The sequence below is a fragment of the Lepisma saccharinum genome, chromosome 22 (assembly GCF_977018435.1).
Source record: "Lepisma saccharinum chromosome 22, izLepSacc3.1, whole genome shotgun sequence".
Taxonomy (NCBI): domain Eukaryota; kingdom Metazoa; phylum Arthropoda; class Insecta; order Zygentoma; family Lepismatidae; genus Lepisma; species Lepisma saccharinum.
In genome coordinates this window covers 47956703-48100881 of record NC_139250.1, presented here as the reverse complement: position 1 = coordinate 48100881, position 144179 = coordinate 47956703, and positions in this window count along the sequence as shown.

The following is a 144179-nucleotide window of genomic DNA, read 5'->3' as shown; positions in this document are numbered from 1 at the left end:
GTTGTGAATTTTAACCATCAACCAGACTAATCCAATAAAAAGAAAAGCAGATATAGATCCAACTGATGGACCTGAACCAAAGCAAAATAGATTTTTGACTACACCTAGTGCAACAGCTTTTGTCTCCTTTGAATCAGAGCCACATTTTGATATCAACAATTTTTTGAAGAACATAAAATCTTCTATAATAGAACTCCTGAGAAATGAACTTAAAAATAAATTTATCACGTTTTATACTGCTCTATCTTCTGAATATGAGAAACCTTATGAAACACATCATACATTTTGCCATTGTTCCAATACTCAGCCTCTATATTTGAGTGATATAGATAATTTGGAACAAATTTATGCCCAGCTTATGGACATATTACTTACAAAACATGAGGAATTTTGAGGCTAAAGGATCTGGTTGGAAATTATGTGCACTCCCACACAAACTAAAACTTAAAATAAGTCAATTTTCACCTCTCTCTGCTTCTACTTATGTCCTTCTTCCAGTAGATATTCAGAACAAGAAAATAGTGGTCAATATAAAAAATAAAGATAACAAGTGTTTTCTGTGGTGTGTCTTGGCAAAACTTTACCTAATTCATTGGAAAAACAATCTAGAGCTAGTTCATCATTATATACCGTATGGGACAGAGTATAAAAATATTATGTCAGGTATCCAATATCCTGTTGCTATATCTGATATAACAAAATCTGAAAAACAAGCAAAAGAACTCTTAGCAATCAATGTGTATGCCTAAACAGAGAAAAATTTTGTATATTATCTCAGAATAAATAATATTCATAATGATAATGCTATTGTTATCAATTTGTTACTTATTTCAGATACAAATATTTCCATTCCTGTCTAATTCGTAATCTTTCTCGTCTGGTTAGAAGCCAAATAACTATACATAATGGGGACATTCAGATTTGTTATAGATGTGTGACTACATTTAATAATCTTAAACAACAAAACTATGTCAAATATAATATTCAAGAAATTAACTTCAAATCATAATTGGTTACCAGTTTCAACATCAAAAACAGACAATTGTTTATTCAAGAAATTAACTTCAAATCATAATTGGTTACCAGTTTCAACATCAAAAACAGACAATTGTTTATCTTCATGTATTTTATATTTGTTGTTTGATCAAAAATATCATTAGTCATTGTGGTGATGGTTATTTATTATAGGATAGGTAAATTTCAACTCCAAAAACAGAGGTATAAGTTTATCATAATCACCTAGAAACTCTATATACAGACATTCATTTGCAGATATATCATATGTGGTGACAGTATCCACTTTATATTTAATATGATAGATATTACTCCCAGTAAATATTTTTATCTCACCCTTGTTCTCAGGATTTATAGTAAATTGCAATATCCCACCAATTGGGAATTTATAATAATTTAGATTGTTATTAAAAATATAAAATATTTTACCAGTTTCATCATTATATTCTGTTAGGATACTGTTCAAGTGAATAATTAGTGGTACAATGCACACAGAGATATGCCAGAGCCAACAATATACATATGACAAAATAATATAATCCAAATGAATCGTCTAGCTATATATTCTATGTGGATGTGAATAATTTGTATGGTTATTCAATAATCCAAAAACTGCCAGCTCCACTAAATATTTCCTACTGATGAAATTTTGGTTCACTTATAGGAATATGTCTTTCAATTCAAATCTTAACAGGTCTTTCTTTGCTGAGGTGTATTTTTTTTTCCCTCATGAGTTGCATAATCTGTTTTCTGATTTGCTACCAGCCCCAAAGTTCAAGTGTCCATCTGAATCAAAAGAAAGAAGCTTCTGATGACTCTTGACCCTAAAGAGAGGTATGTCATACACTATAAGAATCTCAAATTTTTAATGGAGGAAAAGGTTCGTATAGTGCAAATTACAAGAGTTTTTAGATTCAAGCATAAGGAGTGGTTGAGGCCTTATATTGAAACTAACAAAAGACACAGAACACTTGCTACTTCAGATTTAGATAAGGATTTCTATAAAGTAATGAATAATGCTGTCTATGGTAAGACCATGGAGAATATTAGGAATCATGTAGATGTAAGACTAGTCTCTGATTCAAAAAGTGTAATAAATTAGTGGCAAATCCAAAATTTAAATGGAGAACAGTATATCATGAAGATTTGTCACGTTTTCAAATAGATAAGCCATGGTTGAAATTTAACAAACCTATCTATGTGGGAGCTGCGGTTCTGGATATGTCTAAGCTCTACATGTTGCAATTTCACTATGATACAATAAAGCCTTTTTATATACATTACCTTTCTCTTCTGTATATGGACACAGATAGTTTTATATATCATATCAAAACACCAAATCTGTAAGAAGACATAAAACATCATAAGTTGTCTGATTATTTAGACACATCTTCATACCCTCCTAGTTTTGATATTCCTTCCCACAACAAGAAAGTGCCTGGCAAACTAAAAGATGAAAAAGTAATGATATTATTAGGTAATTTATTGGATTACGAGCAAAGATGTATGCAATTAGATCAGAAAAAGGTATTATTAAAAAGGCAAGGGAGTAGGTAGATCCATAGTAGAGAATAAACTCTCCCTGATGATTATTTTAACTGTCTCAAAACTAAGTCTCCCACACTAAGGGAAGAAAAAAGAATTCAAAGTATTGATCACATATTAACTACAAATAAAATAAGAAAAATTGCCCTGGATTCAGAGGATGACAAGAGACAGATTCTCTCATGTGAAATACATGCATTACCATGGGTCACTATTGCCTAGAAGATGTAATATACCAATGTTTTATTTGCCAATAAAAATAACAATGAAACTATTTGGATTTAGAAAACAAGCTATGGAAGTGCCTGTTCAGTTAGCCTCACCAAATCTTACTAATTTCTTATCTAAACTAAATGGACTACTAATTATTCACTTGAACAGTATCCTAACAGAATATAATGATGAAACTGGTAAAATATTTTATATTTTTAATAACAATCTAAATTATTATAAATTCCCAATTGGTGGGAAATTGCAATTTACTATAAATCCTGAGAACAAGGGTGAGATAAAAATATTTACTGGGAGTAATATCTATCATATTAAATATAAAGTGGATACTGTCACCACATATGATATATTTGCAAATGATTGTCTGTATATAGAGTTTCTAGGTAATTATCATAAACTTATACCTCTGTTTTTGGAGTTGAAAATTACCTATCCTATAATAACCATCATCACAATGACTAATGATATTTTTGATCAAACAACAAGTATAAAATACATGAAGATAAACAATTGTGTGTTTTTGATGTTGAAACTGGTAACCAATTATGATTTGAAGTCAAACAATAGTATCCTGAGGATAATCCCTTTAATGTAATCTTCTCTTACCAAACTCAATGTCTAGACAAGATATAGTTAATGAACTACACAGACCAGCTGGTTGTAACTACAAACGACCATCTGTGATAACAAAAGGAATTGATGATCTATGGCAGACAGATTTGATTGAAATGAAAACAGAAAATTTGAACAATCTGAATAAGATAAATCATGGTTTTAAGCATTTGCTTACTGTAATAGACACTTTTAGTAAATATGCTTGGGCTATTCCTCTGAAATATAAAGCAGGAGCTTGTCTCACTGAGGCCTTTAAGTCTATTTTTGAACAAGGAGAATACCTCGTCACCTACAGACAGACAGGGGAAAAGAATTTTACAATTCCACATTCGCCAAATTAATGGTCCAGCATGATTAGACATTATTCAATATACAATAATTTGAAAGCTAGCATAATTGAGAGATTCAACAGGACATTAAAAAATCATATGTGGAAACAGTTTAGTCTGCTAGGTAACTATAAGTGGGTAACAATTTTATCTCATCTTGTTCATAATTACAATAACTCTATACATAGAACCATATGTATAAAGCCTGCTGAAGTAACTAAATCTCATGCATTACAATTGATTTCTACTGTATACTGTCCTAAATATCAACATACAACCAAGAAACCCAAGTACAAGTAGGGGATCAAGTGAGAGTTAGTAAATTGACACATCATTTTGAAAAGGGTTTTACTAAAAATTGGAGTACAGAGTTGTTCACTGTGGTTGAAGTCTTATAAGGGAAGAGGTATACATATATAATAAAAGTCAATTGCAATGAAATATTGAAAGGAAGATTTTATGAAGAAGAACTTAGCAAAACTGAATAACCAGATACGTATCTCATTGGGAAAGTATTACGTAGAAAAAGCAAAAAATATTAGTGAAATGGCTGGGACTTCCAGAAAAATGTTGGATTACCACAGACCAAATAATTCCATGACAACAACATGGAATGTGTTAAGACGTTTGCCTAATTTACTAGAAACTAGAAAGAAAAATGGTGAGTTGCTACCTAACAATATCAGGTGTCTCATTGTAGGTCCATCTGGTTGTGCAAGAACTACACTACTTGTAGATAATTTCTTGTTTGCCCCTATTGGTTAGACTGGAAGAACAGACATTGTATGTTTTCTCAAAAAGTTTGGAACAACCCAAATACCAGCAGCTTATGAAACTGTATGAGGGACTAGGCATAGCTACCTTTAGATCAGAAATAAAGCCACTTGACCATTGTCTTGAAAACTAGTTAAAATCAAAATGAAGTACGTAATGTTTTTTACTCAGGGTCGTCATAGAGGAATAGACTGTTTTTATCAGACTTATTCTAAGATTCCCAAACAGTTACTTCATGATAATACAAATCTAGTTTGTCTGTTTCGTCAGGACCACACTAATCTTAAACATCTATATAATGACTATGTAGGAGGAGATTTAAACCACAGTCAATTTTCAAAATTCTGGAACAAAAATGATTTTGGATTTGCCACAATTGATATGACTCAAAAACCAAACAATGGAAAATATAGAAACAAAATTAACAATTTTATAAATGTTTAGTCATTATAAGATACTTTCTGACAAAACGTAAAATTGAAGAGATTTGAATTTACGTGACTATCCAGCCAAAAGATTTAAAGGCTGGAAATCTGAGAATAGAGGATACTATAAACAACACAAACGTCAAGATCAACAAATTATTGATGTTATCAGTGGTCTTGGTAGAGAAATTAAGGGTGTCACAGAACAAAATAAGAATCTCATAAATGAGCTACTGACTCTTGCTGCTTGAAATTATGCAGATTTTCCTCCTACACCATTATCTAGTATTCATACTCCTCTAGTACTCCAACAACCACCTACTAAGGCCATAGGAGATTCAGAAAAAATTGAGTGAGGTCCCTTGGCAAAATATTACCTGAGTACTGGGAAATTTGACCAAGATGAAGTGTTTGGATTATATCCAACCATGGAGCCTAATGAGGGTGTAGTTTGGAAAATTCGAAGATCTTGAGTTACATTTCACGGGGATGATGTAAAAGTCAATTTGGGTGGAGTAAATAGCTTGTCTAGATATCCTGGCACTGTGGAACTGTGGGAACTCATCACCAAGAAACATCCTAGAGATTATACAGATGAAGATTACCAGAGTTACTCAGAAATTTATATTCTGTCTGATTCACTATAGCAAAACAATGATGCTAGTCAGAATAGAGTTAAATCTAGCAGTGGTGACAAATACAAAAATTTGATTAAACCTATATGGAACAAACTTAAAACTGGTAGTGGAATTAAACACTACAATACTCTACCCAAGGAGTTTGTGTGGGTGGATGATGTGAAAAAACTCATAGATAGATTGTTGGTCATAGTAGGAGAAGAAAATGCTGGCAATAATAATTTCTATAATAAAAAAATAGGCATTGTGGATATGATTAGTGTTAAACTAGCCAATTTTATTGTAAATGACAGTAAAGGCATAGGATACTTCATTAAAATTATTAATACTCCTAAATTCTGGAAGGGTCAGTGTTTAGTTAATGACATTATTAACAAACTTCCTTTCGAAATGCACTTACCTGATTACCAATACTGTGGTCCAGGAACTAAACTAGAACAAAGACTGGAGAAAGGAGACAAAGGAATTAATCCTTTGGACACAGCTTGTAAAGACCATGACATTGCCTACAATACTCACAATGACCTTAGTGTTCGTCATAAGGCTGATCAAAAATTGGAACAAGTAGCATTTGGAAGATTAATCAGCAAAGATGATTCAATAGGTGAAAAAATAGCAGCATTAGATACAACCATTGTCATGAATACAAAACAAAAATTAGGGTGGGGACTATAATTCTAAATATGTATATAAATACCCATTATGATGAAACCTAAAGGTATTGTATACCAAGTACCTTATTCAGATCTAAAATCTCTAGGATCCATAGATAATCTCCTCACTAAAAAACAACAGAAGAAGAAAAAATCTTGTTTGAATAGAGGTCATGGAATGAAATTAACACTTAATACACCTCAGTTGAAAAGATTGCAGAGTTCTAGAAAAAAGAAAAACCCTGGTGGATTCATATTTAGTATTCCAGCTATTTTAGCAGCTCTGAGTGCTGTGGGGAGTCTAGCAGGAGGTAGTGCAGCTATAGCATAAACAGTAATTGAAGCAAAGAACAACAAAGCTGAACTAGATGAGCAAGAACGTCATAATCTGGCAATGGAGAAGAAAGACAAGGGTATTAATGCTTTGAGAAAATATAAAAAAATAGAACCATTATCCAACTATGATATTGAAAATATGATTATGTTACTGAAAATTAAATACTTCAGAGATGTTTTCATGTCAGATTCCTTACCCTTCAAGGGACCATATAAAATAGAGTGTGGAGTAGTCAATTTGGATGGTTTCAAAAATCAATGCACTCACTGGATTTCTTATTGCAAACAAGCTAACATAGCTTTTTTTTGTGTATGTGGAATATCACCATCAGGCTTAGTTAGTTATCTTAATACTTCTAATATTTATTATAGTGACCATCGTATCCAGGATTTTGAGGATGTAAATTGTGGCCACCTATATGTTTCTATGCTGGCCTTCTTATCTCAAATAAATAAACCAACAATTGAAGATTACCAGAAAGCATTGTGGCATCTAAAGCATCATGGGAGTATTTCATCTCACTAGTGAGACTTCAGTATTGAAACTTAAAGTCGGGCCGCGATAAGAAGCGGTGTGCAATCAGAACGGCAGAATGTGACCAAATTCTGTCTCCTCATTGGCTGCCATGTGGCTGGGGGTTTTCTGCGTTGCCACATTCGCACAAACAGGCGGACAGACTAATCAGCTGTTGGCAAGCTCGGGAAAAAATAAAACGTCATGCAAAATTAAGCACGTACGTATCAGTATGCTAATATATGTTATTTCTGTCATAAAGTGATAAATTAACGAATCTAGAAGTTTGAATCTGAAGTTTCTTGTAGGTTAACATTAACTTCCCGTGTGAATTTTACTTTCTGGCAAACATGAAACATTTTCTCTTCCTACTCTACACAACCGAAAACCTTCACTGAAAGATCCTTTGTTGTGTTTCATTATCAGCTACCGGCATCTTTTTACTTGTGTTGTATCATATCACAATTACCAACAAAAGAAAATGCATCTTGTGTTATGAACAACACTGTGGCAAATCGTTCTCTTTTGATTTCATGCCGCCTCTCTTTGCCCTCTTTGTCACGCTGCGTCGTTTGTCTTTTTCGCAACTCGATACCGACCGCAGCTATGCCCGCCTATTGTTTTTGTATACGCAACTCGCCCTTTTGTAAAGACATGGAATTTATACTTCTGTAACATTGTTGAAGCTTCAGAACATACAAATGAAATGTATTTCTTGAACATTAGGGCAAATTCCGTACAACTTCATTTCATTAACACGTTTTTCAAATATGTTTTGCGGAACGTACAAAAATTCACCTCTAAAACAGAATTTCACAGAACTGAGTTACTGTATTATGGAGAAGAATTTATCAAGAACAAATCAATTGTGTGTGAATTGATTGATTGAGTTGGTATTTTAAAGTCCACTTTATGGGCACTATGGCTAATCTGGAATGGAAATGGGATCCGAACCACTATGTGCCTCAACAGGGCATCAAACCCAGGACTTCTTGATTACAAGGCGACGACGCTTACCCTACCACTGTACCATCACGGAGGCACATGTGGGTGTGTGATGTGAGTTAATTTTGGAAGCTACATGACAATACAGGCTCTGGCAATACAGAGTTCAATAAATTACAACGAGATGCTTGGCAATTTCTCGATTTTCGTAACATTAATGATACATTTGGTACATGTGTTATTAATGCTTCGAGCTACCTGGATGTAAAAACATAAAAAATGAATGAAAGAACAGAAGTAGTTAACGTTGTTCCTTTAAATAGGAAAAGAGTCGGAATAAGAACAATGGAAGGGTCCTGTTGTTGACTGTGTAACCAGATGTTTAATCCTACATGTGTCTCTGTGGGCTCGCGAAAATCCTGAAGTAGGTCAATCTGGCAATGGTGCGTCACTACCAGAGCAGGTGGTTCCACGCCGGTTTCTAGCACATCCCGACTGTAGCTTACACAATGATATTATCTATCCTAAATCTATAGCTCTACGTGCTTTCTACAGTATGGATCTTATTTCCAATATCACAGAACACAATAATAGGGTTGCAGTAGGGAATGAAAAAAATATTATTACTCCTGGTCAGTATAATCTATGAACATTACAAGCTCATCTGCCTAGAGGTATGTTACTATCACAAAACTCTGTTACACACAGGGTGGAAATAGTTTCTGCAACTGAAACAGTTGATCTAGGTACACTTGGTAAACTACTAGGTTTTGAGAATAATACAAAACTTGAGCCTGGCATCAAACACATAGGTGGCAATATTCCTAAATTCTTGGCCATAGAGACTCCGAACATCCATTGTAATGTGGCAGAAGGAATGATTACCAAATCTGATGGCAACATAGGTAGTCACAAACAAACTGGAATAATAGCAACTTTCAAACCAAATTCTGAGTTCATGGAACCTATCATGTACACACCCTCCTCACCTATCTATTTTCCAGTATCTCACAATCGTATAGACCACATAGAGTTGGTGGTAACCAATGAAAAAGGAGAAGTAGTAGATTTTGCTGGTGCCTCTACAACAGCACTAATAGAAATTAATATATAAAATAACCATTAAGATGGAGCATATTGAAAGTTATGAATTACAATCTTTTTACTCCAAATCATCGTACATTTGCTAATCTCAATGAACCCAATCGTAAAATTGAATTTGATGTGTACGTGGGTGACAGTTTTGTACATCCTCACAGGGCTGACTTGTATATTAAATTTGAAGTAGTAAAAAAATGAAAATAATGAAACATTTCCCCCTGGTGCAAACATAAAACTAGTAGATAATTTTGTGCCACACTTGTTCTCTCAAGTAGAAATTAGAAAACATGGTACTGTGATAGATAAAGTAGACTATCCTGGTATTACTTCTACTTTACATGGATCCTCATCACATCACCTCCCCTTCGGTCATGATCAAGAAAGTGTGGGGCTCTAACTCCACACCCCTATAACCTTTGGCATCATGCAAAGTTCAGGAGAACACTTTATTTTGTAATAAATATAAATATACAAAGACTTATACGTATTATGTACCAGTAACATAAGTAAAAGACATGTTAGTCATCACAAAATATTTTATAACAGCTAATGATCGATTTGTGTAATTTGGTTGCAAGAAAATTTTCAGCAGAAAGTAACTTACAGTTACTCTTGAAGTACATGTAACTTGTTACGTTCCCCAGTTTAGTCTCAATGGATCTACTTGCTTTTATTCCTCGACGGTGAGCATGAGACTTATCAGTCTACTTTGAAGCCCTCAGGTAGTGGGAAATCAAATAAGAATATGTTAACGTAAACCTTGCTAACTCTTGCACACACAAAATATATTTAGATGCCAGTTAATGTTAATATATTACACTTGCACCCGCAATTAAACTTCTTATTACAAACAAAATTGTATTAAGATCATAATCGTTCTTGATACACAAATTAACACATTCACATTTCCAAAAACACTTTCATTATCCCCCAACATTCATAATATCTCTCTCCTAACAACCCACAATCGAATGTTTTAAGGTTAGTCCATAACCATAACAGACTACTCATTTGAACAAAACAAATTACGTCATCATAGACAATTAACATATTAAACATATTAAACACTTAAAATGATACAATAAGTGGGTGCGTATCATGGCATCCTCCCACAAACAAAAGGAAAATTAAGTAAATGAAAATGGAGTAAATTTTATTTTTCAAAACTCTAGGGCCATCCACTCAACTCAACAACTGCTTCTCAGTTTCTTGGAGTGTAGGATGGGGCAGACGTATTCCAAGTGGTAACATCTAATTGTTTAACACTAGTTTCTCCACTATCGAAATCTTCCGTCTGTGTAGCACTTTCATTCCTCCTACAATTGTAGTTACCTCTATACCAGTTATAGCGATGTGGGGAGAAATTATTATTATCATACAAACTTCTTCTTCAGAATGGCGTTCTTTTTTCTTCTCCAGATGATCGCTGTGATCCCTCGCAGTTCCTTCTTCTGTAGAACCCACTTCTATTTTCTTCTCCTGAAGGATTGTTACTTTGTCGAGCGCTACCAATGAAGTTCTCATTATCAGATCTTCCGTTACCTGTAGGCACCTTTGCTGAATTGGGTTGATTACTGGAGAACGTCAATTGCCTAACTCTAGCTTGGTTAGGTCTTCTGTCGTCGAATCTCGGGTTTTCTGTCCTCCATCCGTCGAGTTGCTCCGAGGCTTCATATCTTCCCAAGAAGCTGGTAAGTTGATCCATGTTGCGTGGATCGCGAGTAAGTGCCAACTGACGCACTCGCAGCGGAAGTTGACTAATAACCAAGTTCAGGGCTTTGCTTTGGTCAATGCTATCCACAAGATTACAATAACAGCCATATGTGTCCCAGCAATATTCTTCAAGTGAGCTCACAGCTCACAGCTCCTTGAATACCGTTTGTTTCTTCTTCTCATTTGCAACAAAACATGCCTTAGCCTTTCCTACCATAAGAGAGGGCAATAACTTCAATCTAAAGATCATAGGGACATTCATTAGATCCAGGTATGTTATTAGCTCTTTTAAATACCTCTCAGCAGAGACAGTATTAATCTCTCCAGTAAACTTTGAAAGAGCGTTAACATCAGACATGCGAAAAGATTTGTAGGAACTATTCTTATAGGCATTGTCACGAGATATCTCATCCTGTCCCTATCTCTCAGACTTTCCATTATTATGTCTCTTTCTGACCTTTGTAATTTTCCTAGTTTCAGTTTCCTCAGAACTAGAGGAAACTGTAGAGCAAGAACTTGACGAGTAATGATTCCTTTTCCTCATCTTCCCCTTGGAATCACCTCTCGTTGTTGAACCGTTCATTCCAGGTTGAAATACATCTTCACCATTTTGAGAAGGTTCTAGAACACGACAGCCTGCCTATCTACAGATGCGACTTTCTCCGTAACTTCTTCAAGTTTCTTTTCTTGCCTTCTCTGATTTAGCTCTAAATTATCAAGTAATTCTGAGGAACCCTGCATTGCTTCTGGCCTTGGAATTATTTCAACACTCTCTATTCGTCCCCTCAATTTCTCAATTTCATTTTCCATTTAATTTTCTTTAGCTTCTCTAGATGTTTTCTCGTTTGTCAAGTCTAAGTTCCACTTTTCATAATCCTCCTTTTGTTTTCCTTTCAGCTTTAGTATTAATTCAGCTACTTGCTGCCTCTCACACGCAATTTCCTTCCTCAGAGTCTCCTTAATTTCTGTACATTCCTTTCGCCCCTCTTCTATTCTAAATAAGAATTCTTCCTTATCTTGGCTGAGCAGCTTCATCAATTCTCCTCTTTCTTCATTCCTTTTTCTTTCTTGTTCATTTCTTATCCTTTCCTGTTCCTCTTTATCTTCTCTTCTGATTCTGTCTTGCTCATTTCTTATCCTTTCCTGTTCCGCTTTATCTTCTCTTCTTATTCTTTCTTGTTCATTTCTTATCCTTTTCTGTTCCTCTTTATCTTCTCTTCTGATTCTTTCCTGTTCCTCTTTATCTTCATTTCTTTTTCTTTCTTGTTCATTTCTTATCCTTTCCTGTTCCTCTTTATCTTCTCTTCTGATTCTTTCCTGTTCCTCTTTATCTTCATTTATTTTTCTTTCTTGTTCATTTCTTATCCTTTCCTGTTCCTCTTTATCTTCTCTTCAGATTCTTTCTTGTTCATTTCTTATCCTTTCCTGTTCCTCTTTATCTTCTTTTCTTCCCACTTCCATATTCTCCATCAGGGTTTGAAACAACTGTTCCACACAAGGACTTCCTTTGTTACCCTTCTCTTTACAAATAAGACATTTCAATTCTTCCCCCTTATACTGCGATTTTGGCAAAGGATAACCAGCACAACATAAGTGGAAGCTTCTTTTACAATCGTTGCACTCGACCTCTTCATCATCAGCTTTTCCTTTATCAGAACAACAACTTAAAATATTCATTTTTAACTTACGACGATCACTTCTTAAATTACGCTTCTGCATACCCTACTCAAACACATTTATCGAGTCCCGCATTGCGGTGCCAAAAAGTTTATACCTGTTACGTTCCCCGGTTTAGTCTCAATGGATCTACTTACTTTTATTCCTCTACGGCAAGCATGAGACTTATCAGCCTACTTTGAAGCCCTCAGGTAGCGGGAAATCAAATAAGAATATGTTAACGTAAACCTTGCTAACTCTTGCACACACAAAATATATTTAGATGCCAGTTAATGTATTACACTTGCACTCGCAATTAAACTTCTTATTACAAACAAAATTGTATTAAGATCATAATTGTACTTGATACACAAATTAACACATTCACATTTCCAAAATCACTTTCATTATCCCCCAACATTCATAATATCTCTCTCCTAACAACCCACAATCGAATGTTTTAAGGTTAGTCCATAACCATGTAACTTGACAAGTTTAAAAACAAGATGCTGCAATCCATTGTTTGCGCACCTCACATCATATTTCCCCACTCCATTGTCTGGGGCGACTTTGGTTCGCAGTGTTGCAACCTGGAGGGAGCGGATTTGTCTGAGAATTTTCAACGAAATTTGAATGTCAAAGGCATGAATTAGTATCCCTCACCAACGCTACCTATTGATTATGCTAAATTCTAAATACATTTTGATATTTTCCCTTTAAACCTTCAATGAATTAAGTTATATTAGGGATATTTCTTACCAGCATAAGAAATGTATGAAATAAAACGATAGAAAAATGAAAAATATATAAACGATAGAACTGAGCTCACCTTCTAAATGTTTTCCAGTTCTCCTTCTTCAGTTTCACTCTTCCACTCATCCGAGTCTGTGTCTACCGATGAATTTGTGTCCGTGTCTGAATCGGCTTCACCAAGTCTAATTATCAGTTCATCTACACGCTCGTCCATAAGTCCATCTCTTTCAAAGTAAGAATCTTCAATTTTTTTCTTATGTTCACAACATTTAATCCATTTCTGTACAGAATATTCACTAAATAATTTTCCCAGCAATTCTTTCTTTGCGTCCAGTGAATCCGAAATGAATTCCCTTGCCTTACCCTTGATTTCCCCCCAGACAAGTTCAATGGGATTTAAGTCTGCGTGGTAAGGCGGAAGTCGTATTATGGTGTGCCCTGCATTTCTAAATTTCGTGTCAATCGCATACTGTTTCGCGTAAGGTACACTTTGAATTTTTAAGTACAATTGCCTTTTATTCATTGTCCACAATGCTTTCACTCTATTCTCCGCATCAATTTCAGTTTCGTTTGCAGGTTTGTCTGTCGCTGAGAGCCACTTACTATGTCGCTTTTAAGTGAAGACATAGATGGTTTTTTGTTGATTTGAACGTTGTGATAACTAGCATTATCAACAAGAACAATGCTGTTTTCGGGAAGATTAGGTAACAGTTTTTCATCAACCCATTTTGAAAAATTTCTGTTATTCATGTCATCATGATAATCTCCACTCTTTTGCTTTGATTTGAACACTAATAGAGCATTATCAACAAACCCAAGTGCTCCTCCTGCATGGACGACATTAAGATGTGGCCCCTTTCAAATAGCTTCAGTTACCCCTATTTCACACTCACTTTACCAACATGCTGATACTGAATGTGATGCGTGAATGTAGGTCTCATCAACATACACAATTGGCCTACCTTGTTTTCTGTAGTCACGAAGGTCCCTTAAATATTGTGCATGCCACTCAGCAATGTTGGGATTTTCAGTCAGAATCTTTCTCCTTGACTGACATATTCTCGATCTAAACCCTATATACATTAAAAGACAGCGTAAATATTCACTGCTGCAATCTAATATGTCGTCTTATCTTATAGCTGTAGTGAGTTTTCGTAATGTTGGAATTACTTTCTTTAGTTTGTAAAATTCGTGGATTTTTCGCCTAATTGCACCTTTAGCAAAATCATCTGCTTGTATTCGCTTTTTCCTGGGTTGTTTTCTACCTGTCGGAGTACAGAAATTCAGCTCACCTTTCGGCAATGACTCTTTTCCTTCTTTTAAAACTTGAGAAACCATCCATTTAGATACTCCCGTGGCGGCGCTTGTGGACTCGACAACATTATACTTAAGTTAATTTAAGTTCTTCTGATTTCGCAAATATGTTGCAACATTGTAAACAATTTCTCTGGCCTATCCTCTAAGGGGCTTTCCAGAGCAGATTGTGGATTTCGTTGGACCCGGCATGATTTGATTTTCAGAGACAACAGTTACATAATTCGCATCACGCACTCACCATTGTTCTCACACGCAAACACACACAAGAAACACACCAGTTCAACAGCAGAGAAACGCCTCCGAAAACAAAAACCTCTTCCACACGAATGATGGGGTCAGACGGGGGTGAAAATAGTGCCTGGAGTTGTGACGTCAGATAAAGAAAGATTGGGTTAAACAACGGTGAAATATTGTTCGCATACTGATATCGATAAGATATAAAAGAGGAGCTTGTATTTAAAAAAATATGCAGCCAAGAGAAGAGCAAGAACATGTCAATGCTTTAGAAAAGAACATAGGCAAGCGTGTTATCAGATTGCCTTCTCGTAGTGATTGTTGAAAACAAAGGAACCACCACCCCACTCGGTAAAAAAAAAAAATGGCCACTGCTCGATGTCGCATTCAAAAAATGAAGTCAATCGCCCTGTAGTTTGTCTTCGTTATAAACCTTAACGCACGTGCTTAATACTACAGTTTATGATCGGCGCACCACACACATTTTGAAAGGCCGGATTAAATAAAGTGAACCACTGATATAATAAGAGCCTGCATGCACCGTTACACTAAACAGTGAAAATTGTTTTTCATATTTGTTTTAGCTTAATTTTGCTGAGTTGGCACCACTGGTTCTCTCAATGCCAGACCAGTGAGTAGAAGAGTGGTGGGGAGGATGACGTAATAGGAAGTGCTCTGCAGCGATCTGTGCATATTGGGACTTAACTTGTCAGACTACTCATTTGAACAAAACAAATTACATCATCATATACAATTAACATATTAAACATATTAAACACTTAAAATGATACAATAAGTGGGTGCGTATCGAACTGTAACTGAGTTGCTTTTTAAAATGAGTAACTGTAACTGTTACTTTTTTTAAGCAAGTAACTGTAACTGTAACTAGTTTTTAAAAGTAACTTTCTGAATACTGCCGAACACTGCCAGTCTGTGACTCAAACCTGAAATCTGTCAGTATTGAGATCATGAGTGGATCAAGCAATGCACTCAACTACTAAGTGTTTACTATCTTGTTAAATTATTTTAGTTATGCTTTTATCTCTTCTCATATATGTTTTCTTGAATGTAGGAAAAGTGATATTAGAAGTTGATATGCTTAAATTTTTGGAAAAGCATCACAGTTCTTACTTTGCTTTCGTAAAAAGTTACAATATAGTTATCTGGAATGAAGCTACAGATTATTCCACACATACAAAACCCACCTATAACAAGTCATGTGACCCTTCCAATATCATTATGTATTCTCTTTGTTAGAGTAAAGTTGACTGTATCCCGCTGATCCTCATTGTGCTTTGTGACCTGAGGAATCTGATGTTTTTCTTGAAATCATTTTTCTTCCTTAGGTCTACTGTCTCCATAGTAACCTTAGTATCTGCAACAATCAAACTCATATTTTAAATAACAATCAACTTACCCAATTAACAATAAAAATCAAATGAAATTGATTATATTAAGATGATGGATAGCTAGTAAGACATCATACAGAACTCAATGGGACATACAAGACACATAATAAATGTAAGGACATACAAAAATCTCCCTCATAGAGAGTGGAAAAGTCTCGCTCGTCTCACAAAGCTAAAAACACCGTTTCCAACATTGTGATGATAATAAATCACTGGGAAGGTTAAAACTCTGTCTGAGGAAATTAAAATTGGCTCATTCAAGAAGGATGTGCCAAATATTTAAAATGACATTACAGATGTGGCACAGGAGAAGGACCATCCCTTGCAGAGAAAAAGATGTGTGAAATGACTGTGAAAATTGCATTCATGCTAGGAAATAACTCTGGGTACATAAAAACAGTGTTATAGTTCAGTATATCACTAGATATTAAAAGAAAATTTCATCCCTTCATATCATCAGTTTGTCTCTAATACATATGGAGAAAAATATTAGGTTTCCAGTGTTTCAGCTTAAGTTATATTACATTGTTCATACATGTTACTCCACAAATACGTAAGCTAGAGTTTAAGTTCTGGCTTGGCTGCATTACCTGAGTGAAGTATAAACATGCAATGTTCCTGTATACAATGTTCATCCCTCTGCTATGTACAAGGTAGCAGTTGGTTACTAATGAAATCCCTTTGGAATACAACACAACAGGATTCAATGTAAAAAGAACTCCATGATGCCATTCTTCACATCCTCTAAATAATTTAACTGTTTGCCCTTTATTCGATTGATTTAGTTTTGTTTTAAATTCACTTTTATGTACAGATAGGCCAATCTGTACTGGACCTACAGAGTAAAATGTGATCCGAACAACTGTGTGGCTTAATAGAGTAGCAAACCCATGCCCCCTTGATTAGAAGGCAGCGACAATACCAATATGTCATCAGGGAGGCCCTTCAAGAAGTGTCCCATTACAAACTATTGTAATCAGATGGCACAAGGTCTAGGCTTTAGGCTAGTTGTGGTAATATTTCCAGGTTATCAAAGTCTTGGATGTTCTTCTAAACCAAACATGACAAGTGGCATGGGCCATTGTTGCACTGTATGAGGACCCTCTATTAGTTATATCTGTGTGTTCACAATTCCTGGGGAAATGTGGAGCAGAACATCAGGCACTCGCTACAGCTGGTTGGCATATGATTTGCAATTGATGGTTAAACCATGTGGCAAAAGCTTCCAGTGAACAGAACCTTGAAAGTTCCACCATGTACACACACACACACACACACACACACACACACACACACACACACACACACACACACACACACGCATACATTGTGATCTTCTTGTGAAAATGCCATCTTTGATCCACCACTTGAGCCTTATCCATTGAAGCCATTGGTTTCCAGTCTTGGGATAACAAAGAAAGACTCAATTGCTGTCATGTGGCTTGTGTGGCGATTTGTAAAAAAAGGAGTGACAAGTTGCTGCGAGTTTGATCTGAAGTCACGGCAAACTGCTGAAGTAGGTGCAGTTAAACCTCATCAAATATTAATATACACAATATTTTTATTAAATCATCTTTTTCATGTATATTAGTATTAATAGAAAGGTGTAGAAATTTCAGTGAAAAATACAGGCTCAATCAGGACTCAAACCCAAGTCTCTGGCATACTGTGCCATTGCTCTACCAACTGAGTTACCCATCCAGCCCTGACCTTACCTGACCTTCCACTGTCATTATTTATGTGTGTGTAATTGGCTATTTGAGTGCTACATCAATGGAATCAATTGCTTTAATAACACTGTTGACTTTTATTTTGCCTGGTTCCTCCCAGATCTTAGAGGTGTTAATTACATTAAGACTTGACACACACAAGATATCTACTATGTAAAAATTTCAGCAAGAAATGAAGGCTTGACCAGGACTTGAACTCGGGTCTCTTTCATACCATAAGTTGCTCTATCAACTTCCTTCTTACATAAGAAGCAAAGTGCCTAAGCAGCATCTTTCCTCACACAAACCTCACATCAATTATTCTGAATTCTCGACTTTTTCATTCAGGACAGACAAACAAGAACATCCATGTCCGAACTGGGATTCAAACTCGGAACCCCTGGCATTGTTATGCGCTGCTCTGATCTTTTGCTGTTGTTGTTTCACTGACAGATAAAGCATAGCGAGAGCGAAAGGTAAAGTGAAGCCAGAGCTATTTAGGTAGTTCAGTTGGTAGAGCAATGAAACGGAATGACAGAGACCCAGGTTTGAGTCCTAGTCAAGTTTGCATCTTTCACTGAAATTTCTTCTGTGTATGTCAAATCTTTATGTAAAAGAAACGTATTTGTGTATTGTAGTATCTTGTAGTCTGTTATTTTAGACGCACCCTGAACAACAACTTCTGCTGCACTGATCCATCTGGAAGTGCGAACCTTTATGTGAGGAAGCGATATCCATACACACGTCAGAGCTATGGGCAGGCAAAGCAACCTACAGCACTTGTCTTTGAGGATTTGAACTGAGTGCATATTTTTACCCATGCCATTTGGATTTAAGTAAATAAGAACCCTGTTTATGATTTATTATGTGTGTTTTGTTAGAAATTCCATTTTCTCTTTGTAAAGATGAACATAAGAATGATATTTTACTTTGTGGACATCCTACGAAATCACTAACAATCAGTACTAGTAAAGAAGGTATGAAATGCAGTAAATGCTGCAATGTGAAATTTAAACAGTTGTGGTTTATGGAATTTTTGTGGTTGTGGTCCTCACAAATTCCGTGATTAAAAAATTCCATGCTTGCTCTTTTACCAATAAAAAACATATGGAATAGAGAAGGATTCACTGACTTGCTGAATACATAGTCTTTCAAAATTATGTGAATGATATCAAAATGTTCCATATAGAATATAACATTGCCAGTGATCGAATATTCCATGAAATTCATTTGGACATACCCAGAAGTTCTTTTAGGAACTGGTCCAACAGGTCTTGCTCTCTTACCAATAGAAAACGTCTGGACTAGAGAAGGATTCACTGACTTGCTGAATACAGGGCCTTTCAAAATGATCTGTATGATAACAAAATGTTCCATAAGGAATATAAATTGTCAATGATCAAATATTCCATGAAATTCATTTGAACGTACCCTAAAGTTCTTTTAGGAACAGGTCCAACAGGTCTTAATTCTACCACCAGGTGGCAGATTGACCAGAAGTAAAATGGCTGCTAGTTGGGATGTGAAAGCATATTGAAACTTAAAAAACAATAATGTGAGCCAGTCTGTGTTGAGTGTGCAATGTCAATTTTATGCACGATTTAATAATGAAACATCACAAATGAATTGTTCAAGTTTAATTGGCAATGCTTAACATGAGCTATTTCACAACATTCCCTAATTCTCTTCACATCGGTATCTGAGGGTATACCAGGGACACTGTCCAAACCACACTTCCCAACATTTTGACTGAACTGCAAGATGCTTGGGCAATCACAAACTGATTAATTTCAAGACAAAAAGTTGTGTAAACGAAAATACGTGCAAGATTAGAAATTACATGCGAAACCACTTTCATTTTTTATTGCCACATCTGATGGTCTGAATATGAAAATCTGCACAATAAACCCATGCTGATCATTCTAGAACTATTGCAACACAAATTATTTCAAGTAAATTATGTTCCTTATATCTAGAATATCTTGATGAAAACAATTATGTATTTACTATTTTTGCTACTAGTGATCAGAACACTACATTTAAATGTACCTTGCTACCACTACTCACGTGTGATACTAATTTATTTTCTAATTTTGTGCTGCTTTTGTGGATTCAAAAATTGTGTGATGATCACTCTGCCATGGAGTTCAGTGAGTAGTAAAAACAAACTGATTGAATGTAAGAGAATTAAAAGGATAAAGAAAATTCAGAATATCTCTTCATGTAAACATAAGTTTTGCAAATTGTCCTGTTACTTTTAAAGACCACATAGGCCAGTGGTGACTTGCTGTCTGAGTCCATGGGTGTACATCTCAGCCTCAAACTCAGAGGAAGAGCTATCTCTCCTCCAACTTACTCACATCCATTTTTGTGTTCATATGAAGATAATTCTAATGTCAATTCAAGTGTTCTGAACTTAACAAGAAAAATTTGATTTTCCAGACTAGGGAAATGAATTTTTGTTGTTCACTTACTACGCGGTTTTCACCAGGAAAATGTACATCTTTCTTCATCTGCTATAAAGAAAACATAGTATGATTTGATTGATTTAATATTGATATTGATATTTATTATCTTCTTGGTGCACTACAAGCATACGCTACAATACATTTCTGAATCTCCTTCAAGATTTCTCTGAAAAATGAGTTTTGATAAGAGACAAATTAAGAGGTAGGTGCAGAAAGGGAAGTCTCAAAGACATTTTAGTTATTTTCTTAAAATATTGAAAATAACTTAAATAACCCTTTCTGCTATATTTAATGAGATATATATATATATTTTTTTAACAAAATATATCTTACATAAAACATTTACATGACTTACGTTTTAAGAATAAAAATTTGTTTTGAAGTATTTGTGGTTATTCACGAGAGGTTCAGTGTTGCAAGTTCACTATGCAAGTTAGTTTTTGTTCGATATAACTTGATACAAAATACACATTCATGCTTCTATAAAATATCATGCAATATGATCAAAAATTTGAAGAAGCAAATTTCTCCTTTGTTCAGATCAGTAGGTACATGTTTCACATCAGGAATAAAGCTTTCAAAATCACCATCGTATATCCCATATTAGGTAAATTTTCATGTTGTAAATACTGCCTCCTCACTATTTTTTCTTCTACCAAGTCATATATAAAATTTTCAACCACAGTGTCACTTTCAGTTGTTTTCCCTTCCTCTTAATTCCCCTCTACCAGCAATGTTCTTATCTTTTACATTCAAGGCATGATTTGTGGGTTTTTATGGCTCTATCATTTTCAGAACATTTTGAGCCAAGGAAGATCAGCTATATAAAAATGAGGAAAACCCACCAAAATTGGAAACTAAAGGAGAAAGTCGTTTTTCTCTTCCTGCATCCCTCTTGCTCATGCACTTGTGCTTTACGTTGTGCCATTGTGCCATTATGGTTTTCATGCAAGTGTAACAAACATGTGCTTTATTTACTTATACATATTTATTATGCATATATTTACACTAGGTAAAGATTAAGGGAAGACTTGTGTGTGTTGTTACATACCCAATAGGACCAAATAATGTAAATAGTTTGCCAAAGTGGAATAGAGATGGCCGTACCAGGCATGCAAGATTAAGAATTAACATAATATATGTGAATAACTTTATAAATCAGAACAAAGCAAATTAGAAAGATGAAAAACAATAGAATCTACTGTAAGATCTGAAAACTAAAGAAGTCAAAGCACCGATACAAATTTGGATCTTTGAAGAGATCTTGAATCTGTCTGACTTGATTTACCATTCCAATAATGAAAAATTTCTTTACACCAGTGGCGGCACGTTCCAGTCGACGCCCCACTGCACTTTTGGTTGTGCGTTTCAGCCGTGGCACCTACTTGGATGTGCGTGTCAGTCGTTTGGCACCAAGTAGACACTAGGTTGTACCTATTTAGTGTTGGCGCATTTCAATCACAGCCACAAGATAGGAGATTAGTATCATTCCCACAGCTTATGGGAAAAGCTGGAAAAAGGAGGAAGGTATTCCTAAAATCATCGAAAAGCGTAAATAGAAGGAAATCCAGAAGAAAGTCCAGATCTAAACCTTCCATCGAGAAGGAAGTCCAGATCCAGACTGTCCATTAAGAAGGTAGTCTAGATCCAGACTGTCCATTAAGAAGGAAGTCCAGATCCAGACCAACCATTAAGATGGAAGTCCAGATCCAGACTGTCCTTTAAGAAGGAAGTCCAGATCCAGACTGTCCTTTAAGAAGGAAGTCCATATCCAGAAAAAAACATTAAGAAGGAAGACCAGATCGTCCATAAAGAAGGAAGTCCAGATCCAGAACGTCCATTAAGAAGGAAGTACAGATAGAAGAATATACAAATCAGGAAAAGAAATAATAAAAGACATAAAAAGATAAAAATTGACTGTAAACAAGAATTAAAGAAGAAAGTAGCTTATCATGTAAATATTCCGATTCCATGTATCCTGTGTTTAAATAATATATTAGTTTAAACGTCTCCATTCCAAGGCATCCTGTCTGATTTCATTGTCTGCAAAGAACCCGACCCTGAAGATATTATAGCTTATATATAGAATATTATAGCATTCAGATGATTTCTTACAGCCATGGTTAAATTTTCCTCAACCTTTGCTTCTATGTTTTCTATATATTCGTCTTGCTTGCTTTCAGCAGTTTAATGAATGCAAACGCCTTCTCTCATAGTTATGGATTTGTCATTCAATGTTGCATTCATAAAAAAAAAAAAAAAAGGTAAAGTGCTCCCCTGTGCATAGCACCACGCCATGAAGGCGTATAGGGGGTGTGGGGGTAACGCCCAACACTTTCTTGATCCGGTCGTGAGTGGGGTGATGTGATCAGCATCACGCCCCTGACCGCCTTTACCCCCCAGGGTTTCCCCCAGGTACCCATGTTATTCGACACTGGGTGGGCGCCGGGGCCGCTTCCATCCTTAGAAAAGTACCCGGATTTGAACCGGCCGGGGATCGAACCCGGGACCTTTAGCATGGTAGTCAGACGCGTTACCGACTGAGCCACCGCGGCCACCAATGTTGCATTCATTGTTATCATTATTAAAACTCCATAGATAGCAAATTAAATTATCCAATTGCATTCCTCCACAACAATAACAATTTACTATTTTTATATTTGCCATGTTTTTCAATACATTGTAATGCATTGAGCTATTTAATTCTGTTTGGACCGACCAACAATCAGTAATCTTGCATCACAAATATAATGAAGAACATTTTTAAACAGTCAGATAAATTGAAGAATGGTTGGATATATATATATATATATTGTGCTGGCAAAGAAGGCAATGGTTACTTTTGTGATATCTGAATAAATACATGAAACTGGAAAAATGCTAGATTTATAATTTGATAAACTTTATTTGACTTGGATGCATCTTCCCAGGAGCTCATTTTTTTTTACAGATTATTGCTGCATAATGACTCAAGTATCTTCAAAGTAATTGACAGTTTGCTCTTCCTTACAACTCAAGTAAGAATATAGTGATTAATTTTCCAAGGTGAATTAGTGAACATTCATAGAGGTTGTTGATATTGAAGATTGTGCTTCCTTTGTGCAGAACTTTTAGTTCATTTTGTGAAGCTAGGATAATTATGTTAATGCATCCCCTTATTCTACTCCTATCTTGAATTCAAATTCTTTATTCACATCATTATTAAGTTCCCTTTTGCTTTTGTGGCATGCCTTGTTTATCTTTCATAATCTTACTTGTGTCTGCTTGTTGGCTGCTTTTGCAATAGTTATATTTCACTCTTCTTCTTTAGGTATTCAAATGTCTCTTTACAGTTGAAGAATATGAATGTCAAGTTCATGCTCAAAACATTTCTCCTTATCTGTATGATGATAAATAACTAATCCATTGCTTCTCTAAGTGGGCATTTTTGATAATGGATTGTCTTGTCATTTCTCTTCCACACTGATTGGCTATTAATTTGTACTGAGAGCAGATACAGGTTTAGAACTATTTTCTGAATAAGTTAACAAGCCTAATCCCCAAAACCTCAAACTTCTTTAAGCACCCAACTGGCTGACATTCGTTTCACATCTAGTAATCTATAGATTCAAGATTAGAAGATGGTGATGTGAAACGGAACAGCAACTCATCTAGTCAACCATCACAACTGCTAATCACTCTCTGCATCAAAAACAGTATGTTTACCTCTGATCACATGGAAGGAACCCTTTCCACATTTCCTGAATGAACTTACTAATTTTATCATAGTCAATTACACTTGAAATCATTTTCAGGAGAGGAGAGTTTACAAGAACAAACATGAACAAAAAAGATGGTGCCAGCAAACCATTCATTCGTATCAAATGTACCAAGATCTTCATTCAGTACCTTCACTTCAGCACATGCCATTCCATCACATCCAAAGTCCATACCAAAACCACTTTAATGCTCTAAAAGTTTCCAATAACCATATAATAAATGCTTTAAGAAAGTGAAAAGTTTTCCTCACCAAACATCTCCATAGAGGTATTATACAAATTTCAATGTGTGATCTACCTCCTATATAAAACTCTCAACTTCATCCAGACTTTGGAGCCTCAAATTATACCATTCAATTACATTAAAATATATTCCACTCTGAACAAATATCAGATCAGTTTCCAATAATAAACTCAGAGTTGTCTTAAAGGGACTGGAGACATCTTAGTCCACACTAACCAGGTTCATCCTATCTTTACCAGTCAACACCTGCATTATAGTCCGCTAAATTTTCATCGTCTATCTAGGAGGATCATTCACGTCAAACGAGAACTTTGATTTTTGAGAATAACAGAACACATCAAGACATATATAAAATATTTTACCGCCTGAAGGGTAACATGAGTCATTTATAAGAAAAGAAAGACACTGGAAAAGACTGTGAGTACAATGAACTGTGGAATAGGATGTTATCATTATATTTATTTTTAGTGAAGGTGTAAAACCGAGGAGTATTTACAGAAGACTTCAAGCACAGTATGGTGATGGGACTCTTAACCCTCTGTTGGTATACGTGTGAGAGTGCAGCGCTCACCCTTGGATATAATTGAAAGTTTTTCAAGTCCAAATTATGATATCACTTTCTGGTCTTGTGTAGCTGTATTTTGGAATGTCTATTACCAGATGACACCAGTTATAAGTTAATGGCAATGTTGTCTGTCTGCACAGACTTGTCATTTCCATGACAGTTCGTGTTTTGTAAGCACCGTGCTCACACGTATACCAACCGTGTAACCATTTTTTTCACAATATTTAATTTTTGTGTGTACTGAATTCATGGTGTATCACTACTTTCTGTTTTGATTTTTGCTAATTATTTTATTTATCTTAATTCAATTATTAATGTTATTATTTCTGGCTAAATGAACTTTGAAACCTGATTTTCATTACAAATGTACAACAGCAGTTCTGAGCATTGCTTGCTGAACCAAATGATGACAAAATCAGAAGACCTGGACAGGGTGTTTGAATCTCACGGTACAGATGATAATGTTGTTGAGGAGTAATTGAAAAACGAAAATGATAGCAACATGGATCAAACTCCTTGTAAAGATGAGCCTATTTTTATGTGTTCTCTTCCCTCAATATATTGAGCGAGCTGAAACTATGATGTAGAATGTACATCTCTCTCTTCAAGATCCAAAAAAATATTGAATTTATTACTAATGTTGTGCAAACTAGTTAACATGAAAATTATATTTGTAATAAAATTATAACAATTGTTGTGTTCTCCATGATAAATTGTCTCTCACATTAGGTAATCAGTAATATTGCAATAATAGAATATCATTTTGTTATTATGTGATAAACAAGATAATTTTTAACATGTAAGTGATATGTGTTAGGCAATATATATCTATATGCTATTTTTAATGTGATAAATGTACAACAATATCCGTAAAAATGCCAAAAAAAAACAACATGAAATTCATATGTGAGTGCCATGCTCACATATATACCAACTGTGTTACTCTGAAAGACGTCTACCAATGGAGGGTTAACCATGGTTTAAAGATATGGCTGGCTGCACATCAGGTCAAGATGATTCTGGTCAAGGGGACTTGTAGCTCACTGCAGTCGTTCCCATGAACTGGAATGCTAGGTCTTTTAAAATCGACAGAAAACTTTTCACCAACTTGCTAAAGAAATGCATCTGTTTGTGGGAAACTTGAATGCAATCACGAAGCAGCCTGATTTCATCACTAAAGGCATGATGTTGCTAAAAGATAATGCACGAGAACATACTGCTTACCACACAATTTGCAACTGGAACTGACTGCTTAACACCCCCTTATGGTCCTGATCTTGCTCAATGTGATTTTAATCTGTTTGCACCCTTAAAGGTGTTTCTCATAGGTCAGCATTTCAGCAGTGATGAAGAGGTTAAGCAAGCAGTCTGATCATGATCTGACATATATGCCTACACTGCTGGTAATTGCTAGTGAAATTGCTGTGATAATCATATTTGTGCAGATGAAGATTACATTGAGAAATAAGTCCTTGCTTGATATTAAAAATGATTCTCTTTTCTGAAAAATCAAAAGTCTTAGTTTAACCCTGAATCTCTTCATACACCCACACCATGAAAGACAGCAACCCATCCACCCAAAAGTGTACTTACACAGCATCTAATGTCTTGTATTATGATGTGCATCCTATATGATGCCTTCCATCTTAGAGAAAAATGTTATTCATCTATCAATCTGTTTTTAGATGTTAGCTTGTACTTGGCATATAATTAATTTTCTGAAGGGTTTCGTTAAAATTAAACTCGAGTTAGTCTTTCAGGAATATGGTTTTAATCTTGACATGATGTGGTGCCGCATACAGAAGGCATATTATTATATCTAGTGAGATTCACACAAATACAAATATTTTAGTACAGGGTGGGGCACGAACAGTGAAATGGACAAAACCTGATACACAGGTAACTTGGTCCTTGCGAAATATACTGCACTACATCACATGTTCAATGTGTCCTCCATGATGGTGGTATACATCCCCTTCCAGGTGAGTAGACATGTTCCTGACAACTTTCCTGCACAGATCTACATGAATTTCTCCACACAATTGCACAATCTGGGCACACATGTTCATAAGAGTTTGAGGCCATAAAGGGAACAGTCTCTCTTTCAAATAGCTCCACAGGGAAAAATGCAAAAATTTAAATCTGGGCTTAAGGGTGTTAAATAATCCATCATGATGGCGCTGTGAGATAAGGCTATGTTGGAGACTAAATTTGTGCCTCATCTTCTTGCCACTAATCTGCCAATGAACACCCAGTGGTTTATGCAAGCCAGGGCTACACCTTATACCACGCACAATGTACTGGATTATCTGCGAGGAATATTCGGTGGTCGCATGATGTCCTGCAGGTACACACAGCGCCATCATGATGGATTCCTTTGGCCACCCTTAAGCCCAGATTTAAATCCTTGGGTCATTCCATGTTAAATTAAACAATTTTAAAATAATTAATTGCATGACCGTTTCAGAAAAAAATAATTTTTAGTACATACGTTTGTACATGTTTCTAGATATCAAAACCAATGTTCAAAAAAAATATATTGTCCTTACTTCTACTGGGCCAGCCATTTCTCCAACATGGCATATGGCTTTTTTTCTGCTCATGTAGCACTTTTCAGAAACCTTTATGTCTCAAAAACCATAAGAGCTAGAGACTTGAAACAACATTCATTTTGTAGCTAATGAAGTATACTTTCTATGATATTCAAGTATGTTTTGCTAAAAATTGCATGCTAAGCACGAAAATTATGGTGGACATTGGGGTAACAATTGTTAAAAAATTGGATTTTTAAGCCTGATCTTTTCAATGAAAGGGTGTAGTCTAAGGCTTGATTTTTTTTCATGTGTAGACCTGCCTGCAGGGCTCAAACATGGCCATTCATTGAATTTTGACAGTTTTTGGGGTTAAATATCTCAGAAAAATTCTGAAATTTGGCATGATGGAAGATAATCCTTTGTATGGCCAGTAAAATCATATAATGGAAATTATAGGAAGAAATGTAAATTAGCGAAAACTAATGTTGAACAGGTCAGAATCATCAGTTTGATTGCTACCACTTGGTCAAGAAAAAATATATGTGATGAACGGAAGGTTTCTGATCATTTACTTAGGAACTTAGTGAAAGAACAAAAAATTCTGCCTGATTTGACAAAGAGAATGAATAGGAAACTGGAGCTGACAACACCAACTGGTCATGGGTACCTAATAAATCAAACCTTTCGCAAATGAGATTTCACAGATTTTCAATTGTTATACCTCGTAATTTCAATTTCTGGTAAGTCAAGTATTAAAACCTTATGTTATATAATATATATATATATTTTCTGAGGCTTTATTTAACCTAAATTTTAAAAATAGAAAGGAAATAATTCATTATTCTAAGTATGTAGTTTAATCAGTTTTAATTTGTCGTTTAATGCGTCCAATAGAACAAATTTGATCAAAGAGTTAATTGTTAGATAAGTAATGTGTTCTATTCTTGTATATGCAAAGATTGTTATGGAGACAGCAGAGAATTCCAGGGATCAGTGAAACCATCAACTATCTCTCACACAACAGTACAATGAGGTTGAGAGGGATGCCAACCATTTGGCTCTAATTAAATAGTACAGATGACCATCAAATGCAGAATTCAAGCAGCATATGATCTGGAGGAGTTTGGTTGTGTATGTATTTAGCACTCTATACGTCTACTTAGAAAAATATATTTTAGCTACTATGTATTATCCACTGGCAAAATGAAGGTTGTGAGGCCTGGCCCTTTATTTAGAATAGAACTTTTGTTATATTCAGGATAATGTGTGTGTACATACACAAATACATATATTGTGTATATTTTTATATAAAGAAGTTAAAAATAAGAAAACAGTCGCCCTGGCAGCAAGGTATGTTGAGTTGGTGACTAGTTATCTCACAAGGGTTAGAGCTCCTGCTTGATGCATGGCATTCCTGAGTGTCCCTACTTCAAATTAATCTATCTAATAATCATCCTCATTATAGTAAATAACCTAAAGAGGAAGAATGTAATACAATAGAACATATATGTAAATATAAAGATGTACATATTGCGAATGATTGGTGAAATATACGAAGCAAAAACTAAAAAGACAATAAAAACTAGAAATTAATATTGAGTTATGCAAAGGTGAGAATATCATCTTAGCTGATATTCACTAACATAAGATGGTTTAATCTTAACTTGAGTTTTTTTGGGTGGTTTTGTAACGCAACGAGAAGTGTTGAAAAATATGAAATCTGTGGCTTTTAGCACTGACTTGAGTTCTGGCACATTAACAATTTAATACTTGATTAAACCAGATGACAAAAGTATCTCCTTATAATTAAAGCTTAAAACTAAAAAAAAGTTTCAAACCTCAATTGGCATCCAATAAGTGTTTATAAAGAAACAAAACTAACGATGTGGAGAAGTCCTTTCTGCAACAAACTAACAAATATCAATTCATAGCTACACTTCATGGTGTTAGTAGCCAACTGAGGGCAACCTTAATGCATAACATCAGGTAGTTTTAAATAGAATGGACCTTTACTCTAGAATTACATGGGTTCCAAACCTACTTTCCCAATTTCAATTTTGGGATTTTGGCCAGGTTTTTCATCCACTTGGACCACCGTGCATGACTGAATTATGGAAACTAAAGCTACTGCTCAGCAAAGATGAGAAAACCCCCGGAAAATATGCTAACTAAAATCCACCCCCTCTTGTTTCTGCCCTTGTGAACGGCAGCAGATGAGATTCTGGGGGAAAATATTTTTTTTCCCTCTGCTCTCAAATGACACACTGTTGCCACGTTGCCTCACAGCTGTTCTCTGACAGGTGGAATCTGGCAGACCTGCCGCAAAACACGACGTTCAGGGGGGGCACAGTCAGTGGTTGAAGAAGAATGGATAGCGTTCGTGACGATTCCCAATTTAAAGAATTAATAACAATAAAATCTATTGTCATGGTTGTGATTCTTACTGTGTGATAGTATATATTACCATCTAAGAAACAGATTTTATCTTCAATTTAATTATTAATTATAATTATATCTTTAGAGACAGTGGCAGCGATTGGGGGGAACAGTCGAGAGGCGCTAACTTAAGATAAATTTGGGGGGCAAGGTTCACCTAAACAATATTTGTGTAAATAAATAACCCATCAAATATACACACAGCTTACATTTTAAAAATAAAGAATGATGTGAAGAGGTTTTCTCGGGCAATCAACCAGGCGATTTCCGGATAGGTTTTTGAGAGCTAACGTCACTCTCATCATCAGGGATTGAAGTGAATCCCTGAAGAAGAGAGTGACGTTAGCTCTTGAAAGCTCGGAAGTCATCCTTCTCTCACTTCGTTGTCAAAAAAATTAACAACATTCGAAATCACCTCTCGGCTCTCACTATGTACGGTTTTGCCCTTCATTTCAGTACAAACAACATACACAACAGATGCACTCAAACTCAATGACCTTTCATCCATGTAAGTTTGGCAACATTGAATGGGTGTCAGAAATCGAGCAGTCCTTTCTACCCTCCACCTCCCACCTGACCCCACCCTCGAACAAACAAGTTGCTCATAGGACAGCAGTGCCAGAGAGACTTTCTCATCTTTGCTGAGCAGTAAGCTTAAAATTTCAACATCATTTTTTAATTTAATACCTGGAGTTAGAAAGGATTAGCTAGTCTTGTTTGCACAACATTTTTCATGTTGAATAGTGTTATTAACCCTTCCCTATTCTGGAAAGAGTTAATGTAGGTGATAGAACTCTTGCCATGCTCCTCTCCCAAATTCTCTTCCCTCAGTTATTTCTTCTGTATTCACATTTTAACTTGATATTTTATGTCAATATTGTAAAACAAGAGTTCCTATTTTTTTCAATCTAGACCAATCCTTTTCAGAATATCTTATCCACTTCATTCTACCAAATACTTTCTTTTCAATTTCAAGGTATCTTTCGCCAATTGTCCATGGTAAGTTAATTGTATCACTTGCACCTTTTCCGAAACCAAATTTTTCTAATCCTAACTATCTGTCAATTTTAATGAATAAACATAGTACACATACGAGCATTTTCACTGAGTGTGTTATCTCAGATTGATGGTCCTATATTTGGTATATTTTCTGGCAATACTTATCTTCCAATTCATTGGGTCACTTGTCTTTCTCTTAGCATTCATAAGGTCTCCACATAAGCATAATGTCTTTCTTTTATCCATGGGCAAAAATGGTTCTATAGGAATCTCATTGACTGCTGCTACAAATACCATTCTTCCTTTCATTCAGTTTTTGCTCGAATACTTCCTTCAGGGTCTTGTCATGTGCACAAAAAATACATACATTTGTCGATTTTTCATTGAAACATCACACAATCTATTTCGTGTCATTGTAAATTTGTTGATACACCATCCGTGGAACAGCTTGATGATGACGTTGCATCGATTGTTGAAGTGGTACCATCCAAAACAATTCACCCGCCAATACCCCCACCCCTTCTTCCATCCGTTATTATTCAGCATAGTGTACAAGAAGAAGTTCAAGATTCATCCCGAAATATATTAGTCACCAAAGATGACGTTTTAGATTTGCCTAAGAATATTGTATCTGTTAAATATAGAGTTCAGAAGTTTGCTGTAAGCAAGGGTCCAAGTTTTGTTCAAAACAGCCGCAAAATTGGAAGTGAATTGATTAGTTCGCTCTGTGTCCTGCCAATTGTAAAATTTAAAGATTTATTAGTAAATCAGTCAACAGCAAAAGTCGAGAAAGTTCCAAGTTTTACACAAAAAGCAGAAAGTAAGCCAAATTCTCAGGTTTCCGAACCTGTTGTATCTTTTACTGATCATATTTTTTACGACTATACGTTTGCCTAAAATTTCTATTATTACGTATTATTTTTTAAGATAGTATCCATTATTGAGGTCTGATTGTATTTTATGCAAGGTTTATTAGTCTTCTAATAGCACCTTCCCAAGTTTTGTTATTATGCGATCACGGAAGTGTTCGAGTCTTGCAGCCACGCTGACAGCGCGACAATTTTTTTCCTCCATCCTGCCTATGACGTCATTTCAAAAGTCCTTGACTTCGTTTAGACTCTCGCAGCTCTTACTAAACCATGCTCGTAGTAATTTAAAGTTTTGTCAACATTAACGCGTCATGCAGCGAGTCAGCGAATCATCGCGTTGCATTTTCTTCCTCTGTCCGTTGTAATTTTCCCATCCTAGCAGGAGAATTCCTTTGCCCGTTGCTCGAAACAACGATTCCCCCCTCCGCTATTCCGATGGAACCCGAGCTGTACCCGAAGTCGCCTGAAACATGGCAACGAGCAAGCAAGCTTTCTCGCTGTCGCTGTAGAGAAATTAGCTCAGTTCATCCAAGCGACCACGAAAATGCAACTTTGCAAGAACTTTGAATATCTGGTGTCAGCGCATTCTTTCTTCCGCGTTGAAGCCTTCCAGAGCACGCTAGAAGCTCCCGTTTACCAGGAAGATATTTATAGTAAGTAAATTTTTGGGGGAAATCGATTTGCATTTGATTAGAATCAGGATAAAGTCAAACGAAATTTCGATAGAAATCAGGGAAATTTTATAAAAGGGCAATTTTAGCATTTTTTGCACATAGATTAATCAAAATTGTCAGCAACATGCCCGGGCTAAGCCTCGGTGATTAGCATAGGCATGTGCAGCAAAAGTCGCCACGGCACCGTTAGCCTTTCCAATTTTTAACAGTATGGTTTACCACAAATGTTATAATTTGAGAATTTATTATTATTATTATTTATTATTAGGAAATTTAGTTCATTTACCCAATTTGCACATTATTTGACGATGCAGCAATAAATTCATTACTTCTTACTGATTAACTTTGTGTTAATTTTAGTACAGTAGGTAATAACTAGTAATTTGTATTTTAATATATTGCATAATTATTTTCGATCTATTTTGTTTAGACAAACCTAAGGGATTGACACACCATTCTTACATGAGTCAAGTATATCTTTTCCGCGGCGGGTCTGTCTATAAGACCAAGTAATTTGAAGTATACGGCGGACTCGAGAAGTTTTGAGTGGATAAATTTCTTTTGTTTAAAGGAAATTTGGAATTGAGAAAGTTTTTTATTATTTTTATTGTGTTTAAAATTTGAATTTCACTCTTTTAATTCCCTGATGCTATATTTGTTACCACCTGGAGTTTCAACGAAAGTCAGAAATAGCATTTACTGAATTTTTTGTTTTACATTGCATAATAATGAACCACGGCAAATTGCACCAGCCTATCATTTATTAGGAGGCCATTAGAGGCTTGCCAAAGCAACCTCTTAGGACACTAATAGCTTGCTTTGCGCAACTCAAATTTTATATATTTATTTTTAAGGGTTCACAACATAATAATTTTTTTAAAAATTTAAACAGAATTCACAACATGCTTGCAAGACTTAGTTTTGTTTAATAATTTTAATTTTGTAATTTTGAGGTGAAGTCTATTACTGACAATAAATTATTTCAGTTTATTAGAACACGTAATGGTATTTTAATATCAGGTACAGGTCAATTTATTGTCATTCAGAATTTGAATAATAATTTGAACACCCATAGATCAATTCAGATTAACGAGGGGCAATCTATATTTTTTAATTATCAAGATTTTTCTCAGATTATTGTGGATCAACAAATTTTACATACCAGAATTTTAGCTTTTGAACAGGGAAAAATGAAGGAAGTTGTATTACCACTTGATATTCCCAAGAATTTATTTGATTTCACTATTCCCCAATGGACTCTGCTTGAACTTGCTTTAAAGCAACTTAATCAATCTCTTAGTAAGGGCATTTCATTTCAGGATTTAGTTTTAAACCCTTTGCCCATGTCTATATTAGTTTTTATTATTTGGAATTTATTACTAACAGCAGCACTTGGGTATTATTTTTATAAGCACCGTCAACTTGCAAGACAGGTACATTCGGAGCAACACAGCAATAATTTATAATTTAAGGCAACACGTCAATCATGGACATTAATATTTTTATTTTAATTACGGTTGTATATTTTATTTAAATTTTCCTTATTTATTTTCAACGATATATGGCAGATATTTAATCAATTTATTTTAATCATATTTTATCTTGATGAGGCAATTTAATTTAATTTAATTTTGAGAAAAGACAATGGTCACTCGTTTGGTTTTGTGAACCTTTGAACATGAATCATAGTGGGTGTTAGGATAATTACCTGTCTATCTGATGAATTATGATGAATAGAATATACGAAGTCCTCTGTTGGCTTCTCAATTTGTTGACCAGAGCGTCGTCCCACTTCTGCCCTACTGCTCTCCTAACCTCTTCTCCCTTCTCAACTCCCAACAAAAGTCAGTCCCCTCTCAGCTTGTCTCTCCTCTATATCCCGGCCATGGAGCCCTTCCTCCATGCCGAATCGTGTTTTTAATTGCCACTATGCAAACCGCTGACTCCATAGGCAGAAGAAACTACCTGTTTCCTGAATAGCTCAGGAGGTTTGCATAGCACAACACTGCGCATTGATTACATGCCTCAGAGGCTGAGACAACTGAGAAAAACAAGTGAATGCTCTGATCAACGTGAAGCATTCAGAGAGGCTTTTATAAAATAAACATATAATCTTAAGGATTGATACGATTTAGCAAAATCTTAGCAAGACGTAATACAAGTTTTATATGTTTGCTGTCATTTGAATCCATCTCACATTCTTAACTTCTAGAGAAAACTTCTACAGTTGATTATATTTAAAAGTGATAAATATTATCAAAGTACATATATTACAAATAGCAAATGTTGGTCTCTCAAACCAAAGTTTGATATTGTGGGAATTAAGTTATGAGCTCAATAGCTGACATGAGTAAATGACAAAACAACCATTGTCCACAGGCTTTCTTAATTTAAGACAGAGTAAAATATAATTATGGCACTTTGTAAAAAATATGGCACTACTCTCTTTAATAATGCATTGATTTTGAAGATAAATTCACTACGTAGCTTAATTTTCTTTAAAGTTTAGAATATCTTTTCTTTTTCTCACAGATGTTCAAGTTTCATTACACCTCACAAGACCAGGCAATATCTATGAGATTCTAATTCAACTAAACATGAAGAGCATTACAAAGCTGAGAGAAGACACAATCAAAGTGATGTTTGAAAGAATGACAGAGCTAATCATGGTGAGGTAAGCAAATAAAATTAATCTATTTATACATTCCTAGTATATCACTCCAAATTTCCAATAGTAATTCAAGACTTCAATCTCCATTTTTAATCTGTATCTTTTAAACCATTCCTTCCCTCATCACGTCACATTCATTCACCCTTATACATGATCTGGAAACATTCTATCCTCTCATCTCACCTGCAATACTTCTTATTCCTCTCTTCATTCTCCTTGGAGGCCTGGCTTTCTACATTCTCCCAACCTTATTTTTATCTTAACATCTATTCGGCTTGCTTCTGTCGTCTTCCCTAATCTTTAGTTTTTTCTCCTTTCTCTTGTGGGCACACAAACGTCCACCTTCTATTCAGCTTCAATCCCTCACTCCAACCTTTCTTCCTATACTAATTTATAATTTTATTTTCATTCTATTTGGAGGCACACATCCTCCTACCTCACCCTATATTCTGCTTCAAGCCCTGGCTCCCACATTCATGCTTCAATATTCTTTAAGTTTTCCTAATTTCTCTTTGAAGGTACACATTCTCTTATCTCACCCTCTATTCTGTTTTTAGCCCTGGTTCCAAACTTTCACTAATCTTTATTTATTACTTCATTCTATTTTCAATGTTATGTAAATATTTCAAAAGCTGAACTTGCATGATATCAGTGACAACCACTCATAAGGATGATATGGATGCTGCACTGCCATGTGTAACCACAAATGAACAGACATTAACAGTTGGGCTGAAAAGTTCGTAGGCTAACATAGTAAAAAATATTTTTTTAACAAAATTCGATTTTATTATTCAATATAGTTGTCTTCGAGGGTGATACAACGATTATAGCGGTCATACAATTTTTCGATGCCATTTTTATAGTACGATTTCTCTTTCGGCGATTACCTCTTCATCAGTGCTAAATTTCTTTCCAGCGAGCATTCTTTTAAGGTCTGCAAACAGGAAAAAGTCACTGGGGGCCAGATCTGGAGAATATGGTGGATGGGGAAGCAATTCGTAGTCTAATTCATATAATTTTGCCATCGTTTTCATTGATTTGTGACACGGTGCATTGTCTTGATGAAACAGCACTTTTTTCTTCTTCAAATGGGGCCGTTTTTTCGTGATTTCATCATTTAAATGCTCCAACAACGCTATGTAATAATCGCTGTTGATGGTCTGGCCCTTTTTTAGGTAATCGATGAATATAATACCATGCGTATCCCAGAATACTGATGCCATAACCTTGCCAGCCGACTGTTGCGTCTTTCCACACTTTGGATTCGGTTCATCACGTGCAGTCCACTCGGCTAACTGTCGATTGGACTCTGGAGTGTAGTTATGGAGCCATGTTTCATCCATTGTAATATATCAACGGAAAAATTCGTGTTTATTACTGTTGAATGTTGCTAAACATTGCTCCGAATCATCAAAACGTTGTTGCTTTTGATCGATTGTGAGCACGCGCGTCACCCATTTTTCACACAGCTTTCGCATGTTCAAATATTCATGCACAATATGTCCAACACGTTCCTTTGATATTTTTAAAGTCTCAGCTATCTCGATCAACTTCACTTTACGATCATTTAAAATTATTTTGTGGACTTTTTTTATGTTTTCATCGGTAACAGCCTCTTTGGGGCGTCCACTGCGTGCATCGTCTTCGATGCTCATTTCGCCTCGTTTAAATTTAGCAAACCACTTCTCAACGGTTGATTTTCCTGGTGCAGAGTTCGAATAATGTTTATCAAGCCAAGCCTTGGCTTCAACAGTAATTTTTTTCGCCAAAAAGCAATGCTTTATTAACACACGAAATTATTTTTTATCCATTTTTTCACAATAACAAAAGCTGCTTCATTCACAATGCTATATCTCATGAACTAATTATCCGGCAGCTGTGAAATTTATACATGTATCTTTTGAAGGTTAGTACTAAGTAAAAATTACATGGATTTAATTCTAGTAACGCCATCTATGAGTCAGCCTACGAACTTTTCAGCCCACCCGATACATTAACATCTTCAAATAATTTTCACATTATCTGCATTGCAAATATCTCCTTCTTCACTGATTGTTGGGTAGTAAGTTTTGTATTATTATTTTTTTTCCACAATAGTTGTGAAATTTGCTGGCCACTGTGTGGGAGTGCTAAATTTGGCTCTTGTAGCGAGAGAAATCTGGTGGGGTGCCACACTCCATGTGCATGCACTTTATGTCCCTGTCAACATTCTGTAGCAAGGAGCAAGGTGAGGCAGCTGGGAAGAATAACACACAAGGGAAGATGGCAGTTTTTGTCGTCCAAATCCCAGCCCCTAGCAGAAGCTGCCCTCTCTTCCCAGAGAAATGTAAACAATGAAGAGTTAACATTAGAAAAAAATACCAATAGTTTGGACAAAACTCTTTACTCCATAAACTTATTCACTCATGACATCAGTGTAGAGTAATAAACAAGGTATTTTTCATGAGGAAGAAATTATCAGTAACTAAAAAAATACATATTTGTTTGATTTTTGTTATTTAGCCACTTTTGGTTAATTGTGATGATGATATTATGATGTATGATGATATTATGAAATTCATGAATGGACATTCACAAAGAAAAACCCATGCCAATGTCAGGCCTCGATCCCCCTGCCTGACATCATAGCATGTTGTTTTAACCACTCAGCTACTGAAGTCGGCTACTGATTCTTATTTACAAAGTTATCAATCACATATATGCATTGTTCTTTATTTTATGTGTGTTCAGTGGAAAGTGCATTTGGATTACAATAATGTAGTCTGCATCATGTAGATCTAAAATATATGTTTTGTTTAGCACGTTACAAAAAAAATCGTGAAAATATGGTAAAGTATGTCTGGTAACTTCCCTTTTGCATTTCTTTTCCTCTGTTAGTTAAGTTAGAAAATACTATGGCTAATTGCTAGCATTTTACTTCATCCATCTTTTGTGATGCTTTTAATACTGTTAAGGCTGTACTAAAGGTGATTTTGCTGTAATTTTTCGATACTAGATGGCAGCACCGTTTGTCATGACAATCAAGTGCTAAGTTGCCAGATCTATGTGGATAATCAAGATAAGTACATACAGGTTTGTCGATCAGGGTATTTACTGATGGAAGATGACGTCGGATTGATTAGTGGAATTTAGACAAAATTTGTAGGTGTGCAGTAATGTCATTGACCCTGCTGGAAATTTCTACTGTTTTCAGTAGACAAATTCTACTGTTTTCAAATGTCTTCTATTGTGTACTGTGAACTGTACTGATATCCTATTGTAGATCTACTGTACAGCTGCTGTACTCTACAGTAGGACTACTGTACTGTGCAGTAAGGCTACTGTACTAAAAAAACAATGTAAATAATAATGCATAATACTTGCTACCATATATTATAACATTATTTATTTACTCATTGACTCCAAGAATAGACAAATTCATTCTTGACACTATTTTTTCAGTGATTTTGAAGTGAATTGGAAAACAGTACATGAACTGAATTTCTACTGTTTTTCTAATGAATGCTACTGAAGTCAGATATATCTTAATGAATACGTTACTACAATTCTTTCTTAAGAAATAACTCAACCTTAAATCAGCTTGCAGTTTGAATACATGATCAGATCAGTTGATTTTTTTTCCAGCATGGAATTTCCATGGTTATTATATTATATCTGTGTAAAGGATGCAGAAGGATGCATTTCTTGATCAATGTAGTCAACAGTGTTTCCTTGTTTTGATTTTTCAAGCATTGAGGGTCAGGTCTTCATTTAAACTAATTTTTTGCTGTTTTCATGTGAATATAGAAATAACAATATGTCAACTTATAAAGAGAGTATGTTTTTCAATTTTCTACAAGTGTATTAACCACACTGAAGCTACAAACTTATAAACGTGTTTACTTTATTTCATTTCTTTGTTGTGTGAACACATTCATAAGTAGCAAGTTTCACATGCTTTACCATATATTGATTTTAGTTGTTTATACGATTTTTCCCTTCCATTTTCAGTTGTATAGATAGGAAAATTTTCATTACTGACAAGAGTACTCTTTTCAGACAGCAATATACTGAACACAATAAAATATGTTAGTTGTACAATTATATTACTGCAAACGTTAAGAGTACAGTTCAACTACTTAAGATAGAGGAAACAGTTGGACTACCAAAAACAGTAGAAAACATTAGCAGTACAGTTCATCTACAGAAAACAGTAGAAACAGTTGGGCTACTAAAAACAATAGAAACAGTTGGGCTACTAAAAACAGTAGGAAACATTAGCAGTACAGTTCAGATACTGAAAACAGTAGCCTACTAAAAACAGTAGAAGACAGTAGCATTAAAGTTGATCTACTGAAAACAGTAGATGTTTCAAAACACTCATTGATCTACTGACAACAGTAGACAGAATTTACAGCAGGGGATTTTTATGAGATCAGAAAGAAAATAATGAGTGTATCAGCAATGGAAAGTAGTAAAAGTCCAAAATATTCCAATATATTAACAATAAATAAAAACAATCATGTATTGGGTTGGCAACTAAGTTCCCGCCGTTTTTTAAGGAAGGTGTTGAAAGGTTAGTTTTCAATAAACGGATACAAGTAGTTAATCAATAATGTATTCTCCTGTGTTGTTTACAACGTTTTGCCAACGTTCAACATGGTTTTCAATACCTCGTCGGTAGAAATCACGTGGTTTAGACTCGAAAAAGTCATCCAACCAAGCTCTCAATTCTGCATTAGTATTGAACGAAACTCCCCGCATAGCATTTGAAAGAGATCATAAGCCATTCCTTACGCCGCTTCATATTCATGTAAAGGCACCATTTTTCATCGCCAGTAACGATTCGGTGAAGAAATCGTTCCTTGTGTCCATGGGTTGCAGGGTGCCGAGCAAGCAAACCAGCGGAGATTGTGGCTCGTTGATTTTTGTTGGTGACACTTAAAGTGTGAGGCACCCATGCTCCACACTTCTGAACCTTTCCCATCGAGTGAAGATGCTTCTCTACAGTAGTGTGGGAGCAACGCATTGTCTCTGCCAGTTCCCTTGTTGTTTGACGTGGATTTTCATGCAACAGGTGGTTCAATCGCTCTTCATCGAACTCAACTGGACGGCCAGAACGAGATGCGTCTTTGAGGTCAAAATTTCCTTTTTTGAACTTCGCATACCAATCACGGGCGGTTCTTTCAGCTATAGCACCCACTCCATACACAGCACAAATGTTGCGAGCAGCTTCTGTGGCCTTAGAACCTTGATTACAGGCAAAAAGGAGGGGGTGTTGAAAATGCTCATTCTTCTCAACTTGACATTCCATTTTAACGATCTGTAAATAACAAGAAAATGTGTCTTAGTAACAAAGAAACATAAATTTAGGTAGAACAATATATTCTCTTTCGCATGATGTACACCTTCCTGCCAAACGTATTTAATGTCATCGAGATTTTTCCAATTAAAAAAAACGGCGGGAACTTAGTTGCCAACCCAATAGTTAGTTCATATACCAAACAGATCAAGTAAGAATAATACAAATAATTACGTTTGAAGCAAGTGCTGCATTTGCTACAAGCAGCCATGATTGAGGCCAGTTCTTCTAAACACACAGAATTCAAGCAGCGGGCAGAAGATACTAACACAGACATTCGTGATTTAAAACAAAGGGCAGTTCATGGAGATGTAACAAATGCTATGTGGTGGAAATTATCTAAACATCCTTGCAAACTACAATTAAAATTGGCTGCAAACATGGCGGCTGTGTGCATCTTGACATCACATGAAACCCACCTATTGAATATACTTACAGATAACACATTTTGTACAACACTACTTGATGAAATTTCTCTCCTCTGTCAGAAATCTTTACCACATTTTCTTCATAAATTTGCAGGAGGAAGTTCAATCTTAATATATCAATATTTCTCATAGTTACTCTCTAGTCATTCTCCAGTCCTTTGCCTTATAAGTGACTAAAGATTGAGTTTTTTGGACTTAGTGTTTCTGGAGTTATGTTTCATTCTTAAAATAGTTTACAGAAATACAATTTTGGAAAGTGTTAAAACATAAGAGTCCTGGGTCCGCAATAGAAATCAGAAGGACGTGTTTGTTCTATGAATTTCTTTGCTTGTGTGTGATGGTGATCATTAGTATTACCTCAAATTTTTCTTGGGTAGACATTTCATGTTTACATGATTTCCAAAATAGATAGACCATTTTTCAAGAGACAGACAAAAGAAAGTCGAGTATTTTAGAAACAATGTAATGTATTTGCATTAGTTTTGTAATATATTTTTTGAGAGTTGTTAAATTAAAAAAGAAACTTACAGACACAATCAATTTTCTACAGATATTACTTTTAAAAGAAATTGATTGATTTTATTTATCTTACTTTGCTTCTTGTGCCACTTTTGGCTAATTTCCGAAGATGGGGATGAGTGATGATATGATGAAATTCATGAATGGACACTCACAAACATCCATGACCAGGCTAGAATTCAAACCCCTGACTGCTGTCATCGTAACACGCCATTCTCAATCAATTTTGTTGTTCTCTTTTACAAAAGTTCAACTCTGAAATGCTTATCTGAAAAAGAAGAAAAAAAATAAAGTTAGCATCGTGTATGAGACAACTTATAATGTATTTTGAAAAATATTTACTTTATATTGTTACAATCTTAGACAAGTTAAATATTAATAATGAAATACAAAACTTATGTATCTTCTATAAATGGATGTGGAAAAAAAATGGTTCTAAATGGTACTACAGCGGTTGATGAAATCATCTTGTAAAGGGTTACTGGTTTGCTTCAAGGTAGGTGATCACTTCAGTACCTCAGATCCAACTTTATAATGTTTGTTAAACATTAATTTGTACCTAACTGGAACACGCATTAATAAATAAAGCAGCCCTTATTGTTACATTCATAGATTAATTGATTTGGTGTTAAAATTCCACTTTATGCACAGTAAGGCTAATCAGGACTGGACCTACAGTTTAAAGTGGAATCCGAACCACTATGTGCCTACACTGGGTATCGAATCCAGTACCTGTTGTTTACGAGGTGACGACGCTACCACTGCGCCATTGGGGAAGCCCATACATTCATAGAAAAATACAAAATAATAATTGGAAATGTTTGTATATTATGTGGCAAGTACAACGCTTTATGGAGTCAGGTTCGAACCCTGGTTTCATTGTGTTTATCCTCATCTTTCATTTCATAAATTAATGATTCATCTTCACTGTCACAAGAGGTAGGAGATGGAGGTAAATTAACAAAATAAATAATGAAATGGAAATTCAGTTCCTACTGCTTTTTTAAAAAAATGTATTAATATATTTTAACAACACTTCACTCGAGTTTGCAAAATCACAAGCTTATGTACATTGTTATTTAGAACAAGATGTGCCTTACAGTTGCAAATACAAAATGATTTGGCAATAATTATTTTATGTTGTAGTCAAGATAGTCTCATAGCTAACTGTAATTCAAAGCAAACTGTAAGTACAAATGACTACTTAAATTCAAAAGGATATTGAACCAAATGTTCGTGATCAAAACATGCAATGCCCCACGTTGCGGGGTCACAAAATGCAATGCAACACCCCACGTTGCGGCTACACAAATTGCAACACAACGTGCCACCACTCGTAAATCCAGGGTATGGAGATTTGAATTTGCAACACACCTCTCCTTGCTCCGGCTGGTCAGTTGGGAGCACCAGTTCTCACCCAGGGATCGGGATTAAGACGATCCGCCCTTCCTCCATGAAGGTAACCACCGAATTGCGACACGTGACAGTAAATAAAACTCCAAATACTTTATAATTAAAATGTCCAAAATCTTTAATCACGAATCGCGCGTGTACATACTTATTCGCGCAAGCCAAAAATATAATGTGCTGGGTCCTGCTCGCTTGTAGGAAGTGATGAGTAACTTATTTATCACGACAGAATCCGCGCACTGCCTTCACAGTTAATAGCAAGACCTCAACTGCTACCTCAAGCGCGAGGCGCAGCATAACACATTGTTCTGTCTTACAATACTACAAACTCATAACATAAAATAACTCAAGAAAAACTGATAATTTGTATAACAGATCAATGTTAATTAGCGATAGTAAGCTAAAGTTCAGGTTGGCAACAATTAAAAATGCCAACGTGGAAGTTTTTACATCGCCAAGAACACGAAGCGTGGTTCCCCCACTCCTAACATAAACAGCCAATAGGAATACGATATTTTATTGAAAACGAGGGAGAAATACTTTGCTATAATATTACAATATTAAACTATATAGAAATAACTAAACTGATGTTATCAAATAAATCATATTTGCCCTTGTACATAAAAAAATGATTAAATAAAGATTTAGTTTATAACGAAGACAAATTACTTTAATCTTATACATTGTTGAACAAAAATCGATATTAAGAAGAGATGTATTTAACTTGTGCTTAAACAATGAAAACGTTGCATATATTATTTGGGATAATTATTAGCCTATGAATTCTGAATAAATGTTACAAAAATACGCGAATAATATTATAACAAGATAGAACGTAAATATATATACATGAATTATAAAAACAATTAAGTATAAATAATTTAATCCAAGTTCTTAACTTGAAAGTATACGAATAAGATAAATGAAAATATACAACTGAAATCTACCTAACATGGCGGTCGTTACAAACACAATATGATTTCCATGATGCTCTATGCTATCACAATTATGTGATTGCCCTTGTACTTTCACAATATCAGAACTAATAATCTTTACTAATATACAAGTATACTAATTTGTAAATTTTTCATGAACATGCAAACTAAGGAGGATTGGTAAACGGTGATACTTTAGTTTCTTACTATTGTACTACGAGCTGTCCTAAATGTTTAAAGGTCAAGAGAACAGAGAGTTATATACACTTTCCACAACAGGTTTCTGACATGCTTCTGTGAAAGAAGATAACAGAATAGTTTCCATAAATTGTAGAACGTTCAGAAATCTAATTCCAAATCTATTTGAATCTAATCTTACTTAGACTATCATGTACATGAATATTTGCAAGTTGTATAAAATGCCTCCTGGTTTCTAAATAGAAAGAAAAAATGTCGAAAATAGGTCCGAACGACTTGTTCAGCCATGTATGTACGTACAAGGGCAAAATGAAATTGTGAAACAATTGCCTGATTTGTAATTGTAAACGATTCGATGTACATGTGAATAGAATGGGTTGAATGGTGATGGAATATTTCGTGCCATACTGATTTAATAATAACATATGTAATCAGTGTAATCCATATTAGAGGCATATTCTGCCCATGAATAAAGAATTTCTAATTCTAATTCCAATTCTAATAAATATCTGGATCATACATAACCTAAAATTTTAAATCCTCATGCAGACACGTTCAAGCGATATTCGTGCAGAAATTAAGTTAAATTATATTTTCTCAACATTAAATAAATATGCATTATGCATCTGTTTTATATTACAAATGTTTTGCTTTTATTGGATAATATCAAGCAACAAACAATTAAGTATAAGACTTACCTTTCAAGTTATTCCATTTTTCTCACATCCCCGATGAAATATTTGTCCCCTTGTTCTCCTACATGTAGTAGTTACATTAGTTATTCTCTTGTAGTTTGGTTTGAGTTTCGGGCAATCAAGCACTTGCCTTGATCATATCGTTAGAAAACATGGAGTGAAATTTTGGCAACAGTGTATGCTAAAATTAGCACCACAATGATACGGCACTTCAAAAAACATGAACATAACGACAACTTTCTGAAGATACGAAATGTTTTCACCTTTTCATATAGTATTTCAGGTACTTGCCGCTACACACTGGATTCGTTGTTTTACGACAGAAGCTTACTTACTGGTCATAAAAGAGAAAAATGCACCGGTCTTGACTAGAACTTCTACTTCAACGCCATCTGTAGAAAAAAAAAGTAAAGTGCTCCCCAGGGCTTAGCACCATGCCAAGAAGGTGTATAGGGGTGTGGGGGTAATGCCCCACATTTTTTGATCCAGTCGTGAGTGGAGGTGATGTGATCAGCATCACGCCCCTGACCGCCTTTACCCCCGTGGGTTTCCCCCAGGTACCCAAGTCATTAGACGCTGGGTGGGCGCCAGGGCCGCTTCCAATGTTAGAAAGGTTCCCGAATTTGAACCGGCCGGGGATCAAACCCGGGACCTTTAGCATAGTAGTCAGACTGACTGAGCCACTGCAGCCAGTACGCAGCAGTTTGAACAGACGGAGACGTTACATTTTCTGTTATTTACTTAAATACCTTTAATCGTAACAAAATTATAGGTATTCCAGGTTCTAGTGAATAAAACAATCTTTCATACCGGAAAATTTCTTCCTTACTGAATCTATATTAATGGTATGGTTGTGTTTGGGAATTTGGGCCTATTCTTTAACATGGAATTAGAACCCCTTTAAATAAAAAGTGCTTCTAAGGTGTACAACACAATATATTTTTTTTAAAAAAATAACGAATATCACAATTTATCACGTTGGCTGTTAAATAAATTAGAAATACGTCATTGCTTGTCGACGGAATAGCACCCTCCAGATTGGTTCACCATGCTGGATGATACTCGTATAATTAAGGGAAATGGTAGATATGTGCAAATATCAGCCAATTTATCTTGGCATTTGGTCAGCAATTTTTCTGTATTAAAATTGACCAATTTGCAAAGATTAAGTCTTACTTATCTAATTCTCATAAGGCTGGTGTGATAGGTTAACCCTGTAGGGAAGACTCTCCGTACTTTCGGATGGAATTGGAATTAGACTTGGGGGCAGTTCATCACAAATGAATGCCTATGAGTAATTGTTCCTGCGATAACATCAAACTGTTCATTAGTCTTTGAAGGGTTGTTCATTACGGATTTGCAAGCAGATCTGCATCAGTCAACTCGATTTAGGATTGCCAGTTATTAAGTATCATTGTGTGTGTGTGTGTAAATAACAATAAATATGAATTTATTGGAGGTAATTTCTATAACTTTTCGTTTCAAACTAAAGAAAGGTATAAATTTGACCCCAGTGACCAGCAGGGCCTGTCTAGCTGAGAATCCCATTTTGTGGTGACCCATATGTGACCAATCACAGGCTCTGAAGGACCAGTGGAGGGGAATGTCAATTATTACATAATTATTACCTCAGCCCCTTCAACACTAGTATTTCCCATGACTCACTGACAAAATTTGGCAGCGTGTAAAGAACACCAATACATTTTTTGTGTGTATCTAGCCATGTACTACAGATTCATCATTGGCACTGACATTTATTTTTCCTGTCAGATAACACTATAAAGATCTAAATACTCAATGGAAGTGAGATCATGCAAGCAGAGACGCTGATAGAATGAATCCCTTGATTTTAACCCTTTTGTTCAATTCATTCATTGTTTCTCATCATATGTTATGCCTTTATTGAACTACATACATTATGTTTAATTCAGAGATATTGATGGCCTGAGAGCAATCCTTTCCTGTCTGACCATAACATTAGCCATTTTTAAGCAGAAAAAATGTCACTCACGAAACTGAAGGTGATACATGGTTTTTTATTCATTGCTAGCAATTAGCAACCAGGGTGGGTATGAAGAAACCAGACGAAGAATTCTCCTCATCTCAGATGAGTCATCATCTCCCCTTCAAATTCTACACTAAATGAGGCTTTCTTAGTAGTTCTCAAATTCATTATGATTAATTTCAAATGATAGACATGGTCATTTTGACACTTGAAACTGTTACCAGCACTATTAGCTTTTTCTTTGTGTGAACAGCCTATTGTATATGGATGGAAGCCACATACATTTCTGCTTCAAATGGTAATGAGCTGAACTTGATTGATTTGATGTTTTAAGTCAATTTATGCACAGTGAGGCAAATCTGGACTGGACCTACATTTTAAAGTGGGATCCAAACCACTAAGTGCCTCCACCGAGTATCAAACCCAGAACCTCTTAATGAGCTGAACTTATTAGCACATTGGCATAATGGTAAAATCTGACAAAATCTGCAAATATCCCTTCTGTGGATTTTGAGGTAGTGAAAAAAAAAATATATCCACATTTCTGTGGATTTTGAGGAAGTAAAACTCCACATCTCTTTGTTATATTTGAGCCTTGAATTGGCTTCACATAAAAGGAAATGTGCCAATAAGAACAAGGTTCTCTGCCATGGTCTATCATCCTGTTGTCATCCCTTCTCAATTCAGCTAAGTCACAAAATCCAAGAGTGCAAAATGAAGCACAGCCTCAAATTTGGTGTGCAGCAGATAAAACACGAAGAATCAGAATGGTGCCTGTGCTCTCCTGAACAACAGTATATGACAGGAAATTGGTTGAAGATTAGGGTTACAAAAAATAAATTATTATTATTAAATTACTAACACGTATTATTATTGTTATTATTATGACAGCAAGGGGGTGTTAAAACTTCTGTAGTACATATTGTGATTACAAATAGAGCTAATTCGAACATATTGAAAATGACACTATCATTCCCATGTCTTTCTAATGTTTCGTTTAGGAATAAATCATAAGTTAGATGAGCAAGCACTAACTAACTAACTCTCTAGTTTTCTTAAACCCCAAGGTTCATGGCTATAGCAACACAGGCCTTCCATCTGTCCCTATCCTGAGCAAGATCTATATACTCTTTTCCATCCCTACCAATTTCCTTTAGGTCCATCTCAACGTTATCTCTCCATCTTCATCTTGGTCTTCCTACTGGTCTTACCATCAGGTTTCCCAACAAGAATCCTGTAAACTCTGATTTCTTCTCCCATTAGTGCCATATGGCCTGCCCACCTAAGTCTTCTTGATTTAATTATTCTAATAATATCTGGACATGAATACAAATTATGTAGTTCTAAATTAAGTAACCTTCGCCACTCACCTGTCTCCTCATCACTTTTAGGTCCAAATATTTTCCCAAGGATCTTATTTTCAAATACTCTCAATTTACGTTAATTATCAGCGAAAAATGCAGGCTCGACCAGGACTCGAACCCGGGTCTCTGGCAATCTGTGCCATTGCTCTGCCACTGAGCTACCGAGCTGGCCTGGCTTCCCCTGCATTTTCGCCGGCTCGGTAGTTCAGTGGTAGAGCAATGGCACAGATTGCCAGAGACCCGGGTTCGAGTCCTGGTCGAGCCTGCATTTTTTGCTGAAAATCAACATAGTACATCTCCTGTGTGTGTCTAATTGAATGGACTCTCAATTTATGTTCCTCTTCCAATGTAAGGGACCAAGTTTTGCATCCATATAATGTTACGTGCAAAATTACTGATTTGTATACAGTATTTTCACTTTTAGTTTTTTAGATATTAAACAAGAAGACAAAAGTCTATGAAGAGAAAAGTAATATGAATTTCCTTTAAGCCTGCTTTATATTTCCTCTTTAATATAATTTTCATTTGTTACTATTACTCCTAAGTACTTGAATTTGGAAACTGGTTGATTGCAAATAGAGCTGTATTGCTAATGTAGTTTCTTTTCTATCTTTCTTCTATCCTTACAAGATTGCATTTTCACAATAAATGAATGTGAATAAAAGATACAATAATATTAAATAAATCTTTTTGAATTGCAAGCACTGTGTGGTGTCACACATTGCTCAACTTTAGCAACAACACTGGCTGAACTATTTGTCAGTTAAATGTCATTGTTGATCAGGGGAGTGAATTGTTTCTTATGTAGGGAGCTTCTTTGTTGTAGATTACAGGGATATTATGGAGACACAGGTCTCAGAAGAATATTTATGAGACAAATGAAATCATTATAGTTTCACTGCTTACAAGTCACAAAGAAGATACTAGCAATGCAGACAATTTACTTCTAATGAGGGCAACCCATAATATCACCAGAAGTATAATGCAGACAGAACTTGATTACTTACAGGTTGGGGTAGAATGTGTTTTGAGCACACTGGAGCTATATTCATAGCAGAATATATTTTAAAATATGATACATATTTTTGAGTAAAAGTACAAATTACAATTCTAGTAGTATAATTTGTATGAGAACTGAATTGACTCTATGACATTTTATGTATAATGTTATATTTATATTGTATCATTTGTAATTAATCACATAAAAAGGGTCTTCCGAAAATAGCAGAATGTACATATTGCTTTGGAAGGTTTTCATCACAATGCTGTGCCATATTTTTTACTGACTGATTAATATTCTTCTCATATACAAACTTAAAGAAACTTAAAATACAAACAGGGAAGTTATGTCGCACATAGAAACCCTGCTCTCAATGTCAAACATGGGGAAAAAAACGACAAAATCTACCAGTGAATTGTTATAAAATACCTATTTCTAAATTCTGCAACATATTTAGTACATTAAATAGCATTTTTCTTATTTTTTTCAAAATCACCTTGTTTGTTTTAAATTTTAATAATGCCTGGTTTATAGTACATATAACTGACAGAACACACATATATGAAAATTTAAATAAAAATGAACTAAAGTGTTCATGTATAAGTTTCAATTTACAATTCTCAAAGAAGATAACCCATAATGTAAATGTAACAGAAGAGAACTAACATTTTGAATACAACATGTCTGAATTTGCAATTCCCCATACATTAAACGAAACAACATTTTTTTTCTGTAAAGCATTGCTCCACTGAAATAACATGTGTTATATGCAAACAAGATATCAAAAAATTCTGCAAATATGTTTTCTTATGCAATTGACTTGAACGTTTTCAAATCTATACAATATAATTATGAGGATTAGATTGAGAACATGTTTGTAACATGGTGTGTAAGGCCATTTTAATGAAAACATGGTTTCAACAGCAACCTTAGTATGTTTCATTTTTATCACCAATCATGAAAATTGGTTAACTTTGTACGCAAGTGTTTTACTGCATCTTTCAATCCAATATGTGTAATTGTAATTGTAATTGTGTTACTTGCCACTTGGGACAAATTGACATGAGGATGAGTGATGATTACATAAAATTGATGAAGGGCACTCACAAGGAACACCCCCCAAACTGGAACTGAAACCACGACATTTTTGGTGATGAGATCAAAGGTCGACTGCTTAACCCTCCGTCATCCGCATCCTCATTGCAGCACAAATGTCCCGCGTGCGGCATTCAGAAATGAAAGTGTCTCATAGAATTACAAGCTTAGACTCTTAAAGAACACGTACCAAAATATTAATCTCAAAGTAATTAAAGCTTTACCATATAATGAAGGCACTAAAAAATTAACTAACCATTCACAAAATTTTCAATGTATTTTTCAAAAAAATTCAATGAATTTTTTTTTTTTAAATTTCAAGGCATTTTTTAAATCTGCAATTGTACAACTTATATGGATGCACAAAGGAACTATTTGTTCCAAAACTCTGTCAAAATCTTACTCACTTGCAGAAAAAGCAATCAAATGTAGAAACACCTGGAAGAAACTTACAAAATATTTTAAAAATGTTCAAATTCTCAATCTGTTTCTCATACTCTTACGAGGTATACACAAGAAAGGACATACTGACTCAAATATAAGGAACCAAATGATGTCACTTTTTAATATCGTTATTTTGACAACTCCAACATTTCATATGGGTACTGCAATGGTTTCTGCATTCAAATAATTTGCATTCCGAACAACATACCATGGTATTATTCTTCTTATTTCCCCAAAATCATGACTGGCATGCTGTAATTTAAGATATGAAACATTCCCGTGCGTGGTACTGAGTGCCGCCAAAGAGGGACTGGTCACTTCAGAGGTGTGTAAGTAAATCAAAGAACGATAGATAAAAGGTACCAACACCTCTATGTTTTGGGGGTAATAGTGAAGATAAGTTATCTAGTGCTTTCCCGACCATTATTGTGCTTGTAAGGAAAATAATTTAAAATTTTAAAATAGGCCGACGTGCAGGTTATGGAGCGTTAATGCACTTGGCTACTCAGTCACACCTAATGTGTAGGAGCAGACATTATTTGTTTAATGATATTTTATTATACTTTTATTGTTTCACATTCCTTCTCTACTTCTCTGCGCTGATTGCAATGATACAGATGTATGATGAATCAAAATAGATATATGAACAGCTACAAAGAAGTGAGATTGAAATCAGGCCATGTTGTAACCACTTCATGATGAAGGTTAGTGGGAGTTGCTATCCACATATCAGAATTTATGACAAACAGGCAAAAATAAATTAATGTTCTTCGCATCTTTGAATTGATGTAGATTACAATGAATGGGAACCTTACTCTAGAACTACATTATTATTATCGCACAAACTGTTCTAATTCATTTACACTTGAATTGGTAAATTAAAACAGTGTTTCAATTTAACCATCATTGGAAGTGTGGGTTGGTTGGAGTACATCTTCTTTGATGATCCAAAACGATGGATTATGTTTCTAATATTAATGTATTTATTCACTATGTCCCTGATTTCATCCCTGTGGAGAAACCAATGTTTAAATATTGATGTAGCATTGAGAAGACAATTGGGAAGCTACTTGAAAGAAATGCAAAACTGGAAGTAAAAATAACTTCAATTAATAGAGTAAAACAGTAACCTCATGAAAACCAAATCCTAAATATTTGAAGATCAATTTTTCATTGGGTGATACAGGCACACCAAGTTCCACTACTTTTGTTATCTGCATCTCTTGATTGAAATCTACTACTTCCTCCTTTCCAGTATTATTTCCTTTGTCTTCTGAAATAGAGTATAAACTGTACTGTGTTTCTGTATATTGAAATACTGTAGGGGTGTAAGGGGTCGATCCTTCCACATGGGACACCCAATTGTCAACCTCACTGCCACATAGTACAACCTGGACTGCATTTTGCAGACTAATGAGTCCCTGGCGTCTGTATTTTGTCCATGTGTATGCTGAGTGCCTCTTTACAGCCTCAGCTATTAAGCGAAGTCAGAGAATGTTTTAATATTTTAGTAAAATACATTACAGTTACTTTAGGTAAGGAGCTGGACCCCATGTAACATGATGGATGCAAGATAGCCTTTAAATGCTGATACACCCACATATTGAATTTGAAATTTTAAAAAATACTGTAGCTCCCAATAGAGTTCAAGCCTAGAACAGCTCATGTAAAAGACAAACTACACACACACAATGGCTATTTAGCTGCATGAGAACTCTTGAAGATCAAAGGCTCCTTAGAATGCTGTCAGTACTCTAAGAGAGGTAGAAGAGATTAGGTTTTATTGAGAGAATTTGCACATTTAAGAAATTCAATTGCTCATCAAAGCTAGAGCTTATTAAGACAAAAAGTTATTAAATAATCCAGGCCAATCAAGCATGGCTCTGCCACTTTAAGAAATCTGCTGTTATGAACACGTAAAGTCCCAGTTTTTATGTATGCTTTTCCATTAGATTTTGAAATATATAATTTGGAGAAACCTATTTAAAGTAAATTTAATGCACACATAAAATGATATGGAATATACGAAAAGTCTAAAGAGAAATTAAAATTGTCCAGAATTTGCCCTAACTGAGAATCCAATAATCACACAAAGTGGTTCTAATCACTAAACATATGATTTGATTTGTTCTTCCTCTTATAATTCTGCAACATTTCTTACCCTGTTCTAGGGGACCCATTGTACTTGTAAGGAGATGTTGAAGAACCAGAGTGTATCAGATCTTGGATTAAATAAACAGTTACTCTCCATCCACTGAGTCAATATGGGAAGATGAACATATTGAGGTAAGACATTTCCTTTTTACTCTCCTCCTTATTTTCCCCTTCCCTTTTACTTAGTGGATTTGCTTTCTCCTCTCTTCCTCTCTTATCTTTAATGAATTTATTTCCTCTTATTCCTGTCTTTCTCAACTCTGTTCTTCCTATCTCCCCCTCTATCATTGGTGGACACACTCCACCAATATTTTTCCATTCTCATTGAAGGACTCAGTACAACTAAAATTAATCATCTTCAAAATCTTCCCCTTCATTTGTCTCCCTTCTTTCTATTGCCAGCTGGATGGCTGAGCATGTTAATGGTTGATTTAAGATCTTACCATCGAGGTGCCCAAGTTTGAGTGAGAGCCTGGGATTGGCTGTTCATTGTGAATGAATGTTCCTTCATGAATTGTTTCCCATCATCAGCTTCATGATCTCATCATAGCCAAAACTGGCAAAAACGTGACTAACAAAAATGCCAATCAAAAACATTTCATACGTAGGTTCTTTTTTAAGTAAGGTCCGTTTTGCAATAAAAACAAAGTAAGTATTTTCCCTATTTCCCTATTTTTCTACATAATTTCCTAGCCGATTTAAACATTTATCGTAACGAACTACGAGTTTTTGGATACCCTTCCTCATAGAACTCTGCCGCCTGTGATGATAGCCAGTTACTCATGGTTGTTTTCACTTCTTCATCAGTGTCTAAACGCTTGCTGCCCAGGAAGGTCTTCAGATGGCAGAAGAGGTGGTAGTCACTAGATGCAATTTCTGGACTGTATGGCAGATGATCGAATACCTCCCAGCCAAAAGATTCGATCAGATCTTGAGTGTAAGCTGCAGCATGTGGCCTTGCATTGTCATGAATCAGTACGACACAGGCTGACAGTATTTCACCCCGTTTGTTCTGGATTGCTCGATGAAGTTTTCTTACGGTCTCACAGTAGGAAGCAGTAGGAATTGTTGTTCCTTGCGGCAAAAAGTGCACTAACAAAACACCCTGCCTGTCCCAAAACACAGTTGCCATGGTCTTGCGCTTTGAGAGTGTCTGTTTTGCTTTCACTTTGACCGGCAATGACATGTGTCGCCACTCCATCGATTGTTGTTTTGACTCAGGAGTCACGTGGGACACCCATGTCTTATCTCCTGTGACGATATGAATCAAAAACTCATCACCTTTCTTGTTGTAGAGGGTCAAAAATGTTAAAGCACTTGCCTATTTTTTCTATTTGTGTTCCTCACTCAGCAGTTTAGGAACCCATCGACAGCACAATTTCATGAACTCTAAGTTCTCAGACACAATTTTAAACAAAACTGACCTTGAAATTTGTGGGAATTCCGAGGACAACTTGGAAATTGTGAATCTCCTGTCTGCGTGAATGTGGGTGTCAACTGCCTGCACCAACTTGTCAGTGATTGCAGATGGCCGACCAGAGTGCAATTCATCATGGACGTTTTCCCAACCTTCCTTTTTGCACTTTACTGTCACTCATTGCATTGTCTGCGTAAACTTCACATATCTGGTGATGAATATCCACAGGTTTCATGTTCCTTGCTGTTAAGAATCGGATGACTGACCGTATTTCACAGTTGGCAGGATGCTCGATTTTCAAAAACATTTTAACAAAGCATACAGACTGACGCCATGCTCAACGAATGCCGGGAGCCTGCGTGCGCACTCATTCCCATGCACACACGCAATTTCAAACAGTATTCACAAACAGGCCTTGTGCCTAGCGACTACTACTAACTGGCTATCATCACAGGTGGCAGAGTTCTATGAGGAGGATATCCAAAAACTCATAGTTCATTACGATAAATGTTTAAACCGGTCAGGAAATTATGTAGAAAACAGAGAAGTGTATATAAATTCAGAAAATAAATGTTTTTTTTTTTAAAAAATTTACTTACTTCGTTTTATTGCAAAATGGAACAAACTTAAAAAATAACCCTAGTATATATATTTTTCTTCCACTTGGAAGACAATATTCTTCTTATCATCACTTTCCTATTTCCCACTCTGTTTTCTTTGGAAGATTAAGCTTTTTCATATTATAAAATTCTTCTTCCTATTTTCTAATTTCTCCTTGGTGGAAGCACTTCTTCTTTTCACCCCTTCTCCTTGTTGCAATTAATTTATCCCATATGTCTCATTTCTCCTTCCAGGAAACAGTTTTTCTTATGCTCTACATTCCAAATTATGATTCAGTTCCCTTATCTCCTTTCTGTATCCTTGGAGGACTTGGTTCATCCAATTTACCACTTTTTCTTTGTGGATTCCCTTTCTCCTCTCACATTTTGTACTCATTGCAGAACTCAGAAAATCTTATATCCTTCTCTTATACTTGGTGGGTTTATTTAATTCTATCCCCACTCCTGACCTTCTCCTTATTAGCCTAAGTTATTTTATTATCCCTACTTTCAAGTGGTATATTCCTTTCATTTAATTTCTTTCATTCTCCTTGGAGGACTCAGTCCTTCCTATAGCCTTCTCTTGTATTTGGTCCTCCCCGATGGCATAGTGGTAGCATCGTTACCTTGTGGAGGCACATAGTGGTTCGGATCCCACTTTAAACTGTAGGTCCAGTCCCGATTAGCCTTACAGTACACATAATGGACTTAAAACACCAACAACAACAACAATCTTGTATTTGGTGCATTTATATTCTGATATCTCTCATGCACTTCTCCACAAGGAACAGTACTTCCTGTATCATCTTCTTTCTTGTGGTTCATTATTTTCCTTGAATCACTTGTTATTCTACCTGTAGGACACAGTTCTTCCTATTTCATCTCTTCCACTTTTGTTATTGTTTTCCTTCTGTCACCTCCAATTCTTCATTGAAGACTCAGTCCTTCCTACATCCCACCTGTTGTGTGGTAGATTCCCTTTCTTCTATAAGTTCCCATTTTTCTTGTAGAGTTCAATTCTTCCTATGTCCTCCCCTTGGGTATTTCCTTCTGTTTATCACCTTCTTTCTCCACAGAGAACTCAGTTGTTCTTCACGTATTTGAATACACTTGGTCTACTGATTTTGCTCCATCTCTCTTCTTCTCATTTCTCTTCCACTCTGTGAATTATGTTCCTCATTTCACTTAGTAGATTCTGTTCCACCTCTGAGTTCCATCCTCAATGAAGTATTCAATTCTTCATATCCCCCATGCCTTGCTTGGTAGATTATTTTTCTCATCTTTCATTCTACATAAAATACTAATTTCCTACAAAAGCCTCTCCTCCATTTTGTATATTGCTTTCCACCTTACAAATTTCTATTCCCATTGGAGGACTCAATTCTTCATATCTGCCCACTTCCATTCTATTATTCTCACATCTTTTCCCTCTCTTTGAGGGACCCAGTTCCTACTATTTCATTGCTTTGTCTTTCGTGGAATATCTTCCTCCTATTTCACTCTCTTCTCCTTTGAAGCATCAGTTCTTCCTGCATGCCTCCATTTTCTTCTTTGATTCATTTCCTCCCATATCTGCTGAATATCCTTGGAGGGCCCAATTGTTCCTCTCTCCTGCTCGGTGGATTCTGTTCCTCCATTTCGTTCAGTTCTTCTTGAAGGGACACAGTTCTTTAAATTTTCTAATCTTCAAATTGCCTTCTTCCAGTCTCTTTTCATGCAAGTAGAAGAGAGGTAGATGGGAAGAACTGTATCACCCATGGGAAATAGCAGATAAGAGGAAGAACAGAATACACCAGGTACAAGATAGGAGATAAGTAGAACTGAGTCATTCATTGAGAATGGAAGGTAATAGAAGGAAAAATAGTCTGCCAAATTGATGGGGTATAATGACAGGTGAGAGAAAAAACACTATCCCCCAGTGAAAGAGGAAAGACAAGAAGATTTGTGTCCTCCATGTAGAGTGGTAGCACCTGTGGTGGTAGGAAGACTGAGAGGAGGAAGAAAATTTACCAAGGAGGAAAATTCGAGACAGAAACAGCTGAATCTTCCAAGAAGAAGGAAGAAGGGTGAGATGGAGCTTAGGACTTCAAGAAGAAAAGAAGGAGGATTTCGCTCTTTCTGACGTTTCTCTTTTTCTACTTGATAGGTGCTTTTCTTTCTCTCACCTTCCATTATCCATGGAGGACTCGTTTCATCTTATTTCTTCTGTTCAACGTGGTGAAGTATTTTCCTCAAAGAGAAGGGAGGAAAACAGTAGACAACAAGTGCTTGAAGAGAAAGGTTTGGTGATAAAAAAAAGCCCTTGCTCCTAAAAATTGTGTGTGTGAGACAGAGAGAAAGAGAGAGAGAGAGAGAGAAAGAGAGAGAGAGAGAGAAAGAGATAAAATGATGTTCTCCAAGTTGGAGAAGAGGAGATGGAAAGGGAAGAAAACATATCTTCAAAGCAGAAGGAAGAAAAATATGAAGAGTATGCAAGTCTTCCAAGAAGACGGGAGGCAGATGAAAAGTTAAAAAAACACCCAAAAGAAGAGTGAAAGATAGAAAGGCAGTTGTCCAAGGACAAAAAAAGATGATAAGATAAGGCACTCAATCAACAAGAAGACAGATAAGTACGAGGGAAGTTCCGAAAGTTTGTGGATTGGCAATACTGCACTGATTCTGTATAAGTCGAGTCTGTGATTGTTGCTCGTCAAGATAGCCTGTGGTGTGCTTTGTTAATGTACGAGTGGACCACCGTGCAGCTGTTGTTTGTTTGCTCACTATAAAAGTCGAACTGCAGAGTATATTACAATGGCGGATGAGAATGATATACTGATAATTATCAGACAAAGGATCGCTATTGAATTTTGTGTGGAGTTATGTAAAAGTGGCCAAAAAACATTTGAGATGATCAAAGAAGCTTATGGTGACAAAGAAATGGGCAGATTGGCCATATTCAAGAAGTGGAAGCATTTTAAGGAAGGTAAATGCAATGTGCAGGATAAGGCGAGAAGTGGGCATCAACATTGTGAAGTTAATGTTGATTTTGTTTTTTGATATCCGTGGAATAGTACTGCAGCATTAGGTTCCAAGTAATCAAACTGTAAATAGAGATTATTGTGCTAATGTTTTGCAAGTGCATTTGAAGGGTACAATTAAAAAAAAAACGTGAACTGCTTCATGAGAATAGTTTCTCCTGCAGGATAATGCTAAGCCACATGTGGCATGGCAAGCTATGGAATTTTTGGATAAAGTTGGTGGGCAGTCTAGACAATCCTCCATACAGCCCAGACTTTGAACCCTGCGATTTCTGGGTGTTTACATCTCTTAAGAAAGGGTTACATGGAAGGAAGTTTAGCAAGGACCAGGAAGTGAAAGCTGTCACATCCACTACCTTACACCGACTCTCAGAAAATGGTCTGCAACGTGTGTTTGAGAAGCTAATGCATTACTGGAATCGGTGTATAGAGTGTGAAGGGTGCTATTTCGAAAAGGAAACTCACACCAACCCTCATACTTAATCTAACTCTGAATAGTGATCTCAGTCCATGAAATTTTTAGAACAACCCTCGTAGAATCAAGTAAGTTAGTCAAAGAATGAAGAGGAAAATAGTAGATGGCAATCCTACCTAGAAATGAAAGAAATATAGGAGGGAGATAATTTGACAAGGACAGAGGACAAAGCTAAGAAGAGACAACAGGAGAACAGAGCAAAATAGGAAGAATCAAGTGCTCAAAATAGATTGGGGGAACAAGTGAATCAAAGCAAGTCTTCCAAATAATAGATCAAGGAAAGGAAATATTTCAGGCAAGTTCTCCAAGGTAAATGGAAAGAGATATGAGGAGGCAAGTTCTCAAAGGACAAGGTGAGAAAATAGGGAAGGGAGTGATATAGCAAGTGGCAATTCCTCCAAGGAGAAAATAAGAGACAGCAGGAGGAAAGTTTAAAGTAAGTTCACAGAATTAAATGCAACCTCCATCTGCAAAGAGAAGAGCCTGAGGCAGGGGAATGTGAATCCACTAAGGAGACCAAAAGTGATAAAAGAATAGTAAAAACATATCCTCTGTGGAAAAATGATGCAATATGCAAAACAAAATCTTAATAGAGAATTGTGTTTTTCTCTCTTGGTATTTTTGTTATTTTGAATCGTTTATCTGCTACTTTTGGGGAATTACTATGAAGACCATCAGTGGCAATTTGATGAAATAAATGTTGGTGCACTAACATGGAACCCCATACCCAGGCTACAGCGCCTTGAATAACGTAGTGTGGAAAACGACACCGTTCTGCGTGCTCTGGCTGGTTCCACTCTAAAATGATCCGCTAGAGGCGCTGGTGTTGAACCCGGTGCTTGGTATTCGTCTGCTTATAATGGAAGTAAATGGAGTTTTCGCTGCAACGTCTGATTCTTTTACATGAAGCATTTCTATGATTGTGATAATTGCTATGATATTTGGTACAGTGGTCGCGAAGATATTAACAAACATTCTAGACAGTCGACCATGTCCTGTTATCGTCATACTTTCGTTAATAATACGGAAGAAAAAATACGCATGGAATGCTCTTGGCAACTAAATTTTTGTGTACGAATTAGGTTCATTATTATTATCATCATCATCATTTCTTTTAAAGATATACACACTGAAGCATTTGTATTTTTGATATTTACTGTCTCTTTTCTTCCGCTTTAAACTAATCGCGGTGATGATGATAATGATGATTGCATGAAACGACAAGGGGAACCCCACAAAACTTTCTTAGTGCCATCAACATGAGTGTAAGGAAACTTTCAAACCAATGGGACAAGCGACACGGGATGTTCACACTGTCACGCTAGTGACACACACTTCCAGACTGTAAAATAGCATTCATTGCACATGAGTGTCCAAACAGCAAACGACATGTTCATATGGCGTATTCGCGTGATACTTGTTACTTCGGTCGAAAAGCTCCTTAAAGGAAGGGTGCTCAGCCCGAAGCGACACACTACAGAGGGAGTTCCCAACTAAGTGACAAGTGACATGGTGCCTTCAGTCTATTGGCAAGCGTTCGCTGCTAATTGTGCAAAAAACAGATTAGTGGCACGAAAAACCGCACATTACAACAACAGATCTAGGCGACATGATAAGTCACACGTGTCGCTCTGTCGCTTGTGCATTGCTCAAACTGGGCCATTTCCTCAATAGCTTGCAACATGTTGCTGTGGTTTGTTGTTAGCGCATGCGCAATGCAATGAGTGTCTTGCTTTAGGGAGATTGCGTACCAAAGCGACAAGTGGTACGTGACACTTATCGCTTGAGGATTTCACCAACCGAACGCTAGCCTGTGCTTCCCGTCATGCCGCTATGATGTGAAATGTTGCTCTTGATTGGCTCGTTTCCAAGCAACATGTGTCGCTTCGGTGTGAAAGTTGCCTTGGACCGAAGGACCTGTGTCGCTTTGGTGTAAAATCTCCTTGAGGAAACAGTGAAGTCAGAGCATGTGTCCCTATGGTTCGAAAGGCTGCATTGATTATGGACTGCTCGCTTCCAAGCGACCCTTGTGGTTTGTCGCCTTGGTATGAAATATCTCTCAGGATACTATTTATATTCTAATAACATAGCAAAATAAAACTCTAGTACACAATCCAACAGTACAACATCCGGAATCACTTTGCGATGTTTCTTTTTGTATTACGCATGATATGTATTTATTAATTTTATTTTACTTTTTTTCGAAATTAATGTCATTTCGTGACTGCAAATCACTCCACAAATATAACTGTTTCCATCAATTCACGTACCTCCTTTCAAGACAAACAAATCTACATATTATATTACAAAAACTAACAAAGCCGCATTACTTTCATAAGAAAATTAGCACCGACATTGATCGCACTGCCATCTATGTTTCTCATCCGTCTGAGGAACCAGTTTCTTGAGTCGTTTTCCACACTACGTTATTCAAGGCACTGTATCCAGGCTGAGAGTTGAATTTGGGAAATTCAGTGGCAAGTTAGGAAGTCAAGCACTAAATATACTTGGCCACTGAGTAGGCTTAATAGAGAAGGAGGCTAATGAGAAGCAAGCTGTCAAAAGAGAAGAGAAGGTAAGAATAGTCCATTCCTTGAAGTGAATGGGAGGAAATAGGATGGAAGTTCAATACATAGCTGGGAGGTAGCTAGGAGGAGGCAAATCTTTAAATGTGAAACAGGATAGGAAGATAAATATTTTCAAGTGGATGATAGGTTAAAAAAAGAAGCAATTTCTAGAAGGAACAGGGAGAGAGATATCAGGAAACCAATCAATCAAAAAGGAGTAGGGAGATAGATAGAACTGACTCCTTGATGAAAAAAGGAGTAAAATTAATCAAAGACAATCCACCAAGGGAGAAAGGAAATAGGAAGAACTGAGTACACAAATTAGAGGAGACAAGAGGAAGCGAATACACTATGAAGGAAGGGAGAATTAAAAATTAAAGTAAAAAGTCAATTACTTACCTCAAAAGGTTCTTCTTCCTCTCCAGGTCCAGTTGAAGCAGGGTATCTCTTATTGCTATGGTGTTTCTTTATGATGTCTTTCTTAAAGCAAGTAACTTTTAACTTACTTCAAAGTCTGGTGCAGAGATATTTCTTCCAAAGATGCCAACAGATTCTCTGCGATAAAGTTTGAAATAATACAGAAGCAGAATAGGAAACATAAAGTAAAATATTCTAGCTGTACTATCACATATTGTATTAAGTATATGTACGTTGTTACAATTAATGTATTGTATTGGTATAGACAGCAAGGGGTGGTGTCATGAAAAAGAATAGTATATGATTGATGTGTATCTATCAACTCATTTCAACAATTTTTCTCATGAAATAAGGTTATAAAACATTCATTTTGAAGGAAAATTCGCAAGTGCTAGTAATATTAAACATTATCAGATGTAGTAGTCAATGATTTCTTACCTCACGCTGAATATCACAATGTGGAGAGCCATGGCTAGTATGCAATCTTTGTAAATGAGAAGAGAAAGCATTTACTTTTTATTTTGTTTTATTCAAGAATTGCTTGAATTGTAGAAATTATCTTTCAATTTGCAATTGTTATGGGTAAGTAAAAGATGCTATTAAAAGACTAAAGAATAACAAAGCACCTGGCATTGATTTAATACCAGCTGAGTTAATTAAATATGGTGGAAATTCATTAATATGTCAAATTCATAAATTAATTTGTTTAATATGGAATAAAGAAGAAATCCCTCAACAGTGGAAAGAATCCATAATTGTTCCTGTGTTTAAAAATGGTGATAAAATGAACTGCAATAATTACCGTGGAATTTCTCTACTCTCAACAACATATAAAATATTATCTAACATTCTTTTAACAAGACTAACCCCATATGCTAATGAAATTATAGGTGATTATCAATGTGGATTTAAATGTAACAGATCAACTACAGATCAAATTTTTCACATCAGACAGACACTTGAAAAAAAGTGGGAATATAATCAAAATGTCCATCAGCTATTCATTGATTTCGAAAAAGCATATGATTCGGTCAAAAGAGAGAAATTATATAATATATCAGTAGAGTTTGGAATACCTAAGAAGCTTGTTAGTATGATGAAAATATGCACCAGTGAAACAGAAAGTAAAATTCGTGTGGGTAATATGTCTGACAAATTTACAATTCATGATGGGTTAAAACAAGGAGATGCATTATCTCCATTGCTCTTTAATTTTGCCTTAGAATATGCTGTTAGGAAGGTAAAAGAAACTAAAGAAGGACTAAAATTAAATGGTGTGACTCAGTTGTTAGCATATGCAGATGATGTAGACTTACTGGGGGATAATGTGAATACAATTAAGAATAATGCTAAAATATTTTTCAAAACTGCTAAAGAGATAGGTTTGGAAGCTAACAAAGAGAAAACTAAATATATGCTTACAGGCCGAAACCAAATGTTAGGTAATAATCAAAATCAAATTATTGGTAACAACTCGTTTGAACCAGTTTCCAAATTCAAATACTTAGGAGTAATATTAACAAATGAAAATTATATTAAGGAAGAAATAAAAAGTAGGCTTAATTCAGGAAATGCATGTTACTTCTCTCTTCATAAACTTTTGTCTTCTCGTTTAATATCTAAGAAACTAAAAGTTAAAATATACAAAACAGTAATTTTGCTTGTAGTATCATATGGATGTGAAACTTGGTCCCTTACATTGAAAGAGGAACATAAATTGAGAGTATTTGAAAATAAGATCCTTAGGAAAATCTATGGACCTAAAAGGGATGAGGAGACAGGTGAGTGGAGAAGGTTACATAATTTAGAAATACATAATTTGTATTCATGTCCAGATATTATTAGAATGATTAAATCAAGAAGACTTAGGTGGGCAGGCCATGTGGCACGAATGGGAGAGGAAAGAGGAGTTTACAGGATTCTTGTTGGGAAACCTGATGGTAAGAGACCTGTAGGAAGGCCAAGACGAAGATGGAGGGACAACGTTGAGATGGACCTAAGGGAAATCGGTAGGGATGGAAAAGAGTATATAGACCTTGCTCAAGATAGGGAAAGATGGAAGGCCTGTGTTGCTGCAGCCATGAACCTTCGGGTTTAAGAAGGCTAGAGAGTTAGTTAGTTAGTTTGTATTGGTAAGTAAATAATTTTTGTAATACAATTCCAGAACAAAACATGCACCATACATATATTCTAATTTGATCATCTACGCGTTTATACACTCCATTTGTTTAACAAGAAATATGTCATTATGATGTACTGAAGCATACATTTTTTTTTTTTTTTGTTTTTTTTTCAAAGACAAAAGCTCTTGTGAATTGTGCCTACAAAATTTTGAATAATGTCAGAAGCTTAGAGTATACTATACTATATTAAGTTGTGCATAAAAGAAGTAAAAAAAAAGCATAAAGTGAATAATCTAAATTTTGTTGAAATTGATACTCATAATTTATATTTTCCTTCAGGAAAGTGTCCTAGAATATCAAGTTCTGCATAGAGCTTTATTGCAGGCCTCTAGAAACAACCAAATACCTTCTGGTTTGTACATATCAGCTTTTCCTGTACAGACCACTAGTTGTTACTAGTCATCAGAAGCAACCAGTGAAAGTTAACCTAAATGCAACCCTCTCATTGAACAAGTGATTAGTGGTCACACCCTTCATTGTCAATTTTTCATCCTATTTCAAATCCAAGATAATAGCAACTAGATTTAGAACACAAATAAAATATACTGTAATGTACAGAAGAAACACACGATGCAATGGACCAGGCTGCCTCTGGACACACATATTATATGTGCTATATATAACTATTGAAAAATACAAAGAACTATAAAGTTATATTTCAAATTATAAACATATATTTAAATATGTTTGAAAGGTTTGTGTTTGTATGTGATTTTGGGTGCATATTTCTTTTACGATTTTTTATATATTTTTTACTTTGTGGCTCTTTAATCTAATCATGCCGATGAGAATGAATGGTGATAAGACAAAACACATGCATAGAGATTAGAAAAGGAACATACATACCCAAACTGACACTCAAACCTGGAATCTGTCAGGGTCCTTGGTAGACAATATACATTAATGTCTGCTGTCATGCTTCCAATTGTAACTAGTTAGGTGGGTACTCAATCAAATAGCAAATATGGGGGATGACGCGCAAAGAGGCCGTGGAGACAAATTACACGTACCCAAACCTAACGGTTACAAAAGTCGTTGTTTGAGGTTAACGACATGTATTTTGTACAGTCACCTCAGTCTCAAGCGAGAACCATTAATGGGGGCAATGCGACACGTTAAATAAGGCGATTCCTTCGTACTGATGTCAAAGACTTGCCTCCCTTTCATAACAGCGTTAAACCTTGAATTGAAACGTAAATTTTGCCACGATTCCGTATTCGAACAACCACAACCTCGTTTTGCTCAATTTCTAATCTAAGGTACAATTTTTGTGTGACAGACAAACATGCACTACAAGATATAGTTTGTGACGCGTGGTCAAATTTATTATATTAACCGCGCAATGCAGAATGGTTAATATTTTTTCTCATCAATAATAAATACATCAACAACTACAACATTTCTTTCTTTGATGAAATCAACAAGTATTGAAAAGTTTTAACATTCGCCGGTAGTAGTATAATAAATTAGTTAAACGAACAACATATATATATATATATATATATATATATATATATATATATATATATATAACATATGCAAGATACTATTAAAGGTTATAAAAATCAATCATTGGCTTTTATAGGAATACGATGTTTCTTGGGAAAAAAGACCCCCTTTTTTTTATGCTCTTAAACGTTTCGTCAAACATACTTAAAGTGCTTATTCATGCACAAGAGTGCCAACTAGAATTTACATAATTGTATTTCCCTCTTTTTTTTATGCCCAATTAATTCTGGTCAGTGCCTGCCTTGCATAGAAGAAATGAAGCAAAAGTCACGTCACGTCCTATCAGTGCAATCGCGACGACGCAGTAAAATTTGGGGACAAAACCACTAAAAATGCTTTTGATTTGAGTTCCCTTTTTGACATTCCTCTTAATATTCCAACTCATGGTTTGTTGCTGAGTAACACGTACATTTGTTGGGAGACACTTCACAGTTCACTACGTAATGATTGCAAAAAGTATATACCTCAAAAGACGGAACAATCAGATAGCGTGGATTATCGATGGTGGCGACTGGGGAACCAAATGACGCCTTTCGAAGAGGTCCTATCCACATAGATCCAAAGTACCCTGTACTGCTACTTCTATACTTCCTTCTTGAGATTGTCCAATTGCGTCTTCATAGTTTCAGGTTCCGCTTCGTACACGACAGAACGACGATCAAAATGGCCAATGGTCAAAAGCGCTTCACATGGTCGTCTCCTCTGCTTGCTGCCGTTCCTCCAAATAAACCAAGTCCTTCACATATTGCTCCCACTCAAATACAAAACAGGGCAGCTTCTCGTCGTGTTCGATTTATAAATGGTGGTCCCCTTCTACCGAAGATCATTGAAGCGAAAATGAGGTGTGTCTAGCACATACGAGTTCCTGCTCCTCCACAAGTCGAGGTCGTCTCTTGCTACTCCTCTGCAACTGTACCGCTGGATCGGGACTGACCTTTCTTTCGATCGTGTTCGCACAAAAAAGAATTTACCACTGAGGGCCTCTAGCGGTCAATCGATCAACTGGTCCTCAATAACCGCTTGACGCATGGCGTACCGAAGATATGAGGGAAATGTGAAGCTTTTTCACGTGATAAATTAACGTAATGTTTTTTTATTACAGTTCTGCGTGGAAAAATGTCACACAATGTATTTTGACTGTACTTTTATCTGCTATTATATTCATTCTCCTGTATGTAGGGAAAGTGCTATTAGAAGTATATATGTTTCAATTACAAGAAATGACTCACAGTTTTCACTTTGCTATGGATGCTGATTGCCCTACACAAACAAAACCAACCTTCAAAAAGCCATGTATTTTTTCCATTGGCATTGTGGATTCTCTTCATTAATGTCAAGTTGTTTGCATACATCTCAACCTCGATGTGCACTGAAAGCTGACGAATCTCATGATTTTGATGAAGTCTTTTACCATTCTCTGGGACAGATATTTGTGTTTGCTGTCTCCATAGTACCATTATCTACAACAATCAAACTCATTATTTGTATAGTCTTTATTTAACACAATCAACAATAATAATCAACTGACATTGGTTCTATTTAAAGATAAAAGGAAGCTTCTAATACATGAAAAGGAACTATAAGAGATGTTTAGTGTAGGAAAGCTGACACAGCTTGAATGTAATGTAGGTGAAGCACAAGTTTTACTAGACAACTGTACAAAATAAGCAATATAATTTCTTTCGGAGCATATATATTAAAAGAATGAATGAACAGAATTTTCCATGTAATGTATGTGTGAAGGTAATCTTCTCGAGACATGGGAATGTGCCTTTCTCAAGTGGAACTACTGTATCTTAATCCCTCTGTTGGCTTAAAAGATGCCAAAGTTCACCAGAAAATGAACAAACGAACAAGTTAAAATTTTTGAGTTTATTGGCATATTGCACCCTTCAATGTGTATGGGAGGAAATCTATTTCTCTAAAATTCTTACCTGAGATAAAAAATGGATTAAAAATTCAATTAAGGGAGGTTAAAAGTGTGGGTTGTAAAGGGACCCCCCAGGACATACCAACATATTAAAAGGTAAATAAAATAATTCCTCATAGACAACGGAAAAGGGCAACTCTTCTCACAAAGCTAAAAAGATTTGTTAAAATAGTTATTATCTTTCAATATTGATTATGAACAATTTGGAACGTTAAACCCCCCCCCTCTCTCTCTCAAAAAAAATAAAAAATAAAATTGGCACATACGAGAAGAGTGCCAAACATTTAAAGCGACATTAGAGACATGGCACATTGGAGAGTCCACCTCTTGCAGCAAGAGATTAGTGAGACAGCTGTGAATATTGCATCCATTATAGGGAATAATTTTGTATACATGAAAAGTTGGTAAAGTTCACTACATTACTAGATATTAAAATCGAATTTTTTATTCCCTTCCTAAGGATTGTTTCAACCAATTAAAACATTCATGAGTCTTCAATAGACATGCAAACAAAAATTGTTCAAGTTTCCATTATTTCATATTAGGTTATATTACGATTTTCACACATTTATGTTACACAGTCTGGCGTTTAATTTCTGGCTTGGCAACAATCAAGAGTGAATCATAAATTTTGTGTTTCTGGGTAGCATATTCATCCCTCTACCACATATAGACAACAGTTGGCTATTCTGTGAAATGCAGTCCATTAGAGTCTGTGGTCCTTCTCCAACTTTCAGCCACTAATGAAATCCCTTGGCAATATGAGGCAGTAAGAATTTCTTGACATAATTCTTGCAATCATCTAAGGAAATGAACTGTCTGTGCCTCAAGAAGTGCGCCATGGAACAAAAACAGTGATATAATGGCACAAGATCAAGGCTATATGCTGGCTGTGGTAGTATTTCCATGCTATTAAAGTCCGGAATTTCTTTCAGACCAAGCGAGTCCTGTCACATGGGACATTGTTGCATGCATGAGGACCTTCTTTTGGTTCATCATTACTGGATAACACTGGAGCAGAATATCATACTCTTGCAGCAGCTGGGTTCCAATCAATAGTTCAACCATGTGGTAAAAACTTCCACTGAACAGGACCTATAAAGTTCCACCACACACAAAATATAGCCTTCTTCTCAAAATGAACCTTTGAGCAACTGCTTGCGCTGTCCACTGGGTGATGCAATTTGTTTTATAGTCTTGGAATAGCAAAGAAACCCTCACTTCTAATATTTTTATGAGTCTCCAGCAAAACTTGTCATGTGGTATGTGCAGCATATTGTAATAAAATAGCAACAAGTTGCTGAGCTTGTTCTGAGGTCATGACAAGCCATTCAAGGTCACCAGGTGAACATGCTGGTGCAGGTACCAAATGATGCATATACCTCTTCTGCTAATTTTGAGTTTCTGCTTCTAGGGTGCCCTCCAATAGCTTGGAGTAAGACCTCAGTAATGTCAGTTATTTCTACTGCATAGTTTGGTTTATAAATAAGCCAAGAGTTGGAATCTTGCTTTCTTCTGTTGTAGTTTGCACTATCCCTTCAGCTTCTGTACTTTAAATTTCCTTCAATTTAATTGTAACATTCAGCCGACTTTATAAATAGTGGTACACAAATAACAAGTTTATCTTGAAACATCCTCATATCGATTGCTACGCTAATGGGTGTAAACCTCGGCAAACTATTACTAGGGTGAACATACATCCTGTTCTGACCAGGACAACCCCATTTCACAGGCGTGTCCTGCTTGATCCATTGATTTTATTAAAAAACAAAATCCATTTTATAGAAGTCTAGGCTTTAGTTAAAAAACCAAGCAAAAATTTGAGAGATATTTCATGCAAGAAAAACTTCATGGAATTTATAAACTAGCATAATGGCAACATTGAGGCAAAATAGCTAGACTTCATTTCAAGAATTTCATAGCAGTCAATAAGCTTCATTATCATCAGGAACATTTGAGCAGACAGCAGTGTACTCTTTAAGTTAGTTTGCATCATGAGATGTATTGTTTTCTGCATGTTGTGTTATTTGTAGAGAAGTGAATAAGCATTGCAAAGAAGCTAGCATGTAGTGTCAATGTGGCCATGCAGCAAGAATTTAAATATAGGCATCTTGACACAAAGAAGACAAATCTCACTTTGTGTGTTAGTTGTGTGGGGTGAGCTTTTTGGGAAGTTTTATGAGTGGTTAGTGAAAAGTAAATCTGTTCTCAAGAAGATTGGTTCTTCTGATAAATACTTCTGACATTCCTCAACTTTAACATAGTAGGGCTACTAACATCAAAGGTTGGCCAGAATTGAGGGGAAACACAATATAATTCATACAGACTTTATAATAATTAATACCTTTTGACACTAGGATATCAAACTACATTTATTGTTTACAATGTATCATTTATGTGGTCCATATTTAATATATAATAAAAATATGTTAATGATAAAAATAATTTTATAATTAGGCCTAAACGACTTACTTGGAGGAGGTAAACTGATCTCCTTGGGATATCATTTTTTTGAAAATACATTATAGTCACTCTAAGGGTTACTTGTCTGATAACACAGACATGTGAGCAGACCCTTAGCTAGGCAGGGGGCAGGGGGGGCTGAGCTCCTGGAACTGCTATCACCCCTCCCCCCTGGCACTGTCATCAGCCCCCTTGACATTAGGTAATTTATTGGAAGTGAAGAGTGCAAATGTAGACAGCACATATTATTTTCCTCACAACCTTTTTGGAGGATAAATTCACATAACATGAACAGCAGCTACAGAGGTAGATCACGTTATATCAGACCGATATGTACATTGTACTTACACTATGAAAAACTGTGCTGCAACCACCAGTTGTGTTGTATGGAACCACCAGCATTATGGACTATTGCCCGACATTACAAATTCCACTGCAACAAACTACGTTGGAGCACAGGCATAGGAATTTCATTCCATTCCTCCTTCTAGGTTTACCATAGACCCATGAGCATGCAGGGGCGGCGATATTGTAGATGTCATTTTAACAGCCCAAATGCAAAGAAATCCATTGAACTGGCATCAGGGCTTTTGTCAGGAATGTCATGCAAGGGAATAACATGGATTCCGGTTTCCTGCTCCATGTCCTGATAAACCGGAGGGATGATCTAGCAGTGTGGCTGGATGCTTTGTCCATGTGGATTCTCACCTGGTTCTTGTTGGCTCTGTACAAACAAGGGATGTCTGTCCGATAGATTGGGGCCATAATGGATTCCTGGAAGTAGGCAGCATTCACTTTTATGTTTTTCTCCACCTTACATATCTTCAACTTCCCTTTGTAACCATATCCAGCGACAATCATGATTCTCTGCAGGAAATTTTCTCGGCACTGGTGGTAAAACTCGGTAGTCCCTTGCCAGATGTGTCATGGTACTTACTTACTTACTCGGATCTTCTTCTACCCAAAGGTATCAAGGTTTTGCAGAGAGCTCTCCATTGGTTATGATCCATTGATATCTTCCTTGCTTCGTCCCATTTAATGCCTCTTCTATTCAGGGTCTGCTGAAATTTCTTGTTCCATGTTTGCCATGGTCTTCCTTGGGGGCCTCTTTTTTCCATTCCTCTTGCTCTTGCCTCCCATATTTCCTTTGGTATTCTTCCATTCTTCATTCTATTAACATGACCAAACCATCTCAGTTGTGCCTCGATGACATTTTGTTCCACTGGTTTTGAATTTAGCGTTATCCTGATCATTTGATTCCTAATTCTATCTCATCTTGTTTTTCCAACCACTCTTCTTAAATATTTCATTTCCACTATCTGTATCTGCTGTATCTGCCTACTTGTCAATACAGATGATTCGCTCCCATATAGCATAGTTGGTAAATAAGTTTCTTTGTCATGGTACAGTCATGTTAGAAAAATCTGTCACATGGAATTTTTCTAAGTCCAACGTCTTACCAAATTATGTTGGTAGCTCTGAAACAAGGAAGTGTTGTGAAATATATGATCCTCCAATCAGAGTGAAGTTCGATTCGGAGGAGCAGGAGGCATGACTCAGGGTCTTGTCCACAGGAAGTTCAACCAATGCAACATTTTCAAACATGACATAACGTCTCCATTGGTTAAATATTGTTTCAATAACGCGAACCAGCAGAAAGATTGTGCAACAATTTACTTTGTCGCTTTAATTTCCTTTAATCATTTCAAATTACTATTAAATTGTAACAATTATAATTCACGAACTTAATATATGTATTCATGTATGTGTTTGACAATCATATATCACTCATTAGAACAATTTTCACATTGTTTTCACTACGTGAGATGACATTTCATTTACATTTATGAAAAAATAGTAAAAGTTTTCATTAATTAATTTAGAGATGAATTCTTATTTGTTGAGTTAATGATTAGGTTAATTTGTTATTTTTCACGGAAAGAGGGAACCACAGCTGAAAGAAAATACACAAATTGCAATATTGAGGTCAAGAGTTCGTTTTAACATCACATTTTGCACACATAGGCTAATCACGACTCGGGATACATTTAAATTGGAATCTGAAACATTATGCAACCTGACTGGAACTCGGAAAAGGACACACTGATTACAAGACGTCGATACATTACCACTATGATCTGGCGAACGCCAATAATAATGAGGGCTTGTGGGAGTGGGAGAGGGGTGACGGAAAGTAGAAATTAAATAGTATTTTTGGGGGTATTTAATGTTATATTTATACACATTCATACCTAAGAAAATATTTATTTTGATACATGTGTGTGGGGGTGGGGAAGGGGGAAAAGAGAGTAACAGAAAGATATTGGGAGAGATAGGGCGAAGAGGTGATTGTAGAAAATGTTTTATTTGACGTTCACTAATAAAAACAATCAAATCAATAATGATTATCATATAAATACCATATTTAATGTAAGTTTGTTTTAAAAATGGGGCGGGGAGCTGTTTGTTTAAGTTCAGTGTAGGATAACAAGTAGAGACACATAGTGGTTCATATCTCACTTTAAACTATAGGTCCAGGCCTGATTAGCCTATCTGTGCATAAAGTGGACTTAGAATTCTGTAGGAATATAACGTCGATCTAGTATTTTGGATTTTAGATGCGTTGAGACCACTAAAATTACCAATTCTTATAATAAGAAACCTGTCCTCATATTACCATTTTGAAAGAGAGAGAGTTAATTGTATAATCTTTCGTTGTTAATTTCAAAGAAGACTAATTCAAATAGTAACAATGGGAACTAATAAAGCTTACGAAAAGTTTTTGCCACCATGGGGATTTTAACCTACGGGCATTGGAGTGACAACTCAGTTCGATAACCACTACCCCACGAGTTCGTTCCTTCATTCGGCATGATTATAAGTTAAGACCAATTCGTTCAATGTGAATTAGAAATATAATCCCCACCCACCTCTTTATAAACAACACACGCAAACGCTCCTTTGTAGCAAATGAAATAAATGTCACAAAACATTTAAGCAAAATCTACTATATTTACTACGCAATCATTTTACATGGAGAGGTTACAACTTCGAAAATTGAGGTTGTGGTTTGACTGTAATTGTAGGATAACCCATAGGTATTGATAAGCCAAGGCTCTAGTGTGCACTAGTTTGGTTCATTTGTAGTGACATGCTCAGGAATTTGTAAAGAGGTATGTGAATATAAAAATGTGTTAATGCTTATTTTTTAAACAGTTAACTCATATTTTAATATCTCTCTGTCCATCTCATTATCTCACTAAGGAACTAAGTAGTATTGCAGGAGTCATACTGAAAAAAATCTCATGTGACAATGACGAGAAATTAGATTAAGTGAAGGAATGTTTTTCATATTTTAAAACCTCGAAGGGCCTTGGGCTATCTCCCGACTGTCAGTCATCATTCCACAATCCTACCTAGAGGTGTGGAGATCTTCAACTGGCAACGAGGTGACATTGGTCAGCACGTCGAACCCTCAGCTGTTATATAAGATATCTGAAACCAGGTTACACCAGTCACTCGTAGCTCCACAATTTCCTTACGATGGTGGGTTGCCACCGGTCCTATACACATAACAGGCTGAGAACCGAGGATGACTCGAATCCATGCCATCCTGCTGCAGTCGGAGTCCAAACACAGAGTCTTAGACTGCACCGCTATGGAGGAGGAGAGTTTTCATCTTTTGTTTCTTATAAATATCGACAATACATTAAATCTATTATGCACCAAAAATTAGTTGAAAAAATAGCCGGTTCTATAAGAGATTCGAACCTTCGATCTTCAGTCAAGTAGGCTGCTACTTTTAACAATTTCCCATTTTCTCACTCAATAACCTTCGTTGAACGTTTGTCTTAAGAGTCGTTAGCAATCTTGTAAACCTTATTAACCTATCTGCTGTCTATCACAAATTTATTTTACAACCTGGAGTAGATTTTGATATCTGCAATTTAGAACTTGACTTTCGTGGTAAGTAATTCTCTACCATCTACTATAATAAATAAATCAAAGTCTACATATCTCATATTTTGTAAATGCGAAATTTCATTGTTAAATGTTACAAACCATTTCTCATTCCACCGTTCGTTCCAGATTAGCCACAGCCACCATGTCTTTGCATTCTGGAAACCAGTGTGAAACGTGTTTCCCACATTTACAAGGTCAGGTGAACCCTTATCAGTTGTATTGGATGCCTGTGACCATGTTACTTCATACATCATGGTACTGTGGTAGATTTCTTCCCCTTCACCTTTTACCTTGAACGGTAGTAATCCCCGACTGGGCACAGAAAAGCAGACTGTAGTAAATCACATGCCATGTATTATTTCGAGCTCCTAGGTTTTGGAAAGTGAAATAAAAAAAAAGTATGTTACATAAATTCATAATGGTTGACTTCTTTGGGTATTCTTTCATGTCTCTTTTCTACTTTCTCCTCTGAAACTTTTGTCTACTGTTTTCAGTAGATCAATAGGTGTTTTGGAACATCTTCTGTGTTCAGATTTTTAAAAAGATAAAATACAAAAAAATAATAAGGGGAATTAAATTAATATTTACAGGCAAAATGTTAAGCTTAACATATTATACACTATACTGAATAAATTATTTTCACTTGCCGTTTCTCTACTATACTGGTTTCAGTAGATCAATAGGTGTTTTGAAACATCTATGTTAAGATTTTTAAAATTTGAATTACAATTTGTGTGCATCAAAACTTAGGGTATTTTGCACCCGTCACGCTATATGGGGCCCAGCCCCTTTTCATGACAAAAATAAAAGCGTGTCTGAAAAATTAAATTATATCCTTACTTGGGTTAAAAGCTCAGACTGTAAAAGGGACAGTCAGCACAAACAAGGACAAAACACAGGACAACACACAGGACAACACACACACACTCCTACGAAGATCATACTAACAGTAGGTCCAGTCACCAGAGGCTCGTTAGTCTGCAAAATGCTGTTCAGGGTGTACTACATGGAAGTGAGGTTGGTTTAGATTTTAAATAGATATAAGAAACAAATTGTTAATCAGGAGAAATAAGAAGTTATATTTACAGTTATGATGCTGAGCTAAACACACTACAAGGGTGTAAGGGATGACCTTCCACAGATGACACCCAATTGTTGCTTCCACGTAGTACACCCTGGACTTCAGTTTGCAGACAAACGAGGCTCTGGCGACTGGCCCATGACCAGTATAATTTACAACAGGATGTTACAGTTATGTTATTTTAGTTCTGGTAAGGGACTGGACCCCGTATAAAGTGGCAGGTGCAAAATAGCCTAAGTGCTGACGCACCCAAAATTTTGATACGTTGGGCTGACCCCCCGACTATTCCAATACTGGTTGAAGATCTCCATGCTTAGAGGTGACAAAGGAAAGTGTGGGAGGGAGACCGGCAGTCGGTAGGTACGCCTAGGCCCTTCATGGGCTGTTGCGCAAAGGATTATTATTTATTTATTAGTTCCTCAACTGCAATTACACATTAGGCTTACTGAAAGTGTTCAGTAGGAAATCATTGATTTTGAGTAGATTTCTGAGAGACACAGTAGAGTACTACAATCTATAACAGTAGATTCTGTCTACTGTAAAAAGTAGAAATTATGTAGGTTTATAACGACGATGAGAATGAAACAGAGGTAAAAACAATGATAATGAAATGAAGATTCAACGTGGAGCAAACAGGGATGTAGAATGTCTGGCAGCGAGACGCAAGAGTTGATCAAGCTATTGTAGCATCAAATTTATGCGTAGCTTAGAGCTCATAATTGATATCTCTACATGAGCTCAACATACAAGTTACATACAATGAGAGAATTGAATTGAGTTTACGTCTCAAGTTATCAATAAATATACCTGGTCTTCTCTAGATGGTAAAACTCATAATCAGATAGATCATATTCTCATTGATAAGAGAAGGCATACTAGTATAATTGACGTTCGTACACATAGAGGTGCTGACTGTCCCAGTGACCATTATTTAGTAATTGCTAAATTAAGAGAAAGACTCTCAGTGATAAATCATAAGCAACAAAATCTAAAAGTTCTAAAATTTGATACAGGAAAGTTTACTGATGAAAGAATTAAGAAAGATTACCAAATTAAACCGTCAAATAGATTTGATGTTTAGCAGGATTTAAATGATGATGAAAATATAAATGAAACAGACAAAAATAAAAATTGGGAGCACATACGTAATGCAATAGAATCAGCAGCTAAAGAAAGTACAGGATACCATAAACCGAGAAAAAGTAAGCCAAGGTTTGATAATGAATGTCATAATCTAATAGAAATAAGAAATCAGGCTAGACTTAGGTGGTTAAATAACTCTGATGATACAAATCTAAACAATTATAATAGAATAAAGCGAGAAGTTAACCACACATTTAGAAGTAAAAAAAAAGAGAGATTACTTGAAAAGCAAAATTAACGAAATTAAAACAAACAGCAAAAATAAAAATATCAGAGATTTATATAAAGGTGTAAATGAGTTTAGAAAGGGGTGGCAACCTAGAGTAAACTTGATAAAAGATAAAGATGGTGATTTTCTACCTGACCCAAGTGATATTCTAAATAGATGGAAGAACTACTTTAATGACCTTTTAGATGTCCATGTAGGAGATAAATCAGAAGTAAATGAAGTACACACAGCAGAACCTTTAGTTCCAGAACCTAACTTGACTAAAGTTAAAGATGCTATTAAAAGGCTAAAGAATAAAAAAAACACCTGGCATTGATTTAATACCAGCTGAGTTAATTAAATATGGTGGAAATTCATTAACATGTCAAATTCATAAATTAATTTGTTTAATATGGAATAAAGAAGAAATCCCTCAACAGTGGAAAGAATCCATAATTGTTCCTGTGTTTAAAAAAGGTGATAAAATGAACTGCAATAATTACCGTGGAATTTCTCTACTCTCAACAACATACAAAATATTGTCTAACATTCTTTTAACAAGACTAACCCCATATGCTAATGAAATTATAGGTGATTATCAATGTGGATTTAAACATAACAGATCAACTACAGATCAAATTTTTCACATCACAAAAAAGCATACGATTCGGTCAAAAGAGATAAATTATATAATATATTAGTTGAGTTTGGAATACCTAAGGAGCTTGTTAGTATGATAAAAATATGCACCAGTGAAACAGAAAGTAAAATTCGTGTGGGTATTAATATGTCTGACAAATTTACAATTCATGATGGGTTAAAACAAGGAGATGCATTATCTCCATTGCTCTTTAATTTTGCCTTAGAATATGCTGTTAGGAAGGTAAAAGAAACTAAAGAAAGACTAAAATTAAATGGTGTGACTCAGTTGTTAGCATATGCAGATGATGTAGACTTACTGGGGGATGATGTGAATACAATTAAGAATAATGCTAAAATATTTTTCAAAACTGCTAAAGAGATAGGTTTGGAAGTTAACAAAGAGAAAACTAAATATATGCTTACAGGCTGAAACCAAGTGTTAGGTAATAATCAAAATCTAATTATTGATAACAACTCGTTTGAACCAGTTTCCAAATTCAAATACTTAGGAGTAATATTAACAAATGAAAATTATATTAAAGAGGAAATAAAAAGTAGGCTTAATTCAGGAAATTCATGTTACTTCTCTCTTCATAAACTTTTGTCTTCTCGTTTAATATCTAAGAAACTAAACGTTAAAATATACAAAACAGTAATTTTGCCTGTAGTATTATATGGATGTGAAACTTGGTCCCTTACATTGAAAGAGGAACATAAATTGAGAGTATTTGAAAATAAGATCCTTAGGAAAATCTTTGGACCTAAAAGGGATGAGGAGATAGGTGAGTGGGGAAGGTTACATAATTTAGAAATACATAATTTGTATTCATGACCAGATATTATTAGAATAATTAAATCAAGAAGACTTAGGTGGGCAGGCCATGTGGCACAAATGGGAGAGGAAAGAGGAGTTTACAGGATTCTTGTTGGGAAACCTGATGGTTTCTTGTTGGGAAAAGAAGATGGAGGGACAACGTTGAGATGGACCTAAGGGAAGTCGGTAGGGATGAAAAAGAGTATATAGATCTTGCTCAAGATAGGGACAGATGGAAGGCCTGTGTTGCTGCAGCCATGAACCTTCGGGTTTAAGAAGGCTAGAGAGTTAGTTAGTTTTTAAGTTTTTGCAAAATGTAGAGAAATATATTGTTTTTCATGCTTTTACAAGAAAACAACTATGCATGGTGAACAGAAAATAATGTAAAATAAATAATACTATTCACAAAATGATGTCAATAGTAATTATTTGTTTTCTCTCTTGATAATTTTCTCTAAAATAAAAATGTATAACTCTCGCTGTACATGACATTTCGTCGAATATAACACGTGGATAATTTTTATGCAAATATTTGTAAAATAATGAGAAATTCAAAAACATATTGTGAAAAGTTATTTTCAAAAATAACATTGAAAAATCATTAGAAAGGAGTGTTATTTTTTAAAAATTAGATAACATTTTTATTTTTTTACATTATTAATTTAATACAATACTTAGTTCCTCTATATAATAATAATAGGGGTAATCGAACAGAAGTCAAACCTATTATCTTCAGCATCTGATACTGATAGCCTATCACTGAACCACTTTACCATCATAAAAAAAAGGAAGGTTTATTTCTCGGAAATTACTGGCTAGTGCACGCTAGAACCTTGCCTTACCAATATCTACTCTACCACTAAAAGAAGCAACGTCACAACCTCAATTTTCGAAGTTGTAACCTCTCCATGTAAAACGATTGCGTTGTAAATATAGTAGATTTTGCTTAAATGTTTTGTGACATTCATTTCATTTGCTAACAAGGAGCGTTTGCGTGTGTTGTTTATAAAGAGGTGGGTAGGGATTATATTTCTAATTCACATTGAACGAATTGGTCTTAACTTATAATCATGCCGAATGAAGGAACGAACTCGTGGGGTAGTGGTTATCGAACTGAGTTGTCACTCTAATGCCCATAGGTTCAAATCCCCATGGTGGCAAAAACTTTTCGTAAGCTTTATTAGTTCCCATTGTTACTATTTGAATTAGTCTTCTTTGAAATTAACAACGAAAGATTATACAATTAACTCTCTCTCTTTCAAAATGGTAATATGAGGACAGGTTTCTTATTATAAGAATTGGAAATTTTAGTGGTCTCAACGCATCTAAAATCCAAAATATTAGATCGACGTTATATTCCTACAGAATTCTAAGTCCACTTTATGCACAGATAGGGTAATCAGGCCTGGACCTACAGTTTAAAGTGAGATATGAACCACTATGTGTCTCCACTTGTTATCCTACACTGAACTTAAACAAACAGCTCTCCGCCCCATTTTTAAAACAAATTTACATTAATATGGTATTTATGTGATAATCATTATTGATTTGATTGTTTTTATTACTGAACGTAAAATAAAACATTTTCTACAATCACCTCTTTGCCCTATCTCTCCCAATATCTTTCTGTTCCTTTCTTTTCCCCCTTCCCCACCCCCACACACATGTATCAAAATAAATATTTTCTTAGGTTTGTATGTGTATAAATATAACATTAAATATCCCCAAAAATACTATTTATTTTCTACTTTCCGTCACCCCTCTCCCACTCCCACAAGCCCTCATTATTATTGGCGTTCACCAGATCATAGTGGTAATGTATCGACGTCTTGTAATCAGTGTGTCCTTTTCCGAGTTCCAGTCAGGTTGCATAATGTTTCAGATTCCAATTTAAATGTATCCCGAGTCGTGATTAGCCTATGTGTGCAAAATGTGATGTTAAAACGAACTCTTGACCTCAATATTGCAATTTGTGTATTTTCTTTCAGCTGTGGTTCCCTCTTTCCGTGAAAAATAACAAATTAACCTAATCATTAACTCAACAAATAAGAATTCATCTCTAAATTAATTAATGAAAACTGTTACTATTTTTTCATAAATGTAAATGAAATGTCATCTCACGTAGTGAAAACAATGTGAAAATTGTTCTAATGAGTGATATAGAATGGTAAAGTGCTCCCCTGTGCATAGCACCACCCCCATGAAGGCGTATTGGGGGTGTGGGGCTAACGCCCCACACTCTCTTGATCCGGTTGTGAGTGGGGTGATGTGATCAGCATCATGCCCCTGACTGCCTTTATCCCCCAGGGTTTCTCCCAGGTACCCATGTTATTCGATGCTGGGTGGGTGCCGGGGAAGCTTCCATCGTTAGAAAAGTTCCCAGATTTGAACTGGCCGGGGATCGAACCCGGGACTTTAGCATGGTAGTCAGACGCGTTACCGACTGAGCCACCGCAGCCCTAATGATTGATATAAGATTGTCAAACACATACATGAATACATATATTAAGTTCATGAATTATAATTGAGACAATTTAATAGTAATTTGAAACGATTAAAGGCAACTAAAGCGACAAAGTAAATTGTTGCACAATCTTTCTGCTGATTCGCGTTATTGAAACAATATTTAACCAATGGGGACAATATCTCATGTTTGAAAATGTTGCATTGGTTGAACTTCCTGTGGACAAGACCATGAGTCACGCCTCCTGCTCCTCCGAATCGAACTTCACTCTGAGTGGAGGACCATATATTTCACAACAGTTCCTTGTTTCAGAGCTACCAACATAATTTGGTAAGACGTTGGACTTAGAAATAAATTATGCGACAGATTTTTCTAACAGAACTGTACCTAATGTTACCATTATGCGTAAGATAGATGTAGGCCTTATCCAATGTGACAACTGTCTTCCATTTTGACCCTGCCATGTGTCTCTTGTACAGTTTGCAGCAGTTGGTCTTCCGATCTGCAATGTGGCATGGGAGGAGGTTGTGAACCCAGCTCTTGCGTACATACCAGAGGCCAAGACAATGATGAATGACATCACTGACAGTGGATTGTGCCACATTGAACCTATGGGCCATATCATGTTGTGGTGGTGGATTCTCCTGGACTGCAATTCCCTGAATTCCACGAAGCACCTCAGGTGACACTTTCGCTGGCAACCTTTTGTTAGCGAATGTTTCTGCATGAGCACCATTTGTGTTTGCCTGGCCACGATATCTTTAGCTGTGGTCACTCTGATGGTTAAAGCATTTTCCAGACACTGTTTCACTATTCGGTTGTATGAAAAATGTGCATGGAAAAGAGCCATGATGTGCCCTTCCTAATAATGGTTAATTTTTGGGCAGCATTTCACTAGAACGAAGACGATGCTCAGGCAACTGCAAACTCAGACATGGCCGGTGTCAAGTTTCTGGTGCAACTATACATGTGGCAGCAGCGTTACCAAATCGTTCGGATATAGCCCAATCAGCCTTCTGTATTACACTCATTATATGTACCTTCGCTGCCCCTGCTGCAACCTCTCTTTCAGACAAAAATCTGTGACTTTGATGTCATCATGCAAATTCCCTCCGCATCTGCATCAAAGGTCAACGGATCCCAAGTTTTGGGAACGAAGGGGAGTTTCATTGCTTCGACTGGGAGTGGAATGTACAGTAGGCACTATTAATTTTTTCTTGTGTCATTATAAATATCGGTATCATCAAAAGTAGTATGGAGTGTGTAGTAAGGGATGATTGCAGTAGCAGTCAATTAACACTTAAAGTGATGTTTTAAAATATATAGAAAATGTAGTTTTTGTATATTTCTAAATTTTATGTAACATAATGACCCTCCTCCCCCAACACATGCATTGACTTAATTTACTTTCATTTAACAGTTAAACTATTGAAAAATGGACTTTGTTTACAAAGCCTCCCTGATAACCCATGAGCCCCTCCTGGATATCAATTTTAGCTACGGGCCTGCATGTGAGGATGGCCAGTGCCCACTCAGCTCTACTACATATGTAACACCTGTGTGGAACACAATAGATCTCTGTTCTGCAAAATGTTACAATTCATGACCCACCCTGGTTTTTGTATTTTTCTCTCTGTTTCTATTTTGATATTTTACATTGCTCTTGTGCATCTCTAGGTTAGTTGTGATGATGAAGATTAAAAGAGGATGCAATGAAATGATTGTGATTATGATCATATATGGATGATAGAGCAAATACAATGATAGATCCATGCCATACCCAAGATTCAAACCTAGGACCTCCAAAATCTACAATTCCAACACAGATATCAACTTCTCTTCATCAATTTCACACACTTTTCATCCATATCATCACAATTAACCTATGGACGTAGGAAAGTGATGAAATGGAAGGGAATTACAAGGATAAAGCAAATTTGGAATTGTCCACTCATGTAAACATAACTTTTGCAAATTTTCCTGTTACCATCAACGTCCAAAACAAGAGGCAAGGAGGTCATGACACTCCTTGAAAATGAATTTCTTCAAGCATATAATTTCATTTCATACACAGTAGTTTATGACTACATATTAGTTGCACTAATTATTAGAACATTGAAGAAACATGATAACTTCAAGGTGAATGGGTGTTTCTTGAAGACAACAGTATTATGGGGGAAATGTTCCTCATTTGACCCCTCCCCTCCTTAGATAAATTACCTTGCTTTCTCCTCCATGGAAAAAAACCCTGATGATGTCCAAACCTGTTACTGAATGAATGAATGAATGAATTAAAATTTCTGGGTGCGTCGGCACTTAAGGCCATTTCGCACCCTTCTATGTATATGGGGAAATGTCCCCTTATCTAAAATTCTGACTTAATTTTAAAAAATGGGTGTAGATAGCCCCTTGGGAAAAACTAAAAGTGCAAGGTTGTAAAGAGACCTGCACGAGACAAACACGACACATTAAAAAGTCAGAACAAACTAAAAACCTCCTTACAGACGGTGGAAGAGTCCAGCTCTTCGCAAAAAACTAAAAACATTTGTGAAAATACTGCTGTCATCACCCAAGAGGGATGACAAACAGCCAGAAAGGTTAAAAGTCTGCCGGAGGTAAGCAAGATCGACACATTCAATGAGAATGTGTCGCATGCTTAATAAAACATTGCAAACATGACACAACGGAGGGTCCAGCCCTTGGAACAGGTGACCATGCGTTAGACGGCTGTGTCCTAGATGCATGCGGGTAAGAATAACTTCTTCGCGCCGAGAGGGACGGGACGAGGAACGCCAAGCACCTATGGTGGGCTTAAGAGCATGAAGCTTGTTCCCCGTTTCCGCATCCCACTCGGCTTGCCAAGTGTCAAGAAGGCAACAACGGAAACATTCCGCAAGTCGCTAGCTGGCAAAAGGTGGACGAGAACGTCGCCATCTGCATCAGCAGACTTGGCGGCAGCATCTGCTGCTTCATTCCCCTGGATGCCCACGTGGCTAGGGACCCAACAGAAGTGTACATCCACACTGGCAGATAAGGACACAAGCCGTCTTAATATGCGTTGCGCTACCGGATGCCGGGAATGCGGCGAATCCAGAGACTGCAACACGCTGGTCAAATTGCAGCACACAAGGACTTTCTTCAGCTCATTCACGTCTGCAAAGTCCAGTGCTTTTAGAATGGTGTACAACTCTGCCGTATAGATGGAACAGGCAGGATGTAGCGAGTAACTGGAACTTTGAGAGTCTAGGACGAAGGCGCAACCAACAGATTCCACTGTCTTGGACCCATCCGTGTAAAACACATTAAAATTGGGGTGCTTCGAGCGAAGTTCTAAAAACCGTTGCTGGTATACAACCATTGGTGTTTCTGCCTTTGGAAGGGCAGTCAGAGAAAAATCGATAGAAGGTGCAGGAAACTCCCAGGTCGGAAGAGGCGGAATGAGTGGAGAGACGCCAGGAAGATCACTGTCAACACCAAGTGCTGACAGGATCTCGTCTGCACGAACACCAAATGGTCTAGTGGCACTAGGGTGGAGCCGATACCTTGCCAGCCTACTCTCGTCAGAGATGGTGTCAAATGAAGGATGTGAAGGCATCGAGCGAAGATGGAGGAAGTAGTTCACTACCAGCCGCTGTCTTCGCAGAGACAGCGACGGCTCAGATGCCTCTATGTATAAACTGGCGACTGGACTGGTCCGAAAGGCACCAGAGCACACACGTATACCAGCATGGTGGACGGTGTCTAGGATGCGAAGTCTAGATGGGCGGACAGATGAATACACAACACATCCATAATCAAGCTTCGACCTGATGAGTGTACGGTAAAGGCGAAGCAGTACCATCCGATCAGCACCCCAGGAAGTATGAGATAAAACACGTAAAATGTTGAGAACTCGAAGACAAGAGAACTTTAACTGGCGAAGGTGAGGTAGCCATGTTAATTTCTTATCGAAAATGAGGCCCAGGAAGTGGACCTCATTCACGAAGCACAGGGGAGATTTCCCCATGTACAGGTCAGGATCTAAATGACATGTACGCTGATGACAAAAGTGAACACACACGGATTTCTCGGATGAGAAGGTGAAACCTGTTTGGGAGGACCACTCAACCAAACGGTTTATCGTCAGTTGGAGTCGACGAGAATCTGACGCGAGATTTCATGAGCGACAAAAGATCGTGAGGTCGTCTACATAGAGGAGGCCATGTACTGGGGAAAGAATGTTTGCCATAACACTGTTCACTGCTATTGCAAACAGAGTCACACTAAGTACGCTGCCCTGCGGGACACCGTTCTCTTGTTCGTGAAGATCCGAAAAGGAGTTCCCAACACGTACGCGGAAAAAGCGTAAAAAATTTTCAATAAAGTACGCCATATGGCCACGCACGCCCCAAGAATGGAGCTGCTTTAGGATGCCAAAGCGCCACGTTGTGTCATATGCTTTTTGGAGGTCAAAGAAAACTGCAACTAAATGTTCCTTGTTGAGGAATGCATCCTGAATATGTGTTTCCAGCTGAACCAAATGGTCCAGTGTGGAACGGTTGGAGCGAAAACCACATTGAAAATTACTTATCAATGAGTTTTCCTCCAAAAACCAGGTGAGACGCTTGTTAATCATGCGTTCCATCAACTTGCACACACAGCTAGTTAAGGCAATAGGCCTATAACTCGAGGCTGCGGTGCGTTGTTTACCTGGTTTCAGGATGGGAACAATAATAGCTTCTTTCCAGGAAGTGGGGAAAGAGTCCTCCAACCAAAGCCTGTTGAATACCGCCAGAAGGAAATTTCTTGCTCCAATGGGCAGATGACGAAGCATCTCATAGTGGATCTTGTCCACTCCAGGAGCTGTATTCTTAGAATCTCAAAGCGCCTGATCGAACTCCCGTTCAGTGAATGGAGAGTTGTATGGCTCGGTGTTATGACTTCAAAAAACTAGAGGGCGTCGTTCCTGACGTTCCTTCTCATGAAGGAAACGTGGTGCATAATTTTCCGAGCTAGACGCATCAGAAAACTGTGTGGCCAAGATATTAGCTATGTCTCTGGAATCTGTGTACAACGTCCCATCGTGCTACAAAGCGCTCAGTGGAGTAGATGCACCCCCCTGGATGCGACGTACTTTGGTCCAAACGGCTTTCGACGAAGCCTGCTTCGTCAGAGAAGACACGTATTGGACCCAGCATGCCTTCTTACTGGCTCGTATGAGCCGACGGGCACGGGCACGTTTAATGCGGAACTGCTCGAGGTTTGCAGTAGTGTGGTTCCTATTAAATCGATCTACGGCATGATTGCGGTCCTTAATGGCTGCACTGATCTCCGCAGTCCACCATGGGACTGTGCGTCGCCTCGCAGGTCCACTGGGATGTGGAATGGAGGTGCGTGCAGCATCATGCACTCTTGACACAAATATATCTAAGGCGTCGATTGGTGGTAAAGTCGACGCAAGATCGACTTCAAGGTCCACTGCACACTCGAATGCACCCCAGTCGGCCCGACTGAGATGCCAGTGAGGGTGTTGTTCACGTGAGTGCTGAAGATGTTCCAGAGTAAGAAAGAGTGGGAAGTGATCACTCCCACAGAGATCAGGGTGAACGCTCCAAGATGTGGTAGGAGCAAGGCTGGGACTGCAGAAGGACAAGTCCAGAGTGTTTGCCTGAGGAAGGACTGAAGTATGTGGGAGTCCCATCATTCAGCAACGTTAAACCTGATGCCTCACGGAATTGATCTACAATTTAACCCCGGGGCTCTGTACGAATGGAGCCCCACAAACGATGGTAGGAATTAAAATCGCCCAAAAGAACTACAGGAGACGGAAGTTGTTCGAATATAGAAAGGAGGTCCTCAAGAGAGAATCGCTCCTCCCTTGTGAAGTGGACACTGCAAACGGATATTGGCTGTGGTAGATGGACCCACAAGGTGACAGCTTGGAGGGGGGTGGTGAGAAAGATTGGCGTTGAGTGGATGTTATCTCGAACACCAATTGCAACACCACCGTGTGCACGACGACCCTCAGAAAGCTTGTCGGTGCGGTAAAGCGTGTATCCGTTCAAAATCACGGATTCATTTGGACGAAAATGTGTCTCTTGGAGACATATGATGGCAGGGTCAAATTCAGATATAAGAATTTGCAGTTCCTTGAGATGCGTTCGGAAACCGTTAAGGTTCCATTGGAGACAATAAGCCATATCTGTAGGTAAGATTGTTACCTTTTAAGGCGTGCTCTATTTTTAGGCCCTGTCACCTTGATAAATTCTTCATCCGCGGCTTCGTCCTGTATCATGTCCTCGGGTAAGGACACAGAGGGCGAAGGGGATGAAGAAGGGGGGGTGGGGGCGGGTGCTTTGAGTGCCCGCCGGGCAGCTTTCAGCTGCACCTTAAGTTTCAGGGTGGTGGCTGCCACCCTGACTGGAGAGCTAGTAGACTTCACAAAATATTCCCTTGTATGCACCTGCTTGATCTTCGTCTCTGTGGAGCGAGAAGTGATTGCTGGTTTCCTCGAAGCAGGGCAGGCTACTACGGGAATCGTTGGTGTTTGAGTTGACACGTCGCTGGTTTGTACCCCTACACTGTGACGGGTAAGAGCAGCTGCAGCAACTGTAGCGAATGGCACAGGTAAAGTGGTGCGTATACTTTCGCGGAGACGTTATTTTGCTTCGCCAGCAGAGATTTTCTCTGTGACGACCAACTCTCTGATTTTCTTCTCTTGTTGGAAAGAGGGGCAGTCATGATGCCAGACTGGGTGCTCGCCTTGGCAATTAATGCATTTGGGACTAGAAGAACAAGGTTCGGTCCCATGCTCAGGCAGACTACACTTACCACAAAGGGCGGTAGTGGCCTTGCAGGAAGGCTGACTGTGCCCAAACATCGCATCGGGTTAGGGATGTATGGCCGGACTTTTAGTCTCAAATATCCAGCCCGTACAATATCTGGGAGAGTGCTCGTTTGGAACGTTAGTATAATCGAAGCAGTTGGCACAAGTTCTCCGGATTTTCGCATCTTGATTCGCTGCACTGCGGTGACATGTTGGCCTCCCTACTAAGCTCCCTCGCTCCGTCAAGGCAGTCCTACATGGAGGGGGCCAAACCTGTTACTTTTCAAGACCAAGTAGACTATTTGTCTGCATCTATGAGTGTGCATTTCAGCCTCACATCCAGAAGAAAAACTATCACTCCTCCCCCACATTCACATCCTTTGATGGTAATTGAATTGGAAATTCAAGGGTTTTGGGCTTAACAAGATTAATGTGATTTTCAAGAGTAGGAGAGGAAGATCTTTTTGTTCAATTACTGTTTCAACACAAAATTTTACATTTTCTTTAATATGCTCCAATTACCTTCAATGTTTCTCTGAAACTAAGTTTTGGTCATAGGCATAGTTTGAGGGGTATTGTAAAAGGCCCACCCTCAATAAAATTTAGGTTCTTTTTCAAAATTTTGAAAATAATTTAAATAACATATTGTTCCTTTCGATTTACATATCAGCATACATATAAGTCTCATCAATCTTCTATCTTTTTCTTTTAAGGAGACAGCTCAAGTTCAACTATTTTTATTTGTAATGCTTCGCAGGACATGAATTATTCTGCAAAATGGAAAAGAACAAGGAATTAATACAGTGTTCTTGAATGTATGTACAAATGTTGAAACTACAGCAGAATTTTAAATTTTGACATCAGTTTCTCAAACACATATAAAATGACATATTACATTGTCATATAAACCGATAATATTTATAAATAAAAAAATTGAAAAATCCAAGATGCCTGCAATTTCTGGAAAATGACTATGAGTCAGATCACACAACTATTTTTTTAGAATCACTAACCATAGTAGAGAAAGTCTGATAAATCAAAACTTCTGGTTCTTAACCTTTCAACAGAAACCTTTCCAGCTGCTACATTATTTTATAAAATATTATATCGTATGATCAGCATAACTCACAGAACTTTACACTATCTGAAATTTCCAGAAGCAAATTTCCCCTTTCTTCATTCATGGGAACATGTAATAGTTTCACATCAGACATAAAGGTTTCAGAATTACCATTGTATTGCACATTGAGAGAACTTTTACATTGTGTAAAGACTGTTCCATCCATATTTTTCTCTTACCAAGGCATGTGTCGATATAGCAAACCCTGCTCTGCTTGAATGATTTGCTTCATTTTACTTTGCTTTTTGTGCACTTTTGGCTAATTTGCGAAAATGGTGATATGATGAATGGAAACTCACAAATATCCATACCCAGGCCAGGATTCGAACCCGGGACCTCCAGTGCCGTAGCGTGATGTGCTAACCACTCTGCCGTGGGAGCCGGCTCCCTGCTCTGCTGTTAGTAATTGTATCCTCCACTTTGTGATATGCAATTAATATTTATTATATTGATTCATTGAATGCCAATTTATTCAAAACATCAAATGTTCTCATGCCACTTCACTTTCCTTACTTCAGTGTTTCTGTCTGAGTTTCTCTCGCATCAAATGGGATTTGTGTTCACACTTTTCAAAGTGAGCTACCTCCTGGTGCTGTTTTCAGCGACAATTAGAGAAAGCAGACTGACTCACTTTGCACATGAAATCAGCAAGCTACTACCTACAAGCATGCGTTGATTTCCCTCTTCCTCATGTAGTGGTGCAATCCCCCTTCCCATTCCTTACAGTATGATGGAGTTGAGAGTATGTCACACATCATTGCAAATTGAGGTGATTTTCTTTTAGAAGAGGATAATTTTGATGAAAATTTCATCACCTCACTCTGTTACAAGCATGGCAGTGTCATAGAAATATGTAAGCATTTGGTGGCTTGCCTTGATCAAGGAATGCACGGAGAATGAATAGGAGGGAAAAACAGCTGATAGCAAAACTGGAGTTGTAAACAAAATGTAGCATTGTAAGCATTAGGAGCACATGTTGCAAAACATAATAGAGCTTTGATAAATGCCCATTCATGGCATGTTGTGATGAGACACTTCATAAATGTCTACGTTTGAATGCCATTTGAAATGGCATAATGAAAGAAGCAAAGTTGAGAATATTTCACAGTTCTTGGTGTAGTTTGGAGCACACCTGTGTGAAGAACTTGTAAGTTGCGGTTGATGGCTAATTTCCACTAAGATGACCTTGTAGGTGAGATCTGGTGTTTTCTGGATGAGAGGACGGAGAGAATCTCCTATTTGAAACAGATACACTCATCTTTGTGTGGTGTGTAGTATGGTATCATAATGGAGATAAGGTCGCAATTTTCATTATTGTAGAAGCCGTATTCAATTATGCAAGACGAAATGCAATGGGTGGAATATATTGACAAAGATGCTGGTAAAATACATGGATCTGAGAGTTTGATGCAAAATGTCAGTAGTTAGGAATTAATCCCATTCCTAATAGTAGGGCTGGTATCATTTAGATGCTCTGAGTTGTATTTGGAAGTTCAATGGAAATTTTAAATAATCAGGATTTAATCCTATATTTTTGTCATAAAACAGTCAATCCAATTTGTTATTTAGTACATCTGAGAATCTGTAAGTTATACTATATATCACTGATTTGAGGTAATTTTTGTAAATGTGTTGGCCAGAACTAGTTGCATTTCATTAGGATTTGAGATCGACTGAAGAAATCACTGGGATAGTTCTAATTATATGTGAAAAGTGTACAATAGTTTAGATTGTCAATACAATTAATAGAAATGGGTGGGAATAATTGGGTGGGGTGGCAAAAAGCACTACTTCTGTATGTGTGGCTGAGGTGCAAACACAAAGACCCAAACAACCAGCCACCACTGCAAGCAATATCCTTTCCTTTTACATTAAAGGCTAGAGTTCATGGGTGTTTATGATGGTTCTATGCTCTAAACAAGGTGAGATGACGAAGATCAGGTCTACAAAAATGAGCAAGACCAAAGCAAACTTGCAAATTGAAGTGGACAGTCACTTGTTTCTCCTCCTGTTTCCTTTTCTCTCATGCATGTGTTTTCAGTGTTGCCACATTAATTTTACTTAAATGTATCAAAAAATGGGCCATTGTTGCATGCAAGTGTAACAAACATGTTCTTTATTTATTTATACACATTTCATTAATTGATTTTTATAGTATGGGAACATTAGTACATACACTATTTTTACCATCACACAAAAAGAATATAAAATATGACCTCTTCAAAACGTCATTACTAAAACTAATTCGTTCATTTTTTACTAAACAAGAACTAAAATATCCTTATCTATGTTAAAAGCTGAGGCTCTAAGTAGGCACTCAGCAAGCAGAAGGACAAATGAGTCCAGGTGCCAGAAGCTCGTTGGCTTGCAAGAAGCAGTTACCATGGTGTACTACGTAGAAATCAGGTTTGTTTTTGGGTGCTCTACAAGAAGGCCACTCCTTACATCCATATATGCATTTACTTGTATTTACACTGGATCGGACAAAGATTAAGGTAATGAGTTTCTGACACCACTACAAAATTTTTTGCAATGCAGAGGCAGGGTAACAACAATGTAATCAACCAATTGCATGATTCACTCCCCATTGCTTGCATAGATTTTTAAAAAATGATGGCAAAGCCACAGAGTTTTTCTCTTCATGGTACAGATTTGTACCATCAAAATTTCCATTTCCTAAGGAGGAAAAATTAAATCTGCATTGATGTGTCTGTTGATCTAGACTCGTCTGATAACCTTGAATGGAACGAGGTTGCGACACTACATGCATGCCAGTGCTTGCCTGAGGGTAGTTGCAAATTTTGTGTTCTAAGGGAGTCCTTGGATAATCCACTAAAGAGAGTCCTTTAGCCTCAGTTGATGCAAGAGATCAACAGCATACAGAAACGGTGGAGAAGCATGGAAGTAAATGGCAGGTCAAGTGGCATGAAAATATTTGATATTTTGAAGGAGACGGCACTCAATGAATTGTAATATTCAAAATTAATTGATTCACAGTTCTATTTGGGTGCATGTAGAACTGTGCAAATAGGCAGAAGCTCCCAACTGATGTAGACAATGATTATTTGCTAGTTCACACACAAATTTCAACTTTAATCAATGTTAATAGAGTTGCGAAATTTTCATTGTAACAATAATACCTAAAACCTGAGGAGAAGTGTGTAAATATGTTTGAGAACTATAAGGAGATAGTCTCTTTAGCTTTGGAACTACAAAGTAAAGCAATTTTGGTATATTTTGAGATGGACACTTAATTTTACACATTGACATAAAGAAACAGGAAACACACACAAACAAGACTTTCTTTGTCTTCTCTGGAAAAAAGTTATTTTATTTTATTTTATTAATTAGCATAATTTTTCTGCCACTTTTGGCTAATTGCAATGATGAGGATAATTGATAATAAGATGAAATTCTTGAAGGTAAATTCAATTAGTACACCCATGACTAAACAGAATTAGAACCTAGGACCCTTGACATCATATCATGCATGCCGTGATAACCACCATGGAGGTCGCCAGGAGAAAAGCAAGATTTGCATTTGTTTTTAATACAAACTATGCAAAAATGGAAATTTTGAACTACAATGCATTAATCATGAAATATTTTACTTGCCTGAAATTTATTATGTATTCCTTAGCCCAGATGAATTTTCTCATGAGCACGTGCTAAGCAATGTTTTCTCATGCCCATGAGTAATTTTTAGCAATCTTTATCTTGTTCTTTCTACAGGGAGGTTATTTGAGTCGTTTACCGCCAGCGGTATGCTAATTTCTTTTCACATGTTTTCCCACCTCTTCCATCAAATTTTGACATCGATCACGTATTGCTATTCTAGCTGTGTATGATGTTTTTTGTTTTCTCACCAATCGTGATAGATCTCGTATGAGACAATAATGTTTCTTGTGTCCTTCTGTAAAATATAATAATCTAATAATGTCTGCACCATCTGTGGTAGATGGTGACGCAGTACATAAATTTTATCTTGTTTATTAATACAATAAACATGCACAGGTATTAGTCGATTGTAGTATTCTTCATATCGTTTTTTAAATTGATTGATAGCTAACTCCTGGATATTTTATGCCTGACATAGGTTTCTTAAACTCTGATATATATTCAGAATAGTTGTAATTAGAGACAAGATGTTTATTGTCAGATACTGGATGAAAATAGGCTATGAGACACCATAAAAAACATTTATTGTCATTATTTTGAATATTCAATACAGCTTTTTTGTCTTTGATCTGGTTGGGTAATTCAATATAACTAGATCCACCCCCAAGAGGCTCATACTTTGCTATTTTTAATACAAGTTTATGATTTGTATAACAAAGTGACCAAAGTGAACCTCTCCCTTGGAACTGCTCTTCTTTTAACTTAAGTTCTTCACAATTTTTTTCATATATATCATACAAGAAAGAAATATCATTACAGTGTAAAATTAACACATGAGTACGATGAATGTATTGTTCTTTTTCACTATGAGAATTTATATACATTGAGAATAGATTAAAATATATTTTGAGAGAACATTTTTCAAGTTTATTTTGAATTGCATCTATAATTTTTTGTTTCAGTTTAGCTAGAAAATTTGGAATATCTGAAGCTTCATCATTTATGTCTGATGTGGTATATTTTGTTATATACAATTTTTTTGTTTTTGGTTTATGTTATTCATTTTTTTATGATTTGTGTAAATATATAATTATATATTTTTTTAAAAATGTTAGGTTTTATATATTAAAAAAATTAAAAATGAAATTTCTTAGCTTTTATATATTTAATTTTTTAAATGTTAGGTTTTATATATTAAAAATTTTAAAAATAAAAATTTCTTAGGTTTTTATATTTTTTTTAAATGTTAGGTTTTATATATTAAAAAATAAAATTTCTTAGGTTTTATATATTTAATTTTTTTTAATGTTAGGTTTTATATATTCATTTTTTTATCGAGTTTCATATCAAATTATAGAGAACATCAAAACAAAACCAATGCAAAAACCTCACATTTCTACGTTACTTGGTTCTCGAGATATAACTGTTTTAATAATTTAAAAGATCAAATAAGAAGATACGGGAATCCAACGCATAATGCCTCTCTTCATAGCATGCAAAGAGCAGATAATAATCTTTGCATGTCACGCACTACTATGTTCCGAGTTATCTTCGATCTCTTTGCATGTCACGAAAGTTAGGTTCCCCGAAGATACTTCCTACACAGTGCTTTATATATCGCCACTGCCATCTAGTTGCCAATAAATGTACTTGGAGAACATAAAAGCAGTAAGCATCACTAGATGCTGCCATCTAGTTGCAAAGAAATGTACTTATTGGGATAAGATTCATCACTCAATGATTTTAAATATCTTCACGTTTCAAGACGATTACCTGAAGACATATGATAGAGCGCTCTTGAGTAGACATAGCTAATTGCTAGACGTTGCATATTGCTAAAATACCTTTCTATTTGTATATTTCTCATACCACCATTATGTTACTGATTAGTTTCGAGCACAAACAGTGTACAATATTAATTAGTACATATAGTAATATAGGAATATGCAAGTGCAGTATCTTCAGTGCAGATAAATGGACTGAATTTGATACTGGGGTATTTTGCAAAAATTTTTAAAATTGAAGTTGGGTTCAATTTTTTTTACACTTAGAAAAACAAATAAATTTCGCTTTTTAATAATTAAAGCAAAATTTAAAAGAAAAATAACGGGAAATTATCTAAATCTGGCAATTTTACTCTATAAAAAATTGAATGTTGAACTTTTGCATGAAGCAAATCTGGATAATTGTAAATGTATACTTAAAAATATACTGACAATCTCCACGGAGAACAAATCATGCGATTCTGAATTGTCCAATCTGCTCATCACCAGTTCCAGGTTTTCTCCGATGGTGCGAACAACCTCGTCGTAGCTGGGTTTGATCCCCACGTCGATGTACAGTTGCTTGAATTCCTCTTTCAATTCATGAAGCTTGGTGCCAAAACTTTGCAAGGCCGATTCCTGGTTAGCTTCGACGGCTCCGATCTGGAGCTTGACGTTTGCAACGATCTGCTGCAAGCTTTCCACGAGCCTCAACTTGGAACTTTGGGTCGCGAGGTCGTGCAGTTGGGTCCTGATCTCAGCAAACAGCACATGGAGGTCGGCAATATTCTGGTTGGTGGGCAAAGCAGCAACCGTGTCCCGAAGTTGCGCGATTTCAGCTTGGATGTTTTTGACGTCGTCGGATTTGAGTATTCGGTTCACGGCCCGCTATACAGCTTTCAGTTCCTGCGACATTGGCATGGTGGCCACCGTACTTTGAAGCGACTCCAATGCTTTTTTATTTTTTATTTTTTATTTTTTATTTTATTTAATAGAAGATTCCAAATACAGCATTAGCCATTTTACATTGGAACGATTTTATAGAACATAAGGACAAAAAAAATAATAACATAATACAACAAAAAAAAATAACAAAAATTACATGTGGTTAAGATACTTACATACTTTTAGCTAACTTTCTTCTAAAACGGTCCAGATTTTCAAAAATGTCTATTTCGCTTCCTAGATTATTGTATTCACTGGGCAGTCTATGGAACAGAGAGCGCTGGATGAGGCACAATCTCGGCTTCTGAGAAGCAAAAAGTAGAGTGCTTCTTGTTGAGCGGGCAGGCACACGAAAGTGAATTTCCTGAAGAAGACGGTCACTTCTGATGTTGCCATTCACTATTTTGTGTAGAAATATATGGTCCGCCAGTCTATGTCTCTCTTGAGGAGTTTGGATGTTTAACATTTGCAGGAGGATGGACTTTTGCAAGTGTTTTGTGGACGGAATTCAGTGTCGAACAATGGCCAGGAAGAAATTTAGGACGGAATTTAGTCTATCTGAATTTGAGGGGCATGCCATAGACCAGATCGGAGAACAGTATTCAATTTTAGGTGACACAAAAGATTTGTAAAAGGTGCTGAGGGCAGTCAAGTTGTTTATTTCCGTGAAACGATAGAGAAGACCCAGCATACGCATTGAACCCCTTGTGACAGTAGAGATGTGCTCAGAAAAGGAAATTTTCTCGTCAAATATGACGCCCAGGTCCTTTTGTGCGGCAACTCTTTGAACACAATTATTTTTTATGAAATATTTAGTATTAAATGTGTTTTTCTTCAAGGAGAAGGTCAGGATGGTACATTTTTGAAGGTTGAGTTTTAAGTTCCATAATTCACACCACTTTATTAGAGAATCTAAATTCTTTTGCAGAAGTGTCATGTCACTGAAATTGGAGACTTTACTATATATTTTGCAATCGTCAGCGAACAACAGAAGGTTCTTGCATGACTCGGAAAGATATTCTGGAAGATCATCAAGGTACAGGATGAAGAGAAGAGGTCCAAGAACACTGCCTTGAGGTACACCAGAAGATACAGCTTGATAAGAAGAAGACATTCCGGAAAGAACAACTTTTTGTTGTCTGTTTTGGAGGTAGTGCTTGAGCAGAGAGAAAAAGTTTCCATGAATATTGAAACGGTGGGATAATTTATGAAGCAGGAAATTGTGGTTTATAGAGTCAAAAGCTTTCGAAAAATCCAGATATATTACATCCAGTTGAGAGTTTTCAGATATAGAGTTGATAGCATCAGATAATAAAATGCTTAAGTTGGTTAAGCAGGAGCTGCCTGGTAAGAAGCCGTGCTGTGCTGTATTTATATATGGAGAGGTAAATTTGTAGATTCGGTCCTTTATTATCTTTTCACAGGCGATAGAAAGTGGTGAAAGAAGGGAAATAGGCCTATAAGAAGAAACGGCACACTTGTCTCCAGATTTATATAATGGCACCACGTTAGCATTTTTCCATGAATCTGGAAATGTACCCTCATTGAAGCATCTGTTTAACAAAATAGAGAAGGGAATAGCGAGAGAAGAAGCAGCGTTTTTTAGGAAAATAGAAGGGATTTCATCAGGACCATTGGCGCGATTTTGAGACATTGAAGATAGGATGTGTTGCACTTCTTCTGGAGACGTGGAGAGAGACGTTAGAGAGTGACAGCAAACTGGACGGAGATTAGGAAGGAATGAAGCCGGTGAATTCGAGGTTGTATTTATGGAGAGAAAACAGTTAAAAAGATGAGCTTTGTCAGGGCCCTCTGCGCATACTGAGTCATGTTTTACTTTCAAAGGTATTCGGGAATTTTGCCTCCTTGAGTTGATTAGTGACCAAAAACGTTTGGGATTTGATTTGATAGTGTTCGTGATAGCACCGATGTGTTCCCTGTATTTGGTCTTCTGCAGTTGTTTAGAGTGACGTCGTACGTCAGTGAAAGTTTTCCGTGTGTATTCATTAGGGAAATGTTTCCAGAGATCCCAGGCCTTTTTTCGGTTTCCAAGGGCAAGTAAGAGCTCAGAGTCGAACCAGGAAGGGTATTTGCTTGATTTCTTTTTTTTGAGTGGCACATAATCCTTCATCACTGCATGAATGACATCAGTCAGCACGTCACACGCTTCGTCGACACTTCCACTCTCCAGGATTGTCCAGGGAATGGAATCCAGCGCCGAACGGATGTCACCCCAGGGTGCTTTGCTCCAAACAAGGTATTGGCGTCGAGGGGTGGGAGGTCGTTGACTCTTCATGTGGTCCGGGAGCCAGAATACAGCACCCAGCGATTCGTGGTCCGAAGGGATGAGGTTTCTCGAAGGGGTGATGTGCGCTGAAGGGAGTGATGAGAGAATGTAGTCCAGGTTATTGTCTTTTCATGTATTGAACATATTGTGCTGTTGAAGTCTGAGGCCATGTATGAAATGATCCATGAAGTACGTGTCGTTCTTATCTTTTGAAAAGCCATGCGTGGGGTCTGTCCATGAAATTGAGAGATTGAAGTCTCCGAAAAGAATTACGTCGCCCATAGAGGATGCCGACAGCACAGAATCGTAGCAAGCCTCCAGAACTGCTACGGGGCAAGTTTTGTGTGGCCTGTAAAAACAACCGATGAAAAGTTTGTTTTTCTTGCCGAGAAGCACCTCAATCCACAGAATTTCACAGTCACGATCCAGGTCACTTCGCAACACACTATTCCATTTGTTATTTATGCAAAGCATCACTCCCCCGCCCCTTGAGCCTCGGTCTTTCCTGTACATATTGAAATGTTTTGAAAAAGGCAGTTCGGAATCCAGTACATTGTCATTGAGCCACGTTTCGGTTATTGCAATACAGTCCTGCTCCATAAATTCTCCCAGTTCCGAAGTGCAGTCAGAAAGTTTATTCTTTATGCTCTGGGCATTATGATAGTATGCACTGAATTTGTTTTCCATTGGCCTGGGGCCTGGATTTAACTTAATGTCTCCACACAGCAGCACAAGGAAAATAAAGTTCAAGAGCCGGTGAGGCGACGGCTTACCTTGGCCGCTGTCCGTTGCACGTGTCTCCCTCGGCGAAGCACAGAAAAGCGTCGGGAGGACGCCTGCCGCTGGAACAATAAAACACCTCTCACTGCATTTCCACTCACTCCGGTTAATGTTTTTACCGTCGGCACTGTTCAATAGCAATACCTTAACACCCGTGCAAAGTACCACAATAGAGAAATAAACTGAGAACACAGAAAATCCGATCTTATGCGGAGCGCGATCCAACAGCTTTCTACAGCTGATGGCATCCAGTTCGGTGGCATTCGCCACAGTGCGCATGGCATCTTGAAGTTGTGCCACATCATCCTGGGTAGGTGTCGATCGCAGCAGCGTTTCCAACTTGTTCTGTATGTCGTCTATCAAGTGGTGGAAATGCGAAAGTTTGGATTCGGTGTTTAAACTTTCTAGCTTGGAGATCTGCTGTTGAACGGTGGCCAGAGTTTCGGCGATGCCGGGAAATTTTGATTCCAAAGCTTCCTGGACGTTCGAGAGATCGCTTTTCATGGTTAGCAAGGTATCTTCTATGTGAGCCACGGTGCCTTGAATTTTCCCAAAAATCCTCGAGCTGGAGGTTGATGTTGGCTACGCTGCGAGTGATGGCGTTCAGTTCACCGGACGAAGGTTGTCTGTGAAGCTTTCCAGCGTTAGGAGTTTGGCTTGGACCTCGCCGATGCCGGAGTTCAGGGCATTCATTTGAAGTTCTAACTTAATGTTTTCAAGAGTAGGCATTTCCAAGGATTCAAAATGCTCACGTAAATCGGCGTAATCATCCTGAGTTTTGATACTCTGAACAATGGGTCGCAGTTTGGTCTGAATGCTGCTTGTTTGATCCTCTAATCGCTGTTTCAGTTGTTCCACGTCTTTGGTATGCACCTTGAGTTCGTGTTCCAACGTACCAACGCTCACCTCCAAGTTTCCGAGGTTGTCGATGGACGCAAGATCGGTGTATTTTTGCAGCAGGGATTTGAGTTCGGCATCGATTTTGAGGATGAGGTCCAAACACTGAGACTGCAGGCTGCCTATCTTCGTCTGGAGGCTGGAGTTGAGCATGGACTGCAAGGCCTGCAGGTCGCTCCGCAACTTCTTGACCCTAACGTCGAGCATGAGAAGCTCGTCGCCGGAATCGTCGTGAAAGTCTACGCCGAGTTACACGTTCTTCACACAGGTGTGCTCCAAACTACACCAAGAACTGTGAAATATTCTCAACTTTGCTTCTTTCAGTATGCCATTTCGAATGGCATTCAAACGTAGACATTTATGAAGTGTCTCATCACAACATGCCATCAATGGGCATTTATCAAAGCTCTATTATGTTTTGCAACCTGTGCTCCCAATGCTTACAATGCTACATTTTGTTTAGAATTCCAGTTTTGCTTTCAGCTGTTTTCCCCTCCTATTCCTTCTCCGTGCATTCTTTGTTCAAGGCGAGGCACCAAATGCTTACATCTGCCATGCTTGTAACAGAGTGAGGTGATGAAGTTTTCATCAAAATTATCCCGTTCTAAAAAGAAATCCCCTCAATTTGCAATGATGTGTGACATACTCTCAACTCCATCATACTGTAAGAAATGGGAAGGGATAGCACCACTACATGAGGAGGAGGGAAATTGATGCATGCTTGTAGGAAGTAGTTCGCAGATTTCTTGTGCGAAGTGAGTCAGTCTGAAAGCCCACTGAACCTAGCAAGAAGAGCATTTCTGCTTTCTCTAATTGTCACTGAAAACAGCACCAGGAGGTAGCTCACTTTGAAAAGTGTGAACACAAATCCCATTTGATGCGAGAGAATCTCAGACAGAAACATGAGCAGGCAGATAGTTCAAGTTGTAAAAAAGTAAATGCCTTTCATTTAGATTAGATAAGAGTCATAATAGAGTACGATGCTAGTTTAGAATAGGATATAAAACAGTACATATCTCGCCAACACTGATTCGTAAACAGCTGCAAGTTGGCAACACTGCCAGTGAGATTAACATACACCGTAAACAACTGTGGGCTTCCAAAATATACATCGTAATCTGCTACGAGTTTGCAGTGAGATTAAAATACATCGTAAACAGCTGTGAGCCCCCAAAATATACATCGTAAATGGCTACAAGTTGGCAACACCGCCAGTGCGGTTAACATACATCGTAAAACAGCCATAGCTTTTTAAAATATATATCGTGAAAGGCTACGCCAATCTGGCAACACTGCCAGTGAGGTTAACATACATCGTATACAGCTAGAAGTTGGCAACACTGCGAGCACCACTGAGCATCATTTTCGGTTGCTCAACCGACCTTGTGCCTCTACTCTATAGCCTATGCAATAAGATTTAGCCAAAAACGGTTTGCAAATTTATAATATGCACCTATATGTGAGCAAATGTCAATACAACCCATGCTCGGAAATCCAAAATGGCGACAGGAAGTGGGTCTATCTCGGAAACCGTTAGACTTAGCTGAAACCTGTTTACGGATATATAATATATTTTCGGATATAAGTAAATGTCTCAATACAACCCATGCTCGGAAATCCAAAATGGCGACAGGAAGTGGGTCTACAGCCTAAGCGGTAAGACTTAGCCAAAATATGTTTGCGAATTTATAATATATACTCGGATATGAGTAAAAATCTCAATTCGACCTATGCTCGAAAATCCAAAATTGCGACAGGAAGTGGGTCTATCTTGGAAACCGTTGGTTGTAGAGAGTTCGGGTTTTCTGCATTAGCATTGTCTTGGTGTCCAAGTTTGGTGTTTCTATGTTCAAAAGGAAGGGGTTTGGTCCAATTGTCAAAGTTATAGGTTTGACAATGCAGTTTGACTCCAGGCCTCCATGATAGCCTGGTTCCTGAACCCCAACACATTCATAGGCATGGTTATTTTCTATGCGTGCGAGTTGAAATACCACAACAATAAGTTGCCAATGTTGCAAATAGGGATTTTCGCCAAATGCTAAATGTCCGAGAAGTTAGCCACATCACGGTAAGGTAGCTGTCATCCATTTAGGTTAGATTAGGTCGTAATAGAGTACAATGTTAGTTTAGATTAGGGTATGAAAGAGTGACATGAGTCAGTAACACTGCAAGCATCACCGAGCCCCATTTTGGAAACAGCGTAAAAGAGTACAATAAGCTGGCAAAACTGTTAAATATACATCATAAAAAAAGGCTATGAGTTGGCTACACTGTAAAATATACATCGTAAAAGGCTACAAGTTAGCAACACTGTAAGCCCCACTGAGCCCCTTTTTCTGTTTCAGAATCGGCTTTATCCCACTACTCATGTGACATAACAATTTAAATTAAATAGAGGAGCAGAACAAGGTGATGTATTATGAACATACTTATCTTAGCTTCACACAATGTACTAAAAGGTCTGCATCAAGGAGATACAATCTTCAATAAAACAAGTCAGATATGTGCATACATAGGTTTAGTTTTAACATAATCCATAAGAAAAGACAGCAGAAAGAATGTCAATAATGGTGAATGAACAAAATACTGAATATATAATTATATAATTATCAGGAAACAGCATATCAAGAAAAGGCAAAGCAACCTTGAAGAGTTTTAGCAACATTTTGAATTCATATGTGTGTGTCTATTTTTATTTTATTATCATTATTATTATTATTATTATTATTATTTGCTTTGTTATTTTGCAGGGTTTGGAGGAAGGTCCAATAGTTTTTGGTTTTGATTTTAAAATTTTGGGTGCGTCAGCACTTAGGCTATTTTGCACCCTTCACACTATACGGGGTCCAGCCCCTTACCATCACACATAACAACTCTAACGTTGCTGAAATAAAATCATAAAATATTAAAATGTTCTGACTTTCGCTAAAAGCCGAGGCTGCAAAGAACACTCAGCACAAATAAGGACCAAACACAGGACAACACAAACAAAATTATACCGGCCATGGGGCCAGTCGCCAGAGCCTCGCTAGTCCTCAGTCCAGGGTGCACTAACGTGGAAGCGAGGTTGACGTTCGGGCGTACTACGTGGAAGGTCACCCCTTACACCCCGAAGGTCCAATAGTGAAATAAAATTCATTTAAATAAAAATCTAGCATTTTTCCAGTTTCATCCATTTATCATTTATTTCTATTATAGAAACAACCATTGTATTCCCTGCCAGCATAATGATCATCTACATATCTAAAATAGAATGTGTCACCAGCCATTTCTTCCAACATATCCTTATTTACAAATAGATATTCACTATAATTCCTGATACAAATTTACCCATTGCCAGTCATTCGAACAAAATTAATAAGATCAATGGTATTACTATATTTGAAAGACATACAAAATATGGAAAAAGTAAAATGTTATTCATGGAACATTGCAAATGAATCATTTGATTTGCTATATACAGAATTTTAACAATGATAACAATGAAACTGAAGTCGAATGACACTTCTGTAACTACGAAACATGACTACTCCTCTCAGAAAACTGCTGAAGGCAAGTAGAAAGAACAAGATAAAGATTGCTAAAAATTACTCATGGGCATGAGAAAACATTGCTTAGCACGTGCTCATGAGAAAATTCATCTGGGCTAAGGAATACATAATAAATTTCAGGCAAGTAAAATATTTCATGATTAATGCATTGTAGTTCAAAATTTCCATTTTTGCATAGTTTGTATTAAAAACAAATGCAAATCTTGCTTTTCTCCTGGCGACCTCCATGGTGGTTATCACGGCATGCATGATATGATGTCAAGGGTCCTAGGTTCTAATTCTGTTTAGTCATGGGTGTACTAATTGAATATACCTTCAAGAATTTCATCTTATTATCAATTATCCTCATCATTGCAATTAGCCAAAAGTGGCAGAAAAATTATGCTAATTAATAAAATAAAATAAAATAACTTTTTTCCAGAGAAGACAAAGAAAGTCTTGTTTGTGTGTGTTTCCTGTTTCTTTATGTCAATGTGTAAAATTAAGTGTCCATCTCAAAATATACCAAAATTGCTTTACTTTGTAGTTCCAAAGCTAAAGAGACTATCTCCTTATAGTTCTCAAACATATTTACACACTTCTCCTCAGGTTTTAGGTATTATTGTTACAATGAAAATTTCGCAACTCTATTAACATTGATTAAAGTTGAAATTTGTGTGTGAACTAGCAAATAATCATTGTCTACATCAGTTGGGAGCTTCTGCCTATTTGCACAGTTCTACATGCACCCAAATAGAACTGTGAATCAATTAATTTTGAATATTACAATTCATTGAGTGCCGTCTCCTTCAAAATATCAAATATTTTCATGCCACTTGACCTGCCATTTACTTCCATGCTTCTCCACCGTTTCTGTATGCTGTTGATCTCTTGCATCAACTGAGGCTAAAGGACTCTCTTTAGTGGATTATCCAAGGACTCCCTTAGAACACAAAATTTGCAACTACCCTCAGGCAAGCACTGGCATGCATGTAGTGTCGCAACCTCGTTCCATTCAAGGTTATCAGACGAGTCTAGATGAACAGACACTTCAATGCAGATTTAATTTTTCCTCCTTAGAAAATGGAAATTTTGATGGTACAAATCTGTACCATGAAGAGAAAAACTCTGTGGCTTTGCCATCATTTTTTAAAAATCTATGCAAGCAATGGGGAGTGAATCATGCAATTGGTTGATTACATTGTTGTTACCCTGCCTCTGCATTGCAAAAAATTTTGTAGTGGTGTCAGAAACTCATTACCTTAATCTTTGTCCGATCCAGTGTAAATACAAGTAAATGCATATATGGATGTAAGGAGTGGCCTTCTTGTAGAGCACCCAAAAACAAACCTGATTTCTACGTAGTACACCATGGTAACTGCTTCTTGCAAGCCAACGAGCTTCTGGCACCTGGACTCATTTGTCCTTCTGCTTGCTGAGTGCCTACTTAGAGCCTCAGCTTTTAACATAGATAAGGATATTTTAGTTCTTGTTTAGTAAAAACTGAACGAATTAGTTTTAGTAATGACGTTTTGAAGAGGTCATATTTTATATTCTTTTTGTGTGATGGTAAAAATAGTCTATGTGCTATACACCTATATGTGAGTAAATGTCTCAATACCACCCATGCTTGGAAATCCAAAATGGCGACAGGAAATTGGTCTACAACCTAAGCGGTAAGACTTAGCCAAAATATGTTTAAAAATTTATAATATATACGCGGATATGAGTAAAAATCTCAATGCGACCTATGCTCGAAAATCCAAAATTGCGACAGGAAATGGGTCTATCTCGGAAACCGTTGGTTTGGGTTTTCTGCATTAGCATTGTCTTGTTGTCCAAGTTTGGTGCCGAGCCTCATTTTCGAAACATCGTAAAAGGGTACAATAAGCTGGCAAAACTGTTAAATATATATCGTAAAAGTCTATGAGTTGGCTACACTGTAAAATATACATCATAAAAGGCTACAGGTTAGCAACACTGCGAGCCCCACTGAGCCCCATTTTCGGTTTCAGAATCAGCTTTATACCACTACTCACATCATTATCGAGTTCACTTTTGCTTTTGTCTCATTCCTTGTCACCATTAATCTTAATAGTTCCTGTTTGTCATCTTAATTTTGCAAACATTTATTGAAGTCTTTCTGTTTAAGTCTTCAAATGTGTGTTTGTATATGATAAATATGTATGTCAAGTTGATGTTCCATATCTGTATGATAAGAAATCTATTGTTTCACTAATTCCATGAAATCTATGCACTTTTGGTAATCACTTGTCACTTTTCTGTCATTTCCCTTCAACACTGAAGATAATATTTTGTATGTTATATTCAGTATATTCAGAATTACGCCAGTTGATTTATATTAAAATTGTACTTATTTACACATTTATTCTTGTTCCACATATTTAAATGGTTGAACTATAATAATTCAATCTCCTGTTGCATTCGGATTTATCATTCTTTTAATACTACAACCTTCTATTTCATATAATGTTGATGACACAGATTTCATTTGATAGCTTCTGTCTGATTTAAAATTTATTTCAATGTACTCATTTCTGTGTTACTTTCTTATCCCAAAATTATTTTTCCAATATTATTCTTGTACCTCTTATTGTCAGCTGATATATTCTCTCTTCATATTACTTGCAGATCTATAGAAATGTTGTTTTTTTCATTGTTTAATTTTATATTTCCTTCATTTTATTTTTTCATAGTTTTTCTTCCATTTCTTAGATATTCTCTATATATTTTCCCCTTTCTTGGTAGTGTTCACAATTGCCTCACAACTGCTCTCTATTAGACTAGCAGTTGTAAGGGATGGATGTGTTTTCACATAGCTCAATGTGTAGGTGTGATAATACAGTGCGTCCATTTCGATCTTCAGCCGAGAGATCGGGAGAAGCGTGGCGGGCGGCGCTGACGAAGATGCCGACATTTGCGGCCTGTAATACCCGCTTATTTTTATGGACATATGCAGACATTTATATAAATATTGCAAATCGAGCACTAACCTGTGTTGCAATTTATCATCTGTAATTCATCCAAGTTCTGCCCTTATATACACAAATAAATACGCTTTAGAAACGATGTTAAGAGCCACAGATAATAAAACATTTTAATCATAATTTTGACCAGTAACGTCCTGCTTAAGTTTATATCCTTGAAAGAGTTTTGTGGCGATGGGAATCATCTGCAGGTTTTGAATGTGCAAGACTGTATCAAGATTACGCTGCAGATGAAACAATTAAAAGAGAATTGTTTTCGTGAGCTTCCTTGCAATCCGAAATCTCCGAGCTCGAGTTTTTTTGTTCCTTCGCGACTAGATGAAGACAGAGCTGTGAATATAGTGGCGAGCAATGTAAGCCAAGAGCGTGTTAATTTCGTACTGTGCGCAACAGTGTTATTCTTGGTTACTTGCAGTTACTTGTTTGTGTTATTGCAGTGTGTGTGTGTGTTGTGTCAGTTAGACGATTGGAATGCCAGGCGCAAGGTTCACGTTAGAACAAAGAATTTTTATGAATGACACTTACGTGAAAACAGACTCATGTCGAGAAGTGTGTAGGCAATTTGTACAGAAATTCCCATGCATTTCACATCCACATAGAGATACGGTTAGACATCTTGTCCTTAAATTACGAGAAACTGGATCGTTAAATTTTAAAACACCTAAGCAAAAACGACGGATCCTAACCGAAGCAAAACTCGATGATATTGGTGCAGCGTTAGAACGTTCTCCAATGAAACCTCTACGCCGTGTTTCAAAAGAGGTGGGCGTGTCAAAATCATCGGCACATACAGCCACTAAGCTAACTAAGCTACTAAAATTAAAACCATAATCTTATAACACAGGTTAGTGCTCGTTTTGCAATATTTATATAAATATCTGCATATGTCCATAAAAATAAGTGGGCATTACAGGCCGGAAATGTCGGCATCTCCGTCAGTGCTGCCCGCCACGCTTCTCCCGATCTCTTGGCTGAAGATCGAAATGGATGCACGGTATGTGATAAAGGAACTTCTGTAGTAAAATGATTGTTGTAATGTAGTGAAGATGATTTTTAGTTTATACAACCTTGAAAGAGCAGCAATTTGTGTATGGTTTGAGTTTGTATGCATGTAGTAATTGTAATTTTGTGGCAACATCATATGGACATAACAAAAGATGAATGGAGCAGAAATTGAGAACATGATGAAGGTTGTCTAAAATAAAGAAAAATGAATAAAAATTAAAATAAATCTCAACAATATGATCTACACAACAGAATTGCAATGGCATTTACCAGTGATATAATAAATTTGCTTATTAAGATTTCTTCCACAAGGATAATAGTTGGAGCTTGAAAGAAAGAAAATTGTAAAACAACAGCAAAACACATTGCCAAAATCAGCACAGTGTATGTTATAGTCACACGTTAAAACTCTTGACCAACAAAAAATATGCAAAACCTCATGAAATTGAAAGATGACTATTGTAAGGAAAAGTTTCTGTACTTCCTCTTTGACAAGATACAGTTCACATCCATGCATACCAGCTCCAGAGATGACATGGTATGAGTGAGGTAACACTTTTATGAAACCCACACAACACCACTGCAGGTGAGGATCTTAATTAAAACAGGACTTCCTGGATTTTGCTGTAGAAATGTTGTTGTCTGTCTTACTACTGTAGTAAGTCCACAAAATCGTTACAAAAAATACGACAACAACAAGGCTGCGTGAAGTATATATAATTACCTAAATTTTGCACCATGTTACCTGAAAGTGTACAATATCTGCAAGAGGCAAGTAGAGTGACATTTCAATTACTGTGATTGGTTTATATATAAGATTGCTGACAGTAATGACATATGTATGCTGAAGTGATTTTTATCTGTGATGAGGAAATAGTTTACATAAACACAGGAACCCAAAACTGAAAAAGAATATTTAAAGTATTAATTTTATATTTTGAATTAAAACCTCTATACGATATCGTATAATAAAATTTAACAAAGCTCCATCTGAATGGAGAAAATAAAAAAAAAAAAAAAAAAAGGTAAAGTGCTCCCCTGTGCATAGCACCACGCCATGAAGGCGTATAGGGGGTGTGGGGGTAACGCCCCACACTTTCTTGATCCAGTCGTGAGTGGGGGTGATGTGATCAGCATCACGCCCCTGACCGCCTTTACCCCCCAGGGTTTCCCCCAGGTACCCATGTTATTCGACGCTGGGTGGGCGCCGGGGCCGCTTCCACCGTTAGAAAAGTTCCCGGATTTGAACCAGCCGGGGATCGAACCCGGGACCTTTAGAATGGTAGTCAGACGTGCAAGAAAGTGATTTTTGTCCAAATCAAAAATATATTATTACCAAATTGTTTTAAAAATTCAACTGATCCAATGGATCTGACAGTACAAGAAGGTATAAAATTTTACCTGGAGTTCCATGGTTAATGAGACTATAGGCTTTGCTGTTTTGCAAGATACCTATTTTAACATGACTAATTCAGCTGTGCACAAAGCATACCTCAGCTCCAGCATCTTGAGTGTTTTTAAATATATATTACATATTTTTTTAAAATAATGGAACACCAAAGAAATTTATTACTACTTTTGTTTCCCTTTTCTTATATTCACTATGGTAGAGAAAGCAACCTTTTTGTGTAGGAGTTGTGTCTTAAGTTGCTCACACTGTATGATGCCACTTGCATCCCAGATCATGCTAACCTCCATGACAGAGTAGTTAGCACAGCATGCTACAATGCAAGGGGTCCTGGGTTCGAATCCCATCCTGGGCATGGTTGTTTGTTAATTTCCTTTCATGATTTTAATCACATCATCAATCAACCTCATCTTCGCAATTAGCAAAAAAATGGCAGAAAAGTGAAGTAAAATAAACCAAATCAATTACACAATCCGACATCATGGGGGACAATGAAAAGAAATAAACTCTGAGGTGTTATTAATAAATAATTACAAAAGAGTAGCTCAGAACACAGAATTACACTTTACAGTGGATTGTACAAGTATGTATGCAAAAGATTTTAGTTCTTTACAATGCCAATGCCAATGCTTTATTAACAGGTTTTTTGTAAGTATCAGGACCATTGTGCCCTTGACTTACTATCATGTTCTTACAAAGTAGTGTATATAAAACATTTTTCTTGCTATAATCCGGGTCGACTGTCGGCCGGGATTTGGACAATAGTTCATCTGTATTATTTCACTAATTTGAAATTGTTGAGTTCCTTGTTATAATTTTTCATTGGCAGAGGAAGGAAATAATCACTATTATTCTTCAAACCATACAATAGTTCAGTGCACTGATGAAAAGTTATAATCACAAACTACATTTTGCACATCACTTTAAGACAAAAAACATAAAATAACCACATAGAATAATAATGATAATAACAATATATAAGTAACAATAAGTAACAAAAAAAACCAACAAAATCACAATCGGTGCTTTTATAGCTGCACTATCAAGGAACACTAATCTGCTTCATTGAAAACAGTACTTTGAAGTACTCATAAACAGGGAGTATATGTAACACATAACATAATAATACAATAGCATTTTTTGAATTTAGATTTGTTCAAAATTTCGGGGCATGGAGTGGGACATCCGGACCTGTGGTCGAGTTCCAATGCCCCAAACTGCTGGATTTGGATGCTGTTGGATCTGGCTCCAGAAGTTGTAACACATGGCATATATAGCAGATTGAACATAATCTAGTTCAAGATCCTCATGGATTTGTAAGATACGAGTATCTCGGCTATGACCAGTAATAAGTCGAGCAACATTATTCTGTATAATCTGCAATGTCCTGATGACTGAAGGTCAGAGATGACCCCAAGCTGGTGCTGCATACAGGAGTGTGGGACGTACCATCATCTTATACACATGCAAGCAAGTCGTCAGTCCCAAGGTAGGATTTCGGAAAACTGGGCACAATTGTCCAACTCGATTTTGTGCTTTTGCTGTCACAGTTGAGATGTGTTTATGGAAATTTAGTCTTCGGTCCAAAACCACTCCTAGATATGTGGTAAAAGGTTTGTCCAGTATGGAAGATCCCTGGAGTCGTAGAATCTTTGGTAGTTGTCTATGTCGACGTGTAAATAAAACCGCAGCACTCTTCTGTGAATTATACTTCATGCACCAGCGAGTAGACCAATCTTCCAACTCTAATAGCTGTTGTCTCATCCTGCTATAGCATAGTTCTTGTAAGGGGCTATTTGTAAAGATGGCAACATCATCTGCATAGGTAGCTAACATGCATCTATGAGTTGCAGGGATATTACTGGTATATAAAGCAAACAGAAGTGGTGATAAAACAGCTCCCTGAGGGACACCAGCATGTATGATCTTAACGGTAGATCGAGCACTAAAAAATTGCACCTGAAATTGTCTCTTTTGTAAATACTGATCCAATAATTGCACCAAATAAATAGGAACTCCCAATTCCGATAGTTTCACAATTAATCCTGAATGCCAAATTCAATCAAAGGCTTTGTCGGAGTCGAGAAATACCCCTAGAGTATGTCGACTGAGATTAAAGTTTCCTGTAACATACTCCACTACTCGGACCAGTTGCGTAGTAGTACTGTGCTTTTGACGAAATCCGAATTGATGATATGGTAGCAAACCTTTCTCATCCACCACAGCTTGTAATCATCTGAGTAGTATATGTTCAAAGATTTTGCTAACATGGCTCAGAAGACTTATAGGTCTATAATTCTGTGGTTCATGACGTAATTGTTCCAGTCGATGTTGAATCTTCTGGATATAATTGCCATTATGCGGTTGATCTGGCATGTGGAATTGGCCCTCCAGATGTGTGGAGAACACTTCAGCCTTCTCCTCTGGTGTGTACACCATGCCATTTGGACCCTGGAGAGGGTAGGCAGCAGATTGTGGATTCTTTCGCAGATAATTTCTTAATAATTGCCAGAATCTACTATCCTGCATTGATATCTCTGAGAATTCGGTGTCCCAATCTGCCTGTCGCTGCCGAATGAGATATCGGCGAAATCGATCGTGAAATTGATTATAGAACTGTACCGATGGTTATAAGTTTGTTGCCATTTCCGTCGGAAATATTTTTTACAGTTCAGGAGGATCATACCCTCACAGGATAGACAGCCATAGTTATTGTATAAGTGAGGGGTTCTGATAGTGGAGTGAAGATAAGAAGTTTGTATACCTGCTGTAAGGTTTTGTAAAGCCGAATCAATTTCGGCTGGGGTTTTTAAAAGCTAAATTCAAGTCAATAGGCACTAATTGTCGAGTGTAAGCATCCCAGTCTGTTGTAACGTGATATTTTGGAGGAGGAGGCTTCAATAAATTATGATGAACAATTTCAAAGACTATTGGTTGATGGTCCGAGTCTAGATCTTGAATAACATAGGGACCATTAAGTTTTTGCAGTACAACTCGAAGTAGCGGAACCCCTGTTTGAGTGCCTGTTGCATATTCAAGATTATGACTTTTCAGATGATGAATAGCAATATTATACTCCTCCATAGTGGCAAAGTGAATTTTTGATCCAGTAGAAGTATGGTATATTGTAGGATTAATTTTAAGTGCTTTGAAGTGTTGGGAGAGGGCATAGAAATTGTTAAGGTTAAACACATATATGGGTGGTGGTTTCATTCGATGGGTGTCTTGAATAGAATTTCGTGTGGTTGTATCATCCCCTTTATCACCAGGAGCATCCTCAGTTTCGTGTTCCTGAAGAGCACTAAATTGATTATTCAGTGGGATGGATATTGGCTGATATATCGGTAATCTCCTTGCCGTCTTCTTGCTGAGCTGAAAGCCCTCAGCATCCAGTCGAGAATCCTCACCAGATGAATCGCCACTATCACGGGGCCTCTTGTTGGAAACACTAGTTGTAGATTCGGTTTTCTGTAGTTTAGGGTCCGTAATAGCATCCAGGAGCGAATTCGTGGAATTATGAAGTGATTCTCTGGAGCGAAAGTTTGGAACAGTCGATCCTTGTAATATGTGTGGTCCATGTATTTCTGTCAGATCCATATCAGATGACGAAAGCTGAAAACCACGTCGTCTGTATCGAGCAGTCCTGAGTAGAGGGGATTTAGGTGTTTCAAAGTCCTGTTTTTTCATTGTCAGAGCTTGAGGAAACGGGAAGCATATTACGAAGATGCCTAAGTTGGTGAAAAACACCCCCCAATTGCATTTTCGAACATATTATCAGTGCACACAACTCCTGACAAAGTGTACACCACGATTGTATCTTCCTGTTGTGTCTGAAAGGAATGAAGCAAATGTGCAGTACATTGTCTTTTATGCAGCACGATTATTCCGCACTCCCGAACCGGTGATTTTTGCCGAATTACACAATTACACAAATATACTAGTTCTCAGTTCCCCAAAGTACATTCCGATGTGAGGTTTTAATTAGGTTTTAGGATTGGATTGATTGGATTGATTTGTTGTTTTAAGTCCACTTTATGCACAGTAAGGCTAATCGGGACTGGACCTACAGTTTAAAGTGGGATCCGAACCACTATGTGCCTCCACCGGGAATCGAACCCGGGAGCCCTTGATTACAAGGTGACGATGCTACCACTGCGCCATCGGGGAGGCCAATTAGGTTTTAGGCACTTCAATCACCAATGGAAGGCTGACGAACCACAAATGTGGCTAACGGTGTATATATTGCGATCTGAGTCCACTGATTCAAAAGAACTGTTCTTTTAATCAAAACAAAGCACTGTCTGGGTACTTCGCTAAGCACAGTTTTTAGCGATTTTTGTACACTTATTCACAACCACGGAACCGAGTTACTTACATCGGGCATCTGACAACTTCCAAAACAGTAGAAAATATCCGGATAACACTAGAACTTAATTCTTCTTACCGTAATTAGCAATACGTCTGACTCACTTATTACCGCCACCGGAAGTCAGTTCTTTACAAACATTCTTTTGACTGACACAAAATGGTGACGAATATGCAATTTTCAAACTGTGAATCTTACACACACTATTAGATGGTGCAACAATGTCTAGACATCCTCATGATTAAATCTCAAGTAAAACACCAAATCTATGCCAATTTTGATGTTCGAATATGTATTAAATGTTGGTTGAATAAATAAGGATCAATTTTTATTGTATTTGTATTTTTGTTTTCTTTTTATTGGTATTTTGAATTTTTTCTACCTGCCTTGATTACTCATGAAATCAGAACAAATGTTGAATTATAAAATAAAGGAAGAAAATGCAATGAAAATATCAATCCAGAGACCAGTATTTGAAACTTGGACCACTGGCTTTGTAGCATGCTTGCCTAGGTACCCTGCTCTGGAGATTAGCTGTTACTTTGTACTGAGAGCAGATAAAGTTTCAGAATTTTTTTCTGAATAAACAATCCTAACCACCAAAAGTACTTATTTTTTCAGCATCCAAGTAACTTACATAGTTTTCGCATCAAGCACACTATGGTTTCAAGAAAAACACTTCAGCACCATCCAGAAGATAGTAATGGAGAAACAGAACCAGACATCATCTATTCAACCATTACAACTATTAATCATTATCTGCTTCATAAACAATACATTTTCTTCTGTGATCACATGGAGAGATCACTTACCACCTTCCCTGAATGAACTTAACAAATTTTGCATAGTTAATTTGACTTGAAAGCATTTTCAGGAAATTTCACCTTAAACAAACATTAACATACAGAAGAAATATGCATTCACACAGGGGGTGGCAGGAATACCTGTCTTCCCCCTAATGTGTTCTGAAAAAAAAAATACATTTTTATAGAAACTACTATTAAAATAATGAAAAAATATCCATGTTTAAAAAGGTAAGAAATTTTGTTTCTTTCTCCCTCTCTCTCTGCTAAACAATGTGACATCATAGTAAAGATGAAGTTTTTTACTTTATAAATCACACAGAGCTCCTCCAAAAATCCACCGGCACTTATTCCTCTCCGAAACACAGCCTTGATTGCTAATACAACCTTCTTTATCTCACAAAGTTTATTTTACTCTGGGGTAAGGGTATTTGTGTAGAGGAAAATGACATTCAAAAGTGTTCCTTTATTCTGAAAAAGTAAGTCCTAGCTTGAATTAAACACTCCTTATACATCCAGACCATGGAAGACAGAAACCCACACACCCAAAAGTGTGCCTGCATAACACATATTGTTATTTGTGTTAAGAAAAATGGAAGTATATTCTGTGTGTGATTGATCCTGTGTTGACTTTGACATGAAGTGGTGCCACACACAGAGGGTATATTCCTACTTTTGGGAATATGCACTAAAAAAATTGTATTTGTGGGAACCTTTCTACAGGTGATTGGGTCCAGGCCACTTTGGGTCATATATGCAGAGTTCAAAGATGTCTACTGTATCCATTTATAGTACATATTAGGTTTACCATGAAAAGTCGAACTGTTTCTTTAACACTAACAGCTGGCTGTACTATGTGAAATAGAGTATTTTATTACAGTTCATTTCTAATTACTATTTATAGTATATAAACACATTAATTTATCTGCAACTAGGTTTAATACAATATGAATTTAATTGTTAGTCAGAGGAAGTAATTGTTAGGTAGGTATTGTCTTCTATTATTGTTAATGCTAAGATTGTTATGGAGATACAGAGAAACACAACTGTCTTTCAGGATAAATTAAATCATCAGCTCTCTCACCTTACAGTATAATGAGGTTGAGAAGGGTGCCAACAACTTGGCTCTAATGAAAATAGCATAGACCAGCATCAAAAGTGGAATTCAAGCAGCACTTGATTTGTAGAAGGTTGGTTTTTAATGTATTGAGCAGTCTGTACCTTTAATTTGAAAAGTATTTTTTACAATGCAAAATGATGGTTGTAAGATGTTGCCCATTATTTACCAATTCTCTTTTTATGTAACATTTGTAATATTTAGCTTAAATATATCTAGAATACAAGTATTATATATATTATTATGTGAAAGAAATTTAAAATATGAAAATAGTCATCCTGGTGGCAAAGCAACTAGCAACCTTGAAAAACCAAGTTCTTTGTTAGAGCTCCTGCTTGATGTTTGGTATTCCTTTTTGAGAGTTTCTTCTTCAATTTAATCTAATCACCATTCATCTTCATCATAGTGATTATCCTAAAAGAGGAAGAAAAATAACATAACATAAAAGAAATTACAAATGAAGGCCATTATAGGATTATACTTTGGATAGTTATGTGTGTATAAATATGTACATGTAGGCAGTGGCAGCAATTAGGGGGTGGCAGTTGCCCCACTTTTGCCACTTGACCCCTCACTATGCTAAACCATATGTACCAAGGGAAAGTAAAACGTCCTTGTCCCCTGGTTTGGATACCTTGCCTCCCCCACCTCAATTTTGGAATCCAATCATCACCAATGCATGTGGATATGTACAATGATAAAATGCAGCCAATTGTTGGTGAGATATGGGAAGCAAAAACAAGAAGTTAATTAAAACTAGTAATTATTATCTAGTTGGACAGATATGAGAATATAACATTAACTTTTATTCATGTGCTTGTACATAGTTATTGCTCATCTATCAGATTTATTTTGTCATTTATTTTGGTTTTAATATTGGAAGCTTGGGGATTGATTATGGACGGGAGTGGTTCATTTCCTTCCCTTGCAGTGAAAAATGGAAAAGTGGTTTCAAAATACATTAGCTAGTGCTTGGAAAGCTGACATTTTGATTACCCTTTTGTTTCATAATCATGAATTTCCATTCTGAATTTTAACACCTCAAATAGGTTTGCAGTGTTTCTGTTTGCAAGAGAAGATGAAAAAAAAGCAATATTTATACTACCATGCTAAAGGTCCTGGGTTCGATCCCCAGCCGTTTCAAATCCGGGAACTTTTCTAACATTGGAAGTGGCCCCGGTGCCCACCCAGCATCGAATAACATGGGTACTTGGGGGGAAACCCTGGGGGATAAAGGCAGTCAGGGGCGTGATGCTGATCACATCACCCCCACTCATGACCAGATCAAGAAAGTGTGGGGCATTACCCCCACACCCCCTATACGCCTTCATGGCATGGTGCTAAGCACAGGGGAGCATTTTACCTTTACCTTTACCTTCTTGAAACCAAACTCTACTTATAACTCTCCATCGAGCTTAGTGTATAAGAGTATATTTAATACTTGCAGGAGAATTTTCACTGTGTATGATATCAGCATGATTGTCCTGTATTCGGGACATTTCCTGGCAAAACTTTTCTTGTGTAGGTACTTTCCTTCAGTAATCGTGAAGTGTTTGGGCCTCATAGATTGCATTATGTTAGCTTATAATATCCTCCTTTCCTTCACCCTAGCACTTGATTAGGTTGATAGGGATCTCATTCACTATCGTTGCTTATTCATTCTTCACTTCTCTCAGTGTTTGATGGAATTATTCCTTCAGGATTGGAAATTCTTTCTCATCAGTAGGAAACTTGTAAAAGCACATATTGTTTTTTCATTCAACAACACAGCATATGTGTAGTGTGTTGGGTTTTCTGAATCATTAGGTGCTACATTATATGTGTTGGCAGTCATTTTAATTTTTCTCACATTTATTACTTGTACAAAAAATTATCTCCAGTTGGTGATATACCAGCATATAAGTATAAAAACTATTGAAATTCGTATATATAATGAAGGAACCAAAATTTCATATTACATGCATTAACTCCTGGGCAAGTAGTTGTCATGGGTGAATAACAACACAAGCATTGCACACAGACTTCTCAGAATTTTTGAGAGAAATGAATCATAATCATTACATTAAAAGTTATATTACAGTCAGTTAATTACATTTAATTTCATTTTTAAGTTTGCTAATTTGCGTAACAGAAAAAAAAGTATAATTTCCTTTTTCTCTTAGGTATACAGGATGCATTGCAACTAAGATGACGAGGAGAGAAAAGGTATGACAAAATAAGGTTAAGAGGTTGATTCCAAGAACATTTAATTAAATTAAAGAACATTTACCCATTAACTGTTGCAGAACTATATACAGACTTTCTAAAATTGGGTCTTTTTTGCAGGGCAGGGTGTCTATATATAGGTGGTATTTCAAAATTAACGGTTCTTAATGCAGCAAGTCATTTTTATAGACACCACTTTTTCATGCGATTATTAGTCTATTAGTCCATTGGCAATCAAGAAATCCATTATTGAATCTTTGTTAGTTCCTGAAAAACATTTTTTTTTGCAATATGGAATTAGAGCCATGGTGTTGTAGTTGGTAGGGTGTCTGACTGCAATGCAGGTGAAACGGGTTCAATTCCTAGGGTGGATGTTCTGAGGTCAGAATTTGATCAGCCTAGTCCCTGCATAAAGCAGCTCTGGGGCTCATACAGCCTCAAATCAATATGTACTTGGGGGCAACCCTGGAGATAAAGGCGGCCAGAGCATGGTGCTGATCACATTACCTCCAAAAATGTCCGAGATCGAGAATATGGAGTGGGGGTGTGAGGCCTTACCCTCACATACCCAAAATGTGCCTTCAGGGCATGGTGTTGTATGCAGGGTGAACCTTACCTTTGATCTTACCTAACATGGAATGTTTATTTGCGGCAGTCTATATATACGAGGGCAGGCTGAAAAGTAATGCCTCCTATAGTTTCTGATGAAAACCCCTGCTGAGGAACTTTCAACTCTCAAGAAGTTCCTTGTCACACACATTGAGAGTTCTTCGGCAGGGGTTTTCATTGTGAACATGAACAGCCCAACATCATACAGTACTTATGTTACACATTCATTGCCATAAAAAGCCTTCATTCTCTGATGAATGTCAATTGGGGGACACATTTTCTGCAGTTAGAAACTCGGTCAACACACGCAGTTTCAGGTTCACCATCATAGGATGGTTACTAGGGTGGAGTGAATTATTTTTTTCTTGAATTTCGAAATGCCTGTAGTCAGAAAAGTTGCATTTTGGTTTCAGATAGTCAAATAAAAAAAATCAGTTCTCTAGGTCAATTTCTTCTGGTGCCCCAAGGCCTCCGAAGTTTTCATATTTCCACTTATTTTAGCATATTGAAAGATACATGGAGAATTCTGGATGTGATGAAATTATATCTTCATATAAACCTTTTAAAGCAAAATGAGAAAAACTCAGGAACCTCATGTTTCAGAAATTAGTGAAAGTGTTTCTCACCAAGTGGTAGGAATTTTGATGAAAGCTTCATTGCCATCAGTGTCACATCAGCAAGTCGTTGCAAAAGTGAAAAAACTTCACGAACACTATCAAAACCTCTTAAAGCCCTTTAAGCATAGACAAGATGAAGAAAACTAGAACAAAAAATTGCATTGTATTGCTCACATGCTAACTCTATATTATTTGATATATCGTGTTGCAAGTGTAAAAACGTTTCAACCAGTGTTTGTTCTAGAGAGAAGAAAGTACCTATTCAAGAAAGAGAATTTCTTTTGGATCAAAGAACAACGAGAAAAATGTTCATTGGAAAAACTGATATAAAAAAATCCAATGAATTGCAGAAGAAGCAAGCAAGAAAAGCTATGGAAGAAGCAAGACTTCAGAAACATTTGTCAAGCTGTAGTGTCAATGCTGCTACTAATAGTCTTCAATCAAGTCCATCAAGTGAACTGGAGGAAGAAGGTTGAGATACTGACAGCGACACGAGTAAAGTACTTAAAACCAAATCGGAAATGCCCTCTACTTCAGCGAATTCGTCATTAACATCAAACGAAACTCAAATGCGGTTGCCTCTTAATAATTTTGCTAGAGAGTGTGACAGACATATCTGACAGAAGTGCAGCTAAAATTGCTAGTGCAGTTCTTCAAGATGTAGGTGTTATTAGTGGTGCAGATGTTTCTAAAGTGATAGATGGGAGCAAGGTTAGAAGGGAAAGAAGTAAAGTCAGGAAAACAGCTGCTGATAGTTTGGATACTCTGACTGGATTGTATTTTGATGGCAGGAAACCCCAGAGAAGAATTAATGAAAAGAGAGGAGTGAAGATTTATGGTCACGTCGTAACAGAAGAGCATGTGACTTTAGTCCAGGAGTCAAATTCCAAGTATATAGGACACGTCACTGTATCACTATAAAAAATGAGATCTTGAGCTTCTGTGCTAGGAAGGAAATAAGTATGGATGACCTTTTAGCAGTTGGATGTGTTGGTACAAATGTAAATACAGGAAGCAAAGGAGGAGTTTTTGTTTTACTCAAAAAATAACTTGGTAGACCCCTCCACTGGCTTATTTGTTTGCTGCATATAAATGAACTCCCACTGCACCATCTCTTTCAGAAAATTGATGGATTCACAACTGGTCCAAAAGATTTTTCTGGGGAAATAGGAAAAGCTCTATAAACTTGCGTAAAACAACTTCTTGTGCAATTTGATCCAATAAATGTTCCTTCTTCTTGTCAACTTGTTGGGAATGTTGACTTTGAAGACTTAAGTACTGATCAGAGGTATCTCTATAATTGGTGTATTAGTGTAACAAATGGACACTGCAGTGATGAATTAGCGAATCACAAACCAGGCCCATTAAACCATTCTAGGTGGCTAACAACAGCTGCAAGACTGCTAAGGTTGTATGTATCGACTGATAAACCCTCAAATAATTTGACAACTCTTGTGACCTTTGTGGTGATGGTATATACTCCAGTGCAAAGAGATGGATTTATCTTTTCAACTATCAATTCAAGAGCATTGATGAAAACATTTCACACTAAGAAAGAATATAAGTTGTAAAAGTAATTTGTATTACGATATTGGGCTATATGTTAATGTAAAAGTTTAACATTGTTACATATTTTGGGTACTAATGGGTACTTGGGTAGTTTATTTTATGTATATCAGTAGCACACCTTTATGGTTGTATTCAAATATCTATTTTTTGCACTTGTTTTCTTAGGAAACAGGGCATTCTGTGTTTCAGTTCAGGAAAATAAATAAAAAGTTATAATTTTCGGTGAGTAAATGCTGATTTTCAATATGAAATCTTCAGTCACCCTGGGGCACCACTAAAAATCAATTCTTTTTTATGAAATAGTTAGGGTTAATTAACTGTATAATAACACAGCTATGAAAAAATAATTGCGCTATATTTTCACTCCACCTTAATGGTTACATGCTGCCATTTTCCTCGCTCTAGTTCAGCAACCCCTAGTGATAGAAGTTTGAAACTTGGAATGGAGAAGGGGGTAAGTCTGAAGAGTACAATGCATGATTCCTCAAAATCCAAAATGTCTTTACACCGTCACAAAAATATAGGAGGCATTACTTTTCAGCCCGCCCTCGTATATTCTTTTCCATAGCTTCATTTTGTGGCAAGTCTATTTATAGTTATTTTTTGCATTATTTACGATTACACAAAGTTGCTGTTGCATCTATATATAGACGATCTTTTTTGGTATATTCAAGGTTTCCGCATGGGTTAAGAAGCAGAAAAAAAGACACCATGAACAAGAAAGATCCCAGATATGAAAGGCTGGAAGAGCAAATAATGTGACGTAAGTAATATGCTTTACCATTTTACACACTCTTACTATCTCCCTCCCCAAATGTAACAGGGATTCACTACGTCTATATCCATTTTTACTTTTCCCTTCAATCCAGTTCTTCCCTTATCACTTAACATTCATATCTCCCTCTATTCTCCTTGGAGGCATTGTATCCTATTTCCCCTATACTCCATCCCCTTCTCTCTCACTGCATTCTCCTTGGCGACCTAGCTTCCAGTCATATTGAAGGGCAGGTGTCCTCTTATCTAACTTCCTACTTCTTGTGCCTCCCTCAATTTCCCTATGAGTTCTTGCAGTCTTCCGTCTCCATTCCTACTCATTATCTCCCCTCTACTTTTCTTCAAGACATTCCATTCTTCTACCTCCCAACATACTTCTAATCATTTTCTCTGTCCTCCTTTTAGACCTGCTATCCTCCACTCTCTATTCATACTCCTTATATCTCTCTCGCCATTTTCCTTAAAGGCATGGTTTCTTCCTCCCCCTCTCTTTCTCTTCCTACTTCTTATCTCTTCCTCTTTCTTTATTTGAGTCCATGCCTTATTCTGTCTCCCTCATCACTCGTTATTTCTCCATCCATTCTCCATCGTGCCTCACATCCTCTCTCTCTCTCTTTATACACCATATCTCTCTCTTCATTCTAATTGAAGGCCTGAATCCATAATGTCTTTCTTTATTCTCATTAAGGTCTCTCATGCCCTATTTTCCTAAGTATTCCTTATTCTTCAATCAATTCTTCTTCTTTTATATCTGTCTTCTTCCTACATTCCTAGGCAATCCTTATCACTTCTGCCATTCTCCATGGAGGCTTTGTTTCCTGCTATCAATCCTTACAACTCACCTTTTCCTCTGCTCTACTTGGAGGCTTTTCATTCCCCTATCTCTATTCACAGTCCTTATCATTCTTCCTGTTCTTCTTTAAAACCTGGCATCATCCTTTCTTGCTTCCTACTCCTTATCTCCTCATTCACTCTTCTTGGAGACATTGCATCCTCCCATTTCTCTCCGCACCTCTTATCTTTCTTTCTCTCTACACTCTCCTTGGACTTGGATGCCTGCTTTCTTTCTATCTTCCTCCATACCCCTCATCACTTCTGCCATTCTCATTGGTGGCTTAGGTTTCTGCTTTCAAAATTGTTTCATCTAATTTTTCCTTCTTTCTCGTTGAAGGCTTTTCTTTCTCCTATCTCTATTCCTAATCCTTATCTGTCCTCTCTGCTCCTTTAAGGTTTGGGTTCATCTTTCTCCCTTCCAACTACTATTCTCCTCATTCACTCTTCTTGGAGAAAATGCATCCTCCTATTTCCCTCCACACTTCTTACCTTTCTTTCTTCCTTTATTCTCCTTGGAGGTGTGGCTGTTTCCAATCTTAATTCACCCCCTTATCACTTCTTCCATTCTTCTTGGGGCTTAGTTTCTGGTATCATAATCCATAGACCTCACCTTGACCTTCATTCTCCTTGAAACCTTATCTTTCCCCCTTCTCTCATTTAAGGCTTGGTTTCGTAATTTCTCCCTTCCTATTCTTTATCTCCCATCCACTCTTCCTGGATGCATTACATCACCTTATTTCCTTATATACATTTTATCTCTCCTTCAGCCTCCTTGGATGTTTCACTTCTTCTTATCTTCTTATCTCTTCCTTCATTCTCCTCAGAGGTTCTGCATCCTACTCATTCATTCCTTACTTCATATTTCTCCTCACTTTCCTTTGACATCTTGCATTCTGCTATCTCCCTCCCTATAGTGAGTGATCTTTCACTCAATTCCCATTGGCAGCCTTTCACCGTCGATAACCATAATCTCTCTTTCTAATCTCCTTGGATCATTGGTTTCCTCATATCTCCAACTTATCTTTGTAGGAGTTAAATATTCCTATCTTGCATTCTTATAAATCCTTGTTCTTGTTTTATATTCACCACTCCCCATTTTGAAACTACATATTCCCCTGCCCACTTACCATTTGCAAATTTAATCCTAACAATTTCCTTGATGGCTTGCATTCCAAAATTGCCCACCATCACTTTAGAGGACCTGCAAGGTACCAACACCATTCTATCTCTGAAAGTTATAGAGAGCCAAATGAAGGGAGGGGTAAAGAATAAGCAGGGATATAGGAACCAGTCCTCAACGTAGATTAAATGAAGGATAAGAAGTAGGGAAGGAGAAAGTAGGTTAGGGTAGGATGTTGCAGGGCTTCTATGGAGATTGGAGGAGGGACAAAAAGAAGCAAGAGAGATAGGAGGAAGGCAGACCCCAAAGGAGAGTGGAGGAAGAGATAAAGTTTGTATAGGGAACTGAAAGAAGGCAGGTGTCCAAGTAAAATACACACACAGAAAGAGAGAGAGGGGAGGGGAAGAGAGAGGTAGGAAGTATGGAGAGAGATAAGAGGATGCAAGGCCTCAAAGAAGATTCGAGAAAGAGGAAAGGGAATGGAGAGAGATAACATAGAACCAAGCCTCCAAGCAGAATGCAGGAGGAGATAAAGGTGAGAGAGGGAGACAGGAGGAAACCAGGTGTCAAAGGAGAATTAAAAGCAAGTTCACGAGTATAAGGGGAGATAGGAGGATCTGAGGCCTCGAAGGAGAATGGAGGGAGTGATTGCGAGTAATGAGGCAGACAGAAAGATGCAAGGCATCAAATGAGAATAAAGAGATGGATAAGAAGAAGGGAGGGAAATAGCATAGCAGGAAATCAAGCCCAGGCAAGAATGGAGGAAGAGATAAAAATTAGGAGAGGTAACAGAAAGAAGGCAGGTATCCAGAGAGAATAAAAAAGATAGTGAGATAGGGAGTGTCTCTCTCAAAGAGAGATACTCTCTACCTCAAAGCAGGTTTGAGAAGGAATTGAAATTAAGAGGAAGCCAGGCCTCGAAGGAAAATTGAGGAAGATATGTAGATTAGGTAGGAAACAGAAGGAAACCAGGACTCTAAAGAGAATGCAGAGCACGATAGAGAGTATGGAGAGCCCTAGGAAGATAAGTGGAGAGGGAGATCAAAGTCGGAAGGTTCATATTAGGAAGCCAGATCTCCAAGGAGAATGAATTATGAGATATAGGTACATTAGGATAGAAGACAAAACAAAGACAGGTATCCAAGGACAATGAAAAGAAGAATCAGGATTATGGAAGCAGATACTAGGGTGCAATGCATGAAAGGAGTTAGGAGGTGAGATTTGAAATAGAAATTGGAGGATGGCAGGTCTGCACGGAGATTGAAAATAGAGTTATAGATTAGGCTAGGAGACAAGAAGAACACAGGCCTCCATGTAGGTTGGAGAGAATGAAGTGAACAATATTCAAGATGATAGAATAAAAAAGTAGGGAAGAAGATGGGAGGATGTATGGTCTAAAAGAAGATTGGAGGATGGATTAGAAATAGGCAGAGAAATAGGAGAAAGACAGACTTGCAATGAGAATAGAGGAAGAGATAAAAATTAAAGTAAGTGACAAAAAGAAGGTAGGCATCCAAGGAAAATGGTGAGAGAGAGAGAAAAGAATATGGAGTATGAGAGAAATAGGAAGATGTAAGGCCTCAAAAGTGAATACAGGAAGGAATTATATGTAGGAAGGCATATATTAGAAATCCATGCTTCTAAAGAGAATGAGGAATACAGAGACGGACAGTCAGACAGAGATAAGGAGTGTGGAGGGAAATAGGCATATGCAATTTCCCCAAGAAGAGTGAGGGGAGATAAGGAGTAGATAGAAAGAACGTGGCCAGGCCATGAAGGAGAATGGGAGGAGGGAATACGATTATTAATGGAGATAGGATAAAGACAAAAGCCTTCAAGGAGAATGGAAATAAAATGAGGTGTAAGAATTTGGAAAGCAGGAAATTGAGTCTCAAAGTTGAATAGAGGAAGGAGAAGGGAGGGAGATTGGAGGAGCAGGGACTTAAAAAATAATAGAGGGAGACTTAACAAGTATCGAGGGAGATAAGATGATACATGGCCTCAATATAAAATTAAGAAATAGAAAAAGAAGGAGAGAGAAATAAGGTAGGCCTCTAGTAGACTGTAGAGGGTGAGATAGGGAGTATGAATGGAAATAGGAGGTGGCACATACCTACGAGGACAATAGAGGAAAATATGTTAGGTTGTGAGGGTAGGATTAAATTCATGGGTAAGGTATGGAGGGAGATAGTAAAGAGTGTATAAAGTGTTAAAGTTTATTACTTATCTCGCATGGGTCTCTCTTCCATCCTTTCATACTTTTCGTCTCTCTTGTTGATGGTGTCTTCTCAGCTTGTTAATGTTCTTCGTGTTGTGTGGAATTAAACTCTCGTATTGTTGGTATGCTTCTAGTTCTAGTTGTTTCCTATGTCTCTCTGTAATACGAGTAGATCCTGTAGAGCAGAAGAGAGACAAAATAATGTTTGTCATAATAAACAGAGGTCGTATAAAACGAATTAATTTGTATCTCACATCTAAAGGGAATGTGAATATTTTTAACAAAATTCCACAGTTTTCACAATGAATTCATCCTATTATTTTATTTAGTAATAATTACTTCCTAGTTATGAAGTCAGCCATAGTATATATTTTCAAAATCTGCATTGCATAACCTCTTAGCTCATGAGTGATGAATTATTTTAAACATTTGCATGTCACGTGGGTTGAGGCATATCTGATGCTGTAAAAGCTTAAAGTGTATAGAAAGAAGAATTGGAAACTTGTCATGTACTTCAATTATTCTTCAATTTTGTTTTTTTCATTTCATCTGTGTCAAATTCTTGCACTTGTTATTTGGATATGAATCGTTAGAAATAAATATCACGTTCCACATCAAAGTTACACAACAAGCAGCACATGTTAGTTGCATGCCACTTGGACTGGTTCATTTGTGGGTTTAAATATAACTTTTTACAAACCTTCTATCGCATTTACCTAACAGAATTTTCATCATATTTAGAAAATCTTTCATAGACCTGTTCCAATTATCTTTGTAATGATTTTTCATACCACTCCAAAACAATGTATAATTTCTTTTTGTGATCTCCATCTTCCAAGAATCTAATTTCCTTAACAACTACTACATCTAATTGATATCACTAAATGTAGACTGAAATGATCCAGGTCTGTAGAGGCTTAAAACATTTCAAATAACCAAAGCAATATCTTTATACTTGTTATGTAGTCCACTTTTATACAAAAGCAGTCCTTACGTAGACATCCAAAACATGGAACTTCTTTACCTTGGGAATATCAATGGTCTTGTTTTGATAATTATTTTTACAGGGCAGAATTTTCACTCTACATATAAAATGCAATATGTATCTAAAATAAGTTAGTAGATCTCTCGGATCTAGCTGATCAAGTTGTGACACGTTCATAGAGCTATGACAGGTTATCTTTACACATTCATATAGTCAAACAGAATATTTTCAGGAAAGGACCATTTTGAGATTACCATATATTTTAAACAACAGCATTGCCTTCCACCAACAACATGACTAGACTAATCTTACAAACACCCTTCATACATAAAGTCTTTAGCAAATAGTATTAATAAGAACTAGAGGCTTAAATATACTTTGCCCACACAACAAATTTAAAATGCAAATTTTCTTAGTTCATAGGCAATGCAATTCCCATTATTATACAAACAAATATTGGAAAAGGCAAAGCATTTTGAAATAATAGAAGAGTTTTGATTTTATTTTATTTACATTGCTTCTTCACCACTTTTGGCTATTAGCAAATTTGAGGATAAATGGTGATATGATGAAAGGACAATCACAAACATATATGCAGATGACACAACATGAGCTCCATGGAAGATTAAAGAATAAATCAAATGTAGTATATTTGTATTACTAATTATAAGCTACATTTTGGATTTTTTCTACCAACTTTGGTTCATTGCAGGAATTTAATGACTCATTAAAGGGAGCTATTGGATAAAATAGCCTTTTTAGGTGATTTAATATTGAATGCATTGTTTGCTATTTTTTTAAGAATATATTTTTGTTTAAGCATAATTTGATCGATGCACCTAATGTAGTACCTATTATGTACAAATGTTACAAAATTTCATTTTTTGTAATGCGCAGTTTTAAATGGTAGCCATTTCCTTTCATAACATACAGTGAATCTTGCTTATACCTTTACAAAATCTCAATATAGTGATGGGCACAAATATATATATATATAAATTTCTGTTTAATTATAGGTTCTGAAAGGATCTAATTTATTCAATTTAGTTATTGTATTATTGTTCATAACACTAAGTACAAAGTTAATTACATTTCCTTCATATTATTATGGTTAATCCTACCACATCATTGTGATGGATATGATAACTTGATATATTGTAACTAAATTTGAAAGAAAGAAATATTTAACAGCTTTTTACTGAAAAACTCCTGAGTGCACCTTCTGAAAACCACACATTCATCACCTTCTTAATTTTATTATTAACAATTGGTCACAGATGTGGTGATAAGCACTGTGGCACCAAGGGCACCTAATGAACAAAAATTTGGAACACACTGAACCAGTTCTCAAAGTGATGCGGAATGTGAGGGATTGTAACCTCCCATCTAGCAAAATTTTCACAAAGCATCCCCCAGCTGTCTCCATGTTAAACCATAGGAATGTTCCCCCAGCTAACCCCAAAGCTCGACCAAATGTCCTCCAGCTACCATTTTGCATTTCAAGAACTGCAGGAAACACAACACCATGGAACTGCACCAATAATATTGATTCCATGGGTCACCATACATCGCATTTTGACTTGGAAATTCCCATTTCACAGCCTTGTCCCATCGATAGTATTAAAAGAAAGCACTATTTGTCTCATTTTATAAAAGTATAGGAGTTAGCTTGAAAACCAAATCTAAATTTAAGAGACATTTCATGCTAAAAGTGTTGATGGATTTTTTAAACTGGTGTCACTGCCCTCGAGAATGTTCGAACAGACAATGTTATTGTTTTCTAGGTGTTCTGTTATTTGTAAGACAATGAATAAGCATGGTCAAGGAGCGTACATGTAGTTTCAATATAAACCTGCAACAATTGTTTAAATTCCTTCATTTTAAGAAACTCAAAAGATAAATCTCGCTTCGTGTGTCAGATATGTGGGAAGTTTTATGAATGGCTGTTGAAGAATAAAGTTGTTCTCAAGAAGATTGGTTCTTCTGATAAATACTTCTATTCTGGCACTCCTCAACTTCAGTGTAGGGCTAACACCAAAGGAACCAGAATCACAATGTAAATCTTAGCAACATTAAATAATTAATATCTCTTGACAATGGATCACATTTCATTTATTGTTTATGATGTATCATTTGTGTGATCCATACTTTAATAAATAATATTATTAACAACAATCAAAATAACAATAATTTTGTAAATAGGCCTAACCCATTTTACATGGGGGGGGGGGCCTGACCTTCTTATAATGTCCCATTTTGGATCAAAATATTATGGTCCATGATGAATCCATGATGAATTAATATTGTCAGCTTGAATAGAAACAGATTTAGTAAAAATTGTCTTGCATGTTTCACTGACATTACAACCATTACTGTAAGTCACAAGTTTATAAATACTTATTATTATATAGTTATTATATATCATGTTTTAATGATGATGTGATATAGCTCATGGTAGCTGAAGGAACATTTTGAAAATCTGAACCATTCAACATCGGAAATGCAAGTTCAATAATTTTGTTTAAATATTTACTATTAATTAAAAATCTCAATTATAAAATCAAAATTCATCATTAGATTCTATTATATTTAAGCATGTGAACCAGCAGTATAATATTGGTTCTATAAAAACATGTCATTAATGTGCATATCTATGGTGTAATCAATAGTAATTGTACTCAATTTATTACACAGTATTGCATTGTAAATTATCCGATGGAGGGCACAGTAGTAAACAATGTGAAATGCAAATTTCAATTTTTATGTCATGGGAAAGTTTTGCCTTACTACAACAAATATACAAAAAATATTTGAAAAAGTTCCACACAGTTTAATCCTAAACATTTTTGTAAAATTTATATTAAAATCAACTTTTTTTTAATTTGCCTGCATTCTTCATGGCAGCGCATTACTGATGAAAATTGAAACCAACTTATTGACAATTGCAGGCCAATCTTGAACTTACTACCACTGTAGCAGAAAATCAGGTTCTTAGCATTAGCCAATAATAGATATGATGGCCTAAACTTAACCCAAAATAAGAAAGTATTTGCCTTATTTAATAGAAATACAATTCATAAAGAAAGCTATTCTGAATATATTTCATAGCATTCAAATAGCTATGAAAGTTTTCACCTTTTGGTTGCATAAAGCTATCCAATTTGGTTGCCATTTTGTCTTCAGTTAACCTCCATGGCAGAGTGATTAGCACAGCATGCAACAACACTCGAGATTTGAATTCTGATTCTGGAATGCATTCTTTATGAGTGTCCCTTCTTCAATTTTGTCATATCTTATTCATCCTCATTATTGCGATTAGCCAAAAGTTGCAGAAAAGTAACACTAAATAAGAAAAATTAATTGATAGCAAATGTTTTGTCACCAGAAAGTTCTGGGTTCAAATACCATATGGGTATTCTGACTCACTACTATGAACTTTGATGTGAATTTAAACACCTGTTTTTAGTGCTCCCTAGAATAGGAGTTCTTGGATGTTTAGTTTTCCAAGTTCTACAACAGTTATATTTCACAAATATTCAGACAGTTATGTAGAAAATAGTCTTAACAAAATCAATAACTTCGATGTTATGCTATCTAACTCTGTTCATGAAATTCAGGACAGACAAATTTTGTTCTGCCTTGGAATATAACATCTGTATATCAGATGTAGTAATGTACGCATTTCTTTAAATATGGCTACGGGACATGGTGCAGAAGTTAAAGTAAGAAATATGAAAAAAAATACTTTATGGTTTGACACACACAGGAGATGCATTATGTAGAAATTTGAGGCTCATGCCATTACTCTACTGAGCTACCTAACAAGCCCCTGGCTTCACCTAATTTTTTTTTTGCTCTTGCTGGTTTTCCTGTGTGGAGACAACAAAAATCAGACGAAGCCAGGATAGCTCACAGTTGGTAGAGCAATGGCACGGTATGCCAAAGCTGCAGTTTTACGTCCTGTTTGAGCCTGAATTTTAACTAAAATTTCTACATGTGAGAAAGTATTAGTTTTTCAAACTGCACGATGCATCATATTCAAGAGAACGCCATGAATGAAAAATGTAGTCTTGTATTGATTGATTGATTTAGTTTATTTTACTTCGCGTTTTGTGCCTCTTGGCTAATATGCGAAGATGGGGATGAGTGATGAAAATGATGAATGGACATTAACAAACAACCAAGCCCGACCGGGATTCGAACTCGGGACCCTTGGCGTTGCAGCACGATGTGCTAACGACTCTTCCACAGGGTCGGGCATGTAGTCTTGTAGGTCATGAAGAATTATACATCTGAAAAGTGAAACAAGGATTGTTCATGCATTGTAATCCAAGTGAATCTACCTAGGTGACAAATAACACTACAGACTACTGAAAAAAAAAATACATTTATAAATAAATGCTCAGAGATATCAAAATACCAAAATAGTGTAAAATGTAAGGCAGAGTTTCGCATTTTTATAACATTTCACCATATTGAAATGTATCAAATGTATGTACACAAAAACAGGCTGATAATTTCCAAATATTACCATGACAGAACATTAACATTTTGGAATAAATGGATACACAATAGTGAAAAATCAGGTAAGAAGACACATTCTCATGAAAAGTTAATGCTGATAATAGCATTTCCTATTGCATTTCAATAGGAAACAAAGCATTCTTCTTCATTTCCTGACCCTATTGATAAAATTCGATTTTCTCTTCAAGTACTGTAAGCATAGCAATTAAATAACTTAGAGAACAAAGAAGACCAAGTATAATCCCTTTCAGCCATGGTAACACAAACAATGAATACTACAACAATAAAATCTGAAGTTAGTAGAAATGTATATGAAATATTACATTCTTAATGGACAAACTGGTTATGATTTCAGATGCTTGGCCTTTTCTCCTTTTGCTGGCCCTTATGGTGGAGTGTTTAGCACATTGTGCTATGGTGCCAGGGGTTTCGGGTTTGAATTCTGGCCTGGGCATGGATGTTTGTGAGTGTCCATTCATCAATTTCATCATATTATCATCACTCATCCCCATCTTCACAAATTAGCCAAAGTGGCACAAGAAGCGAAGTAAAATAAAGGAAATCAATTAATCGAAAACCTTTTCTCCTTTTCTTCTGAGAAATTTTCCTCTTGGGAGTGATTGATTGATTGATTGATTCGTTGCTTTAAGTCCACTTTATGCACAGAAAGGCTAATTGCGACTGGACCTACAGTTTAACGTGGGATTCAAACCACTATGTGCCTCCACCGGGTATCGAACCTGGGACCCCTTGATTACAAGGCAATGATGCTACCACTGCACCATTGAGGAGACCTCTCTTGAGTAGTGAGATGATTTTGGCAGAGAAGAATGATTCTGATGATCTAGTTGATTAATCAGGCACATAATTCAAGTAAGAATCTGAAAAGATTTTCACAGATGCAGGTAAAATTTGCAACGTTCTTTGCATAAAGTTTTAACAACTGTGATATACACAACCACAACACAACTTTTTTGTTACCAGCAAGTGTTGTCACTTCTGGAAAATAATTTGAAACATCTAATGCATTATGGTAAATGCAACAGGTGCCTTGCTGAAAACATGTGGTAAATGATTTACCGAAATTCATTTCTTGTTACAAAAGACAGTTTGCAAAATATATATGCAGGTATTACATGACAAATGTAATTTATCTCAAGCTTTCAACATTCTTTGTTCCAAATGGCTGTAGCTACATCTGAGAACATTCCACCATGATATCTTTCAGACTGATTCATTGTTGCTAGCCGAACTTCCAATGGAACACGGAAATTTCCACCACAAACTTTTACCAGCCGTGCACTATATTGTTAGTAATATTTTTATTCTGACATGCTATCTGTTGTTGATAATGACCACAGCTCCAATGTTTCCAGCAAAAGTAGGCAAATTAACTATCTGCCTTCCAGTCTAGAGCATTTTGTTGAAATTTGAGTTGAAAGTGGGATCATGTGAAAATCCAGGATGGCATTGACTGAAAGCCTGATGTGTGTGGGGAAGGGGGGAGGAAGCATTAACCTGATAAAGTAGTACGAATGGTCATCATAATTAGACAAATTACTGAAACTGCAGCACGGTTTATGTAGTAAGGCATTTCAGAAACGATTTCCAAGGGTGTGAAGGAAAATAAAAACTCCATCTTGTAGACTAATTTGAGAAGTCACATTTTTGCAACAAAAGTCGTGAAGATACAAGACTTAAAAGAATTTTCACAAAATTGTTTTGTACCTTATATAAGAGATTCATGAGTATAATCATAATTAATAAATCACACAAACTAACGTTAAGTAAACATAGAATTTAGGCTCATATTCAAGTTATTTTCCTGCATAATTACAGTATGGTTCTACTTCCTGTGGATTTTTCAAACACATTTCTGTTCTTGGAAATCAATTTATGAAATGATAATTTAGAAAACTGACTCTTGAGAATCACACATGCTTCATAACTTAGATTGATTTGTAAAATGAACATATGAAAATTACATCCATGTATTTAAACAGAAATAATGTTCCGAATCCGGGAAATTAAGGTATCTGAACCCAATATGGCTTACCAAAGGTTTGCAATTGTTTCTAAAGGTGTACAAAGTCAGAAAGGTAAAACTAATTGCAAGATTCAAAAGACGAAACATTTCTGGACGTCTATTGAAAATTGAATCAGTTCCAAATGATAACATGGATGCAGTGAAGATTTTGTTAAAAATAAAGATTTAGGCCATATTGGGTACAGCCAATGACAAAATAAATAGTAGTCAAATTGTCCACTGCCATTTTAATTCAGTCTGTTTTCAACAATGTGATGATCATGAACTTAAGTAAAATCGTTAGTAAGCAGAGGACAACATCTGCTTTTCATCAACAGACATTCATTCCTTAAAACAACACAGGATGTGGATTAAAGAGTAATGAAAATAAGTGATGTACAATTTGCCTTCTATTATCTTTGCTGTTGACTGTACATATGTGCCCAATATAGCCTAGTAATATATTTTGTTTTTTCACATAAAAAAATACAACAGAAATTGTAGAGAAAATACCAGAATGTTATTTTTATAGGTAGATAGTATATTAATACACTTACGTTTTATTTATGTAACGACATAATAAGATTATACACAGAAATGACATTTACAAACCAATAAACAAGGAAGTGATGTGTCATATCTTGTCACCACAAGATTATAGATTGTACATCACAGTCTGGGTAAATGAAAGGTCCTTCATCATCCTTAGTGACCCACAGACACTCTACGTGAACATAAGAGTAACAAATGTCACATTTGCACATGTTCTGTACAATATATTCCTATGTAGGACATATTAAGTCCACCGTACATAGTGTTCGTTTTTCGTTCATTTTAAACAGGACCATAGATTAAAGTTTAAACTAAGTACATTGTTGTAAAGTACAAATTATGAGCTATCATAATATGGGCTAGAGATAAAAACACCTATCAGAAGGGAGATGTAGTAAGTAATAACGTACCCATACAATATTAGATCACATGGAACACAATCACTAGGTCCAGCTATCCTGGCTTCTTTGTTCTCAAGTTATGGCACTATAGGTACAACCAACAGGTTCAATCATGTTATTTGGACAGTCTAAGTGACATACTAACATTATCTATTCAATTCACCATGTAACTACTTGGAAACAGCAAATATGCCATTTTGGGTACTAGGCCATATTCAGTTCAGGTTCCTTAGTTTATCCCGAAGAAACCTCTCAGTACACCAGAACAAGTTATAGCATTCTGAAACTGTCTCAGAAAATCCAGGATGTATTGCAACCCTAACACAGGAGTAATTGCAATCACAAACTTTTCTGGATGGTGATGCAGATTTAGAATTCACCAGCTGCTTTTTTCTACTTTCCTCCCCTATGTATTTTACACACAGAGACAGAACTAGCTTCTTAATTTTCTGACCTTTACACACAAATACAAATTGTATTTTTAACCACTTAAAGAGAGTGTTAAAACACTTATTATTAATGTTTTATTAGGAAAATTAGTATGATTCTTCAAGAGAAATCAGTTTTTGATTAAATAATTTCAGATACATGCTCATGATATAAGCATGGTGTAAGGGAGGACTGTTTCTGTAGACACCCAGTGTCAATATCTCTTCCATGTAGTACATTGTGGATGGCATTTTGCAGACTAAACAGACTCTGGTGTCTGGACTCACAGTCAGTATAATGCTCTGTGGATTTTGTGTTGTGTTGTGTTGTGTTGTGTCCTGTCCATGTTTTTTTTGTGATTGTTCCTTCATTGCATCATCTTACCACTATTAATCCTCATTGTCGTGATTAGCCAAAACTGGCAAAAAATGCAATGCTAAATAAATGTCAAATCAGTCAAATCCAACTTCTGTCCAGCATTTTCAAAAAGGAGAGCTCAAGTAAAGTATTATGGTAAAATTCCACAGCTTGACTTCTTGAGCTTCTCATGCAGTGTGTTATTTTAACTCACCTGGAGTGATTCTTGATTTACTCTGTTGCAGCCAGTAACTAATCACTTCCTTAACTTTATTCTCTGTTCCATCCTGGAATAATTTTTGAGCAGAAGCTGTAAGGGAGCAATATCAGTAAATTAAAATCAAAATAAATTAACATTTTAATCTGATTTTATTACCACCTATCTAGTTTTCATAGTTTTCTAATTAGTCAATATGAAGGCAATGAAAATTATTCTTTAGTGACATTTTACCCAACTATATTTCTTACTTCTAGGCTATAGGTAGTTATAATGCCAATTGTTACTATGAAGACTGTCAAACCAAGTTACTTTAGACTGAAGTAAGGCATTATTGATAGGTCAATCAACTCAACAAATTTTGTCAGTCTAACTCTGGTAGTTTCTACTATAGCAATAGTTGATAAGCAAAATGGCTGATTTTCCCCAAATGTTTGAATGTTTTCTTTTTTAATATATTATTCAGTATACAATTTTGCACAGTCTATTATGAAAACCATTTGCATTGCAATCATTCATGGTAGACTCTTATTTTCCCTTCGTTTCTTCTACTCAAATGTCACTTAAATGCTATATTGTTGATGAGAGGAGTGAATTGTTATTTATGTAGTAACTTTCAATTCTTGTATATGGGAAGGTAACTATCGAGACATAACTCCAAGAGGATTATTAATGACATCAATAGAATCAGGAGAGTACTAACACTTATGACTCATAGTGTCATTTTAATGATGGGAGCCCATATTGCCACCAGCGTAAAATGCAGACAACACTTAAATACTTATAGGTTGGTGTAGGATGTGTATTAAACACCCTGGAGCTCAATTCGTAGCAGAATATTTTTATGATACAGGTTTTCAAAGTAAAAGTACAAAATACAATCCTAGTAGTATAATTTGAATGAGGACTCAAATGACTATAGAAAATTTTATATGAAATCAGTGACGGGTCTATAAATCTTCGGCCCCCCCGAAAAATATTACCAAAGGTCCCACTCTATCTACCTACCTTCACACATACACACACACACATTACATGTGTGTGGTGTATCATTGGTAGCGTCATTGCCTTGTAATGAAAGGCTCCTGGGTTCGAACCCAGTGGAGGCACATAGAGGTTCGGATCCCACTTTAAACTGTAGGTCCAGTCCCAATTAGCCTTAATATGCATGAAGTGGACTTAAAAAACCAAATCAATCAATAAATAAATAATATATATATATAATGTGTGTGTGTGTAATTCTTGATCTCATGTTGACAAAGTCACATATAATGGCCTAGAGGGCGATTACCTATAAAAAGTAAAGGAGTTAGGCTGGGTACAATTGGTCATTATAGAAACAACAGGTTAGGCTTAAGGGGAACCATATTGGTGTGTTCCAAGCGGACATCCGCCATATTGGTGGCCGCCATATTGAGTTCTAATCAATTTTTTTAAATGTAAAGGGGTGATGTGCATAGGTCCCATTTTTTTCCTAATGCACTTGAGTTAACCTTTGAATAATTGTAATAACAATAGCTTTGACAACAAAACATATATATCAGGGTACGTACATCAAACTTTATTGATTGATTGAGTTAAAATTTATGGGTGCGTCGGCACTTAAGGCCATTTCGCACCCTAAATCAAACTTTATTAGCTGGACAAAAAAATTATTCACTGTATTACTGTGAATATGTAATTATACAACATAATACTTTGTATGTAACTTTTGAATGAGAATTTAATTATTATATTTGGTTTATACATATGCCTACAATTCTTTATAAGAGTTTAAGATCATCACAAATATTTACATAAAAAAAGGAAGGCCCAAGATAAAATTTTCATTCAGGCGAAGTCGATTTTTGGCACCCCAACTTTCCACCCTGTCAACTCCCGCCTCAACTTTCTACCCTGATCCCACTGCTCTCTACCGTCGTCCAATAAAAGACATGGCCTTGCTGTATATTTACGGTTTTAAAGACAATAAATAATAGCCTTGTATTTTCAATGCCTTAATGTGAAGGAACGTGTATATTGTAGGTTGATATCAAAATAACAGTAGTCTCTTAAATTGCTAGCTGATTTTTCAATATACATTGGTCATTGAGAAGTAATTTCAAATATTTTTTTCTCTACACTAATCCAACTCTTTATAAAACAAATATCTACATTTACATAATCAGAAATAAGGGTTTGGCTCTACTAAATTGGGATGCCCTGGTCTGGCGCATTAAGGGGCAGTGCCCCAGGTAATTGCTTAAGCTGCCCCCCCTAACACACACACACATACACATACACATATTATTTTGAACGTTGGTTAAGCATTGGTATAAATATGTAACACTGCAACTTTCAGCCACATCAATGCAGTATTAAGTAGCACACACATGTTTACAGGCACATGTAAAAAAAAAAAATACTAATCCTGATTACATAAAACAGTGGCATATTGAAAACAGAATATTTTCAACTTATGCTTGACTTTCCGAAGGGAAACAAAGGTGCCTATTTTGCAATGGACTGACTCATTCAAGAGAATGAAGACTACAGTATTGCCATGCTTCTTCCTCTATTCTCGCACATATTCATTCAAAATATACCATGCATTTTCCTTAATCCATTGTCAGTTTGAAAAAGGAAATACTGAAATAGTAAATGCACAAGCACAAAAACGACATTCAAACTGAAACACATTATTGATTCTGCCGATATCAGAGCAAATTCCTGCTATCCCACTTGTTGTGTGCGAAGTTTCCAGGTGCAAAGTTATGCATTATGTTGAAAGTTATATCTTGGGCCCCTTATAGGTGCGGTGAGGGGGGGGGGGCGAAGAACTGGAGGCACCCGGCCCTTCCCTGGCCGCTCCAGTTTGGTGCCCGTGGTGCTGTGATAAATAATATATATTTAACTTTTTCTCACACCTGGAAAATGATACATGTGTTACTTTTTCCTGATTAAAGACAGATTGAAGAAACCTTCACCACTTCATTTCTCATGAAATTCTAGCCTGACTGCCATGTGGGAGACCCTAGGTGGGTCATCTAAGTTCGGAATTTTCCCTGGTTTTTCACGCTTAAAGCAGCTCCAGGGCCCACACAGCCTCAAATCAAATGGTACCCGGTGGGGAGAAAAGGGAGGTGGAGTGTGCCGCTGATCACATCACCTCCAAGATGTCTGATGGAAATTTGTGGGGCCCTACTCCCACATACCGTAAATGTGCCTTCATGGCACAGTGCTATATGCACAGGGAACTTTACCTTTACTTATATATATTGTATTCGTTTCTTCACCCCTGAGCAACTACGTTTATTTTTTACATACACGAACGTACGGGGTTTTGCAGGTTGTAGATCCGGCACTGTATGAAATGTTGCATTCACATCATATAATATAATTAAATCACATAAAATAGTCTGTTATAAATAATCTGGCACACATATTGCATTGAAAGATTTCCATGACAATGTTGTTGCAAGGTTTTCACTCATGGATGAATAATTTTTTAATCTAAATCTTAAAAAAAAATAAAAAGAACAGCAACTCTGATTTCAATGTTAAATGAAAAAAATAGAGAATATGTACTTTGGATTTGATATGAAATATGTTTTTATTTGTGCATATATATTTCCATAATTCTGCGTTATTATTAGTACATTGAATAGGGATACCACTTTTACTTTATGTATAACTGACAGATCAGGCACACACATAAGAAAATTTAGACAAGAATAAACTAACATACTAAGGGATATTTTGCAATTTACAAATCTTAAAGGAAAAAACACATACTAAACAATGTGAAGGAAATGAACATTATTATTGCCGGCATGTCTGCCTGTATTTCTATAAAAATGTGTTCCACTAGGATAACATGTCTTATTAGCGAACAAGACATTAAAAAATTCTGCAATATGTAATTCACAATAGCATCATCAGGATTAGAACTAGAACATGTTTGCAACATGTGGTATGTTAGGCCATTTTCAAAATAATCATGGTTTCAATACCAACTTTAGTATGTTTCCTTTCTCTTTCCCAATCACTAAAATTGGCAAACTGTCTGTGCAAGTATGTTACTGCATCTTTTAATTCAATATATGTAATTTTAATTGGTATCTTGTCATTTTAACTTCGTTTTTCTGCCACATGTGACTAATTGACATGATAATAAGTGATCATTAGATGAACTCAAATTGGGAAACTTTGGTTGTGAGATCAAAAATAAAATGCTTAATGGAGCCGAGCACTGAGTAAGATCCAATGTGTGTTAGAGCAAACATTAATTAAAAAAAATACGTTTTATTTGCTACTTTTTTACTATTATTGTTTTCCATTCTCTCTCTACTTTTGTGCACTCATAAATTGTAATGATATAAATGTATGATCAGTCAGAATGAAATGAATGTACAAACAGAACAGCTATGAAGAATTGAGATTAAACCAGACCATAAAATAACCACTTCATGATGAAGGTTATTTGGAATGACTATCAAAACATCAGAATTTATGAGAAATAGACAAAAATAATCAAATCTTTGAAGTGCTCTCCTCATCCTTGTGTTCATGCAGAATATAATGAATGGAAACTTTACTCAAAAATTACATTGTTATTACCACACGAACTGCTGTAATTCATTTTCAAATGAATGAGTAAAGAGTGCTTCAATTATATGAGAGAGAAATGTACAGGACAGTGTCAAGAGTACAAGAAAAAATGTTTTTGTAATAACAATGCAACTTTATACAAGATATTTTTTTAAAAGTGTCATACATCATCATTGGGAATGTGGTTTGGTTGGAGATCATCTTCCTTTATGATCCGAAACCATGTATTATACTTGTATATCCCAGATTCGATCCCTGTATTGAGCTCAATTGTTTCATTGTTGACCTATCATTGTGAGGACAGTTGGAAGCTACTACAAAAAGGAATACAATGTGCAAGATGGAAATAAAAATAACTTCAATTAATAGAATAAAATGGTAAGCACTTGAACTTCAAGACCTAAACAGTAGGTGATGATGATGCATTATAGGCACATTATGATATAAGTGTTCTATAGTAATGCGGTTGGTATACAGGAAGCATGATGCTCACATGTGCACTTTATTGTTATTTGCCCATATTTTGAATATCTTTTTACATTAATTATATCAAAATTAGTTTATAAATAAGTATTGCCTAATATATATAACTTATAAGTTAAATATATATTATTTATTATATAATAACAAAATGATATTCTAAGGTTGAAATATTACTCATTACCTATTATGAAATACAGTTTATGAAGAAAAACACAACATTTTTTGTAATTTTATTTGAAATTTACTTTTTATGTTAACTAATTTGGATAACTTAGTAATAAATTATAAAAATTGCATAATAATGTATAAATAATAGCTGTAGCTGTAGCTGTAGCTGTAGCTGTCTTCTCTTACCTGATTACTTGGTTCAGCAGGCAATGTTTTGAAGTGCTGTCATTCATTAGTAACAAATATTAGCTTTCAAAGTTCATTTAACCAAAAATTGTGGTAGTAATTAGAGCATGAAATAAAATAAAATAATTAACGAATATTCAAAACAGAGAACAGTGATACAACATGAATTCAGTGTACTCAGAAATAAAATATGTCTGCAGAAAATGGTTACGCAGTTGGTTTAAAAGTGTGCATGGTGCTCACAAAATATGGACTGCCATCAAAATGGCATGTCTGCACAGACTAAGACAATGCCACCACATAAAAGTGGTATCATCTGGCAATAGACATTACAAAAAACAGCTACACAACAGCAGAAAGTGATTTCATCACCTTGCCCTGAGAAACTTACAATTAAATCCCAGGGTGAGCGCCGCACTCACAAGTATGCCATCATCATCATCATCACCCTTTGCAGTTTCCTACCTCTGGATGGGTCAGCATAAAAATCAAGCCATGTATACCAATGGAGGGTTAAGTTCCATCATTGTTGATTTCTGGTTTCTAGATTGGAGTCTACTAATTTATCCTTTCCAGTAGTTTTCCCATTGTCAGTTCTGTAAGTGAGAGAGAAGTTGGGTGTAATCCAGCGTTTAATGTGAGAAAATTTACATTTAAGAAATTAAATTGCTCATCAAACCTAGTGTTTACTTGGACAAAAAGATTCCACAATTCAGGTTAAGCAAGAATGACTCTACCACTTAGAGAAATATGCTGTTTTGAAGATAATAATTTCCAAAATTTAGAATTATGTACAATTTGACAAAGTCTGTTTCAAGTAAATTTTATGCACAGATGAGATTATGTGGACTATATGTAGAGTCTCAAGAGAAATGGAAATCACTAGAACTGCCCTCCCTGAGACTCCATTAATCACCTAAGAAGTTTGTGAAGATTTTGGAGACCAATAAATTTAAACTGAAAGAAAAATATATTTTAAAATTGTATTGCACCTGATCATTAACTGTATGATTTCATTTGTGCCTCCTATTATGGTCGTGCATGATTTCTTACTTTGTTCTAGGCGAACCAATGACCTTGGAAGGAGAAGAGGAAGAGAGACAGCTCATCAGGAGTAGGTAAACATCTTCCTTCCATCCAAAGAGCCAAGATGGGAAGAACATCATGAGGTAAGAAGTTTATTTTACTCTCTCTTTCCTATCTTCTGTTTGCCTTTTATTTAGTGGATTTCCATTTCCTCGCATTCTTCCTTCTCCTTGGTGGATTTTCCCTCATATTTCTCTCTTTCTCAACTCAGTTTGATACATCTCTACTTTTCATTCGTGGATACTATTCCCCCAATCTATTTTTTTTCTTGTTTGAAGACTCAGTAAAACTTAAATAGAAGAATAATTAGACATCTTCAAAATATTCTCCCTCAGTGCACTCACTACTTTTCATCGTCAGATCGCTGAATAAGCATATTAATTGGTAGATTTAAGATTTCCATTGAAGTTACCAAGTTCAGGTCAGAGCCTAGGGTTGGAAGGGTTGGATGATGCTCTTTATCAGTGACCCTTCATCAATTTCATCTTATCATCAGTGATCCTCATCATCCACAAAAGTGGCACAAAATGTAACTAACAAAAATTTCAAACAAAATACATACATTTTCCCTAACTCTTTCCCTTCCACTTGGAAGACACATTTCTTCTTATCTCCTTCCCAAGTACAAGTTCTTCCTGTCTCATTCTCATTTCCTTGGATGATAAAGTTCTACTCCCATATCACAAATTTCTCATTGGATGAATCAGTTCATCCTTACTCCCCTTCCTCTTGGTACAATTATATACTCCCATATAACTTTTTCTCCTTGCATAATCCACGTATTCATGTCTCCTTTCCCCAGCATAATTCCTTTCTCTATCTCCAATCCGTCTTCTTGTAGGACTCCGTTATCCTATATATTTTCTTTATCCTTAATTGGATGTATTTCATACCATATCCCTCTTTCCTCCTTGTGGGCCTCATTCCTTTGTTATCCCAATTCTCAAGTGGACTTCCCTTCCTTCGAACTCCTTCATTCTTCTTGGAGTACTCAGTCCTTTCTATAAAAATCTTTGATGGATTTATTTCCTGCTATCCATGTTTCGCTTCACCTTAAGGCTCTCAGTACTTCCTGTTTCCCCCTCTTTCCTGAGTTTGATTCTTTCCTTCAGTCATCTCTTATTTCACTCGCAGGACACAGTTCTTCCTATCTCATCTCTTACACTTCGTACATTCCTTCTTTCTGTCAACTTCCATTCTCCACAGAGGACTTTATTATTCAATTCTTCCACTTTGTTTATTCCATTCTCCTTCTCACTTTCCATTCTCCATGGAGAAATCTGTTCTTCCTGTTACCCCTTTTCAACACGGTGGATTTCCATTTTCCATGAAGCACTCAGTTCATCCTATCTCTCTTCTTCAACTTGGTTAGCACAACACAATAAAATGCAGGGATTCCTGGGTTTGAATCACACTCAGGGAATAAGTGTTCTTTGTGAGTGTCCTTTCTTCAAATTTCACCATACCATCGATCATCATCCTAATCACGAATAGGCAAAAGTTGCAGAAAAGAGACATAACGTGACCTAAGTAAATTCAATTATTTCAGTTTGTTTATAACGATTTACCTCTTAGCTTTCAGTCTCCACAGAAACTCAGTTCTTCTTATCTACCCTCTCTCTTTTGCTTGATTCCTTTCTTCCTTTTACCTTCAATCCTGCATGAAGAACTCGGTACTTTCTATATTCTTTCCTCCACTTGGTGAATTCATTTCCTCCTCTCACCTTCCACTCTCCAAGGCAGGACTAAGTTATCTCAATCTATGAGTAAATTCAAAGTAAAACATAACAAATATTCATTCATTCTTCCAATCTAGCAGCTACCACTTTCTGCATTCCGTTCCACCTCTCAGCTTCCATTCTCCAGGAGGATTCAATTCTTCCTGTCTCCCATGCTCTGCTGGGTGGACTCTTTTTTCATCTATCCTCTTCCATTCTACATAGAGGACTCAGTTCTTCCTATAGACTCTATTCCATTTGGTAGATTGCTTTCCTTTTCACAAAATTCAAATCTCCTTGGATGACTCAGTTCCTCTTGCCAGCCATATTCATTGTGGTGGTGTCAGTTCTTCTATTCCCGATTCTTACTATTTCATTCCCTTGTCTCTGATGGAATATCTTCCTTTTGTTTCTTCCTTTTCTCCTTGGAATCATATTTATTCCTCTCTCACTATATTATCCTTGCTTGAATCATTCCTTCTCCTCTCCCTATTTATGTCTCTTTCACTTGGTGTATTCTCTTCCTCCTTCCGCTTCCATTCTTCTTTTAGTACAGAGTTCTTTAATTTCCTGCTCTTCAAATTGGTGTATTCCCTTTCCTATATCACATTTCCTTCTCATTTAAGACTCCCATCCTTGCTATATTATTTCTTTCCATACCTCCTGCTTCTCCTTGATGGACATACTTCTATCAGTATCCTTTTCTGCCTGTTTCTGCATTTAATATCTTCAATTTACTACCCTTCTCCTTGCAGTGTTCCCATGTATGCCTTTTCTTTTTGGTGGTATCCCTTCCTGACCTCTATCTATTCAAATTTGGGAATTCAGTTTTTACTATCTCCTCACTATCTCCTGGTGGATTGCCTTCTTCCATTCCCTTATCCCACAAATGGAAGAGGCTAGATAGAAAGAACTGTGTCATCTACAGGGAGTGGCAGGTAAGAAGAAGAAATGAGATGCAAGAGTGAAGATATAACTAACTGGGACCATAATTGAAAATGAAAGGCAATAGAAGAAATGAATCCAGCAAATTGAAGAGGGACAATGGTAGGTGATAGAAGAAAGAAAATCCCTCAAGTGGAAGAGAGGAGACCTGAAGAACTATGTTCTGCATATAGAGTGCAAGGAGGAATGAGTGGAGTGAGATAAAAAGGGAATCCACCAAGTGAAGGAGGGGAGATAGGAAACAAGTGCTCCTCCAATGAGGAGAAATGAAGGTGATAAGAGGAAGATATTCCACAATGGAGAAGATATGTGAGATAGAAAGAATCAATTCCTTCAAGGAGTAATGAAGAGCTAAACTGAAGTACACTCAGTGATGATACTGGAAGAAAAGAGAATGAACTGTACCATGCCAGGATTATGAATGAGATAGGAAATAGTTAATTGACCATGACAATGGATGTATATAGGCAGAAATAAGTCTTACATCGAGAGTGAAAAGCGATATAATGAAGGGAAACCAACACACAGAAGATGGATTATTTCAAGAATTTAAGTCACCAAGGAAAAGGGAAAGAGAGATAGAGGTAATTAAGCCTGATTTGGACAAAGGAAGGAAATAGGAAGAACTGAGTGATCCAAGAAGAATGGAAAAAGACAGGAGTACAAGGACAGAAATTCACAAAGGGGAAAAATCGGAGACAGAAAATGCTCAGTTCTCCTAGAAGATGGAAGAAATATGAGATATAATTTATAGTATTTATAGTAAGAAGATGATAAACAAGAAGAAGATCAGTTCTTCTTATCTCTCATCTTTCACGTAGTGGATTCTGTTCCTCTTCTCGCCTGTTATTCTTCATGGATGATTCAGTTTTACCTGCTTCTCCCCTTTACCACTTTAGGAATTCCATTCATCTTCTCATCTTTCATTCTCCACATAAATAACTCGGCTCTTCCAATATCCCTCTTTCCAATTGGTGGATTCATTTGCTTCTATCAAATTCATTTCCCCTTGAAGGATTTTGTTTTTCCTTTCTCCCTTCTTTGACTTCGTTGGTTTTGTTCCTTCTATTACCTTCATTTCTCTTCCAGTACTCAGTTCTTGTTATCCTCCCCTTCATCCGCTTCATGAATTCCTTTCCTCGTCTCAACTTGCATTTCACATGGAAATTCAGTTTTTCCAATCTCTGCTATTACATTTGGTGAACATATTCCCTCCTTTCACCTTCCGTACTCCTTGGATGACTCAGTGTTTCCTTTCCCCATTCTTTCAGTGGTGGATTACTTTCTTCCTCCCAATGGAGGACTCAGGTCTCCAAATCTCCCTCTTTCGATTCTTTTTCTTCTCTCGTGTTCCATTCTCCATAGAACTCATTTCTTCCTATCTCTTCTCTTCAACTTTATGGATTCCTTCCTTGTGCTCCAACAGAAAGGGTGGTGTTCTGAAGGAGTAGTTACTTCTAGGATGATAGAGAAAAGAGAGATATATATGATATTTTACAAGAAGGAGAAGATGAAAGGGTAAGGAGAGATATATCCTAGAAGGTAAAAGTGAAGAGGATGCAAGTCCTGAAAGTAAAATGAGGCACATGATGAGAAATATACACTCAAATGACAATGGAAGAAAAGGATGCAAGTACTCCATGACAAAGAAAAATTTTAAGATTAGGCACTCATCCAAGCAGAAGACAGAAAAATAAATGAAGCGAGATAAATATAGAGGAAAGGAAAATATCAGGTGTCAATCTGAGAAATATGAGACAAAGATAAGAGGAAGAAAATTTCACGTGGAGAAATGATGAGGGCAAGAGGGGTAAAAAGAGAACTGAATAAGGTAGAAAGAAGCAAGTCACCAAAACCGATTGGAGAAGCATCGAAACAAGTGAATCCAGGCAGGTCTTCCAAGGTAAAGAAGGAATGGTTGGTTGATTTGGCGTTTTAAGTCCACTTTATGCACAGTAAGGTTAATTGGGACTGGACCTACATTTTAAAGTGGAATTCCGAACCACTATGTGCCTACACTGGGTATCGAACTCGGAACCCCTTGACAAAAAAGAATGTTTCCTACTAGTAGAATGGAGAGATAGAAAGAGGCGAGCTCTCCAAGGTAAAGGAAAGGAGATATGAGGAGGAAAACTCTCAAAGGAAAATGGGAGAAGGGACAAAGATAGTACGTGGCAATTCCTCCAAGGAGAAAAAGAGACAGCAAAAGTAAAATTCTACAATGAGAATGGATGATAGTAAAATAAATCAATATGAGATAAGTCGTAACATAGTAGGTGTACCGGAGATGGGAAGATGGGAAGGAACATGCATTTATGGCAGAATGTAAGCTGATAAAATTGAACGTGTCTTCAGAGGAGAGAGGGGTGAAGGCTGGGGACTGTATATCCAGTAAGGAAAAGGAAAGGCATAAAAGGAATGGGGGGAGAGTCATAGTGAGGAACATGTCTCCTATGGAGGAACAATGATACAGGTGATGATCGTATTCAGTCACTTTTGGCAAAT